The sequence below is a fragment of the Myiozetetes cayanensis genome, unplaced genomic scaffold (genome assembly GCF_022539395.1).
Source record: "Myiozetetes cayanensis isolate MyiCay16 unplaced genomic scaffold, myiCay2020 scf134, whole genome shotgun sequence".
In the NCBI taxonomy this organism is placed as follows: Eukaryota; Metazoa; Chordata; class Aves; order Passeriformes; family Tyrannidae; genus Myiozetetes; species Myiozetetes cayanensis.
In genome coordinates this window covers 1-101,983 of record NW_026086982.1, presented here as the reverse complement: position 1 = coordinate 101,983, position 101,983 = coordinate 1, and the positions used below count along the sequence as shown (strand labels likewise).

Below are 101,983 nucleotides of genomic sequence, written 5' to 3'. Positions count from 1 at the left end.
GTGTGTCCCCCAGTGTCACCTCCCCAGGTGTGTCCCCTGACCCTTCTACCTGCCCAGGTGTCTCCCCCAGTGTCACCTCCCAGGTGTGTCCCCTGACCCCTCTCACCCTGCCCCAGGTGTCCCCCCCCAGTGTCACCTCCCAGGTGTGTCCCCTGACCCTTCACCCTTCCCAGGTGTAACCCCCCAGTGTCACCCTCCCCAGGTGTGTCCCCTGACCCCCTTTCACCTCCCCAGGTGTGTCCCCCCCAGTGTCACCTCCCCAGGTGTGTCCCCTGACCCCCTTTACCTCCCAGGTGTCCCCCCCAGTGTCACCTCCCCAGGTGTGTCCCCCTGACCCCTTTCACCTCCTCCCCCAGGTGTCCCCCCCCAGTGTCACCTCCCCAGGTGTGCCCCCCCAGTGTCACCTCCCAGGTGTCCCCCCTCACCTGCCCAGGTGTCCCCGCAGTGTCACCTGCCCAGGTGTCCCCCTCACCTGCCCAGCTGTCCCTCCCAGTGTCACCTTGCCCAGGTGTGTCCCTTGACCTCTTTACCTCCCCAGGTGTCCCCCCCAGTGTCACCTCCCCAGGTGTGTCCCCTGACCCCCTTTACCTCCCCAGCTGTCCCCCCCAGTGTCACCTGCCCAGGTGTCCCCCCCAGTGTCACCTCCCCAGGTGTGTCCCCCCCTCACCTGGCCATGTCCTCAGCAGGTAATGCAGGACCTCGATGTGTCTCTTGAAATCCACGGCCCCGGCCACGCCCTCGCCGTGGGGGTGGCCCCGATGGCCCCGGGGGTGGCCCTGGTGGCCCTGGGCGTGGCCCTGGGCGTGGCCCTGGGCGTGGCCCTGGGGGTGGCCCCCGGGGCAGGTGTGCTGGTGGCCGGGGGGCAGCAGGACGGGCCCGAAACACACGGCCAGGTTTTGGGGGGTCATGCGGTTGAAGGGCTGGAACGAGGCCACCAGGGCCAGGTGCTCCAGGAGCCGCCGCAGGGTGGCCTGGGGACAACGCGGGGACGTCACCTGGGGGCACCTGGGGGGCACCTGCCCACCCAAAACAAACCCTGGGGACACCAGGGATGTCACCTGGGGGCACCTGCCCACCCAAAATAAACCATGGGGACAACGCGGGGACGTCACCTGAGGGCACCTGGGGGGCACCTGGGGGGCACCTGCCCACCCAAAATAAACCCTGGGGACACCAGGGATGTCACCTGGGGGCACCTGGGGGGCACCTGCCCACCCAAAACAGAGCCAAGGGGGCTGGGGGTGGTCCCTGGGGGCACCTGGGGGGCACCTGCCCACCCAAAATAAACCCTGGGGATACCAGGGATGTCACCTGGGGGCACCTGGGGGGCACCTGCCCACCCAAAACAGAGCCAAGGGGCCTGGGGGTGGTCCCTGGGGGCACCTGGGAGGCACCTCCCTCACCCAAAATAAACCCTGGGGACACCAGGGATGTCACCTGGGGGCACCTGGGGGGCACCTGCCCACCCAAAACAAACCCTGGGGACAACGCGGGGACGTCACCTGGGGGCACCTGGGGGGCACCTGGGGGGCACCTGCCCACCCAAAACAGAGCCAAGGGGACTGGGGTGGTCCCTGGGGAGCACCTGGGGGCACCTGCCCACCCAAAATAAACTCCTGGGGACACCAGGACGCCACCTGGGGGCACCTGGGGCACCTGGGGGCACCTGCCCACCCAAAATAAACCCTGGGGACACCAGGGACGTCACCTGGGGGCACCTGGGGGGCACCTGGGGGCACCTGCCCACCCAAAATAAACCCTGGGGACACCAAAACAGAGCCAAGGGGGCTGGGCAGGTCCCTAGGGCACCTGGGTGCCCCCTTTTCCATCAATCCCCCTCTTTCCCACCCCGTCCCCCCTTTCCCTGTCCTCCATTCCCATCCCCCATCCCCCATTCCCATCCCCCATCCCCCATTCCCATCCCCCATTCCCATCCCCATTCCCAATCCCATTCCCATCCCCCATTCCCATCCCATTCCCATTCCCATCCCCATTCCCATCCCCCATTCCCATCCCCATTCCCATCCCCATTCCCATTCCCATTCCCATCCCCAACTCCATTCCCATCCCCCATTCCCATCCCCATTCCCATCCCCCATTCCCATTCCCATTCCCATCCCCCAATCCCCTTCCCATCCCCCATTCCCATTCCCATTCCCATTCCCATTCCCATCCCCCATTCCCATTCCCATTCCCATCCCCACCTTCTCCACGGGGGGCAGACACTCGAGCAGGGCGGGGCCGTCCCCGGGGGGGTCCTGGGGGGGTCCCCGGGGGGGTCTCCGGGCCATGGCCTCGAGCACCACGTGGTGCAGCCGGGGGGTCACCAGGGGGGTCGGCAATTCCCGCAGGAAATCCTTCAGGATCCCTAGAACACGGGGAGTTAACGGGGAGATTGGGATAGGGGGTCGGCAATCCTGCAGGAAATCCTTCAGGATCCTGGGAACATGGGAATTAAAGGGAGGGAGGGAAATATGGGAATGGGGGATATTGGGATAGGGGGGTCGGCAATTCCCGCAGGAAATCCTTCAGGATCCCTGGGAAATATAGGAATTAAAGTGGGATATTGGGATAGGGGGTCGGCAATTCCTGCAGGAAATCCTTCAGGATCCCTGGGAAATGTGGGAATTAAAGTGGGATATTGGGATAGGGGGGTCGGCAACTCCCACAGGAAATCCTTCAGGATCCCTGGGAAATACGGGAATTAATGGGGGGGATATTGGGATAGGGGGTCAGCAACTCCACGAGGAAATCCTTCAGGATCCCTGGAAATATAGGAATTAATGGGGATATTGGGATAGGGGTCAGCAATTCCTGCAGGAAATCCTTCAGGATCCCTGGGAAACACAGGAATTAAAGGGGAGGGAGGGAATATGGGGAGAATATTGGGATAGGGGTCTGAACTCCTGCAGGAAATCCTTCAGGATCCTGGGAAATATGGGAATTAAAGGGGGATATTGGGATAGGGGGGTCGGCAACTCCCGCAGGAAATCCTTCAGGATCCCTGGGAAATGTGGGAATGGGGGGGGAAGGGGACAGCATGGACCTGGGGATGGGGAGGGGGGATATTGGGATAGTGGGGACAGTGAGAGATATTGGGGATATTGGGGATATTGGGGATATTGAGGGTATTGGGGACATTGGGGATATTTGGGATATCAGGGATATTGGGGACATTGGGGGTATTTAGGATATTGGGACATTGGGGATATTTGGGATATTTGGGACGTTGGCAACATTGGGGGACTTTGAGGACCTGGGGAGATACTGGGGGCAGGAGATATTGGGGACAAGGACATTTAGGACAGGTCCCTTGACCCCTTGGTGGCCCAGGAGGACATTCAGGACAGGTCCCAGGGGGCCCTGGTGGCCCAGAGGACACCGAGGACAGGTCCCTTGAGCCCCTGGTGGCACAGGGGACACTGAGGACAGGTCCCAGGGGGTCCTGGTGGCCCAGGGGACATTTAGGACAGGTCCCAGGGGGTCCTGGTGGCCCAGGAGGACATTTAGGACAGGTCCCTTGAGCCCCTGGTGGCCCAGGGGACAGGGGGGCCAGGTCCCTTGACCCCTTGGTGGCCCAGGGGACATTTAGGACAGGTCCCAGGGGGTCCTGGTGGCCCAGGAGGACATTTAGGACAGGTCCCTTGAGCCCCTGGTGGCCCAGGGGACATTTAGGACAGGTCCCAGGGGGTCCTGGTGGCCCAGGGGACATTTAGGACATGTCCCAGGGGATCCTGGTGGCCCAGGGACACCGGGGACAGGTCCCACAAATTCCTGGTGGCCCAGGGGGACATGGGGGACAGGTCCCACGAGGTCCTGGTGGCCCAGGGGACACCGAGGACAGATCCTTTGAGCCCTGGTGGCCCAGGGGACAGGGGGGCCAGGGTCCTGGCCAGGACATTAGGACAGATCCCTTGAGGCCCTGGTGGCCCAGGGAGACAGGGGACCAGGTCCCACGAGGTCCTGGTGGCCCAGGGGGACATGGGGGACAGGTCCCTTGACCCCTTGGTGACCCAGGGGACAGGGGGCCAGGTTCCAGGGGGTCCTGGTGGCCCAGGGGACACGGAGGACAGGTCCCTTGGGATCCTGGTGGCCCAGGGGACAGGGGCCAGGTCCCGGGGTCCTGGTGGCCCAGGGGACAGGGGGGACAGGTCCCAGGGGGTTCTGGTGGCCCAGGGGACAGGGGTCCAGGTTCCAGGGTATCCTGGTGGCCCAGGGGACAGGGGGGCAGGTCCCAGGGTATCCTGGTGGCCCAGGGGACAGGGGGGACAGGTCCCAGGGGGTTATCCTGGTGGCCCAGGGGACAGGGGTCCAGGTTCCAGGGGGTCCTGGTGGCCCAGGGGACAGGGGGTCCAGGTCCCAGGGGGTCCTGGTGGCCCAGGGGACAGGGGTCCAGGTTCCAGGGGGTCCTGGTGACCCAGTGGACAGGGGGGCCAGGTTCCAGGGGGTCCTGGTGGCCCAGGGGACACCGAGGACAGGTTCCAGGGTATCCTGGTGACCCAGGGGACAGGGGGGACAGGTCCCAGGGTATTCTGGTGGCCCAGGGGACAGGGGGGACAGGTCCCATGACACCTTGGTGACCCAGGGGACAGGGGGCCAGGTTCCCGGGGGTCCTGGTGGCCCAGGGGACAGGGGGTCCAGGCTCCAGGGTATCCTGGTGGCCCAGGGGACAGGGGGGACAGGTCCCAGGGGATCCTGGTGGCCCAGGGGACATTTGGACAGGTCCCTTTAGGTTCTGGTGGCCCAGGGGACAGGGAGGCCAGGTTCCAGGGGTCCTGGTGGCCCAGGGGACAGGGGTCCAGGCTCCCGGGGGTCCCCACGCACCGGTGATGACGTGGATGTCGGGGCAGAGGCGCTCGCAGAGCGCGGTGGCTGCGCCGTCCCTCTCGAAGGCGTCGCGGAGCTGCCTCTTCACCGCTGCCGAGCCACAGAGGCGGTACAGCCCCACCACCTGCAGGTATGGGGGGCTTTGGGGGGCTCTGGGGGGCTTTGAGGGGCTTTGAGGGGCTTTGGGGGCTCACAGAGCCAGTACAGCCCCACCACCTGAGGGGGATTGGGGATTTGGGGTCTCTGGGGTCACAGAGGCGGTACAGCCCCACCACCTGTGGGGTACAGGGGGCTTTGATTGGGGGTCACAGAGCCGGTACAGCCCCACCACCTGAGGGGGATTGGGGGGAGCTTTGGGGGTTTGGGGGTCACAGAGCCGGGTACAGCCACCACCACCTGAGGGTACGAGGGGATTTGGGGGCTCTGGGGGCTCAGAGGGGGCTCTGGGGCCACAGAGCGGTACAGCCCCACCACCTGAGGGTATGGGGATTTGGGGGGCTTTGGGGGCTCTGGGGCTCACAGGCGGTACAGCCCCACCACCTGAGGGGATTGGGGGGCTTTGGGGGTCTCTGGGGCCACAGAGGCCGGTACAGCCCACCACCTGTGGGGTGCGGATTGGGGGGCTTTGGGGTCACAGAGCCGGTACAGCCCCACATAGGCCTGCGGGCTTGGGATGGGGGCTTTGGGGGCTCACAGAGGCCGGTACAGCCCCACCACCTGAGGGGTGCAGGGGGGCTTTGGGGGGGCTTTGGGGGCTCTGGGGCCACAGGCGGTACAGCCACTACCTGGGGGTATGGGGTTGGGGGCTCTGGGGAGGGCTTGGGGGTCTCTGGGGCCACAGAGCCGGTGCAGCCACCACCTGCAGGGTATGGGGGGGGGCTTTGGGGGGCTTTGGGGGGCTCAGAGAGGGCTCTGGGGCCACAGGCGGTACAGCCCCACCACCTGAGGGGTATGGGGAGTTGGGGGGCTTTGGGGGCTCTGGGGCCACAGAGCCGGTACAGCCCACCACCTGAGGGTACAGGGGGCTTTGGGGGGTCTTTGGGGGAGCTGCTCTGGGGGGGTGTCTCGGGGGCTCTGGGGCCACAGAGCCGGTACAGCCCCACCACCTGCGGGGGCATGGGGGGCCTGGGGGGTCTCAGGGGGTCTCTGGGGGTGTCTCAGGGGTCTCTGGGGCCGCAGAGCCAGTGTAGCCACCACCTGCAGGGGCATGGGGGGCTTTGGGGGGCTTTGGGGGTCTCTGGGGTGATCTCTGGGGGTCCCAGGGGGCTCCAGCCCCACATCCACCCCCTCCCCAGAGGGGAAAGGGCAGAGTTGTGTCCACTCTGGGACACCGAGGGAACGGCCCACGGGAGGAGACGCCGAGAGGAGAACTCGGGAGAGGCACAAAAGGGGCTGGAGAGCATGGATGAGTCGGGAGAGCATGGATAAGAGTGGAGAACATGGAGAAGAGTCTGGAGAACATGGATAACAGAGTCTGGAAAACATGGATAAGAGGCTGGAGAACATGGATGAGTCTGGAGAACATGGAGAAGAGTCTGGAGAACATGGAGAAGAGTCTGGAGAACATGGAGAAGAGTCGGGAGAACATGGAGAAGGGGCTGGAGAGCAGGACAAGGGGCTGGAGAGCAGGAGAAGGGGCTGGAGAGCATGGAGAAGGGGCTGGAGAGAAGGAGAAGGAGCTGGAGAGCAGAAGGGGCTGGAGAACATGGATAATAGGGTGGAGAACATGGAGAAGGGGCTGGAGAGCAGGAGAAGGGGATGGAGAGCAGGAAAAGGGGCTGGAGAACATGGATAAGAGGGTGGAACACATGGAAAAGGGGCTGGAGAGCAGAAGGGAATGGAGAGCAGGAGAAGGGGTTGGAGATCATGGATAATAGGGTGGAGAACATGGAGAAGGGGCTGGAGAACAGGAGAAGGGGCTGGAGAACAGGAGAAGGGGATGGAGATCATGGATAAGAGGGTGGAACACATGGAGAAGGGGCTGGAGAGCAGGAAGGGGCTGGAGAACATGGATAATAGGGTGGAGAACATGGAGAAGGGGCTGGAGAGCATGGAGAAGGGGCTGGAGAACATGGATAAGAGTCTGGAGAACATGGATAAGAGGCTGGAGAGCAGGAGAAGCTGGAGAACAGGAGAAGGGGCTGGAGATCATGGATAAGAGGGTGGAACACATGGAGAAGGGGCTGGAGAGCAGAAGGGGCTGGAGATCATGGATAATAGTGTGGAGAACATGGAGAAGGGGCTGGAGAACAGAAGGGTTTGGAGAGCAGAAGAAGGAGCTGGAGATCATGGATAAGGGTGGAGAACAGGAGAAGGGGCTGGAGAACATGGAGAAGGGGCTGGAGAACAGGAGAAGGGGCTGGAGATCATGGATAAGAGTGGGGAGAACATGGAGAAGGGGTTGGAAACCAGGAGAAGGGACCCCCCCCAGCTCACCTTGAGCCCCCGGAGCTCGATCTCGGCCAGGCACCTCTGGATGATGAGGGGCACCCTGGAGGGGTCCCCCTCGCGCTCCACCAGCTGCCCCAGCTCCACCCCGAACACCCGCGGCTCCCGCGGCTCCGGAGCCTCCCAGCGCTCCAGCAGGGTCAGCCTGGAGTACAGCACCCCCCGGGGCTGCAGCTGCACGGCCAGCTGCTGGACACGCTCACCTGGGGGGACACCCGGGGGGCACGGGGTCACCGGGACACCCACCGGGCCAGGGGACCACCCAGGAGCTTCTCCACCACCTCCCCACCCCAGAGCCATTGGGATTTCCACAGATCCAACCTCCAAATCCCCCTTTTTTCCCCCCAAAACTCCCTCAGAACGAGCTTCTCGACCACCTCCCCACCCCAGGGCCATCGGGATTTACCCGGATCCAACCCCAAATCCCCCTTTTTCCCCCCAAAATTCCCTAAGGAGGAGCTTCTCCACCACCTCCCCACCCCAGAGCCATCGGGATTTCCACAGATCCAGCCCCCAAAATCCACCTTTTTCCCCCCAAAACTCCCTAAGGAGGAGCTTCTCCACCACCTCCCCACCCCAGGGCCATCGGGATTTCCACAGATCCAACACCCAAATCCCCCTTTTTTTCCCCAAAACTCCCTCAGAACGAGCTTCTCCACCTTCCCACCCCGGACCCATCGAGATTTCCCCGGATCCAGCCCCCAAATCCCCCTTTTTTCCCCCAAAACTCCCTCAGAACGAGCTTCTCCACCACCTTCCCACCTGGACCCACCGGGATTTCCCCAGATCCAGACCCCAAATCCCCCTTTTTTCCCTCAAAACTCCCTAAGGAGGAGCTTCTCCACCACCTCCCCACCCCAGAGCCATCGGGATTTCCACAGATCCAGCCCCCAAAATCCACCTTTTTTTCCCCAAAACTCCCTCAGAACGAGCTTCTCCACCACCTTCCCACCCTGGACCCACCGGGATTTCCCCAGATCCAGACCCCAAATCCCCCTTTTTTCCCCCAAAATTCCCTAAGGAGGAGTCTCTCCACCACCTCCCCACCCCAGACCCACCGGGATTTCCACAGATCCAGCCCCCAAATCCCCCTTTTTTTTCCCCAACACTCCCTCAGAACGAGCTTCTCCATCACCCCCCACCCCAGAGCCATCGGGATTTCCTCAGATCCAGCCCCGAAATCCACCTTTTTTCCCTCAAAACTCCCTCAGAACGAGCTTCTCCACCACCTTCCCACCCCAGAGCCATCGGGATTTCCACAGATCCAGCCCCAATCCACCTTTTTTCCCCCAAAACTCCCTAGGGAGGAGCTTCTCCACTACCTTCCCACCCCTAAACCCACCTGGACCCACCGGGGGTTTCCCCAGATCCAACCCCCAAATCCCCCTTTTTCCCCAACACTCCCTCAGAACGAGCTTCTCCATCACCCTCCCACCCCGAAACCCACCTGGACCAATCGAGATTTCCCCAGATCCAGACCCCAAATCCCCCTTTTTTCCCCCCAAACTCCCTCAGAACGAACTTCTCCCCACCTCCCCACCCCTGAAACCCCCCATCCCCGAGAGATTTCCCTGGATCCAGCCCCCAAATCCCCTTTTTTCCCCAACACTCCCTCAGAACGAGCTTCTCCACCACCTTCCCACGTGGACCCACCGGGATTTCCCCAGATCCAACCCCCAAATCCCCCTTTTCCCCCAAAACTCCCTCAGAACGAGCTTCTCCACCACCTTCCCACCCGAAACCCACCTGGACCAATCGAGATTTCCCCAGATCCAGCCCCCAAATCCCCCTTTTCTCTCCCCAAACTCCCTCAGAATGAGCTTCTCCACCACCTTCCCACCCCGAAACCCACCTGGACCAATCGAGATTTCCCTGGATCCAGCCCCCAAATCCCCAAAAACTCCCTCAGAACGAGCTTCTCCACCACCTTCCCACCCCGAAACCCACCTGGACCAATCGAGATTTCCCCAGATCCAGCCCCCAAATCCCCCTTTTTTTCCCCCCAAACTCCCTCATAACGAGGCTGCTCCTCCACCTCCCCACCCTGGAAACCCCCAGACCCCCTGAGATTTCCCTGGACCCCCAAACCCACCCTCGAAGAGCCTCGCCAGCGCCACTGCCCCGTGGCAGCAGAGGCGGTCTCTCCGTGCCAGGGGGTCGCGGGCGAGCACGACCACCCTGAGCGTGGCTGCGGCCTCCAGGGGCAGGTTGAAGGTGTGGTCGAGGGGCAGGAACTCGCTCCCGGCCGGCAGCAGCGCCGTGCGGGCCCGGCTGGCCCCGTCCACCTGCAGGACGCAGAACACCCCGCGCGGCTCCGGCCGCGGCGTGCCGCAACCCCTCAGCCCGGACCCGCAGCAGCCCCGAGGCAGCGCCCACCCCCTGAGCCCCCGAGTAGTCCCCGCAGCCGTACGGGCGGAACGACCCCCAGTCCGGCCCGGGCCCCCCCGGCGTGGGGGGACCCCCGAGCCTGGCGGGCAGCTCGGGGAGTCGCCGTCGCTGCGGTGGCCGCCCCTGGGTGTCCCCACGCGTGCCGAGGCCACGCTGGTGTCCAGGTGGTAGCGGCCGATGACGGTGCGGGATTCCCAGCGGGATTCCGGGGGACAGGCACCCCAGGCCCGTCGGGGCTGGGGGGGCAGCGGGGGCTGCGCAGGCTGAGCTTCCGACGCAGCTCCGGCAGCTTCTTCATCTTCAGCGACAGGCGCCGAACGGTGCCGGTGCCCGTGCCGGGGGGCTTGGAGCCTTTGGGGGCCGGGAGAGCCTTCGGGGGGCTGCGCGGGGGCGCGGGGGGGCTCGGCAGCTTCGCTGGGGGGAGAGAGAGGGTCAGGGGGTGGGGGAGAGAGGGAAAAGAGGGGGTCTGAGGGGTAAGGGGCTCGGCAGCTTCACTGGGGGGAGAGAGGAGTCAGATGGTGGGGGTAGTGGGAGAAGGGGGGTCAGGGGGCTCAGCAGCTTCACTGGGGGAGAGAGGGGTCAGGGAGTAGGGGTAGTGGGAAAAAGGGAGGGTCGGAAGTCGGGGGCTCGGCAGCTTCGCTGGGGGAGAGAGGGGTCAGGGGTGGGGGAGAGGGGTCAGGGGATGGGGACATTGGGAAGAAGGGGGAGTCAGGGGGACTCGGCAGCTTCACTGGGGGGGGAGAGAGGGGTCAGGGGGTGGGGGGCACTGGGAAAGGGGAGAGGGGTCGGGGGGCACTGGGAAGGCTGGAAACTGCTGTGGGGACAGGGGACACTGGGGATGGGGACACTGGGGATGGGGACACTGGGGACAGGGGACACTGGGGATGGGGACACTGGGGATGGGGACACTGGGGACAGGGGACACTGGGGATGGGGACACTGGGGACAGAGGACACTGGGGACAGGGGACACTGGGGACAGGGGACACTGGGGATGGGGACACTGGGGATGGGACACTGGGGACAGGGACACTGGGGACCAGGGGACACTGGGGATGGGGACACTGGGGACCAGAGGACACTGAGGATGGGGACACTGGGGATGGGGACACTGGGGACAGGGACACTGGGGATCGGGGACACTGGGGACAGAGGACACTGGGGACAGGGGACACTGGGGACAGGGGACACTGGGGATGGGGACACTGGGGATGGGGACACTGGGCACCCGGACTATGGGGACAGGGGACATGGAGTTTGGGGACACCGGGGACAGGAACTGTGGGGTCCAGGTGACACCAAGGCTCAGGTGACACTGGAGAGATGGGATATTGGGGACAGGGTCCCTGGGGACAGGGGACATTGGGGACAGGGGACACCGAGGCTCAGGTGACGCTGGAGAGATGGGACACTGGGGACAGGGTCCCTGGGGACAGGGGACACTGAGGCCCAGGTGACAGGGGGGACAAGAACTGTAGGGACAGGGAACACTGGGGACAGGTTCCAGGTCCCAGGGGACCCTGGGGACACACTGACCCAGCCCTGGGGACACACTGACCCTGCCCTGGGGACACACTGACCCCTGGGGACACACTGACCCTGGGGACACACTGACCCACCCCTGGGGACACACTGACCCAGCCCTGGGGACACACTGACCCTGGGGACACACTGACCCAGCCCTGGGGACACACTGACCCCTGGGGACACACTGACCCAGCCCTGGGGACACACTGACCCTGGGGACACTGACCTGGGGACACACTGACCCTGCCCTGGGACACACTGACCCTGCCCTGGGGACACACTGACCCTGGGGACACTGACCCAGCCCTGGGGACACACTGACCCTGCCCTGGGACACACTGACCCCTGGGACACACTGACCTGCCCGGACACACTGACCCCTGGGGACACACTGACCCTGGGGACACACTGACCCAGCCCTGGGGACACACTGACCCTGGGGACACACTGACCCAGCCCTGGGGACACACTGACCCCTGGGGACACACTGACCCTGCCCTGGGGACACTGACCCCTGGGGACACACTGACCCTGGGGACACACTGACCCTGCCCTGGGGACACACTGACCCTGGGGACACACTGCCCAGCCCTGGGGACACACTGACCCTGGGGACACACTGACCCCTGGGGACACACTGACCCAGCCCTGGGGACACACTGACCCAGCCCTGGGGACACACTGACCCTGCCCTGGGGACACACTGACCCTGGGGACACACTGACCCCTGGGGACACACTGACCCTGCCCTGGGGACACTGACCCAGCCCTGGGGACACACTGACCCTGGGGACACACTGACCCTGGGGACACACTGACCCCTGGGGACACACTGACCCAGCCCTGGGGACACACTGACCCTGCCCTGGGGACACACTGACCCTGCCTGGGGACACACTGACCCAGCCCTGGGGACACACTGACCCCTGGGGACACACTGACCCAGCCCTGGGGACACACTGACCCACCCCTGGGGACACACTGACCCCTGGGGACACACTGACCCAGCCCTGGGGACACACTGACCCACCCTGGGGACACACTGACCCACCCTGGGGACACACTGACCCCTGGGACACACTGACCCCTGGGGACACACTGACCCTGCCCTGGGGACACACTGACCCAGCCCTGGGGACACACTGACCCCTGGGGACACACTGACCCTGAGGACACACTGACCCTGGGGACACACTGACCCTGCCCTGGGGACACACTGACCCTGCCCTGGGGACACACTGACCCTGCCCTGGGGACACTGACCCTGCCCTGGGGACACTGACCGCCCTGGGGACACACTGACCCTGCCCTGACACTGACCCTGGGGACACACTGACCCCTGGGGACACACTGACCCAGCCCTGGGGACACACTGACCCAGCCCTGGGGACACACTGACCTGCCCTGGGGACACACTGACCCAGCCCTGGGGACACACTGACCCCTGGGGACACACGACCCTGCCCTGGGGACACACTGACGCCCTGGGGACACACTGACCTGCCCTGGGGACACACTGACCCTGCCCTGGGGACACAATCACCCCTGGGGACACACTGACCCTGCCCTGGGGACACACTGACCCTGGGGACACACTGACCCTGCCCTGGGGACACACTGACCCTGCCCTGGGGACACACTGACCCTGGGGACACACTGACCCCTGGGGACACACTGACCCAGCCCTGGGGACACACTGACCCCTGGGGACACACTGACCCTGGGGACACACTGACCCAGCCCTGGGGACACACTGACCCCTGGGGACACACTGACCCTGGGGACACACTGACCCTGGGGACACACTGACCCCTGGGGACACACTGACCCCTGGGGACACACTGACCCACCCCTGTGACCCTGGGGACACACTGACCCCTGGGGACACACTGACCCAGCCCTGGGGACACACTGACCCTGGACCCTGACCCTGGGGACACACCTGACCCAGCCCTGGGGACACACTGACCCCTGGGGACACACTGACCCTGGGGACACACTGACCCAGCCCTGGGGACACACTGACCCCGCCCTGGGGACACACTGACCCAGCCCTGGGGACACACTGACCCTGGGGACACACTGACCCCTGGGGACACACTGACCCTGGGGACACACTGACCCAGCCCTGGGGACACACTGACCCTGGGGACACACTGACCCAGCCCTGGGGACACACTGACCCGCCCTGGGGACACACTGACCCTGCCCTGGGGACACACTGACCCTGCCCTGGGGACACACTGACCCCCTGGGGACACACTGACCCAGCCCTGGGGACACACTGACCCCTGGGGACACACTGACCCGCCCTGGGGACACACTGACCCAGCCTGGGGACACACTGACCCTGCCCTGGGGACACTGACCCAGCCCTGGGGACACACTGACCCAGCCCTGGGGACACACTGACCCACCCCTGGGGACACACTGACCCTGCCCTGGGACACACTGACCCAGCCCTGGGGACACACTGACCCTGGGGACACACTGACCCAGCCCTGGGACACCTGCCCTGGGGACACACTGACCCAGCCCTGGGGACACACTGACCCCTGGGGACACACTGACCCTGCCCTGGGGACACACTGACCCTGGGGACACTGACCTGCCCTGGGGACACACTGACCCAGCCCTGGGACACACTGACCCTGCCCTGGGGACACACTGACCCGCCTGGGGACACACTGACCCACCCTGGGGACACACTGACCCTGGGGACACACTGACCCTGCCCTGGGGACACACTGACCCTGGGGACACACTGACCCCTGGGGACACACTGACCCCTGGGGACACACTGACCCAGCCCTGGGGACACACTGACCCAGCCCTGGGGACACACTGACCCTGCCCTGGGGACACACTGACCCTGCCCTGGGGACACACTGACCCAGCCCTGGGGACACACTGACCCAGCCCTGGGGACACACTGACCCTGCCCTGGGGACACACTGACCCCTGGAGACACTGACTCAGACCTCAGACACCTGACCCTGCCCTGGGACACACTGATCCCTGCCCTGGGGACACTGACCTGGGGACACACGACCCTGCCCTGTGGGACACACTGACCCAGCCCTGGACACGGCCCTGGGGACACACTGACCCTGCCCTGGGGACACACTGACCCAGCCCTGGGGACACACTGACCCTGGGGACACACCCTGACCCAGCCCTGGGGACACACTGACCCTGCGGAGACACTCGACCCTGCCCTGGGGACACACTGACCCAGCCCTGGGGACACACTGACCCAGCCTGGGGACACACATCTGACCCTGGGGACACACTGACCCACCCCTGGCAGCCCTGGGACACTCTGCCCTGAGGTCACACTGACCCTGCCCTGGGGACACTGACCCAGCCCTGGGGACACACTGACCCTGGGGACACAGGCCCTGACCCTGGGGACACTGACCCTGCCCTGGGACACACTGACCCTGGGGACACTGACCTAGCCCTGGGGACACACTGACCCCTGGGGACACACTGACCCCTGGGGACCACACCCCTGGGGACGCACTGAGCCCTGGGGACACTGACCCAGCCTGGGACACTGCCCCGGGGACACACTGACCCTGGGGGACACTGACCCAGCCCCCTGAGACACACTGACCCTGCCCTGGGACACACTGACCCTGGGACACACTGAGCCTGGGACACACTGACCCTGCACTGACCCTGGGGACACACGACCCACCCCTGGGGCACACAGCCTGGGGACACGCAGCCCTGGGGACACGGCCCTGCCCTGGGGACACACTGACCCCTGGGGACACACTGACCCTGCCCTGGGGACACACTGACCCCTGGGGACACACTGACCCTAGCCCTGGGGACACACTGACCCTAGCCCTGGGGACACACTGACCCTGGGGACACACTGACCCTAGCCCTGAGGACACACTGACCCCTGGGGACACACTGACCCTGCCCTGGGGACACTGACCCTGGGGACACACTGACCCAGCCCTGGGGACACTGACCCAGCCCTGGGGACACACTGACCCTGACCCTGGACACAGCCCTGGGGACACACTGACCCTGGGGACACACTGACCCTGCCCTGGGGACACACTGACCCAGCCCTGGGACACACTGACCCTGCCTGGGGACACACTGACCCTGCCCTGGGGACACACCCTGGACCGCCACACTGACCCTGGGGACACACTGACCCTGCCTGGGGACACACTGGCCCACCCTGGGGACACACTGACCCTGGGGACACACTGACCCTGGGGACACTGACCCTGGGGACACCTGACCCTGCCCTGGGGACACACTGACGCCCTGGGGCACACTGACCAGCCTGGGGACACTGACCCTGGGGACACACTGACCCTGCCCTGGGGACACACTGACCCCTGGGGCACACTGACCCTGGGACACACTGACCCCTGGGGACACACTGACCCTGCCCTGGGGACACACTGACCCTGGGGACACTGACCCTGGGGACACACTGACCCCTGGGGACACACTGACCCTGCCCTGGGGACACACTGACCCCTGGGGACACACTGACCCTGGGGACACACTGACCCAGCCCTGGGGACACACTGACCCAGCCCTGGGGACACACTGACCCTGCCCTGGGGACACACTGACCCCTGGGGACACACTGACCCAGCCCTGGGGACACACTGACCCCTGGGGACACACTGACCCTGCCTGGGGACACACTGACCCTGGGGACACTGACCCTGCCCTGGGGACACTGACCCTGCCCTGGGGACACACTGACCCTGGGGACACTGACCCTGGGGACACACTGACCCCTGGGGACACACTGACCCAGCCCTGAGGACACACTGACCCACGCCCTGGGGACACACTGACCCTGCCCTGGGGACACACTGACTCCCTGGGGACACACTGACCCAGCCCTGGGGACACACTGACACCCTGGGGACACACTGACCCACCTGGGGACACACTGACCCACCTCTGGGGACACTGACCCTGGGGACACACTGACCCAGCCCTGGGGACACTGACCCAGCCCTGGGACACACTGACCCTGGGGACACACTGACCCTGGGGCACACTGACCCACCCTGGGGACACACTGCACCCCTGGGGACACACTGACCCTGCCCTGGGGACACACTGACGCCTGGGGACCCCTGGGGACACACTGACCCACCCTGACCCTGGGGACACACTGACCCAGCCTGGGGACACACACTGACCCTTGGGGACACACTGACCGCCTGGGGACACACTGACCCAGCCCTGGGGACACAATCACCCCTGGGGACAGGGGACCGTGGGGACACACTGACCCAGCCCTGGGGACACACTGACCCAGCCCTGGGGACACACTGACACACCCCTGGGGACACAATCACTCACCCCTGGGGACACACTGACCCAGACCTGGGGACACAATCACCCCTGGGGACACACTGACCCACCCCTGGGGACACACACACTCACCTCTGGGGACACACTGACCCACCCCTGGGGACACACTGACCCACCCCTGGGGACACAATCACCCCTGGGGACACACTGACCCCTGGGGACACACACCACTCACTCACTCACCCCCACCCCGGCTCCTCGGGGCTGTCTCTTCCTCCTCCTCCTCCTCCTCCTCCTCCTCCTCGCCGTGTCCCTCAGGTCCCTCCGCGGACCCCCCACCCTTTGGGGGTCCCTCCCGCGCCCCGCGGGGGTCCCGGGGGGGTTCGTTGTCGTCGTCCTCGGGGATGGGGTTGTACCAGATGTGTCCCCCTCCCCCGGCATTGCCGGCATTCCCGGCCGGAGCGCCGGGCCCGCCGGGATCGTTCCCGGCCGCCAGGACCCAGCGGCGGCTGCTCCGCTCCAGGCTCTGCAGGTACGCGCCGGGCCCGGGGGGTCTGCAGGGACCCCCCAGAGCCCCCGAGCCGCTCAGGGGCTGCTCCTCATCCTCCTCCTCCTCCTCCTCCTCATCGGCGTCATCCTCATCATCATCGTCATCGTCATCATCATCATCATCCTGGCACGGCCTGTCTCAGCCGGGCCCCCGAGCCATGCGGGGCGGGGGCCAAAGATTTGGGGGTCCGGCTTGGGGGAGGGCTGGGGAGGGGCAGAGAGAGAGAGAGAAGGGGGAGTGATGGGGGGACAATCCCTAAAATGATGGAGAGAGAGACCGAGGTGATAGGAAGGGGTCGAGGGCACTGGGGAGGAGGGCTGGGAGAACTGGGAATACTGGGAGGGGGGGCTGGGGAACTGGGAGGGGGCTAGGGAACTGGGAGGATACTGGGAGGGGGCTCTGGGGGCAATGGGAAGGAGCTGGGAAGGTACTCGAGGGGGTACTGGGAAGGGGCTGGGAGGGCTGGGAGAGGGTCTGGGGGCTACTGGGAAGGGGGCTGGGAGAACTGGGAAGGGGGTCTGGGGAACTGGGAATACTGGGGGGGATCTGGGGCACTGGGAAGGGGTCTGAGGGACTGGGAATATTGGGAAGAGGGTCTGAGGGAACTGGGAAGGGGGCTAGGGAACTGGGAATACTGGGAAGGGGGTCTGGAGTCACTGGAATACTGGGAAGGGTGTCTGGGGGCAATGGGAGGGACTGGGAAGGGGTCAGGGGCACTGGGGAGGAAGGGGCTGGGAGAACTGGGAATACTGGGGGGTCTGGGGAACTGGGAGTGAGGGGGATCTGGGGGCACTGGGAAGGGGGCTGGGAGAACTGGGAGTACAGGGAGGGGGGTCTGGGGGCAATGGGAGGGGTGCTGGGAAGGGAGCTAGGGGTACTGGGAGGAGGGGTCTGGGGACACTGGGAATACTGGGAGAGGGTTCTGGGGGCAACGGGGGATCTGGGGGCACTGGGAAGGGGGCTGGGGAACTGAGAAGGGGGCTGGGGAACTGGGAATACTGGGAAGGGGTGTCTGGGGCAATGGGAGCGGGGGGATCTGGGGGCACTGGGAAGGGGGCTGGGGAACTGGGAAGAGGCTGGGGAACTGGGAGTACAGGGAGGGGGTCTGGGGAACTGGGAAGAGGGGGAGGATCTGGGAGCACTGGGAAGGAGGCTGGGAGGACACTGGGAAGGGGGCTGGGGGAACTGGGAATACTGGGAGGGGGTGTCTGGGGGCACTGGGAGGAGGATCTGGGGCATTGGGAAGGGGACTGGGAGAACTGGGAATACTGGGAGGGGGTGTCTGGGGGCACTGGGAGGAGGGATATCTGGGGGCACTGGGAAGGGGGCTGGGAGGACACTGGGAAGGGGGCTGGGGAACTGGGAATACTGGGAGGGGATGTCTGGGGGCAATGGGAGGGGGCTGGGAAGGGGTCTGGGGGCACTGGGAAGGGGATCTGAGGGAACTGGGAATACTGGGAGGGGGATCTGGGGGCACTGGGAGGGGAGATCTGGGGACACTGGGACAGGAGGGGGCTGGGGAACTTGGAGTACAGGGAGGGGCCTCTGGGGGAACTGGGAATACTGGGAGGGGGCTGGGGGCACTGGGAAGGGGTCTGGGGAACTGGGAAGTGAGGGTGGATCTTGGGCACTGGGAAGGGGATCTGGGGCACTGGGAAGTGGGGGGAATCTGGGAGCACTGGGAAGGGGGTCTGGGGGCACTGGGAAGGGGGCTGGGAGGGAGCACTGGGAAGGGGGCTAGGGGAACTAGGGAATACTGGGAAGGGTCTGGGGTCACTGGGAATGACTGGGAAGGGAGTCTGGGGGCAATGGGAGAGGCTGGGGAAGGGTTCGAGGGTTACTGGGAAGGAGGGCTGGGAGAACTGGGAATACTGGGAGGGGGTCTGGGGGCACTGGGAGGGGGATCTGGGGCACTGGGAAGGGGGCCTGGGAGAACTGGGAGTACTGGGAGGGGTCTGGGGGAACTGGGAGAGGGAGGATCTGGGAGCAATGGGAGGGGGCTGGGGAACTGGGAAGGGGGCTGGGGAACTGGGGAAGTGGGGTGGATCTTGGAGCACTGGGAAGGGATCTGGGGGCACTGGGAAGGGGATCTGGGAGCACTGGGAAGTAGGGGGTGGATCTGGGGGCACTGGGAAGGGGATCTGGGGGGGCACTGGGAAGGGGTCGGGGGCACTGGGAAGAGGGGGATCTGGGGGCACTGGGAAGGAGGGGCTGGGGTACTGGGAAGGGGTTCTGTGGGAACTGGGAAGTGGGGGGAATCTGGGGAGCACTGGGAAGGGGGTCTGGGGAACTGGGAATACTGGGAGGGAGTCTGGGGGAACTGGGAGTACTGGGAAGGACCCCTCTCTTGTGCGTTGTCCCCCAATCCCCCAAATTCCCGCCCATCCCGGGGTGGGGGTCCCCCTTTCCCACGGGCTCTTCCAGCAGGAATTTCAGTTGTTTATTCCCGGTTGGAGCCGCGTGGGATTGGGGGGGAGGGGGAGGGGGAACATTGGCCGGACCCCCAAACCACAGCGGGGTCACCGCTGCACCCCAAAAGGGATTGGGGGTTTGGAATGGGGGAAGGGGGAGGCAGGACCCCTCAAATAGCGCCCCCTAATTCCTGCGACGCCCCAAATTCTGCACCCAAAACCCACCTCGGGTGCCCCCACCCCGTGGATCCCATCAAGCCCCCTCCCGGGAGACACCTGATTTCTGTAGAGACCCCTGAGGGGATGGGGGGTCTTTGGAGGTGGTCCCTTCTAATGGGGGTCCTTCCTCGAGAGGGTTGTCCCCCTTTCCTCGGGGGTCCTTCTTTTGGGGGGTCCCTCCTGGGGGTTCCTTTGGGGGCGTCCCTTCCTTTAGGGAGTCTTTCCTTTGAGGGGGTCCCTTCCTTGGAGGGGTGCAGGAGGGACCCCAGATTGATGGGGGCCCTTTTGGGAGTGGGGGTCCCTTTCGGGGGAGCACAGGGAAGGACCCCGGGGTGATGGGGGGCCCTTTCTGGGGTGGGGGTCCCTCCGTGTTGGGGGGTCCTTCCTGGGGGATGGGGTCCCCTTATGGGGAGGTCCCTTCCTCAGAGGTCCTTTCCTCGGGGAGGGGTGTCCCATCCTCTCTGAAGAGGTCCCATCTTTGGAGGGTCCCTTTTAGGGGATGGGGGTCTCTTCCTTAAGGGTGTCCCATTCTGGGAGGTCCTTCTTGGGGGTCCCTTCCGGGGATTCCCCTGCTCAGGAGTGAGGGGGTCTCTTCTTTTGGGGATCCCATCCTGCGGGATGGGGTCTCTTCCTTAGAGAGGTGTCCTCCCTGTGGGAGGGTCCCAACCTGTGCGTGGTTCCCACGCTGTGGAGTGTTCCTTTCTCGAGGGGTCCCTTTCTCGGGGGGTCCCTTTCTCAGGGGGAGGATCCCTTTCTCGAGGGGTCCCTTTCTCGGGGAGTGTCCCTTTCTCAGAGAGGTCCCTTTCTCAGGTGGTCCCTTTCCCCGGGGGATCCCTTTCTCAGGGGTTCCCACGCTGGGGGTCCCTTTCTCAGGGGAGTCCCTTTCTCCGGGGGTGTCCCTTTCTCAGGGGTCCCTTTCTTGGGGGTCCCTTTCTCAGGGATCCCTTTCCCAGGGGTTCCCATCCTGTGGGGGTGTCCCTTTTCTCAGGAGTGTTCCTTTCTCGGGGGTCCCTTTCTCGGGGGTCCCTTTCTCGAGAGTGTCCTTTTCTCAGGGGGTCCCTTTCTCGGGGGGTCCCTTTCTCAGGGGGTGTCCCTTTCCCGGGGGTGTCCCTTTCTCAGGGTCCCTTTCCCGGGGGGTCCCTCCCGGGGGGGTTCCCACCCTCTGGGGGGTGTCCCTTTCTCAGGGTGTCCCTTTCTCGGGGGGGGGTCTCCCTTTCCCGGGGGTCCCTCCCGGGGGGTGTCGCTGCTCGTACCTCCGTCCTTGGCCTCCTCCCGCTCCTCCTTCCCTCCGGGGCGGCCGCGGCCCCTCAGGCGGGACAGGGTCCGGCGCAGCAGCGGCTCCGCCATCGCCGCCCCTTCCCCCCCAAATCCCGGGATTCCCAGGGAGCCCTCGGGATCCTCCGGGATCCCCGGACCCACGGATCCCCAGACCCCCCCGGGCCGGTCCCTCAGCGCGGCGGGGCCTGGAGAGGCGGCAGCGCCATCCCGGCCCCGAATTCCTGGGATGCCGCCCGGCAGCGCTGCCGGGAGCTGGAGTCCGGAATCCAGGGAATGGGATCGGGAGCTGGAGTCCGGAATCCAGGGAATGGGGGAGCTGGAGTCCGGAATCCCGGGAATGGGGGAGCTGCAGTCCGGAATCCCGGGAATGGGAGAGCTGGAGTCCGGAATCCAGGGAATGGGAGAGCTGGAGTCCGGAATCCAGGGAATGGGATCGGGATAGACAGCCCTGGGAATGGGGGAGCTGGAGTCCGGAATCCAGGGAATGGGGGAGCTGCAGTCCGGAATCCAGGGAATGGGAGAGCTGGAGTCCGGAATCCAGGGAATGGGATCGGGAGAGACAGCCCTGGGAATGGGAGAGCTGGAGTCCGGCATCCCGGGAATGGGATCAGGATGGACAGCCCTGGGATGGGGGAGCTGGAGTCCGGAATCCCGGGAATGGGAGAGCTGCAGTCCGGAATCCAGGGAATGGGAAACCCTTGGGATCGGGATAGACAACCCTGGAGCCGGGATTGCCAGCCCTGGGATCGGGACAGACAGCCCTGGGATTGGGATAGTTCCCAGTCGCTCCCAGTTGCTCCCAGTATGGTCCCAGTCACTCCCAGTATGGTCCCAGTCGCTCCCAGTCACTCCCAGTCGCTCCCGGGATGATCCCAGTCGCTCCCAGTATGGTCCCAGTCACTCCCAGTATGGTCCCAGTCACTCCCAGGATGGTCCCAGTCACTCCCAGGATGATCCCAGTCTCTCCCAGTCAGTCCCAGTCGCTCCCAGTCTCTCCCAGTATGGTCCCAGTCACTCCCAGTCGCTCCCAGTATGGTCCCAGTCAGTCCCAGTCGCTCCCAGTCACTCCCAGTATGGTCCCAGTCACTCCCAGGATGATCCCAGTCACTCCCAGTCGCTCCCAGGATGATCCCAGTTGCTCCCAGTCTGTCCCAGTGCTCCCAGAGCAGCCCCTCACTGCACACACACGTTTATTCCCCCAGCCCCCAGGGTGGGTTTTGGGGGTTCTGGGGTTTTTTTTTTTTTGGGGAGTGGGGTGGGGTTTTTGGGGAGTTTTGGGGTTTTGGGGGGTGAGGATTTGGGGAAGGGGGTTTGGGGGTTTGGGGTTTTGGGGGAGTTTCAGGGGTTTTGGAGGGGTTGGGGTTTTTGGGAGTTTGGGGGCATTTTGGGGGGTTGGGGGTGGAGGGTTTTATGGGGGTTGGGAGGTGGGAGTTTTTGGGGTTTTTGGGGGGTTGGGTTTTGGGGGTTTAAAGGGAGTTGTGGTTTTGGGGGTTTGGGGTTTTGGGGTTTTGGGGGGTTTTGGGGATTTTTGGGGAGTGTTTTGGGGTTTTGAGGGGTTGGGGTTTTGGGAGTATTTTGGAAAATTTGGGGGGTTTTGGGGGTTTTGGGGTTGTTTTGGGGGTTTTGGGGTCAGGGCTCTCCTCGCTAGACCCAGCGGAGGTTGCCGGTGCAGGGGTAGTCAGAACCACTGCCCATCCCCCGAACCCCACGCGCAGTTTTCAGGGTCCCCCGTTGGGCTCGTCCCGGTGCCACTAACTGCCAGGGAATGTGGGATCGGCACCGCTGGGGGCCAAAAATACCCCAAAACCTCCCCAAATCCTACAAAAACTAAAATTCCTCAAATCCCCAAACGGCCCAACCCCCAAAATTCAACAAAACCCCAAATAGCCCAGACCCCCAAAATCCCCAAAAAACCCAAATATCCCAAACTCCCCAAAATCCCAAAAAACCCAAATTCCCCAAATCCCCAAACATCCCAAAGCCCCAAAATTCAACAAAACCCCCAAATCCTCCCAATGCCCCAAAACCCCCAAATCCCCCAAACCCCATAAATACCCCAAATCCTGCAAATCCCCAACCCCCCCAAACCCACGAAATCCCCAATCCCCTCAAATCCCCTAAACCCCCAAGCCTCCCAAAATCCCCAATCCCCAAATCCCCAAACCCACGGAATGCCCCCAACTAACTCAATCCTCCCAAACCTCCCAAATCCCCCAAACTCCCCCAAACCCCCAAGCCCCCAAACCCCGCTAAATACCCCAAATCCTGCAAATTCCCCAACCCCCAAACCCACAGAAATCCCCCAACCCCCAAACCCCTAAATCCCCCAAACCCCCAAATCCCCAAACTCCCCAAAGCCCCCAAAATCCCCGGACCTCTCATTTGGGGCCAGGGCGGAGCCGATCATGGTGCCTCCAGGTCCCTTCCAGGTCCTGGTCCCCAAATCCCCAAAATCCCCCATCCCCTAAAATCCCCCAAATCCTCCAAATCCCCAAATCCTCCAAATCCCCCAAAACGCCCAATCCTCCAAATCCCCCAAAACCTCCCAAACCCCAAAATTCCCCAAATCCCCAGACCTCCCAAACCCACAAATCCCCAAAATCTCCCAAAAATACCCCAAAATCCCCCAAATTCCCCAAATCCCCCAACCTCCTAAACCCCTCAAACCCCCAATTCCCCAAACACCCCCAAACCCCCAAATCCTCAAAACTCCCCCAAATCCCCAAAATCCCCAAATCCCCCAAACACCCTAAATCCCCCAAACTCCCCCAAATCCCCCAAAATCCCCAAACCCCCCAGAATCCCCCAAATCCCGGACCTCTCGTTTGGGGCCAGAGCGGAGCCGTCGCGGCGCCTCAGGTCCCCCTCAGCTTCTGGTCCCCAAATCCCCCAAAATCCCCCCATCCCTAAAATCCTCCCAAACCCCCAAGATCCCCCAAATCTTCCAAATCCCCCAAAACCCCCAAACCCCCAAAAATTCCCCAAATCTTCCAAACCCCAAATCCCCCAAACCCCAAATCCCACAAATCTTCCAAACCCCCAAATCCCCAAAATTCCCCCAAACCCCCAAATCCCCAAACCCCTCAAATACCCCAAACCCCTAAATACCCCAACCCCCAAATCCTCCAAAGCCCCTCAAACCCCTCAAAATCCCCTCAACCCCCAAATCCCCAAAATTCCCCCAAATCCTCCAAACCCCAAAATCCTCCCAAATCCCCCAACCCCCAAATCCTCCAAACCCCCAAATCCCCCAAAATCCCCCTAAATACCCCAAACCCCCTAAATACCTCAAACCCCCAAAATCCCCCAAATCCCCCAAATCCCCAAACCCCCAAACTCCCCAAAACCCCCAAAGATCCCCGGACCTCTCGTTCGGGGCCAGGGCGGAGCCGTCGCGGCGCCTCCAGGTCCCCTCCAGCTCCTGGTCCCGCACCCCGAGCCAGGCCGGGCTTTGCAGCCGAGGCCTGGGATCAGCCCCTGGGGGGAGGGGCGAAAAAGGCGTGACCCTCCCCACTCCCCTCCACCCCGGCAGAGACCCCGGGTTTGGGAGGGATTTGGAGGGGTTTGGAGTTAAACTCAGCTTGTTTGGGGTCAAACTCAGCTTGTTTGGGGTCGGGGAGGAGGGAAAGGAGGAGAGGAGAGGGAAAGTTGGAGATTCTGGAGGGGTTTAGGATGAGCTTAAATCCTATAAATTCAGGGTTGGGGTGGGTTAGAGATTCATTGGGGTCTGGGGGAGGGTTTAGGATGAGCTTAAATCCTATAAATGTGGGGTTGGGGTGGGTTAGAGCCTCAGTGGGGTCTGGGGGAGGGTTTAGGATGAGCTTAAATCCTATAAATGTGGGGTTGGGGTGGGTTAGAGATTCATTGGGGCCTGGAGGGGTTTAGGATGAGCTTAAATCCTACAAATGTAGGATTAAGAGTAGTTTAGAGGTCCATTGGGATCTGGGGGGGGGGTTAAATCCTATAAATTCAGGATTAGGGGCAGTTTAGAGATTCATTGGGGTCTGGGTTTTTTTTAAATCCTATAAATTCAGGATTAGGGATGGTTTAGAGGTCCATTGGGATCTGGAGGGGTTTAGGATGAGCTTAAATCCTATAAATGTGGGGTTGGGGTGGGTTAGAACCTCAGTGGGGCCTGGGAGGGTTTAGGATGAGCTTAAATCCTATAAATTCAGGGTTGGGGCCTCAATGGAGTCTGCAGGGTCTTAGGCTGAGCTTAAATCCTATAAATGTGGGATGAGGTGGATGAGAGATCCATTGGGATCTGGGGGGTTTTAGGATGAGTTTAAATCCTATAAATTCAGGATTGGGGCCTCAATGGAGTCTGCAGGGTCTTAGGCTGAGCTTAAATCCTATAAATTCAGGGTTGGGGTAGGTTAGAGGTCCATTGGGATCTGGAGGGTTTTAGGATGAGCTTAAATCCTATAAATGTGGGGTTGGGGTGGGTTAGAGCCTCAGTGGGGTCTGGGGGGTTTAGGATGAGTTTAAATCCTATAAATTCAGGGTTAGGGGTGGTTTAGAGGTCCATTGGGACCTGGAGGGTTTTAGGATGAGCTTAAATCCTATAAATTTAGGGTTAGAGGTGGGTTAGAGGTCCATTGGGATCTGGGGGGTTTTAGGATGAGTTTAAATCCTATAAATTCAGGGTTGGGGGTGGTTTAGAGATCCATTTGGACTGGAGGGTTTTAGGATGAGTTTAAATCCTATAAATTCAGGGTTGGGGGTGGTTTAGAGATCCATTGGGATCTGGGGGGTTTTAGGATGAGTTTAAATCCTATAAATTCAGGGTTGGGGGTAGTTTAGAGGTCCATTGGGATCTGGGGGGTTTTAGGATGAGCTTAAATCCTATAAATTCAAGGTTGGGGTGGGTTAGAGCCTAAATGGGGTCTGGGGGGTTTTAGGATGAGTTTAAATGCTGTGTTTTTAGGGTTAGGGGTGGGTTAGAGATTCATTGGGATCTGGGGGGTTTTAGGATGAGTTTAAATCCTATAAATTCAGGATTGGGGCAGGTTAGACGTCCATTGGGATCTGGGGGGTTTTAGGATGAGCTTAAATCCTATAAATTCAGGATTGGGGCAGGTTAGAGGTCCATTGGGATCTGGGGGGTTTTAGGATGAGTTTAAATCCTATAAATTCAGGATTGGGGCAGGTTAGAGATCCATTGGGACCTGGGGGGTTTTTAAATCCTATAAATTCATGGTTGGTTTAGAGGTCCATTGGGATCTGGGGGGGGGGTTAAATTCTATAAATTCAGGATTAGGGGCAGTTTAGAGGTCCATTGGAACCTGGGGGGTTTTTAAATCCTGTAAATTCAGGGTTGGGGGTTGGTTAGAGGTCCATTGGGATCTGGGGGAGTTTAGGATGAGTTTAAATCCTATAAATTCATGGGTTGGGGTGGGTTAGAGGTCCATTGGGATCTGGAGGGTTTTAGGATGAGTTTAAATCCTATAAATTCAGGGTTGGGGTGGGTTTAGAGATCCATTGGGGTCTGGGGGAGTTTAAATCCTATAAATTCAGGGTTAGAGGTGGGTTAGAGATCCATTGGGATCTGAGGGGGGTTTAAATCCTATAAATTCATGGTTGGGGCAGTTTAGAGATCCATTGGGGTCTGAGGGGGGTTTAAATCCTATAAATTCATGGTTGGGGCAGTTTAGAGATCCATTGGGATCTGTAGGGTGAGCTTAAATCCTATAAATTCATGGGTTGGGGTGGTTTAGAGATCCATTGGGATCTGGGGGGAGTTTAAATCCTATAAATTCAGGGTTAGGGGTGGGTTAGAGATCCATTGGGATCTGGGGAGTTTAGGATGAGTTTAAATCCTATAAATTCAGGGTTGGGGGAGTTTAGAGGTCCGTTGGGATCTGGAGGGTTTTTAAATCCTATAAATTCAGGGTTAGGGGCATTTTAGAGATCCATTGGGATCTGGGGGAGTTTAAATCCTATAAATTCAGGGTTGAGGCAGTTTAGAGGTCCATTGGGATCTGGGGGGTTTTAGGATGAGTTTAAATCCTGTAAATTCAGGATTAGGAGTGGTTTAGAGGTCCGTTGGGATCTGGAGGGTTTTAGGATGAGTTTAAATCCTATAAATTCAGGGTTGGGGGCGGTTTAGAGATCCATTGGGATCTGGGGGGATTTTAAATCCTATAAATTCATGGTTGGGGCAGTTTAGAGATCCATTGGGATCTGGGGGGGTTTAGGATGAGTTTAAATCCTATAAATTCAGGGTTAGGGGCAGTTTAGAGGTCCATTGGGATCTGGGGGGGGTTTAAAATCCTATAAATTCAGAGTTAGGGGTGGTTTAGAGGTCCATTGGGATCTGGGGGGGTTTAGGACGAGTTTAAATCCTGTAAATTCAGGATTAGGGGTGGTTTAGAGATCCATTTGGACCTGGGGGGTTTTAGGACGAGTTTAAACGCTCTAAGCCGGGCCTAGGGCCTGGTCCTGGACCCCAAATCCCCCCTCACCTTCTCCTCGGGACCGTCGAGCTCGAGCAGCTCCGCCCCCAGGGCCGAGCAGAAGCTCCGGGCGTGGCTCCAGGAGCTCTCGCTTTGGGAGAAGAAATAGCAGGAATTGCCGAGATAAACCCAGCCCTTGGAGCAGGGGGGGCAGCCTGGGGGGGAAAGGGGGGTTAGACCCCGCCTGGGGTTTGGGGGAGCCCCAAACCGGGGAAATCCCGGCTGTTTGGGGTCAGGATTGGGTTAAATCCCGGGTGTTTGGGGTTAGGATTGGGATAAATCCCGGGTGTTTGGGGTTAGGATTGGGTTAAATCCCGGGTGTTTGGGGTTAGGATTGGGATAAATCCTGGGTGTTTGGGGTTAGGTTATGGTAAATCCTGGGTGTTTGGGGTCAGGATTGGATTAAATCCTGGGTGTTTGGGGTTAGGATTGGGTTAAATCCTGGGTGTTTGGGGTCAGGATTGGGGTAAATCCCGGCTGTTTGGGGTCAGGATTGGGGTAAATCCCGGCTGTTTGGGGTCAGGATTGGGGTAAATCCTGGGTATTTGGGGTTAGGATTGGGTTAAATCCCGGGTGTTTGGGGTCAGGATTGGGTTAAATCCCGGGTGTTTGGGGTCAGGATTGGGGTAAATACTGCGTGTTTGGGGTCAGGATTGGGTTAAATCCCGGGTGTTTGGGGTCAGGATTGGGGTAAATACTGGGTGTTTGGGGTTAGGTTGGGTTTGGGGTTTAGGCTGGGTCAGGATTGGGTTAAATCCCGGATATTTCTGGTTAGGTCAGGTTTAGAGTCCCACTGGAGTTAGGCTGGGTTAGGATTAGGTTAAATCCTGGATATTTAATCCCCCTTAAACCGATTTAATCCCCCTTAAACCGATTTTAACCCCCCTTACACCGATTTTAATCCCCCTTAAACCGATTTTAACCCCCCTTAAACCGATTTTAACCCCCCTTACACCGATTTTAACCCCCCTTAAACCGATTTTAACCCCCTTTACACTGATTTTAACCCCCCTTACACCGATTTTAATCCCCCTTAAACCGATTTTAACCCCCCTGAAACCGATTTTAATCCCCCTTAAACCGATTTCCAATCCCTTTAAACCGATTTTAACCCCCTTAAACCGATTTTAACCCCTTAAACCAAATTTTAACCCCTAGAAACCGATTTTAACCCCCTTACACCGATTTTACTTATAAACAGATTTTAACCCCTTAAACCGATTTTAACCCCACTGAAACCGATTTTAACCCCCTTACACCGATTTTGACCCCCTTACACGATTTTAATCCCCCTTACACAGATTTTAATCCCCCTTAAACCGATTTCAATCCCCTTTAAACCGATTTCAATCCCCTTTAAACCGATTTTAATCCCCCTTAAACCGATTTTAACCCCCCTTAAACCGATTTTAATCCCCCTTAAACCGATTTTAATCCCCCTTAAACCGATTTCAATCCCCTTTAAACCGATTTTAATCCCCTTAAACCGATTTTAACCCCCCTTAAACCGATTTTAACCCCCCTTAAACCGATTTTAACCCCCCTTAAACCCATTTTAACCCCCCTCAAACCGATTTCAACCCCCCTTAAACCGATTTTAATCCCCCTTACACGATTTTAATCTTACCACTGATTTTAACCCCTTAAACTGATTTTAACCCCCTTAAACCGATTTTAATCCCTTACCGAGTTTTAGCCCCCTGAAACGATTTAACCCCCTAAACCGATTTTACCCCTTAAACACGATTTTAACCCCCTTACACCAGATTTAACCCCCCTTAAACCGATTTTAATCCCCCTTACACCGATTTTAATCCCCCTTAAACCGATTTCAATCCCCTTTAAACCGATTTTAACCCCTCTTAAACCAATTTTAACCCCCCTTAAACCGATTTTAACCCCTTAAACCCATTTTAATCCCCTCAACAATTTCAACTCCCTTAAACCGATTTTAACCCCCCTTAAACCAATTTTAATCCCCCTTTAAACCGATTTTAATCCCCCTTAAACCAATTTTAACCCCCCTTACACCGATTTTAAACCCCCTTACACCGATTTTAACCCCCCTTAAACCCATTTTAATCGGTTTAAACCCCTCCGATCGGGGTCAGAGCCCGCCCCGGGGCAGCGCAGGGTCAGCCGCAGCCCACCCGAGTCCCCTCCCACGCCCCTTGAGGACTGACCCGAGCGGGAGCAGAGCTGGTCGCGGGTGCCGTGGACGATCCAGCGGCTCCACTCGCGGTTGCCCGTGTAGAGCATCACCTCGTTGCGGGCGTTGTTGCCGTAGTTGAAGTGCAGGTCGAGGCCGGGCAGGGCCAGGAGCCCCCCCGGGCGGCACTCCCAGCGCTGCCCACGCGAGTCCTCCCGGCACGGCGCCAGCCGCACCAGCGCCAGGTTCTGGCGCGCCGTGGGCGTCACGCAGAGCCCCGAGGCCGCGCTGCGGAGCCGCCCGCCCGGCAGCCACTGGAAGCGCTGCGTGGGAGCCGCGGGCTCGCACCGCGTGGCCGTCAGGAGGCGGCCCACGGCCTCCACGCACTGCCCGCGGTGCTCGTTGTACAGCAGGAAGGAGCTCGAGGCTGCGGGGACACGCGGGATGGGGGACACGCGGGGACAGGAGGGACAGGGCACAGGATTTGGGGACACGCGGGGTGGGGACACGCGGGGACAGGAGGGGACAGGGGGGCACTCTGTACAGCAGAAAGGAGCTCGAGGCTGCGGGGACACGCGGGATGGGGACACGCGGGGACAGGAGGACAGGGATTGGAGACACGTAGGGACAGGAGGGGACGGGGGGCGTCTGTGCCACAGGAAGGAGCCTCGAGGCTGTGGGGACACAGAGGGATGGGGACACGGGGGACAGGAGGGGACAGGAACGCAGGGTTTGGGGACACGCGGGATGGGGACACGCGGGGTTGGGGACACGCGGGGACAGGAGGCGCTCTGTACAGCAGGAAGGAGCCCGAGGCTGTGGGGACACGCGCGGGCTGGGGACACGCGGGGGACAGGAGGGGACAGGGGCGCTCTGCACAGCAGGAAGGAGCCTCGAGGTTATGGGGACACGCGAGACTGGGGACACGCAGGGGACAGGGACACGCGAGACTGGGGACACGCGGGGACAGGGGAGAGGAGGGACGGAGCACAGGGCCTGGGGACACGCAGGGTGGGGGACACGCGGAATTGGAGACACGCAGGGTTGGGGACACGCGGGGATAGGGGAGAGGAGGGGACAGGAACACGGGGCCTGGGGACACGCAGTGTTGGGGACACGCGGGGACAGAGGGGACAGGGGACGCTCTGTACAGCAGGAAGGAGCTCGAGGTTGCGGGGACATACGGACTGGGGACACGCGGGGACAGGAGGGGACGGGAGACAGGAGGGGACGGGAGCACAGGGCCTGGGGACACGCGGGACTGGGGACACGCAGGGACAGGGGAGAGGAGGGGACTGGAGCACGGGGCCTGGGGACACATGGGGCTGGGGACACGCGGGGACAGGAGGGGACTGGAGCACGGGGCCTGGGGACACATTGGGGCCGAGGACACGCAGGGACAGGAGAGACGGGAGCACGGGGCCTGGGGACACGCGGGCTGGGGACACGCAGGGGACAGAGGACACGCAGGGCTGGGGACACGCAGGGACAGGGGAGAGGAGGGACCGGAGCACGGGGCCTGGGGACACGCGGGGTGGGGGACACGCGGGACAGGGGACGGGGGACGGGACGGGGGACGTAGGAACACGGGGGTTTGGGACACGCGGGACTGGGGACACGCGGGACAGGAGGGGACGGGGGCACTCTGTACAGCAGGAAGGAGCCCGAGGCTGCGGGGACACGCGGGGCTGGGGACACGCAGAGACAGGAGGGGACGGGGGGACGGGAGGGGACAGGGGACAGGAGGACAGGAGCACAGGGCCTGGGACACGCGAGATTGGGGCCACGAGGGACAGGGAGAGAGGAGGGGACGGGGAGACAGGAGGGACAGGAACACAGGGCTTGGGGACACGCGAGATTGGGGACACGCGGGGACAGGAGGGGACGGGGGGGGCTCTGTACAGCAGGAAGGAGCCCGAGGCTGCGAGGACACGCGGGGCTGGGGGACACGCGGGGACAGGAGGGGACGGGGGGAGCTCTGTACAGCAGGAAGGAGCCCGAGGTTGCGGGGACACGTGGGGCTGGGGACACGCGGGATTGGAGACACGCGGGGACAGGAGGGGGGACGGGGGGCTCTGTACAGCAGGAAGGAGCTCGAGGCTGCGGGGACACGCGGGGTTGGGGACACGTGGGGACAGGAGGGGACGGGGGACGCTCCGCACAGCAGGGAGGGAGCCCGAGGCTGCGGGGACACGCGGGGTGGGGACACGCGGAGTTTGGGACACGCAAGGTTGGGGACACGGGAGTTTGGGACACGCAGGGTTGGGGACACGGGGCTTGGGGACACGCGGGAACACGAGAGTGGCCACCGGGAGACGCCCCGTGGCCACCACGGAGTGGGCTCGGGGCTCGTTGTGCAGCGGGGAGGGGGACACGGGATCAGGGACAGGAGAGGACAAAGGGACACGGGTTTGGGGACACGGGGACAGGGGGTTGGGGACACGGGGACAGGGGGTTGGGGACACAGGGTTGGGGACACGGGGACAGGGGACACGGGGACAGGGGACACAGGGCTGGGGACACGGGAACAGGGGACACGCAGGTTTGGGGACACGCAGGTTTGGGGACACACAGGTTTAAGGACACGGGGATTGGGGACACGGGGACAGGGGACACGAGGACAGGGGACACGGGCTGGTGACACAGGGTTGGGGACACGAGGACAGGACACGAGAGGACAGGGGACACGGGGTTGGGGACACGGGGACAGGGGACACTGGGTTGGGGACACGGGACAGGGGACACGGGGACACGGGGACACGGGGACACGGGGTTGGGGACACGGGTTGGGGACACGGGGACAAGGTGGACACGAACCTGCGGGCGGTGGCGGCAGCTTCACCTTCTCAGCCTCCAGTGCTGCTGTCAGAGCTGAAGACTGGGGGGGACACGGGGACAACGGGTACAGGGGACACGGGGACACCGGGTCAGGGGGACACAGGGGGGACAGAGGGGACAGGGGGGGACACCGGGTCAGAGGGACACAGGGGGACAGGGGAGACATCGAGGGCACTGGGGGCTGCACGGGGGACAAGGTGAACCGGGGGATGGGGGACACAGGGGACGGAGGGGACAGGGGGGACCTGGTGGGACACGGGGGGATGGGGGACGAGGGGACACGGGGGACAGGGAGGACATGGGGGACACGGGGGACACCGGTCAGGGGACACGGAGGGGGGAGGTCAGGAGGGGCAGGGGGACACGGGGGGGATTGGGGGGACATGGGAGACACCGGTCAGGGGGGACACGGGGACAGGGGGTCAGGGGAGGTCAGGGGACACGGGGGAGACACGGGGGACACCGAGTCAGGGAGGAGAGATGGGGACACGGGGGACGGGGGGATATGGGGGTGACACCGGTCAGGGACACGGGGACAGGGAGGTCAGGGGGATGGGGGACACGGAGGACACCGGTCAGGGGACACTGGGGGGACTAGGGGGGTCAGGGAGGGACAGGGGGACAGGGGGGACATGGGGACATGGGGGTGACACCAGTCATGGGGGACACGGGGGACAGGGGGGAACATGGGGGACACGGGGGGGACACCGGAGTCAAGGGGGATGGGGGGACACGGGGGACAGGGGGGACATGGGGGTGACACCGGTCAGGGGACACGGGGGACAGGGAGGATGGGGGGACATGGGGGGACAGGAGGGGACACGGGGGGACAGGAGGGTCGGGGGGGACAGGGAGGTTGGGGGGTCTGGGGCCATGGGTAGAATTGGGGGTCTCAGGGTCAGGGGTGGGATTTGGGGGACACGAGGGGACACAGGGGGGATATGAGTGGGACACAGGGGGGACACGGGGGGCCATGGGTGGAATTGTGGGGGGAACACGAGGTCGGGGGGGAATTGGGGGTCTCAGTGTTAGGGTTGGGATTTGGGGGACACGAGGGGGACACACTGGGGGACATGGAGTGGGACACGGGGGGACACGGGGTGGGCCATGGGTGGAATTGTGGGGGGAACACGAGGTCGGGGGGAATTGGGGGATCTCAGTGTTAGGGATGGGATTTGAGGGGACACGAGGGGACACGAGATCAGGGTAGGATTGGCTCCCCACCCCCACCCCAGAGACCCCCAAACCCCCCTGTGACCCCCCACTGACCGTGGCGTGACCCCAGGGCGAGCAGGAGGACGCTGAGCAGCAGCGACCCCAAAACCAGCAGCCCCACCGCCCCCTCCAGGAGCCCCCAGAGGGCAGAGGGGCCCAGAGCCCCGCCCCCCTCCCCGGCCGCTCCCGGGGGCCTCGGGGTCGCATCCCCTGTTTTTGGCTGGAGGGGCGCTGGGGGTCCAGGGCTCGTAGGGGTTCTCCTCGGGGGGTCCAGCTCTGGGAAAGGGGGGATGACACAGTGGGGGAGTTTGGGGATTACACTCCCCCGGTGTCACCGTCAGCCCTGGGACCCCCTGGAGCACGAGGGGGACCCCCATAGGTCACTTTTGGTGCCACCACCCACCCTGGGGACCCCAAAGACGCCACCAGCCACACTCCCTAAAACGTCACCAGTGACCCCTCCCCGGTGCCACCACCCATCCTGGGGACCCCAAAACGTCACCAGGGACACCCCCAGTGCCACCACCCACTCTGGGGACCCCAAAACAGTCCCAAGTGACCCCCCGGTGCCACCACCACCCTGGGACCTCCTGCCACTCCACCCTGGGACCCCAAAACGTCCCCAGGGACCCCCCGGTGCCACCACCCATCCTGGGGACCCCAAAACGTCACCAGGGACCCCCGGTGCCACCACCCACCCTGGGGACCCCAAAACGTCACCAGGGACCCCCCGGTGCCACCACCCACCCTGGGGACCCCAAAACAGTCACGAGTGACCCCGGTGCCACCACCCATCCTGGGGACCCCAAAACGTCACCAGGGACCCCCTGGTGCCACCACCCACCCTGGGGACTCCCAAAACAGTCACGAGTGACCCCCGAGTGCCACCACCCACCCTGGGGACCCCAAAACAGTCACGAGTGACCCCCCGGTGCCACCACCCATCCTGGGGACCCCAAAACAGTCACCAAGGACCCCCCGATGCCACCACCCACCCTGGGGACCCCAAAACGTCACCAGGACACCCCTGTGCCACCACCCACCCTGGGGACCCCAAAACAGTCACGAGTGACCCCCCCGCTGCTATCACCCACCCTGGGGATCTCCCGGTGCCACCACCCACCCTGAGGACCCCAAAAACGTCACCAGGGACCCCCCCCGGTGCCACCACCCACCCTGGGGACCCCAAAAACATCACCAGTGACCCCTGGTGCCACCACTCACCTGGGGACCCCACCCACCCTGGGACCCCAAAACAGTCACGAGTGACCCCCCGGTGCCACCACCCACCCTGGAGACCCCAAAACAGTCACAAGTGACCCCCAGTGCCATCACCCACCCTGGGGACCCTAAACAGTCACCAGTGACCCCCGGTGCCACCACCCACCCTGGGGACCCCAAAACAGTCACGAGTGACCTCCGGTGCCACCACCCACCCTGGGGACCCCCGGTGCCACCACCCACCCTGGGGACCCCAAAACAGTCACGAGTGACCCCCGGTGCCACCACCCACCCTGGGGACCCCGGTGCCACCACCCACCCTGGGGACCCCAAACAGTCACGAGTGACCCCCCGGTGCCACCCACTCCACCCTGGGGACCCCAAAGACGTCACCAGTGACCCCTCCCTGGTGCCACCACCCACCCTGGGGACCCCCCCGGTGCCATCACCCACCCTGGGGACCCCAAAAAGTCACAGGACCCCCGGTGCCACCACCCACCCTGGGGACCCCAAAATGTCACTCAGGACCCCCTCCCTGGTGCCACCACCCACCCTGGGGACCCCAAAACAGTCAAGCCCCCCCCGGTGCCACCACCCACTCTGGGGACCCCAAAAATGTCACCAGGGACCCCCTGGTGCCACCACCCACCCCGGGGACCCTCCCTGGCCATCAGGGACAGGGACAGGGGGTGCCCCCACCCCTGTGAGCCCCCCAAAAGTGACCCGGGGGGGTTGTTTTGGGGACAGGGGGGGCTGCCGGGGTCCCCCCTCCCCCCCCCAGCACCCCTGGGTGCCCCTTTACCTTCCCCGAGGGGGGGTCCCGGCCCCCAAATTTTGCCCTGCCCCGTGTCCACGTTGCCGTACATGGTCCCTGCTGTCCAAAGTGTCCCCAAAGTGTCCCCAAAGTGTCCCCAGAGTGTCCCCAACCCTCTGATAACGCCTGTGGGCAGCGGGGGGAGGGGCAGGATGTCCCCTTCCCCTCCCCCCCCTCCGGATGGGACTCACAGGGGCCCTCCGGGTGGGTGTCCCCCCCCTTCCTGCACCCCCAAAGCTTGGCTGGAGGTGCCACCAACAGGGACAGTCCCCAGAGGGTGGCAGGGGGACAATGGGGTGTCCCTGTGCCCAGGGTGTCCCCATCCCCAGGGTGTCCCTGTCCCCATGCCCAGAGTGTCCCTGTCACCAGGGTGTCCCTGTCCCCAGGGCAGTGTCATCGGTGTCCCTGTCACCAGAGTGTCCCCATCTCCAGGGTGTCCCCATGTGCAGGGTGTCCCTCTCCCCATATCCAGAGTGTCCCCATGCCCAGGGTGTCCTCGTGCCCAGGGTGTCCCCATGCCTGGGGTGCCCAGGGTATCCCTGTGCCCAGGATATCCCCGTGCCCCGGCTGTCCCCACGCCCAGGGTGTCCCTGTCGCCATGGCAGTGTCCAGGATGTCCCCATGCCCAGAGAGTCCCTGTCCCCAGGGTAGTGTCACTGGTGTCCCCGTCCCCGGGGTGTCCCCATGCCCAGAGTGTCCCTGTCACCAGGGTAGTGTCACTGGTGTCCCTGTCCCTGGGGTGTCCCCATGGCAGTGTCCAGAGTGTCCCCACGGTGCTGTTGTGGTGTCCCTGTCCCCACGGTGCTGTTGTGGTGTCCCTGTCCCCGAGGTGTCCCCATGGCAGTGTCCAGAGTGTCCCCACGGTGCTGTTGTGGTGTCCCTGTCCCCGGGGTGTCCCCACGGTGCTGTTGTGGTGTCCCTGTCCCCGGGGTGTCCCCATGTCCAGAGTGTCCCCACGGTGCTGTTGTGGTGTCCCTGTCCCCGGGGTGTCCCCATGGTATTGTTGTGGTGTCCCTGTCCCCACGGTGCTGTTGTGGTGTCCCTGTCCCCAGGGTGTCCCCATGTCCAGAGTGTCCCCACGGTGCTGTTGTGGTGTCCCTGTCCCCGGGGTGTCCCCACGGTGCTGTTGTGGTGTCCCTGTCCCCAGGGCAGTGTCACTGGTGTCCCTGTCCCCGGGGTGTCCCCACGGTGCTGTTGTGGTGTCCCTGTCCCCACGGTGCTGTTGTGGTGTCCCTGTCCCCAGGGTGTCCCCAGGGCAGTGTCACTGGTGTCCCTGTCCCCGGGGTGTCCCCACGGTGCTGTTGTGGTGTCCCTGTCCCCATGGTATTGTTGTGGTGTCCCTGTCCCCAGGGCAGTCTCACTGGTGTCCCTGTCCCCGGGGTGTCCCCACGGTGCTGTTGTGGTGTCCCTGTCCCCACGGTGCTGTTGTGGTGTCCCTGTCCCCAGGGTGTCCCCACGGTGCTGTTGTGGTGTCCCTGTCCCTGGGGTGTCCCCATGGCAGTGTCATTGGTGTCCCTGTCCCCGGGGTGTCCCCATGCCCAGTGTCCCCATGGTATTGTTGTGGTGTCCCTGTCCCCAGGGTGTCCCCATGGCAGTGTCACTGGTGTCCCTGTCCCCGGGGTGTCCCCATGGTATTGTTGTGGTGTCCCTGTCCCCGGGGTGTCCCCATGGCAGTGTCACTGGTGTCCCTGTCCCCGGGGTGTCCCCATGCCCAGTGTCCCCATGGTATTGTTGTGGTGTCCCTGTCCCCGGGGTGTCCCCACGGTGCTGTTGTGGTGTCCCTGTCCCCGGGGTGTCCCCCTGCCCAGAGAGTCCCTGTCCCCAGGGCAGTGTCATCGGTGTCCCTGTCACCAGGGTGTCCCCATGCCCCAGGGTGTCCCCATGTGCGGGGTGTCCCTGTCCCCAGAGTGTCCCCATGCCCAGAGTGTCCCCACGGTGCTGTTGTGGTGTCCCTGTCCCCGCGGTGTCCCCACGGTGCTGTTGTGGTGTCCCTGTCCCCGGGGTGTCCCCAGGGCAGTGTCACTGGTGTCCCTGTCCCCGGGGTGTCCCCACGGTGCTGTTGTGGTGTCCCTGTCCCCGCGGTGTCCCCGTGCCTGTCCCATCCCGGCCCTCCCCCCCCCGGGCAGGAAGAGCCGGGCGTTATCAGCACCCCCAGGCCCGGCCACCTCCGGCCACAGCCCCACACAGACCCCCCATTCGGACCCCCCTGCGCACGGAACCTCCCTCCTGTCCCCGCAGGGTCCCCACGAGTGACACGGGGGGGGGGGGTGGGGGGGTGGTCCCCGCGTGGGCCGACAGGGGGCGGAGTCAACACCTGTGACCCCGCCCTCTCACCGCAGGACGGCCTGTGATTGGCTGAGGGAGGTGAGTGACACCCGCGCGGGCCAATAACGAGCGAACAACCCACAGACCCGCTCGAAGGACAGGGAGGACGCTGGGAGGGCTTCGGGGTCGCCTCTCAACTTTATTGCCGGCAGCACCCACAGCGAGACCCCCACGGTCCACCACCCCTCCGGTGGTGGGGGCGGCGGTCCAGCTCACACCGGTGAAGACAGACCCTCCGCCGCCGCCATCGCGGCGCGTCCCCCCAGAGCGCCGGGACCCCGCCCCTCCCGCCTCTGGGCGGGCTGGGATTGGCTGAAGGCGTTGAGTGACACTCGGGCGGACCAATAAGAAGCGAACAACCCAAAAAAAACGGGAACTCCAAACACCGCGGAGGGGGTTCCTCATTCCTCCGGCTTTAACCCCACCCCTCTCACCGCCGGACCGGCCCGTGATTGGCCGAGGGCGATGAGTGACACCCGCGCGGACCAATAACGAGAGGACGACTTACAGACCCGGAAGCGCGGGAGCTCGAAGAACCGGGGGGACACCGGGGGGGCTTCGGGGTCCCCCCAGTTTTTATTCCCGGCAGCACCCACAGAGCGACCCCCGCGGTCCCTCAGCCCTCCGGCGGCGGGGCGGCCAGCAGCCTGCACAGCGGCGAGCTCTCCAGCTGCCGGAAGGTCCTGGAGCCTGGAACGGGCGGAAAAACCCATCAAAATAACCCAAAACCTGTTACCCCCCCCACACCCAGTCCCGTTCCCGGAGCCCCCCGCCCGCCCCCGGGGGTCTCTCTTACCGAGGCGCTCCGAGACGCCCCGCAGGCAGCACTGGCTCTCCTCGCTGAAGGCCGTCAGGAGCCCCCCAGCCTGGCACAGCTCGTCCAGCTGCGGAAACACCGCCCAAAATGAGCCAAAAATCACCCAAAGCGACCCAAACCAGCCCCGGAAAATCGCGGGGGGGACTCACCACGAGCTCCAGGCAGTGCAGAGCGGGGCCCTGGTCCTGCAGCAGGCGGGAGTAGTCGGGTTTGGAGCCCAGCACGGCGCTCTGAGAGCTGGGCACGGCCGGGGGGGGCCCGCGGGGGTGGGCACGGAGGGATTCCAGGAGCCTGAGGGACCCCCCAGTAGTCAAAATGACCCAAAATGACCCAGATTGGGGGGTTTGGTGTCTGGGGGGGCATGGAGGGTCTCCAGGAGCCTGGGGGACCCCCCAACAGTCAAAATGGCCCAAAATGACCCAAAATGACCCAAAATGACCCAGATCAGGGGGTTTGGTGTCTGGGGGGTGGGCACGGAGGGACAAAATGACCCAAAATAACCCCAAATGACCCAAAATGACCCAGATCGGGGGGTTTGGTGTCTGGGGAGTGGGCACGGAGGGTCTCCAGGAGCCTGGGGGAACCCCCGGGTAGTCAAAATGAAACAAAATAACCCAAAATGACCCAGATCAGGGGGTTTGGTGTCTGGGGGGTGGGCATGGAGGGTCTCCAGGAGCCTGGGGGACCCCCCAGTAGTCAAAATGACCCAAAATAACCCAGATCAGGGGGTTTGGTGTCTGGGGGGTGGGCACGGAGGGACTCCAGCAGCCTGGGGGACCCCCCAGTAGTCAAAATGACCCAAAATAACCCAAAATGACCCAGACTGGGGGGTTTGGTGTCTGGGGGGGTGGGCACGGAGGGTCTCCAGGAGCCTGGGGGACCCCTGGGTGAGTCAAAATGACCCAAAATGACCCAGATTGGGGGGTTTGGTGTCTGAGGGGTGGACATGGAGGGTCTCCAGGAGCCTGAGGGACCCCCCAGTAGTCAAAATGACACAAAATAACCCCGATTGGGGGGTTTGGTGTCTGGGGGGTGGCACGGAGGGTCTCCAGGAGCCTGGGGGACCCCTGGGTGAGTCAAAATGACCCAAAATGACCCAAAATAACCCAGATCAGGGGGTTTGGTGTCTGGGGGGTGGGCATGGAGGGTCAAAATGGCCCAAAATGACCCAAAATGGCCCAAAATGTCCCAAAATGACCCAGACTGGGGGGTTTGGTGTCTGAGGGGTGGACATGGAGGGTCTCCAGGAGCCCGAGGGACCCCCCAGTAGTCAAAATGACCCAAAATGACCCAGATTGGGGGTTTGGTGTCTGGGGGGGGGTGGCACGGGGGGTCTCCAGGAGCCTGCGGCATCCCCGGGGCACTGGGATGGGTCAAAAGGGCCCAAAATAACCCAAAATGACCCAGACTGTGGGGATTTTGGTGCCCAGGGGCAGCCCCCCCTCACCTGGCAGCCTCCTGGGCGCTGTCCTGGTGCTGCTGCAGGAGTTGGTCCCAGGCCTGGCGCTCGGCTGAGAACCTGCGGGCACGGGGACAGGTGTGCCCTCTGGGACCAGGTGTGCCCTCTGAGCTCCAGGTGTGCCCTCTGAGCTCCAGGTGTGTGCCCAGGTGTGCCCTCTGGGACCAGGTGTGCCCTCTGAACTCCAGGTGTGCCCTCTGCACTCCAGGTGTGTATCCAGGTGTGCCCCCTGCACTCCAGGTGTGTGCCCAGGTGTGCCTCCTGCACTCCAGGTGTGCCCCCTGCACTCCAGGTGTGTGCCCAGGTGTGTTCTCTCCACATCCCAGGTGTGCCCCCTGCACTCCAGGTGTGTGCCCAGGTGTTCCCCCCACATCCCAGGTGTGTCCCCTACACTCCAGGTGTGTGCCCAGGTGTGTTCCCTCCACATCCCAGGTGTGCCCCCTGCACTCCAGGTGTGTGCCCCCCACATCCCAGGTGTCCCCTGCGCTCCAGGTGTGTCCAGATGTGCCCTCAGCACTCCAGCTGTATGCCCAGGTGTGTTCCCCCCACATCCCAGGTGTGCCCCCTGCACTCCAGGTGTGTGCCCAGGTGTTCCCTCCACAACCCAGGTGTGCCCAGATGTTCCCTCCACAACCCAAGTGTGCCCCCTTCACTCCAGGTGTGTGCCCAGGTGTGCCCCCTGTACTCCAGGTGTGCCCTCTGCACTCCAGGTGTGCCCAGGTGTGTTCCCTCCACATCCCAGGTGTGCCCCCTGCACTCCAGCCATGCCCCCTGCACTCCAGATGTGCCCTCTGCACTCCAGGTGTGTGCCCAGGTGTGTTCCCTCCACAACCCAGGTGTGTTCCCTCCACAACCCAGGTGTGTTCCCTCCACATCCCAGGTGTGCCCCCTGCACTCCAGGTGTGTTCCCTCCACATCCCAGGTGTGCCCCCTGCACTCCAGGTGTGTGCTCAGGTGTGCCTCCTGCACTCCAGGTGTGCCCCCTGCACTCCAGGTGTGTGCCCAGGTGTGTTCCCTCCACATCCCAGGTGTGCCCCCTGCACTCCAGGTGCGTGCCCAGGTGTGTTCCCTCCCGGGTGAACACACCTGGAACGCCCTGGTGGTGCAGGTGTGCCTTACCTGGCCATGTGCTGCTTCACCTGGGCCACGGATTCATCCAGAGCCGAGTGCAGGGAACCCCTAAAGCACAGGGACAGCTTTAGGGACAGCTTTTGGTTTGGGGACTACTCGGTGAAAGTGCTTAAAATTCACAACATGAGAGAGGAAAAACTCAACCTCCTCAAAAAAACGGCTCTGAAGGTCCTGGTTGTCTGGGGACGTCAGCCCCAAACATCCTCGGGAGTGCAGGGAATGGGGTGAACCTCTGGGAATTCTGGGCTGGCCAGGAGGGAAAGGAGAGCCGGGAAAATAAAACCATGGAGTGGTTTGGGTTGGGAAAGGCCTGGAAGATGGTCCAGTGTCACCCCCTGCCCTGGGCAGGGACACAATTTCATGCCCCAAGTGGCTCCAACCTGGCCTGGGACACTTCCAGGGAGGGGGCAGCTCATTAACATGTTCAATTAACCCAAACCATGGAATTTTTGAGGCTGGAAAAGCCTCTGAGACCTTCAAATCCAACAGCACTGCCAAGGCCACCCCTGAGCCGTGTCCCCACTTGTCCCCAAACCCCAACCCACAGGGTTTTTTGGGCACTTGCAGGGATGTGACTCCACCCCTTGCCCTGCTCAGCCCGTGCCCAGGGCTGGAAAAACCCTTTACTGAAGGGATTTTCCCTAAAATCCAAGCTGATCCTGCCCCCTCACCCCTTGGGATCCTCCACACAGTCCCTGAGTGTCCCATCCTGGCTCAGCCTCTGCACCAACCGCTCCAGCTCCGCCGACACCGACTGCACTGCGGGGAAAAACGGGATAACCGGGATAAAACAGCCCTCTGGAAAACCAGGAACAGCCAGGAACACCCCCAGGTCCTGCCCTGAGCCTCAGTCCGAGTTATTCATTCCACAGGTTTTAAGGAATTAAGGGAGGGGGATAATCAAACCCCTGAGGTCTCGGCACCTTCCATTTACGGTCGCTTCCCGCTCTTGGAAAAACCCGACTTCCCAAATTTCCAGGAGTCACATGATCTCAGTTTCCAGGGGGATCCCAGGGGAGAATCCCTGGTTTTGAGTCTGGAGGGAGCCTTTGTGGTGCAACAGTCCCGGCCTCACCCTTGGCAGCAAAAGCCTGAGGGCTGAATCCCTTCCTGCGCTTCAGGGCCTGCTCGAGCTTCTGGGCAGTGAACTGGGGGGAAAAAAAGGGAAAAACAGGGTTTATCCAGGAAAAACAGGGACAATCAGCTTTTATCCCCATCTGCTGAGTGTCCTAACAAAGTCTGTGGGAGGAGAAAGGAGTGCCCCGCTCCCCTCTCTCACGTTTGAGGGGTCAGTGACACGAACCCAACGTGCATTTGGGGGGGAAAAAGGGAGAATAATTCATTTTTTCTACAAGAAAAAAAAGTTTACCTGGAAACAGGAGAGGATCAGCGTGGAGAGACGCTCGCTCTCGGGCAGGTCCAGGCTGATGGATTTGCTTAGCTCTGAAAAATGAGGATTAAGTTGGTTAAGAATAATTAAAATTCCTGGAAAACGGTTGGAATGTTCCCTGAAGTTCCCTAAAGCTGTTGTTGGGCAGGAATGGAGGGGGTGCAGGATATGGAAGCAGCAGGGAAAAGGGAGAAAAATGGGAAAAAGAATGGGAGAAAAAAGGGAGAAAAAGGGGGGGAAAAAGGGAAAAAAAGGGGGAAAAAGAAAGGGAGAAAAAGGGAGAAAAAGAAAGGGAGAAAAAGGGGAAAAAGAAAGGGAGAAAAAGGGAAAAAAGAAAGGGAGAAAAAGGGAAAAAAAGAAAGGGAGAAAAAGGGGAAGAAGGGAGAAAAAGGGGAAAAAAAAGGGAGAAAAAGGGAAAAAAGAAAGGGAGAAAAAAGGGAAAAAAGAAAGGGAGAAAAAGGGAAAAAAGAAAGAGAGAAAAGAGAAAAAAGGAGAAAAAGGGGAAAAAAGGAGAAAAAGGGGAAAAAAATGGGAGAAAAAGGGAAAAAAGAAAGGGAGAAAAAGGGGAAAAAGGGAGAAAAAGAGGAAAAAGAAAGAGAGAAAAGAGAAAAAGGAGAAAAAGGGGAAAAAGAAAGAGGAAGTCCCATTTAAGAATCAAGAATCGGGGAATCAAAAGGCAGGAGCTGCAAAATCCTCCCGGACAGAAGCTTCAGTGCAGCATCCCCGCTGACCCTCAGACCCCCTGGGCCTCCCAGGGCCTCTTCCAAGAGGGCTCTGGGCGGGTTTTAATCAGGAATAACCCCTAACGAGGCCGAGGAGCACCCACCAGCGATGTCCCTGTGGACGGGGGGCAGGGATTTGCGGCGCTTGCTGCCCTTGAGGCTGGAGCGGCACCAGGAGCGCCGCTTGCCCTGGGGGGTGGCCACGAGGGGGGACAAGCTGAAGGAGTTCGGGCTCTGCTCCTGCCTGGGGCTGCTCCCCCTTCTCCGGGGGCTGCTCCTGAGGGGGCTCAGCCTCGGCTTGGGGGTGCCCAGGCGCCTTTTCCTGATGGATGCTCCAGGGGTTCTGGCGGCCGGTGGTTTCAGGAAGGGCTCAGCACCCGCCTCCTGCGCTCCAGGCTCGGGATCTGAGGGAAAAGAGGAGAAATCGCCACGTTTAGAGGGCTAAAAAGGAGACTCAGCGGTGCTGGTGGGGGGCCTTCCAACTCGGGATATCCAGGATTATATATAAGAGAGGAGAGGGTTTTCCCAAGGAGTCCAGAGGGCTGAACGTGTTCTTTGGGCTTTTATTTTGAACTGGGAGGGGCAGGAGAGTGAGGGGGGATGAGGGGATAGTGGGGACAGGGGTGAGGGGGATGAGAGAATAGCGGTGAGGGGGATGAGGGGATAGTGGGGATAGGGGTGAGGGGGATGAGGGGATAGGGGTGAGGGGGATGAGGGGAGAGGGGTGAGGGGGATGAGGGGACAGGGGTGAGGGGGATGAGGGACAGGGGTGAGGGGGACGAGGGGACAGGGGTGAGGGGGATGAGGGACAGGGGTGAGGGGGATGAGGAATAGCGGTGAGGGGGATGAGGGAATAGGGTGAGGGGATGAGGGGAGAGGGTGAGGGGGATGAGGGAGAGGGGTGAGGGGATGAGGGGACAGGGTGAGGGGGATGAGGACAGGGGTGAGGGGGATGAGGGGACAGGGGTGAGGGGATGAGGAGAGGGGTGAGGGGGATAGGTGAGGGGAGGAGGGGTGAGGGGGATGAGGGGACAGGGGTGAGGGGGATGAGGGGATAGGGGTGAGGGGGATGAGGGAACAGGGGTGAGGGGGATGAGGGAATAGGGGTGAGGGGATGAGGGGACAGGGTGAGGGGGATGAGGGAACAGGGGTGAGGGGGATGAGGGAATAGGGGTGAGGGGGATGAGGGAATAGGGGTGAGGGGGATGAGGGGACAGGGGTGAGGGGGATGAGGGGACAGGGGTGAGGGGGATGAGGGAATAGGGTGAGGGATGAGGGGACAGGGGTGAGGGGATGAGGGGACAGGGTGAGGGGATGAGGGGACAGGGGTGAGGGGGATGAGGGACAGGGGTGAGGGGGATGAGGGGACAGGGAGTGAGGGGATGAGGGGACAGGGGTGAGGGGATGAGGGAATAGGGGTGAGGGGATGAGGGGAGAGGGTGAGGGGGATGAGGGAATAGGGGTGAGGGGATGAGGGAACAGGGTGAGGGGGATGAGGGAATAGGGGTGAGGGGATGAGGGAATAGGGTGAGGGGGATGAGGGGAGAGGGGTGAGGGGGATGAGGGACAGGGTGAGGGGGATGAGGGACAGGGGTGAGGGGATGAGGGAATAGGGGTGAGGGGATGAGGGAATAGGGGTGAGGGGGATGAGGGGACAGGGGTGAGGGGATGAGGGGACAGGGTGAGGGGGATGACGGAATAGGGGTGAGGGGGATGAGGGAATAGGGGTGAGGGGATGAGGAATAGGGGTGAGGGGGATGAGGGACAGGGGTGAGGGGATGAGGGAATAGGGGTGAGGGGGATGAGGGAATAGGGGTGAGGGGGATGAGGGAGTAGGGGTGAGGGGGATGAGGGAATATGGGTGAGGGGATGAGGGGACAGGGTGAGGGGGATGAGGAGTAGGGGTGAGGGCGATGAGGGGACAGGGTGAGGGGATGAGGGACAGGGTGAGGTGGATGAGGGAATAGGGGTGAGGGATGAGGGAATAGCGGTGAGGGGGATGACGGAATAGGGGTGAGGTGGATGAGGAATAGGGGTAAGGGGGATGAGGGGACAGGGGTGAGGGGGATGAGGGGACAGGGGTGAGAGCGATGAGGAGACAGCTGAGGGAGATTAGGGAACAATAGTGAAGGCGGATGAGGGCAATAGCACTGAGGCGCCCAGGAGGGCGTCCCCACTTCGCAGCCCCCCATATCATCCAACCACCCTCTTCCTGCACCCCCACCGGGCTCCCGAGCCGGCACCCCCCTCCCTTTTCCCTCCTCTGACCCCTTTACCTCCTGCAGCCCCTCCGGGCTCTGGGCGGGCTCCGCCGGGGCAACGCTGAGGGAAAAAACCGTTAGGGGGCTGGAAGCGCGGCCGCCCCGCGGCTCCCCCCGGCCGGGCCGGGCCCCTGCAGCCCTCACCTCCCCGTCCAGCCCGCCCGGGGCCCGCGGGGACGGAGGGGCGGCCGGAGTGGGTCCCGCCGCCGCCTCCGATGGCTCCGCCATGGCGGGAACGCGGCACCCTCCCCTCAGCCCCGCGCATGCGCGGAGCCCGCTCCGAGCTTCCCGCCTTCTCCCGCCCCTCACGCCGTTCCCGCCCTTTTCCCGCCTCGGACTGTTCCCTCTTCGCGCCCTTCCCGCGCTCTTCCCGTCGTTCTCCCCCTCACGCCGTTCCTACCCTTTTCCCACCCTTTCCTGCCCCTCACGCCGTTCCCGCCCTTTTCCCGCCTCGGACTGTTCCCACTTCGCGCCCTTCCCGCCGCTCGCCGTTCCCGCCCTTCTACCACCCCTCACGCCATTCCTGCCGTTCTTACCCTTTTCCCACCCTTTCCTACCCCTCACGCCGTTCCCGCCCTTTTCCCGCCTCGGACTGTTCCCTCTTCGCGCTCTTCCCGCCGCTCGCCATTCTCGCCCTTCTACCACCCCTCACGCCGTTCCCCCCCTCACGCCGTTCCTACCCTTTTCCCACCCTTTCCTGCCCCTCACGCTGTTCCCGCCCTTTCCCGCCTCGAACTGTTCCTGCTTTGCACCCTTCCTGAGCTCTTCCCACCACACGCCTTTCCCGCCCCGCGCTGTTCTCGCCCTTCTACCACCCCTCACGCTGTTCCCCCCTTACACCGTTTCTGCCGTTCTTACCCTTTTCCCACCCTTTCCTGCCCCTCACGCCATTCTCGCCCTTTCCCGCCTCGAACTGTTCCCGCTTTGCACCCTTCCCGAGCTCTTCCCGCCGCTCGCCTTTCCCTACCACCCCTCATGCCGTTCCTGCCATTCATACGCTTTTCCCACCCTTTCATACCCCTCACGCCGTTCCCACCCTGTCCTGCCTTGAACTGTTCCCGCTTCCCACCATTCCCAGGCTCTTCCTGCCGCTCGCCTTTCCCGCCCCACGCCGTTCTCGCCCTTCTACCACCCCTCACGCCATTCCCCTCCTCACGCCTTCCTACCCTTTTCCCACCCTTTCCTGCCCCTCATGCCGTTCCCGCCTCGAACTGTTCCCTCTTCCCGCCCTTCCTGCTCTTCCCGCCCTTCCCGCCGCTTGCCTTTCCTGCCCCGCACCGTTCTCGCCCTTCCACCACCCCTCACGCCATTCCCCCCTCACGCCGTTCCTGCCCTTTTCCCACCCTTTCCTGCCCCTCACACCGTTCCCGCCTTGAACTGTTCCCTCTTCGCGCCCTTCCCACCCTTCCCGCCCTTCCCGCCGCTCGCCTTTCCCGCCCCGCGCCGTTCTCGCCCTTCTACCACCCCTCACGCCGTTCCCCCCTCACACCGTTCCTGCCCTTCTTACCCTTTTCCCACCCTTTCCTGCCCCTCATGCCGTTCCCGCCCTTTCCCACCTCGAACTGTTCCCTCTTCGCGCCCTTCCTGCCCTTCCCACCGCTCGCCTTTCCCGCCCCACGTCATTCTCGCCCTTCTACCACCCCTCACGCCATTCCCCCCTCACGCCGTTGCTGCCATTCCTACCCTTTTCCCACCCTTTCCCGGCCCTCACGCTGCTACCGCCCTTTTCCTGCCCTTCACTCCCTTCCCACCTCTCAAACCTTTCCCACCCCTCACACCTTCCCCGCCCCTCATGCCATTCTCGCCTCACACTCTTCTTGCCCCTCACGCCTTTCCCACTCTTTTCCTGCCCTTCCTGTCCCTCACGCCTTTCCCACCTCACAACTTTCCCGCCCCTCACGCTCTTCCCACCTCATGCCTTTCCCTCCCTTTTCCCGCCCCTCACGTCCTTCCCGCCCTTTCCCGCCCCTCACGCCGTTCCCGCCTCACAAACTTCCACCGCTCCCACCCCAGCCCCTCAAACCCGAGAGGAAAGTCAAGAAAAAAAGTGGGGAAAAAAAGAAAAAAAAAAAAAAAAAAGGCTTTGGAAGTTTATTATCTTTGATAAAATCTCAGCTGAAAGGGGTGGACTCTGTTAACAGCAAATGCACAAACCCCCTTGTATCCAGGGGGAAATCCCGTGGTTCGGCTGTTTTGTGGTGGTTTGGGGGGTTTTTTCTTTCTTTCTTTTTTTTTTTCACTTTTTCACTCAGAAAAAGTAAAGCCGTTGAATTTCCCGACGTTCAATGACACCGATGGAAGGTCCGACCCGCGAGCGGCGTCCAGTGAGAGGTTTGGTAAAGCGACGTTCTGATTAATTAGCTAAATCAGTTAAGAAAAGCTGAATTTCCTATACAAAATTACAATACAGAGAACATACAATTACAATACGGGGGTTGGACTGTCAGTAACTATTCACCTAGAACAGAAATCCCAGCGTAAAAAAACCTGACGGAAAGGAAAATAAATCGGTTTTCTTCAGCTTGTAAAACTGGAGACGAAACGCCAAGTTCCGAGAGACGCTTTTTCAAGTTCTTACCGTAAAAATCCGTGTTTTGCTCGTTAAAAAAAAAAATTGAATTTGTTGAGGCAAATGAAGTTGTTTTAAAACAATTTCAGGTCCCGATGGGGGTGACGAACTCGGCGGTGAGAGGTAGAGGCGTCGCTGCGATCACAATCTATTGGTTTGTTCTGAGGTAATTAATTAATCGTGAGTCAACAATTATCTTGGCAAAAGAGAGCAACATTGACTAATTACACTAAATGACCTCTCTCCTCTCCGTCAGTAGGTCCTAAAAACTTAATTGGAGGCGTCGGAGTTGACGCTTCCCGGGTCTCCGGCAGGTGAGGTGATGGATGAGGGGGTGGTGGGGTCCTGCCAGCTGCCGTTGGCCTGTGGGGACAGCAAAACACACAAAATTTACATCTCACTGCATTAAAACCTCCAAGAAATCACACACAGACAACAAAATGTGGCTTTAGAAGTTGGTAAGAGACAGATTTTAAAAGGAAATAAATACAGCCAAGCGCAGTCCTTGAATATCCCATCAAAAACCTCTTACACCTGCTCCGGGAAATTCAAATATATTCATATTGGAGGTTAAATATAGCAATCTGTGCTCTAATACAGTAAATATATTACTCTCAAAGCTCTTAAATAGTATTAAAAATATACTGGCACAGGTTAACGAACAACTGGGATTTCTCACACGTTTATCAATGACAAAAAAATACTGAGATGTGTCGGTATTTAACGCTTCATTTAGCTCTTTTCCAATCTTATGATGCCTATAATTTCCTGTTGGCAAGAATTAACTAAACACACACTTTTTTTTTCGTGAGCAAAGCCCAAATTTTCAATAATAATACACCAATAATAACAATAAATTCCCTCTGCCAGCAGGTCTATTAAATCCCATTTTTTTTTCCTATCCCCACATCAGCCACGTTAGGGGATTTTGGTTAAAAAAACCCAAATTTGTGGGTTTAGGAGCCAAAAAAAAAAAAAAAAGGAAAAAAAAAAAGCCCATCTTACATCGAGGCGCTGCGTCGTGTACAGAGGGTTCCCCACGAGCGGCTCGTACCTTCCCGTCTGGTGGATGACGTGGTGGAGGGAATCCATCTGCAAATCCCACCCCCCCAAAACCAAAAAAATCAGGGTGAAAAATAATAATAATAATAAAAAAAGAAATTAAAAAAAAAAGGTGGAAAAAAGGTTCTTTAAAGGAGAATTTTTCAGTAAGAATTTCTACAGGAAAGAAGAAATATTAAGTAGGATTTAAACAGGGAAAAAAAAAAAAGGAGGGGGGTACTTCAATAGTAGCTTTGAGTGAGAGGAATTTTAGGTGAAGAACTTCAGAAGGAGAATTTGGTGAGGGGTTTCAAGCTGAGGCTTTAAGGGAGAGTGAGGATTTCAGGATGTTTCTTATCCTGAAAAGCGAGTTGAACTTTAAACTCAACAGGAGTTTTAGTCACAATTTTGCTCCGAATCCCAGTGGGAAGTTCAGTGAGAATTTAAGAATTTCAGGATGAATTTCACTGTGAATTTCGACAGGAACTTCAGTATTTAAGTAAACATCTAAGTAAAAGGAGAATTTTAAAATTAGAATTTTAAAATTAGAAAATTAGAAATTTAAAATTAGATTTTTTCCATCAGAAGAACTTTTGAGCAAGGCTTTAAGTGAGGATTTCAGTAAGGAAAAGAATTTAACGTAAGAATTCAAAGTGAAATAAGAATTAGGATTTCCACAAGGGGCTTTCAGGAGAAACTCCCTGTTTTTGCTGGCAAGTGAGCTGGGAATTTGGGTCTCTGTTAATTTTCCATGAACAAATCAGTTCATGCCGAGTCAAGGACGGAAATCTGGGATTTTCCCATTTTTCTCCACGCTGAAAGTCCCTGTTTTTGTTCCCTTGACTGACCTGGGACTGCACGTTGGCTCCCACAGGAGAGCTCTGGTAGGAAGTCAACGACTGCAGGTTGATAAAGGAATCTCCTGAACTGGTCATCTTAAAAGAGCCAGAGGAAGCTGGGAAAAAAAAAAACAAATAGAGGAATTTTTATTAAAAAAAAAAATCAGTTTTAACGAGCAACCAACCCACCAAAAAGGGTCCTGCAAGGGGTACCTGGTAAATTGAAAAGGAAAATAAATCCTACTGTGGTTTCAAGGGTTGGAATTCCAGGTGGGTGATTCTCAGGAGGGATAATTGGGATTGTCAGGAGGGATAACTGGGAATGTCAGCAGGGGAACTGGGATTGTCAGGAGGGATAACTGGAATTGTCAGGAGGATAACTGGGATTGTCAGGAGGGATAACTGGGATTGTCAGGAGGGTAGCTGGGATTGTCAGGAGGGATAACTGGGCTTGCCAGGAGGGTAACTGGGAGGGATAACTGGGATGGATAACTGGGATTGTCAGGAGGGGAACTGGGATGGTAGCTGGGATTGTCAGGAGGGGAACTGGGATGGATAACTGGGATTGTCAGGAGGGATAACAGGGAGGGACAACTGGGACCGTCAGGAGGGATAACTGGGATTGTCAGGAGGGGTAACTGGGATTGTTGGGAGGGTAACTGGGATGGGTAACTGGGATTGTCAGGAGGGGAACTGGGAGGTAACTGGGATTGTCAGGAGGGTAGCTGGGATTGTCGGGAGGGGAACTGGGATTGCCAGGAGGGTAAGTGGGATGGGTAACTGGAATTGTCAGGAGGAATAATTGGGATTGTCAGGAGGGGAACTGGGATTGTCAGGAGGGTAACTGGGATTGTCAGGAGGGATAACTGAGATTGTCAGGAGGGATAACTGGGAATGTCAGGAGGGATAACTGGGATTGTCAGGAGGGTAACTGGGATTGTCAGGAGGGGAACTGGCAGGGATAACTGGGATTGTCAGGAGGATAACTGGGATTGTCAGGAGGGATAACTGGGATTGTCAGGAGGGGAACTGGCAGGGGTAACTGGGATTGTCAGGAGGGGAATTGGCAGGGATAACTGGGATTGTCAGGAGGGATAACAGGGAGGGATAACTGGGATTGTCAGGAGGGTAACTGGGATGGGTAACTGGGATTGTCAGGAGGGATAACTGGGAATGTCAGGAGGGATAACTGGGATTGTCAGGAGGGATAACTGGGAATGTCAGGAGGGGAACTGGGATGGATAACTGGGATTGTCAGGAGGGTAACTGGGATTGTCAGGAGGGATAACTGGGATTGCCAGGAGGGGAACTGGGATTGCCAGGAGGGTAAGTGGGATGGGTAACTGGAATTGTCAGGAGGAATAATTGGGATTGTCAGGAGGGTAACTGGAATTGTCAGGAGGATAACTGGGATTGTCAGGAGGGATAACTGGCATTCTCAGGAGGGGAACTGGCAGGGATAACTGGGATTGCCAGGAGGAATAATTGGGATTTTTCAGGAGGGGAACTGGGGTGGATAACTGGGATTGTCAGGAGGATAAGTGGGATTTTTCAGGAGGGGAACTGGGATTGTCAGGAGGATAAGTGGGAGGGATAACTGGGATTGCCAGGAGGGATAACTGGGCTTGTCAGGAGGGCTAACTGGGATTGCCAGGAGGGCTAACTGGGATTGCCAGGAGGGCTAACTGGGCTTGCCAGGATGTTGTGAGTGTGCTGTGGCAGCCGTGGCTCACCCGAGTTCGGCGTGGCCGGGGACTGGCCCCGGTTGCCCTGAGCCCCCGCCCCGGCGGCGTCCACGGCGCTTTTGGCGGCGTAAATGTTGGCTTCCTCCTGGAACTTCCCCATGTTCTTCTTGTAGCGGATCCTCTTGTTCCCAAACCAGTTGGAAACCTGGCGGGGACACCACCGGGGTCGGGCTGAGCCCTTGGGGGGGCACAACAATCCCTTCCCCCACCTCACAGGACGGGGAATTTCCCAGCCAGGTAAGCGAGAAATAACATTCAATCGTTTATTTCATCTCAAACCTGTAGGAGAATTAGAAACCTTTTGGGTTAAAGCAGGAGTAAAACAGCTGATGGGAATCTGAGGAGTCTCAAAGACTAAGTGTTTTGAGAACATGACAAAGACTAGACATCTGCAGGGATGAGAAAAACAACACTTGCAGAAGGGAGTTTAAGCTGAACCTGCCAGGAGGCATGGGAATAGAAGTGTTGTGGTTAGATTTAGAAGGAAAAGAATTTAAAAAATAAAATATGTTAGCTAGCCAATAATAATCGTGTGAACAGTGTGTGTTTTGTGTGTGTGACCAATAATAGGTTAAGTAGTCAAATATGTGGTAGTTATTGAATTGTATAAAGGTAAGTGTAATTTCCAATAAAGATGAAGCTTCTGACATCATATTGGTGGAGACGAAGTTTCCTTTGGGGTTCTCGCACGTGTTACACAAACCCTCCACACCACCCTTTTCAAACCCACCCCTGGCTCTGCCAGAGTGTCAATTATTTAACATATAAAATTATTATTGCTAGAAAATGATAAAAAACAGCCCAAATTTTGGTTTGGGGGGGGAAAAAAAGAAAGGGGGGCTGCTCCCACCTGGGACACGGTGATGCCGCCCTTCTTGGCGAGCTCCTCTTTGGCCTCTTCGCTGGGGTAGGGGTTGCTCAGGTGGGAGTAAAAATACTCGTTCAGCACCTCCGTGGCCTGCTTGCTGAAATTGCGCCGTTTACGCCTGGAAAAGGGGTGGTTTTCACCGTTTAAAAATGGGTGTTACCTGTGGAATGCCTTCGGTTGGGTGGGGAGGAGGAACTGGGGGAGTTAAATGTTGGTCATTGGATTTGTTGGTGGTTCGGGGCTCACCTTAAAGGGCGAAACAGGTGTGTTAATTAGCAGTTAATGTTCTATCAGTAAATGTGTTTCTAGGTCATACATTAAAATGTTAGTGTTTGAACTATAATAAATGCACTTACATAACAAACCTGTATTTGCCAGTGATGTATTTACACATACTAAAGATATCACAACCCATATATTAATATATGATATTAAATACATGACTTATTAAATATATTATACCTTGCTCAATACATGTGTATATCCTACAAATCATTCATATTTAATATTAAATGCACTAAATACCTGACATATTAAACATATTCACACCTTCTGCAATACCTTACATATATCCCTACCAAGTCTATGAATATTTAATATTAAATCCACTACACATATTGCATATTAAACATATTCACACCTTCTCTAATACACTACGTATATCCCTCCCAAATCTATTCAATATTTAATATTAAATACCACCAAATACCTGACACATTAAATATATTTAAACCTCCTACAATACCTTACATATATCCCAACCAAACCTATGCATATTTAATATTAAATCCACCAAATACCTGACATATTAAACATATTTACACCTTCTACAATATCTAACATATATCCCTACCAAATCAATTCATATTTAATATTAAATCCACTAAATACCTGACATATTAAATATATTTAAACCTTCTACAATATCTTAAATATATCCCTACCAAATCTATTCATGTTTAATACCAAATACACCAAATACCTGACACATTAAATATATTCACACCTTCTGTAATACATTATGTATATCCCTACCAAATCTATTCATATTTAATATTAAATACACCAAATACCTGACACATTAAATATATTTAAACCTCCTACAATACCTAACATATATCCCTCCCAAATCTATTAATATTTAATATTAAATACACTAAATACCTGACATATTAAACATATTTACACCTTCTACAATATCTTAAATATATCCCTACCAAATCAATTCATATTTAATACCAAATACACCAAATACCTGACAAATATATTTAAACCTTCTACAATATCTTATATATATCCCTCCCAAGTCTATGAATATTTAATATTAAATCCACTACACATATTGCATATTAACTATACACACACCTTCTCTAATACACTACGTATATCCCTACCCAATCTATTCATATTTAATATTAAATCCACCAAATAGCTGACATATTAAATACATTTAAACCTTCTACAATATCTTAAATATATCCCTACCAAACCTATTAATATTTAATATTAAATCCACCAAATAGCTGACATATTAAATACATTTACACCTTCTACAATATCTAACATACATCCCTACCAAATCTATTCATATTTAATACCAAATACACCAAATACCTGACATATTAAATATATTTACACCTTCTACAATACTTACATATATCCCTACCAAACCTATTAATATTTAATATTAAATCCACTACACATATTGCATATTAACTATACACACACCTTCTCTAAGACACTACACACATCCCTACCATAAATACATATACATTTATATTAATTCTTTTAATAAATACTCCTTTAAAAACCTTTCTATTGTCACTTATACTATGGAATAAACTCATTTCTATTTCAAATCTCTGCTCACAGGGCCTGACCAGCTGGGAACGTCCCAGTTTTCCCAAGCTGGAGCTGGGATCTGGGGCCGTACCTGGCGTCGAGGAAGCGGGAGCGCAGGATCATGACGGCCTCGCAGGTGCTCTGCTTCAGCTGCATCTGGATGGTGCTGAACTTGCCGTGGATGATGCTCACCATCCGCTCGATCTCCTTGGGGGAGATGGGCCTGGTCCGGCTCTGCTCCCGCAGCAGGTTCATCACGTGCGTGGTGAACTCGCTGCAGGCCTGGGGGACACAGGGATTGGTCGCCAAAACCCCCCCCCTCCCTCCCTCCCTCCCAAAATCCGCTCCCCTCACGCCAAGAGCTTCCCCCTCCCCAAAATATCCAGGGGGGATCTCAGCGAGTTCAGCTGGGTTCTGCTCCTGGACACCCAGGGAATGACACAGCCCTGTCCTTGTTCCTTGGGATCCTCTCCCTCTGGGGAATTCAAAACCTGTCCCTGGATCCAAAGCCTGTCCCTGGGTCCACAGCCTGTCCCTGGATCCACAGCCTGTCCCTGGGTCCAAATCCTGTCCCTGGGTCCAAAACCTGTCCCTGGGTCCTCAGCCTGTCCCTGAATCCAAAACCTGTCCCTGGGTCCACAGCCTGTCCCTGGATCCAAAACCTGTCCCTGGATCCACAGCCTTTCCCTGGATCCAAAGCCTGTCCCTGGATCCAAAACCTGTCCCTGGATCCAAAACCTGTCCCTGGATCCACAGCCTGTCCCTGGGTCCACAGCCTCTCCCTGGGTCCACAGCCTGTCCCTGGATCCACAGCCTGTCCCTGGATCCAAAACCTGTCCCTGGGTCCACAGCCTGTCCCTGGGTCCAAAACCTGTCCCTGGGTCCACAGCCTGTCCCTGGATCCACAGCCTGTCCCTGGATCCAAAACCTGTCCCTGGATCCAAAGCCTGTCCCTGGGTCCAAAACCTGTCCCTGGATCCAAAACCTGTCCCTGGATCCACAGCCTGTCCCTGGGTCCAAAACCTGTCCCTGGATCCACAGCCTGTCCCTGGATCCACAGCCTGTCCCTGGATCCAAAACCTGTCCCTGGATCCAAAACCTGTCCCTGGATCCACAGCCTGTCCCTGGATCCAAAACCTGTCCCTGAGTCCAAAGCCTGTCCCTGGATCCAAAACCTGTCCCTGGATCCAAAACCTGTCCCTGGATCCACAGCCTGTCCCTGGATCCACAGCCTGTCCCTGGATCCAAAGCCTGTCCCTGGATCCAAAACCTGTCCCTGGATCCAAAACCTGTCCCTGGATCCACAGCCTGTCCCTGGATCCAAAACCTGTCCCTGAGTCCAAAGCCTGTCCCTGGATCCACAGCCTGTCCCTGGGTCCAAAACCTGTCCCTGGATCCAAAACCTGTCCCTGGGTCCACAGCCTGTCCCTGGGTCCAAAACCTGTCCCTGGGTCCAAAGCCTGTCCCTGGATCCAAAGCCTGTCCCTGGGTCCACAGCCTGTCCCTGAGTCCAAAGCCTGTCCCTGGATCCAAAACCTGTCCCTGGATCCAAAGCCTGTCCCTGGATCCAAAACCTGTCCCTGGATCCACAGCCTGTCCCTGGGTCCAAAACCTGTCCCTGGATCCACAGCCTGTCCCTGGATCCAAAACCTGTCCCTGGATCCACAGCCTGTCCCTGGGTCCAAACCCTGTCCCTGGATCCACAGCCTGTCCCTGGATCCACAGCCTGTCCCTGGATCCAAAACCTGTCCCTGGGTCCAAAACCTGTCCCTGGGTCCAAAACCTGTCCCTGGATCCAAAACCTGTCCCTGGATCCACAGCCTGTCCCTGGGTCCACAGCCTGTCCCTGGATCCAAAACCTGTCCCTGGGTCCAAAGCCTGTCCCTGGTCCTGCTCTCGAAGCCCAGGGCGAAGTGGGGAGAGGGGGATGTGGGCAGGGAACGGGACAAAAAGGGGGCGTTTTTTTTGGGGGGGGGGGTGAGAGGGTAACAAAAAAAAGCTCTTCCATGCAGAAAGATCACCTGTTCATATTTCTCTAGCTCAGAGTGGTAAATCTGTCGGATCTGGGACAGCTTGGCCCTGTAGTCAGAGTGCTCAATGCTATTGTCATTGGGACAGCCACCTGATGCCGCTGCTCCCGCCATCAGCGCTCCTCCTCCTCCTCCTCCTCCTCCTCCTCCTCCACCTCCTCCTCTTTCTCCTCCTCCTCCTCTGCCTCTTTTCTCGGGCCCGGAGACGCCCTCAGCCAGCAGCATGTTATCCAAACGCAGCAGCTGCGCGTCCGGAGGGTCCTCCTCCTGGATACCGCGGATGCTCAGAACTGTGGGACACACAGCGGGGTAAAATTGGGATTGGGGTGGGGATAAACATGGGAATTGGGGTACTCAGCACTGCGGGACACACAGCGGGGTAAAACTGGGATTGGGATTGGGATAACATGGGAATTGGGATGGGGATAACACGGGAATTGGGGTACTCAGCACTGCGGGACACACAGCGGGGTAAAATTGGGATTGGGGTGGGGATAAAATGGGAGTTGGGATGGGGGTAAAACGGGAATTGGGGTACTCAGCACTGCGGGACACACAGCGGGGTAAAATTGGGATTGGGATTGGAATAACATGGGAATTGGGATTGGAATAACATGGGAATTGGGGTACTCAGCACTGCGGGACACACAGCGGGGTAAAATTGGGATTGGGGTGGGGAAAACACGGGAATTGGGGTACTCAGCACTGCAGGACACACAGCGGGGTAAAATTGGGGTTGGGATGGGGAAAACACGGGAATTGGGGTACTCAGCACTGCGGGACACAGCGGGGTAAAATGGGAGTTGGGATGGGGATAACATGGGAATTGGGATGGGGAAAACATGGGAATTGGGATGGGGATAACATGGGAATTGGGGTACTCAGCACTGCGGGACACACAGCGGGGTAAAATTGGGATTGGGATTGGAATAACATGGGAATTGGGATACTCAGCACTGTGGGACACACAGCGGGGTAAAATTGGGATTGGGATTGGAATAACATGGGAATTGGGATGGGGATAACATGGGAATTGGGGTACTCAGCACTGCGGGACACACAGTGGGGTAAAATTGGGATTGGGATTGGAAAAACATGGGAATTGGGGTACTCAGCACTGCGGGACACAGAGTGGGGTAAAATTGGGATTGGAATAACATGGGAATTGGGATGGGGAAAAATGGGATTGGGATGGGGATAACACGGGAATTGGGGTACTCAGCACTGCGGGACACACAGCGGGGTAAAATTGGGATTGGGATGGGGGTAAAATGGGAATTGGGATGGGGATAACATGGGAATTGGGGTACTCAGCACTGCGGGACACACAGCGGGGTAAAATTGGGATTGGGATGAAAACATGGGAGTTGGGATGGGGATAACATGGGAATTGGGGTACTCAGCACTGCGGGACACACAGTGGGATAGAACGGGTTGGGATGGGGATAACATAGGAATTGGGATGGGGAAAACATGGGAATTGGGGTACTCAGCACTGCAGGACACACAGCGGGATAAAATGGGAGTTGGGATGGGGAAAACACGGGCGTTGGGATGGGGATAACATTGGGGTTGGGATGGGGATAAAATGGGAATTGGGATGGGGATAAAATGGGAGTTGGGATGGGGGTAACACGGGAATTGGGGTACTCAGCACTGTGGGACACACAGCAGGATAGAATGGGAGTTGGGATTGGAATAACATGGGAATTGGGGTACTCAGCACTGCGGGACACACAGCGGGATAAAATTGGGATTGGGATAACATGGGAATTGGGATGGGACTCAAGGACTGTGGGATACACATGGGGTTGGGATAAAATGGGATTGGGATTGGGATAACATGGGAGTTGGGATGGGATAACACTGGGAGTTGGGACATGGGGATAAAATGGGGTTGGGATGGGGATAAATGGGGATTGGGACTGGAGTGACACACAGCGGGATAAAATGGGGGTTGGGATGGGGGTAAAATGGGGGTTGGGATTGGGATAAAGTGGGGTTGGGATTGGGATAAAGTGGGGTTGGGATTGGGATAAAATGGGGTATAACGGGATTGCGGGATAAAATGGGAGTTGGGATGGGGGTAAAATGGGAATTGGGATTGGGATAAAATGGGAGTTGGGATTGGATAAAATGGGGTTGGGATGGGATAAATGGGAGTTGGGATACTGGATGAAATGGGAGTTGGGATAAAATGGGGGTTGGGATGGGGTAAAATGGGGGTTGGGATTGGGATAAAATGGGAGTTGGGATTGGGATAACATGGGAATTGGGATGGGGATAAAATGGGGTTGGGATTGGGATAAAATGGGGGTTGGGATGGGGATAAAATGGGAGTTGGGATGGGGATAAAATGGGGGTTGGGATGAAATGGGGTTGGGATGGGGATAAAATGGTGGGATGGGATAAATGGGTTGGGATGATAAATGGGGGTTGGGATGGGGATAAAATGGGAGTTGGGATGGGGATAAAATGGGAGTTGGGATGGGGATAAAATGGGGGTTGGGATTGGGATAAAATGGGGGTTGGGATGGGGATAAAATGGGCGTTGGGATTGGGATAAAATGGGGGTTGGGATTGGGATAAAATGGGAGTTGGGATGGGGATAAAATGGGAGTTGGGGTACTGAGCACTGTGGGAAACTACCAGTTCAGTGAATTTTTTCTCACTCAAAATTAACTATTTAGGGAATTTTTCCACTCAAATTACCAATTCAGTGAATTTTCTCACTCCAAAACTACCAACTGAGTGAATTTTTTTTCCACTCAAAATTACCAATTCAATGAATTTTCTCACTCCAAAACTACCAATTCAGTGTAATTCTTTTCACTCAAAATTAACTATTTAGGGAATTTTTCCACTCCAAATTACCAATTCAGTGAATTTTCTCAATCAAAATTTGAATTAAGGAGGGAGGCAAATGAAATTCCCCCTGGTTTTTAATTAACCCCTAATTAAAGGGGTGGGGCCTCGCCGGGTATGCAAATGCAATCAGCGCCTTTGCATCTCATTAATTAGGGGGGATCTGCGACGTGCCTGGGACTGAAATGAGGTTCAAAAATCAAAAACTGGCCTAGTTGGGTCAGAAATTAACCAAAAAGTGGCCTATTTGGGTGAAAATGAACCAAAACCTGGCCTATTTGGGTGAAAATGAACCAAAAACTGGCATATTTCGGTGAAAATGAACCAAAAAGTGGCATATTTAGGTCAGAAATGAACCAAAACCTGATATATTTGGGTGAAAATGAACCAAAAACTGGCATATTTGGGTCAGAAATGAACCAAAAACTGGCATATTTGGGTCAGAAATGAACCAAAACGTGGCCTATTTGGGTGAAAATGAACCAAAACCTGGCCTATTTGGGTGAAAATAAGCAAAAAAGTGGCATATTTGGGTCAGAAATGAACCAAAAAGTGGCATATTTGGGTCAGAAATGAACCAAAACCTGATATATTTGGGTGAAAATGAACCAAAAACTGGCATATTTGGGTCAGAAATGAACCAAAAACTGGCATATTTGGGTCAGAAATGAACTAAACCTCGCCTATTTGGGTGAAAATAACCAAAAACTGGCATATTTGGGTCAGAAATGAACCAAAAACTGGCATATTTGGGTCAGAAATGAACCAAAAACTGGCATATTTGGGTCAGAAATGAACCAAAAAGTGGCCTATTTGGGTGAAAATGAACCAAAAAGTGGCCTATTTGGGTCAGAAATGAACCAAAAACTGGCCTATTTGGGTGAAAATGAACCAAAACCTGGCCTATTTGGGTGAAAATGAACCAAACCCTGACTTATTTGGATCAGAAATGAACCAAAAACTGGCCTATTTGGGTGAAAATGAACCAAACCCTGACTTATTTGGATCAGAAATGAACCAAAAACTGGCCTATTTGGGTGAAAATGAACCAAAAAGTTGCATATTTGGGTCAGAAATGAACCAAAAAGTGGCCTATTTGGGTGAGAAATGAACCAAAACCTGGCCTATTCAGGTGAAAATGCCCCCAAAACCTCGGCTTAAAAAAACCCAAACCCAACAAATTAATGAAATGAATTAAAATCCCAATTAATGAAACTGAGGGGGAGAAAGAGGGGGGGGATGGGGGGAGTTACACAAGGGGGGAGAATTTGGGACAGTGAAGGGGGGGATTTTGGGGTGAAAAGAGGAGATTTTGGGTCCGGAAGGGCCCCCAAACTCACCGGTTTTGTCTTTGATGTCGCAGAGGACGCTGAACAGGGCGGGTTTCATCCGGTGGCAGTTCAGGGAGTGCTTCCTGAAGGGAAAAAAAGAGGGAAAAATGAGCCCAAATCCCGGGAAAAAAGGTAAGGAGAGGTCGGGAAGGGGGAGGGGATGGGAAAAATGGGGTGTTTTTGGTGGTTTTTGGTCAGGGAAAAGGCAAAGGGTGAAAATCTTGAGTTTTGGGGGGCACCAAGTGTCATTGTAAATATATTTATTTATTATTTTCACACACACATATCTTAAAAAATATATAAATAAAATATATATATAATAAATAAATCATATATAATATATAATAAATATATAATAAATAAATATATAATATATAAATATATAATAAATAAAAATATATAAAATATAAATAAACACATAAATATATTAATATATTAATATACATAATTATATATTGAGATACATAATTATATATTAATGCACATAATTATATATTAATATACATAATTACATATTAATTATATTTCAATAACCTATACGTAAATCTGCCCAATTTTATGTATTTAGACTCACCTTAATTATATATTAATATACATAATTATATATTAATATAATTATATATTAATTCCATTTCAATAATCTAGTTGTAAATCTACCCAATTTTATGTGTTTAGACTTACATTAATTATATATTAATATACATAATTATATACTAATATACATAATTATATATTAATTCTATTTCAATAATCTATACGTAAATCTACCCAATTTTATGTGTTTAGACTCCCCTTAATTATATATTAATATACATAATTATATCTTAATATAAATAATTATATATTAATTCTATTTCAATCATCTATACATAAATCTACCCAATTTTATGTATTCAGACTCACATTAATTATATATTAATATACATAATTACATATTAATTCTATTTCAATAACCTATACATAAGTCTACCCAATTTTATGTATTTAGACTCACCTTAATTATATATTAATACACATAATTATATATTAATATACATAATTATATATTAATATAAATAATTATATATTAATTCCATTTCAATAATCTATACGTAAATCTACCCGAATTTTTCCCATAAAACACCAAATTATCCCATTTTCCAGCCTTTTGGGGCCAAATTCCACGGGAAAACATCGGGAAAAAAAAAAATCTGGAAGAAACACCCACCTCAAAAATCTCTTTTACTGCTCCCGATCCCTTTTCGGAACCCACAAATCCCGTTCCAACCCGCCCGGTTTTCGATGTCTTTTTGACCCCCAAACCCCCTCTTTTTTTTCCCCTCCCTTCCTGCTCCCATCAGAGGCTCCTCCAACCCCTCCCAGGAATTTTTTCACCCCCAAAACCACGGGATTTTCCCCCAAAATCCGGGGCGGGGGTGGGAGAGCGAGCGAGAGAACAAAGGCGGCGGCTCGGGCAGCCTCATTGTCCTCGGCCGAGCGGAAAAACCGGGAATTCCGGCGAGAATTCCCAAACCCTCGGTCCAGAAAACCCGGCGATAATTAGTAATTAAGAATCAATAATTAATTAATCACCCGGACCACCCCCTCTCCTCCTCCCCTGGCTCCGATCCCCCATCCCCCATCCCCAAACTTTCCAGGGAAGTTGGGTTTTTTGGGGGTTTTTTGGTTTTTTTCCCCCAAGTTTGGATCTTTGATAAAAAAAATTTCCCTCCTCCGGAAAAAATTGCGAAGGAATTTACGTTTGGAAGGTGAATTTTTAAGGCCATCTCCCCCCCCCCCAAAAATGCAGCGGAGTCGCCTCTGGAGGAGGGGGTGGTAAAAACTCCCCAAACCAAGCGAAATTCCCGCCCACAAAGCAGGGAAAAAAAAAAAGAAAAAAAAAAAAAAAGTGGTTTTTTAACCCGTGAATTGCCAGGAAAATTCCCTCCATTTACAGAAGGGCTGTGAAATTTTGGGGCGGAACTGAAAAGGGATTTGGTTTCAGGGCGGGCAAAGCTCAAGCTCAGAGAGACCAAAACTCCTGAGGGGCTCAAAGTGCTCTCGAATATCAATAATTCTCAATATTCCAGGGGGAATTCCTGGAATGCTCAGGGGGGGAGCTGCAGGTGAGAAAAACACCGGGAAGAGACAAACAAAGTCAAGTTTTTTTGGGGGGAAAAAGTGACACGGGAGGGGGGGGGGCACGCTTGGAAAATAACCCAAAAAACCCACGTTTCGACCCAAATTACGAGGTGGTTTAGAGGGTAAAGCTCCTCCTTTATGTTCAGGTGAATCCCTTCGAGCCTCTGGAATTTGGTGACGATGATTGGACAAATTTTTTGGGGGAGGGGGGCAGATGAACAAAAAACGGGCCCCAAAAGTCCCTTTCGGTGGGATCCAAACCCCCCCTGGAAAAGCTGCTAATTAGGGCTAATAATTAACCAAGTGCCAATCAGGACCAGCGGGATCCCACTCTGTGACATCCAGGGGGGGTTTTCCCGTTAAACTGAGGAATTCCAGGTGGGGGTGACGGATGAAAGACCCCCCCCAGTGTCCCCAAACCAGGGGGTCCTCAGTCCCCCCACCCTCTCCCGGCCAAACTTCACCCCCCAGGACCCCCAGACTTCCCGGTCACGGTGGTTTTTCCACATTCCTGGTGGGTTTTCCCCCATTCCTGGTGGTTTTCCCCCATTCTCAGTGGTTTTGCCCCATTCCCAGTGGGTTTTGCCCCATTCCCAGTGGGTTTTCCCCCATTCCCAGTGGTTTTGCCCCATTCCCAGTGGGGTTTTGCCCCATTCCCAGTGTTTTTCCCCCATTCCCAGTGGGTTCTCCCCCATTCCCAGTGGGTTTTGCCCCATTCCCAGTGGGTTTTGCTCCCATTCCCAGTGGGTTTTGCTCCCATTCCCAGTGAGTTTTGCCCCATTCCCAGTGAGTTTTGCCCCATTCCCAGTGGTTTTCCCCATTCCCGGTGGTTTTCCCCCATTCCCAGTGGTTTTCCCCCATTCCCAGTAGGTTTTCCCCCATTCCCAGTGGGTTTTGCCCCATTCCCAGTGGGTTTTGCTCCAATCCCAGTGGGTTTTGCCCCATTCCCAGTGGGTTCTCTCCCATTCCCAGTGTTTTTCCCCCATTCCCAGTGAGTTTTCCCCCATTCCCAGTGTTTTCCCCCATTCCCAGTGAGTTTTTCCCCATTCCCAGTGAGTTTTGCCCCATTCCCGGTGGTTTTCCCCCATTCCCAGTGATTTTCCCCCATTCCCAGTGGGTTTTGCCCCATTCCCAGTGGTTTTACCCCCATTCCCAGTGGTTTTGCCCCCATTCCCAGTGAGTTTTGCTCCATTCCCGGTGGGTTTCCCCCATTCCCAGTGGTTTTGCCCCATTCCCAGTGAGTTTTGCCCCATTCCCAGTGGGTTTCCCCCATTCCCAGTGGTTTTGCCCCATTCCCAGTGGGTTCTCCCCCACTCCCAGTGAGTTTTTCCCCCATTCCCAGTGGTTTTCCCCCATTCCCAATGGTTTTCCCCCATTTCCAGTGGGTTTCCCCCATTCCCAGTGGGTTTTCCCCCATTCCCAGTGGTTTTGCCCCCATTCCCAGTGGTTTTCCCCCATTCCCAGTGAGTGTTGCCCCATTCCCAGTCAGTTTTACCCCATTCCCAGTGGGTTTTTCCCCATTCCCACTGGTTTTGCCCCATTCCCAGTGGGTTTCCCCCACTCCCAGTGAGTTTTCCCCCATTCCCAGTGAGTTTTCCCCCATTCCCAGTGGTTTCCCCATTCCCAGTGAGTTTTGCCCCATTCCCAGCAGTGTCAGGTGGGACAATTCCGCTCCAGCTTCCCCATTCCTGGTTGGGTTTCCCCCATTCCTGGTGGGGTTTCCCCCCCATTCCCAGTGTTATTTCCCCCCCCTTCCCAGCAGATTTTCCCCCATTCCCAGCGAGTTTTCCCCCCCTATTCCCAACGGCGTCAAGGCGGGACAACCCCCATTCCCACCGGGAATCGCCGGTGTCCACACCAGCGGAGCAGCTCCCGAACGCTACGGGGGCATCCTGGCGGTGTCGGGGCCGGGATGGAAACACCGGGAACACCGGGAACACCGGGAATACCGGGAATACCGGGAACACCGGGAATACCGGGAACACCGGGAATACCGGGAACACCGGGAATAAACACAAGACAACCTCCATTCCCACCGGGAATCGGTGCCGGTGTCCACACCAGCGGGGGCAGCTCCCGAACACCACGGGGCCATCCTGGCGGTGTCGGGGCCGGGATGGAAACACCGGGAACACCGGGAATAAACACAGGACAACCCCCATTCCCACCGGGAATCGGTGCCGGTGTCCACACCAGCGGGGGCAGCTCCCGAACGCCACGGGGCCATCCTGGCGGTGCTGGGGCCGGGATGGAAACACCGGGAACACCGGGAATAGCGGGAACACCGGGAATACCGGGAACACCGGGAATACCGGGAACACCGGGAATACCGGGAATACCGGGAATAAACACAGGACAACCCCATTCCCACCGTGGAATCGGTGCCGGTGTCCACACCAGCGGAGCAGCTCCCTAACGCTCCGGGGGCATCCTGGCGGTGCCGGGGCCGGGATGGAAACACCGGGAACACCGGGAACACCGGGAATACCGGGAACACCGGGAATACCGGGAATACCGGGAACACCGGGAACACCGGGAATAAACACAGGACAACCCCCATTCCCACCGGGAATCGGTGCCGGTGTCCACACCAGCGGGGGCAGCTCCCGAACGCTACGGGGGCATCCTGGCGGTGCCGGGGCCGGGATGGGAACACCGGGAATAAACACAGGACAACCCCCATTCCCACCGGGAATCGGTGCCGGTGTCCACACCAGCGGGGGCAGCTCCCGAACGCTACGGGGGCATCCTGGCGGTGCCGGGGCCGGGATGGAAACACCGGGAACACCGGGAATAGCGGGATTAAACACACACACCCCACCCCCACCCCCACCAGGGTGGTCTGTCCGCGGTGCCCCCCGCGCTGAGTCACGGCCGGTGCCGGTGCCGGTGCCGGTGGCGGTGCCGGTGCCCCCCTCTCCGCCCGCGGGTACCTGGCCTGGGCCTCGTCGAGGCTCTGGTCGGTGATGGCCATGATCTGCTGCAGGACATCGCCCGTGTCGTGCGGCGGCGGCTCCGCCGCGGCCCCGGCCCCGGCGGCGGGAGGAGGAGGAGGAGGAGGAGGCGGAGGAGGAGGAGAGGAGGAGGAGGCGGCGGGAGGGTCACCCCGAGCAGCCGCGACAGGTCCTCCATGGCGGGCGGGCCGGGCCCGGCGCGCCGCGACCCCCGGCGCGACAGGGCGGGCGACAGGGCCCGGTGGCGACCGAGCGGCGACCACCGAAACCTTTCCCTCCCCCTCCTCCTCCTCTCCTCTCCCCTCCTCCTTCGCGGACCCCCTCCCCCGCCCGGAGCAGCCGCCGCGGGACACGCCCAGCAGTGGCCACGCCCCCTCTGTGTCGATGGGACACGCCCATCAGTGGCCACGCCCCCTCCTGTGTCGATGAGACACACCCATCAGTGGCCACGCCCTCCTGTGTCGATGAGGGACACGCCCCCTCCTGTGTCGATGAGACACGCCCATCGGTGACCACGCCCCCTCCTGTGTCGATGAAGGACACGCCCCCTCCTGTGTCGATGAGTGACACGCCCACCTGTGACCACGCCCCCTCCTGTGACGATGAGGGACACGCCCCTCGATGGACACGCCCCTTCTGGGTTGGCTACGATCACCTCTGGCCACGCCCCCTCCCGTGGCTTTGTCACGCCCACTGCGGGACACGCCCCCTCAGGCTCGTCCCAGGGTCCCTCAGGATTCCTTGGGCTCGTCCCAAGATCCCTCAGGATCCCTTGGGCTCATCCCAAGATCCCTCAGGATCCCTTGGGCTCATCCCAAGATCCCTCAGGCTCGTCCCAAGATCCCTCAGGATCCCTTGGGCTCATCCCAAGATCCCTCAGGCTCATCCCAGGATCCCTCGGGCTCATCCCAGGATCCCTCAGGATCCCTTGGGCTCATCCCAAGATCCCTCAGGCTCATCCCAGGATCCCTCGGGCTCATCCCAGGATCCCTCAGGATCCCTTGGGCTCATCCCAGGATCCCTTGGGCTCATCCCAGAATCCCTCAGGATTCCTTGGGCTCATCCCAGGATCCCTCGGGCTCATCCCAGAATCCCTCAGAGTTCCTTAGGACTCATCCCAGGATCCCTCGGGCTCATCCCAGGATCCCTCAGGATTCCTTGGGCTCATCCCAGGATCCCTCGGGCTCATCCCAGGATCCCTTGGGCTCATCCCAGAATCCCTCAGGATTCCTTGGGCTCATCCCAGGATCCCTCGGGCTCATCCCAGGATCCCTCAGGATTCCTTGGGCTCATCCCAGGATCCCTCGGGCTCATCCCAGGATCCCTTGGGCTCATCCCAGGATCCTTCAGTCCCATCCCAGGATCCCTCAGGCTCATCCCAGGATTTCTTGGGCTCATCCCAGGATCCCTCAGGTTTGTCCCAGGGTCCCTCAGGATCCCTCAGTCTCATCCCAGGATCCCTCAGGATTTCTTGGGCTCATCCCAGGATCCCTCAGGTTTGTCCCAGGGTCCCTCAGGATCCCTCAGTCTCATCCCAGGATCCCTCAGGATTTCTTGGGCTCATCCCAGGATCCCTCAGGTTTGTCCCAGGGTCCCTCAGGATCCCTCGGTCTCATCCCAGGATCCCTCAGGATTCCTTGGGCTCATCCCAGGATCCCTCGGGCTCATCCCAGGATCCCTTGGGCTCATCCCAGAATCCTTCAGGCTCATCCCAGGATCCCTTGGGCCCATCCCAAGATCCCTCAAGATCCTTCAGGCCCATCCCAGGATCCCTTGGGCTCATCCCAGGATTCCTCGGGCCCATCCCAAGATCCCTCAAGATCCTTCAGGCTCATCCCAGGATCCCTCAGGCCCATCCCAAGATCCCTCAGGGAAGGCCTTCCATGACTTCAAAGCCAAACTGGGTGGAAAAAACCAAGTGCAGGAATTTTGGGAGCCCCACCCAGGTGACAGAACAGTCAATTCTTGTCACCCCCCTCCCCCAATTAATTAACGCATTAATGAATGAATTAATGACTCAGACTGTACCGCCCCCACACCTGGCCAGCAGGAACTCCCCACATTTCCCCTTTGTTAACAACAGACAAGCAGAGTTTGGGATGGTTTTAATCCTAAAAAAAAAAAAAAAAAAAAAAGTGGGACTCTCACAATTCCCACCCTGGGAAAAGCAGGAAGAAAAATTCCCGAGGTCGTCCCAGCCCTCCCAGTTTTCACCCCCTCAGCCCCTGCTCCCCCTGCAGCATCCCGAGGATATTCCCCAGGGGAACAAAAAAAAGCAGATCCCGGGGTTATTCAGCAGGAAAATTTAAATTTCCACCCCTCCCCCGGTGCAGGAAAGGCGGGAAATTGTCCCCAAAAAACGACTCCGTGGAACCACAGATCGTGGAACTGGGACCTTCCCGCTGCTCTGGCTGAAAATTCCCCTCCTTCCCAAAGTTTTTCTGGTGGCTTTTGGAGGCCACAACCCCCCCCACCACCCCAAAATTAAAAAACCAGGAGGGAAAAAGCTCTCCCCACTTTCCATCCCAAGGGGATGACGTCGCTTTTCCCAGAGTGGGGGAAAAGAAGCGGGGGGGGAGACAGAAGAAAAAAAAATTCCAACTCCTTCTCTTCTAAAACCCAGGGCAGAAATATTTATTCCAGGGGGGGGATTCTCTGGGACACAGAAGGTGGGAAGGATAATTTGTTTTTTGGTCAATCCAGGAGAGATCCATCCCCTCCTGAGTGAAGAACTGAACCCCCCCACAGCGAGCTCTTCTCAGAACCAGCAACTGGGGGTTGGATCCTCTGACCAAAAAAGGCTTTCGGTTAAAAAAAAACCACCCTAAAATTATAAATTTTCAGTGCCAGGTGGGAAACAACCCCAACTTCTCCCTGGAATTTCACACGGGCGCCAAAATTCAACGACGGGAAAGGGATCATTTCCCAGTTTCTGAGAATGTTCTGGATGTTCTCAGCCCCAGAATGGACACTGAGTGTTCACCTCCCAGGAGAGGAGTTGTTGGGAAGGAATATTCCCAATTTCTTGCCAGGGGAGAAAAACGGGACCGGGATAGATTTAAGGAGTTATTTGAGAGCGTCGAGGTACAAAAAAAAAAAAAACCCCACACGTTAAAAATCCCGGTGGATTTGGAATCTGACCTCAAGCTGTCCCAGAGGGATTTCCAGGGAGCAGAGGGCTGGTTTTTGGCTGGCCAGGCAAAGGATTCCAAGCTCCCAAACGTCCTCCCCAAAGCCTGGAATGCTCCGAAATCCAATTAAAAAAAAACGAATTAAAAAGCGGGAATCTGCTTTTTGGGAAGCAATTTGCAGGGACTCCCCCCCCTGGAGGAGGTTCCAGAGGGATAAAACAGCCAGGAGGGACCTTGGGATTTACCTTGTGGGTAAATCCAGGGAGTTTTGGGCTCCTCTGGAGCTTGGGAAGGGCCAATCCAAGGGGAGGGATAATACTGAAGGGCCAAGGAAATACTTGGGGTGGTTCCTGTCCCACACTCTCCAGACTCAGCTCCTGGTTAAAAAGTGTCTTTAATGAGAATCCACCTGTCAAAGGTCTGGGAAACCACCTTGTCCTTCATCCCCACAGCTGGAGGGGTGGAAATATGGAAATATCCGTCCTTCCTGGGGCTGGAGGGGTGGAAATATGGAAATCTCCGTCCTTCCCAGGGCTGGAAGGGTGGAAATATGGAAATATCCGTCCTTCCTGGGGCTGGAGGGGATGGAAATATCTGTCCTTCCCAGGGCTGGAAATCTCTGTCCTTCCTGGGGCTGGATGAGGTGGAAATCTCTGTCCTTCCTGGGGCTGGGAGGATGAAAATACAGAAATCTCCGTCCTTCCTGGGGCTGGGAGGGTGAAAATACAGAAATCTCCGTCCTTCCCAGGCTGAGGGGTTGGAAATATGAAAATCTCCATCCTTCCCGGTCTGAGGGGTTGGAAATCTCCATCCTTCCTGGGGCTGGGAGGGTGGAAATATGAAAATCTCCGTCCTTCCTGGGCTGAGGGGGGTGGAAATCTCCGTCCTTCCCGGTCTGAGGGGTTGGAAATATGAAAATCTCCATCCTTCCCGGGCTGAGGGGTTGGAAATCTCTGTCCTTCCTGGGGCTGGATGAGGTGGAAATATGAAAACCTCCATCCTTCCCGGTCTGAGGGGTTGGAAATACAGAAATCTCCATCCTTCCCGGGGCTGAGGGGCTGGAAATCTCGGTCCTTCCCAGGCTGAGGGGTTGGAAATACGAAAATCTCCGTCCTTTCCAGGCTGAGGGGTTGGAAATATGAAAATCTCCGTCCTTCCCGGTCTGAGGGGTTGGAAATATGAAAATCTCCGTCCTTCCCGGTCTGAGGGGTTGGAAATATGAAAATCTCCATCCTTCCCGGTCTGAGGGGCTGGAAATATGAAAATCTCCATCCTTCCCGGTCTGAGGGGCTGGAAATATGAAAATCTCCATCCTTCCCGGTCTGAGGGGTTGGAAATATGAAAATCTCCGTCCTTCCTGGTCTGAGGGGTTGGAAATATGAAAATCTCCGTCCTTCCCAGGCTGAGGGGTTGGAAATCTCCGTCCTTCCCGGGGCTGGGAGGGTGGAAATACAGAAATCTCCGTCCTTCCCGGTCTGAGGGGTTGGAAATCTCCGTCCTTCCTGGGGCTGGATGAGGTGGAAATATGAAAATCTCTGTCCTTCCCGAGGTTGGATGAGGTGGAAATACAGAAATCTCCATCCTTCCCAGGTCTGAGGGGTTGGAAATCTCCGTCCTTCCTGGGGCTGGGAGAGTGGAAATATGGAAATATCCGTCCTTCCCGGGCTGAGGGGTTGGAAATATGAAAATCTCCATCCTTCCCAGGGCTGGAAATCTCTGTCCTTCCTGGGGCTGGATGAGATGGAAATATGAAAATCTCCGTCCTTCCCAGGCTGAGGGGTTGGAAATACGGAAATATCCATCCTTCCCAGGGCTGAGGGGTTGGAAATATGAAAATCTCCGTCCTTCCCAGGGCTGAGGGGTTGGAAATATGAAAATCTCCGTCCTTCCCAGAGCTGGATGAGGTGGAAATATGAAAATCTCCGTCCTTCCCGGTCTGAGGGGTTGGAAATATGAAAATCTCCGTCCTTCCCGGTCTGAGGGGTTGGAAATATGAAAATCTCCGCCCTTCCCGGTCTGAGGGGTTGGAAATACAGAAATCTCCGTCCTTCCCAGGGCTGAGGGGCTGGAAATCTCCGTGCCGGGCGGTTCTGCGTCCCCACCGGCAGCAGGTCCAGCTCCTGGCGCGGTCTCAGATGGAGGAGTCGACGGTGAAGTGGCCGTTGTGCGAGAGGGCGCCGCGGTCGGGCGCGTGGAGCTTGAGGGCCGTGGGGGTGTACCGGGAGCTGCGGGGGCAGGGGAGGCAGAGGATGCGGCGGAAGGTGCTCCTCATCTCCGTGTCGCGGTACGAGTAGACGATGGCGTTGATGAGCGAGTTGATCTCGGCCAGCAGCAGCACGTACTTCTCCACGGCCAGCACGTTGCAGCTCTTGCAGCCCAGCCCGTCCAGCAGCAGCACCACCTGCCCCGGCGTCCAGCAGATCACGAAGGCGCCTGCAAGAGGGGGGGGGGAAGGAATTAAAGAGGGGGAAGGTCAGGGGGGAATTGTTGTCCACAAAGCTCTGGAGCTGTCCTCAAGGCACTGGAGTTGTCCCCAAGGCCCTGGATCTGTTCCTAAAGCCCTGGATCTGTCCCCAAAGCTCTAGAGGTGTCCCCAAGGCCCTGGAGCTGTCCCCAAAGCTCTGGGACTGTCCCCAAGGCTCTGGATGTGTCCTCAAAACACTGGAGTTGTCCTCAAAGCCCTGGAGCTGTCCCGAAGACACTGGAGTTGTCCTCAAGACCCTGGATCTGTCCCCAAGGCCCTGGAGCTATTCCTAAAGCTCTCGAGCTGTCCCCAAAGCCCTGGATCTGTCCCCAAGGCCCTGGAGCTGTTCCCAAAGCTCTGGAACTGTCCCTAAAGCCCTGGAGCTGTTCCTAAAGCCCTGGAGCTGTCCCCAAAGCTCTGGAGCTGTTCCTAAAGCCCTGGAGCTGTCCCTAAAGCCCTGGAGCTGTCCCCAAAGCTCTAGAGCTGTCCCCAAGGCTCTGGATCTGTCCCCAAGGCCCTGGAGCTGTTCCTAAAGCTCTGGAGCTGTCCCCAAAGCCCTGCATCTGTCCCCAAAACACTGGAGCTGTCCCCAAAGCTCTGGGACTGCCCCCAAGGCTCTGGATCTGTCCCTAAAGCTCTGGAGCTGTCCCCAAGGCCCTGGATCTGTCCCCAAGGCCCTGGATCTGTCCCCAAGGCTCTGGATCCCAACCCCAAACAGGGACACACAGAGCCCCCAAAACTGCTCCAAACCCCAAACAGGGACACACAGAACATTCTGAGAGCCCCCAAAACTGATCCCAACCCCAAACAGGGACACACAGAACATCCTGAGAGCCCCCAAAAGTGATCCCAACCCCAAATAGGGACACACAGAGCCCCCAAAACTGATCCCAACCCCAAATAGGGACACACAGAGCCCCTAAAACTGATCCCAATCACAAATAGGGACACACAGAGACCTCAAAACTGATCCCAACCCCAAACAGGGACACACAGAGCACCCTGAGAGCCCCCAAAACTGATCCCAACCCAAAATAGGGACACACAGAGCACCCTGAGAGCCCCCAAAAGTGATCCCAACCCCAAACAGGGACACACAGAGCACCCAAAACTGATCCCAACCCTAAATAGGGACACACAGAGCCCCCAAAACTGCTCCCAACCCCAAACAGGGACACAGAGAGCCCCCAAAACTGATCCCAACCCCAAATAGGGACACACAGAGCACCCTGAGAGCCCCCAAACTGATCCCAACCCCAAATAGGGACGCACAGAGCCCCCAAAACTGATGCCAACCCCAAACAGGGACACACAGAGCGTCCTGAGAGCCCCAAAACTGATCCCAACCCCAAATAGGGACACACAGAGCCCCCAAAACTGATGCCAACCCCAAACAGGGACACACAGAGCACCCTGAGAGCACATGGACTCACTGAGCTCCTGAAACTGTGGAGTTCCTCTTCAACCCAACCCAAACCACCCCCCAGGGAAGCAAAATGTCACCTCCCAGCCCTTCCTGCTGTCCCCTCCCCACCCCACAGAGCCCAGGGTGGGGGATTAAAGCATCATCTGGACTGAGCAGAGCTCAGGGACTGAGCAAATCCACATCCTGAAACCGTCGAGTTCCTCATCAGCCCAACCCAAACCACCACTCAAACCACCCCCCCACAGCTCCAGACACCAGGGAAGCAAAATGTCACCTCCCAGCCCTTCCTGCTGCCACCTCCCCATCCCACAGAGCCCAGGCTGGGTCACCAAAGCATCTTCTGAGCTAATCAGAGCCTGGGGGACTCACTCAGGTCCTGAAACTGTGGAGTTCCTCATCAGCCCAACCCAACCCACCACCCAGGGAAGCAGAACCTCCCTTCCCTCCCTCCCCAGCTGCCACCTGCCCACCCCACAGAGCCCAGGCTGGGTCACCAAACCATCTTCTGAGCCTGGGAGAATCACTCAGGTCCTGAAACTGTGGAGTTCCTCATCAACCCCAACCCAAACCACCACCCAGGGAAGCAGAACCTCCCTTCCCTCACTTCCCTCCCTCCCCTCACTCCCCCCATTTCCCAGTTGCCACCTGCCCACCCCACAGAGCCCAGGCTGGGTCACCAAACCCGGGGGACTCACTCAGGTCCTGAACCTCCTGGGTTCCTCTCCAGCCCAACCCAGACCACCACCCAGGGAAGCAAAATGTCACCTCCCAGCCCTTCCTGCTGTCACCTGCCCACCCCACAGAGCCCAGGCTGGGTCACCAAACCTGGGGGAATCACTCAGGTCCTGAAAATCTTGGGTTCCTCTCCAGCCCAACCCAAACCACCCTCCAGGGAAGCAGAACCTCCCTTCCCTCCCTTCCCTCACTTCCCAGTTGCCACCTGCCCACCCCACAGAGCCCAGGGTGGGTCACCAAACCCAGGGGACTCACTCAGGTCCTGAAACTGTGGAGTTCCTCTCCAGCCCAACCCAAACCACCACCCAGGGAACAGAATGTCACCTCCCAGCCCTTCCTGCTGTCCCCTCCCCACCCCACAGAGCCCAGGGCAGGGCACCAAACCATCTTCTGAGCCCAGGGGACTCACTCAGGTCCTGAAACTCTTGGGTTCCTCATCAGCCTGACCCAAACCACCACTCAGGGAAGCAGAACCTCCCTTCCCTCACTTCCCTCCCTCCCCTCACTCCCCCCATTTCCCAGTTGCCACCTGCCCACCCCACAGAGCCCAGGCTGGGTCACCAAACCCAGGGGACTCACTCAGGTCCCGAAACTCTTGGGTTCCTCATCAGCCCAACCCAAACCACCACCCAGGGAACAGAATGTCACCTCCCAACCCTTCCTGCTGCCACCTGCCCACCCCACAGAGCCCGGGCTGGGTCACCAACCCCCTCCCGGGCTGGTGGAGCCCGAGGGACTCACTCAGGTCCTGAAACTCTTGGGTTCCTCTCCAGCCCAACCCAAACCACCACCAGGGAAGCAGAACCTCCCTCCCCTCCCTCCCCAGCTGCCACCTGCCCACCCCACAGAGCCCAGGGCAGGGCACCAAACCATCTTCTGGCCTCATCAGAGCACGTGGACTCACTCAGGTCCTGAAACTGTGGAGTTCCTCATCAGCCCAACCCAAACCACTACTCAGGGAAGCAGAACCTCCCTCCCATCCCTCCCCTCCCTTCCCTCCCTCCCCAGCTGTCACCTGCCCACCCCACAGAGCCCAGGGTGGGTCACCAAACCCAGGGGACTCACTCAGGTCCTGAAACTCTTGGGTTCCTCATCAACCCCAACCCAAACCACCACCCAAACCACCACCCAGGGAAGCAGAACCTCACTCCCATCACTCCCCCATTTCCCAGTTGCCACCTCCCCACCCCACAGAGCCCAGGCTGGGTCACCAAACCCAGGGGACTCACTCAGGTCCTGAAACTCTTGGGTTCCTCATCAGCCCAACCCAAACCACCCCCCAGGGAAGCAGAACCTCCCTTCCCTCACTTCCCAGTTGCCACCTGCCCACCCCACAGAGCCCAGGGTGGGTCACCAAACCCGGGGACTCACTCAGGTCCTGAAACTCTTGGGTTCCTCTCCAGCCCAACCCAAACCACCACCCAGACCACCACCCAGGGAAGCAGAACCTCCCTTCCCTTCCCTCCCTTCCCAGTTGCCACCTGCCCACCCCACAGAGCCCAGGCTGGGTCACCAAACCCAGGGGACTCACTCAGGTCCTGAAACTCTTGGGTTCCTCTCCAGCCCAACCCAAACCACCACCCAGGGAAGCAAAATGTCACCTCCCAGCCCTTCCTGCTGTCCCCTGCCCACCCCACAGAGCCCAGGGTGGGGGATTAAAGCATCATCTGGACTGAGCAGAGCTCAGGGACTGAGCAAATCCACATCCTGAAACCATCGAGTTCCTCATCAGCCCCAACCCAAACCACCACTCAAACCACCCCCCCACAGCTCCAGACACCAGGGAAGCAAAATGTCACCTCCCAGCCCTTCCTGCTGCCACCTGCCCACCCCACAGAGCCCAGGGTGGGTCACCAAACCCGGGGGACTCACTCAGGTCCTGAAACTGTGGAGTTCCTCATCAACCCCAACCCAAACCACCACCCAGGGAACAGAATGTCACCTCCCAGCCCTTCCTGCTGTCCTCCTTCCTCCTTTTCCTTCCACCTCCCCACCCCACAGAGCCCAGGGCAGGGCACCAAACCTGGGGGACTCACTCAGGTCCTGAACCTCTTGGGTTCCTCATCAGCCCAACCCAAACCACCACCCAGGGAAGCAGAACCTCCCTCCCCTCACTTCCCTCCCTTCCCTCACTCCCCTCATTTCCCAGTTGCCACCTGCCCACCCCACAGAGCTCAGGCTGGGTCACCAAACCCGGGGGACTCACTCAGGTCCTGAACCTCTTGGGTTCCTCTCCAGCCCAACCCAAACCACCACCCAAACCACCACCCAAACCACCACCCAGGGAAGCAGAACCTCCCTTCCCTTCCCTCCCTTCCCAGTTGCCCCCTGCCCACCCCACAGAGCCCAGGCTGGGTCACCAAACCCAGGGGACTCACTCAGGTCCTGAAACTGTGGAGTTCCTCATCAGCCCAACCCAAACCACCACCAGGGAACCAAAATGTCACCTCCCAACCCTTCCTCCTGTCACCTGCCCACCCCACAGAGCCCAGGGTGGGTCACCAATCCCAGGGGACTCACTCAGGTCCTGAAACTCTTGGGTTCCTCTCCAGCCCAACCCAAACCACCACCCAAACCACCACCCAGGGAAGCAGAACCTCCCTCCCCTCACTTCCCTCCCTCCCCAGTTGTCACCTCCCCAACCCACAGAGCCCAGGGCAGGGCACCAAACCATCTTCTGAGCCTGGGGGACTCACTCAGGTCCTGAAACTGTGGAGTTCCTCATCAACCCAACCCAAACCACCACCCAAACCACCACCCAGGGAAGCAGAACCTCACTCCCATCACTTCCCTTACTTCCCTCACTCCCCTCCCTCCCCAGCTGTCACCTGCCCACCCCACAGAGCCCAGGCTGGGTCACCAAACCCGGGGGACTCACTCAGGTCCTGAAACTCTTGGGTTCCTCTCCAGCCCAACCCAAACCACCACCCAGGGAAGCAGAACTTCCCTTCCCTCACTCCCCAGCTGTCACCTCCCCACCCCACAGAGCCCAGGGCAGGGCACCAAACCATCTTCTGAGCTAATCAGAGCCTGGGGGACTCACTCAGGTTCTGAACCTCTTGGGTTCCTCATCAGCCCAACCCAAACCACTACTCAGGGAAGCAGAACCTCACTCCCCTCCCTCCCCTCCCTTCCCTCCCCAGTTGCCACCTGCCCACCCCACAGAGCCCAGGCTGGGTCACCAAACACGGGGGACTCACTCAGGTCCTGAAACTCTTGGGTTCCTCATCAGCCCAACCCAAACCACCACCCAGGGAAGCAAAATGTCACCTCCTAGCCCTTCCTCCTGTCACCTGCCCACCCCACAGAGCCCAGGGCAGGGCACCAAACCATCTTCTGGCCTAATCAGAGCACATGGACTCACTCAGGTCCTGAAACTGTGGAGTTCCTCATCAACCCCAACCCAAACCACCACCTAGGGAAGCAGAACCTCCCTTCCCTCACTCCCCCCATTTCCCAGCTGCCACCTCCCCACCCCACCCAGCTCAGGGTGGGTCCCCAAACCCACTCCCAGGCTGGTGTGAGCCCGAGGGACTCACTCAGGTCCTGAACCTCTTGGGTTCCTCATCAGCCCAACCCAAACCACCACCCAGGGAAGCAAAATGTCACCTCCCAGCCCTTCCTCCTGTCCCCTCCCCACCCCACAGAGCCCAGACCAGGTCCCCAACCCCCCCCCAGAGAACCCAGGCCGTCAGGATCCCGTGGTGGGCACTCACTGAGGATGATGGTGACCGTCTTGACCAGGCTGATCATGGTCTCCCTGTAGCGGGGGTGGAAGCTGGTGTGCTTGGACATGCGCGTCATCTTCCTCTTGACGTAGACGAAGATGTGGGCGTACACCAGCACCATGACGAGGAAGATGACGAGGTTGGAGACGGCCCAGAAGGTCAGGTAGCTCCTGCTGTAGAGGGGGGCCATGCTGGAGCACTGCTCCAGCGCGCACAGGCAGTGCCAGCCGTAGGAGGGGATGAGCCCCAGCAGCAGCGCCGTGGCCCAGATGCAGAAGATGAGGACGGTGACGCGCTGGTTGGACATCCTGCTGTGCAGCTGCATGGCGAGCACCGTCTGGTGCCGCTCCACGGCGATGGCCAGCAGGTTGACCACCGAGGCCGTCAGGCTGGTGTCCAGCAGGCTCTGCCGGACGAACCAGGTCCTGAGGGACAGCCCGGCCGTGCGGGGCCCGGTGTGGAACATGAGGAACATGTAGGCCACGCCGGCGAACAGGTCGGCGGCCGCCAGGTTGCCCAGCAGGTAGTAGATGGGGTAGTGGAAGCGGCGGTTGACGACGATGGCCGCGATGACCAGCAGGTTGGTCAGCAGCACGATGACGCTGACGGAGAGGCCCAGGGCCACCACCAGCACGTCCTTGGTGCGCCAGTACGTGCTCAGCTCCTTGCGGGAGTTGTTGTAGAAGAAGCCCACGGTCTCGTTGTAGAAGCAGTGCCTCATGGCGGCGGCCCTGCGGGGACAGCGGGGGACAGAGGGGTTGGCAGGGCTGGGAATGGCCAGGAGTGATCACAGGAGGGTGCTGGGAATGGCCAGGAGTGACCACAGGAGGGATGGGAGAGCTGGGAATGGCCAGGAGTGACCACAGGATGGAGCTGGGAATGGCCAGGAATGACCACAGGAGGGTTGGGAGAGCTGGGAATGGCCAGGAGTGACCACAGGATGGAGCTGGGAACACTCAGGAACAACCACAGGAGGGATGGGGGAGCTTGGGATGGCTGGGAACAGCCACAGGATGGAGCTGGGAACAGCCAGGAACAACCACGGCATGGATGGGAGAGCTTAGAACAGACAGGAGTGACCACAACAGGGTTGGGAGAGCTGGGAAAAGCCAGGAACAACCCCAGGATGGAGCTTGGAATAGCCAGGAGTGACCACAGCAGGGATGGGAGAGCTGGGAACGGCCAGGAGTGACCACAGGAGGGATGGGAGAGCTGGGAACAGCCAGGAACAACCACAGGATGGAGCTTGGAATAGCCAGGAGTGACCACAGGATGGAGCTGGGAATGGCCAGGAGTGACCACAGGAGGGATGGGAGAGCTTGGGACGGCTGGGAACAGCCACAGGATGGAGCTTGGAACAGGCAGGAACAGTCACAGGGATGGGAGCTGGGAATGGCCAGGAGTGATCACAGGAGGGTTGGGAGAGCTGGGAATGGCCAGGAGTGACCACAGGGAGGAACTGGGAATAGCCAGGAGTGACCACAGGATGGAGCTGGGAACAGCCAGGAACAACCACAGGATGGAGCTGGGAATGGCCAGGAGTGACCACAGGGATGGAACTGGGAACACTCAGGAACAACCACAGGAGGGATGGGAGAGCTGGGAATGGCCAGGAGTGACCACAGGGAGGAACTGGGAACACACAGGAACAACCCCAGCAGGGATGGGAGAGCTGGGAACGGCCAGGAGTGACCACAGGAGGGAGCTTGGAATAGCCAGGAGTGACCACAGGAGGGATTTTGGAACAGCCAGGAACAGCCACAGCAGGGATGGGAGAGCTGGGAACAGCCAGGAACAACCACCAGGATGGAGGCTGGGAACAGCCAGGAACAACCACAGCAGGGATGGGAGAGCTGGGAACAGCCAGGAACAACCACAGCAGGGTTGGGAGAGCTGGGAACAGCCAGGAACAACCACAGCAGGGTTGGGAGAGCTGGGAACAACCACAGGAGGGATGGGGGAGCTTGGGATGGCTGGGAACAACCACAGGATGGAGCTTGGAATAGCCAGGAGTGACCACAGGAGGGATGGGAGAGCTGGGAACAGCCAGGAACAACCACAGGATGGATCTGGGAAGACCCAAGAACAACCCCAGCAGGGATGGGACAGGAAGGAGCTTGGAACATTCAGGAACAGCCCCAGGATGGAGCTTGGAATAGCCAAGAACAACCACAGGATGGATGGGACAAGGAGGAGTTTGGAGCACTCGAGAACAACCACAGGAGCAACAGGAAGGTCCTCAGCTGTCCCCAGTTGTCCCCAGCTGTCCCCAGAGCCCTGTGCTGTCCCCAGAGCCCTCAGTTGTCCCCAGAGCCCTCAGCTGTCCCCAGAGCCATCAGCTGTCCCCATCAGCTGTCCCCATCAGCTGTCCCCAGAGCCATCAGCTGTCCCCAGAGCCCTGTGCTGTCCCCAGAGCCATCAGCTGTCCCCAGAGCCCTGTGCTGTCCCCAGAGTCATCAGCTGTCCCCAGAGCCCTCAGCTGTCCCCAGAGCCCTCAGCTGTCCCCAGAGCCCTGTGCTGTCCCCATCAGCTGTCCCCAGAGCCCTCAGCTGTCCCCAGAGCCATCAGCTGTCCCCAGAGCCCTGTGCTGTCCCCATCAGCTGTCCCCAGAGCCCTGTGCTGTCCCCAGAGCCATCAGCTGTCCCCAGAGCCCTCCACTGTCCCCAGAGCCCTCAGCTGTCCCCAGAGCCATCAGCTGTCCCCAGAGCCATCAGCTGTCCCCAGAGCCATCAGCTGTCCCCAGAGCCATGTGCTGTCCCCAGAGCCCTCAGCTGTCCCCAGAGCCCTCAGCTGTCCCCAGAGCCATCAGTCCCCAGAGCCCTGTGCTGTCCCCAGAGCCATGTGCTGTCCCCATCAGCTGTCCCCAGAGCCCTGTGCTGTCCCGAGAGCCCTGTGCTGTCCCCAGAGCCATCAGCTGTCCCCAAAGCCCTCAGCTGTCCCCAGAGCCATCAGCTGTCCCCAGAGCCCTCCTCAACTGTCCCCAGAGCCACCCTCAGCTGTCCCCAGAGCCATCAGTTGTCCCCATCAGCTGTCCCCAAAGCCCTCAGCTGTCCCCAGAGCCATCAGCTGTCCCCAGAGCCACCCCAAGGAGGCAGCAGGACCTGGAAGGCTCCTGGCAGGAGGTTGGATCTGCCAGATCCGATAAAGGGAACGTCCCAGCCCGGCCTCCCCTCCCCTCCAAGGCCAGACTGAACTGTTGTGCTTGTCCCAGACGGTGCTGACGCTCCAGAAACACCAAAACAAAAAAGGGGGGGGTTTATCAACCAGTTCCTAAACATTCCCCACACAGATGGAGGCTGAGGCTCCACAGCTGCTGCTGCTGTCCCAGGAATGTTGCTTTCCCAGGAATGCTGCTTTCCCAGGAATGCTGCTTTCCCAGGAATGCTGCTTTCCCAGGGATGCTGCTTTCCCTGGAATGCTGCTTTCCCAGGAATGCTGCTTTCCCAGGAATGCTGCTGTCCCAGGAATGCTGCTTTCCCAGGAATGCTGCTGTCCCAGGAATGCTGCTGTCCCTGGAATGCTGCTTTCCCAGGGATGCTGCTTTCCCAGGGATGCTGCTTTCCCAGGAATGCTGCTTTCCCAGGAATGCTGCTGTCCCAGGAATGCTGCTGTCCCAGGAATGCTGCTGTCCCAGGAATGCTGCTGTCCCTGGAATGCTGCTTTCCCAGGAATGCTGCTGTCCCAGGAATGCTGCTGCTGTCCCAGGAATGCTGCTGTCCCAGGGATGCTGCTTTCCCAGGAATGCTGCTTTCCCAGGGATGCTGCTTTCCCAGGAATGCTGCTGTCCCAGGGATGCTGCTGTCCCTGGAATGCTGCTGTCCCTGGAATGCTGCTGTCCCAGGGATGCTGCTGTCCCTGGAATGCTGCTTTCCCAGGGATGCTGCTTTCCCAGGGATGCTGCTTTCCCAGGAATGCTGCTGTCCCAGGGATGCTGCTTTCCCAGGAATGCTGCTTTCCCAGGAATGCTGCTGTCCCAGGAATGCTGCTGTCCCAGGAATGCTGCTTTCCCAGGAATGCTGCTTTCCCAGGAATGCTGCTGTCCCAGGAATGCTGCTGTCCCAGGAATGCTGCTGTCCCAGGAATGCTGCTGTCCCAGGAATGCTGCTTTCCCAGGAATGCTGCTGTCCCAGGAATGCTGCTTTCCCAGGAATGCTGCTGTCCCAGGAATGCTGCTGTCCCAGGGATGCTGCTTTCCCAGGAATGCTGCTTTCCCAGGAATGCTGCTGTCCCAGGAATGCCCTGGGAGCACCAAAGCTCATCCTTCCCTGGCTGTTTTGCTCCTTGAAGGCCATCAGAAGCCGCTTCCAGACACCGCTCCCCACGTGCTGCTCCTTCCTTCCTTCCTTCCTGAGCTTCCCAAACTTCTCCCAAGGCGGAGAGAGGGATGGGAAGAGCCCCTCTCTCAGCCCTGGGGGGTGACCAGCAGCGATCAGCCAGGACACACAGACACAGAGGGGGGATCCCTGCAAGAGCTGGGTCATCCAGGATGTTCCTGGGTCTTGGAATCGTGGAATGGGACCTTAAAGCTCGTCCTGTCCCACGGGCAGGGACACTTTCCACCAGCCCAGGTTGCTCCAAGCCACGTCCAGCCTGGCCTTGGACACTTCCAGGGATGGGGCAGCCCCAGTTTATCCGGGAATTCCATCCCAGCTCCTCCCCACCCTCCCAGGGAGGGATTTCCCCCAGGATCTGCCCTAAACCTTCTGTTTTCCGGTTTAAAGTCACCCGTGCAGCGAGGGAAGCATCTCCCTTCTTCCCAGCCCGCTCTGGAAGGAAAAATCCTTCCCAAAACCCCCCAAAAATCCCTGAATTCAGTGGAAAAACTGGATAGGAAAAGCTGCTCGAGGCTCCTCACGTTTCTTTGACACCCAGGGCTGTGCTTTGGGGGGGCAAGACCGGACAAGCCCTCGGTGTGGATTCCAGCGGGAAGAATCCCTTCCCAAAGCCTGGCCTGTGAGGAGCTGGTAAATTAAAGGGTTATTTATTTTCACCTCCCAGCCTCGTGTTTTTTACACCTGGGAATCAGCAGGGGTTTGCTCCAGAGGGGCAGAGAGGACCCAGCCCACGGTAGGGGGGTGGAAGTGGAAGAGCTTCAAAAATTCCCCTTCCCACCCAAACCATCCCGTGATTAACCAAAAAAAAAAAAAAAAGCAGGAAAAACACGGCCCAAAGGGATGAGAAGCCGCTGATCCCACCCTGCAGATGTTCCTGCTCCTTCCCCTAAGCCAGAGCCTGGAAATCTCCAGTCAGGCCTGGCTTTGGTCCCACAGGGATGGGCGATCCTGGCCCCGGAACCTCCAAGGAATGACAGGGATTTTTCCTTTTCCCTCCCCTCCCTGGAGAGCTGAGCACATGAAATCACCGGCCCTACCCCGTCCCTGACCATCCACTCAGGGAGCTGAGCCAGGCCAGGGTCAGGATGGACATCTGGGAGAGGATTCTCATCCAGAGGGGGGATGAAAATCCCAAGGGATCAGTCGCGGCTCCCGGGGCTGCCGGAGCTCCAGGAGTGTCGGGGCAACAGGGACAGGGTGGGATTTTGGGGTGCCCTGGGCAGGGATTGGACTCAAAGATCCTCCTGGGTTCCTTCCAGCTCAGGATATTCCATGATTTTAGAGCTCAGGGAGGGTTTGACAATGCCCTCAGGGACAGGGTGGGATTTTGGGGGGGTGCCCTGGGCAGGGATTGGACTCAGAGATCCTCGTGGGTTCCTTCCAGCTCAGGATATTCCATAATTCCATGATTTTAGAGCTCAAGGAGGGTTTGAACGAGGTTCTCAAGCACAGGGTGGGATTTTGGGGTGCCCTGGGCAGGGATTGGACTCAAAGATCCTTGTGGGTCCCTTCCAGCTCAGGATATTCCATGATTTTAGAGCTCAGGGAGGGTTTGGGGTGCCCTGGGCAGGGGTTGGACTGGATGACCCTCGTGGGTTCCTTCCAGCTCAGGATATTCCATGATTTTAGAGCTCAGGGAGTGTTTGGACGAGGTTCTCAAGCACAGGGTGGGATTTTGGGAGGTCCTGGGCAGGGATTGGACTCAAAGATCCTCGTGGGTCCCTTCCAGCTCAGGATATTCCATGATTTTAGAGCTCAGGGAAGGTTTGGACAAGGTTCTCAGGCACAGGGTGGGATTTTGGAGGGTCCTGGGCAGGGATTGGACTCAAAGATCCTCGTGGGTCCCTTCCAGCTCAGGATATTCCATGATTTTAGAGCTCAGGGAGGGTTTGGGGTGCCCTGGGTAGGGATTGGACTCAAAGATCCTCCTGAGTTCCTTCCAGCTCAGGATATTCCATGATTTTAGAGCTCAGGGAGGGTTTGGATGAGGCTTTCAGGCACAGGGTGGGATTTTGGGGTGTCCTGGGCAGGGATTGGACTGGATGACCCTGGTGGGTTCCTTCCAGCTCTGGACATTCCTTGATTTTAGAGCTCAGGGAAGGTTTGGACAAGGTTCTCAGGCACAGGGTGGGATTTTGGGGGGTCCTGGGCAGGGATTGGACTCAGAGATCCTCCTGAGTTCTTTCCAGCTCAGGATATTCCATGATTTTAGAGCTCAGGGAAGGTTTGGATGAGGCTTTCAGGCACAGGGTGGGATTTTGGGGTGCCCTGGGCAGGGATTGGACTCAGAGATCCTCGTGGGTCCCTCCAGCTCAGAATATTCCATAATTCCATGATTTTAGAGCTCAGGGAGGGTTTGGACGAGGTTCTCAAGCACAGGGTGTGATTTTGGAGGGTCCTGGGCAGGGATTGGACTCAAAGATCCTCCTGAGTTCCTTCCAGCTCAGGATATTCCATGATTTTAGAGCTCAGGGAGGGTTTGGGGTGCCCTGGGCAGGGATTGGACTCAGAGATCCTCGTGGGTCCCTTTCAGCTCAGAATATTCCATAATTCCATGATTTTAGAGCTCAGGGAGGGTTTGGACAAGGTTCTCAAGCACAGGGTGGGATTTTGGGGTGCCCTGGGCAGGGATTGGCCTGGCTGACCCTCGTGGGTCCCTCCAGCTCAGGGTGGGATTTTGGGGTACCCTGAGCAAAGATTGGCCTGGCTGACCCTCGTGGATCCCTCCAGCTCAGGATATTCCATGATTTTAGAGCTCAGGGAGTGTTTGGATGAGGCTCTCAGGCACAGGGTGGGATTTTGGGGGGTCCTGGGCAGGGGTTGGACTGGATGATCCTCATGGGTTCTTCTCCAGCTCAGGGTGGGATTTTGGGGTGCCCTGGGCAGGGGTTGGCCTCGCTGACCCTCGTGGGTTCCCCTCCAGCTCAGGGTATCCCACGACCCTCACCATTTCGGAGGACGCAGCAGGAACAAAACCCTCCCCAAAACAAGGGAGAAAAACCCCCAAACGCCTGAGTCAGCCCCCCAAAAACCCACCCCCAGCTCTGGGGGCAGAGGAAGCTCCGGGAGCTCCGTTTGCAACCAGGGCTCGGTTCAGGAGCTTATCTGAGGCACCGCACCCACCTGGGCTTGTGCAAACAAAGAGCCCGAGCCAAGACAGCCCCATTGTACCTGCGGCTGAACTTTCGATCCCGCTGCCTCCTCCTCCTCCTCCTCCTCCTCCTCCTCCTCCTCCTCCTCCTCCTCCTCCTTCAAAACCTTCCCCCCTCCGGAGGGGAGAGAGCCGGACACTCAAAAAGCTGCCGAGTGGGGGAAATATCGTGGTTTATAAACACTGGGAGGAAAAAAAGAAGGAAAAAAGGAGGGGAGGAGTCGGGCTGCCCCTCCCGGGGGGTTTTGGGGTATTTTTAGGTAGGCTGGGCCTGTGCAATAAATCCTTCTTCCCTCTTTTTCCCCTCGGCTCGTGCGGGATTTTTGGGGAGCCGAGAGATCCCGATGGAATGGGGGGGGTGGAAGGACCCCTGTGGGGGCCTGGCAGGTAACTGGGAGCGTTCTGGTTGGACTGGGAGGAACTGGGGGAAGGACGAGGAGGGGAGGAAAGGCCTGGGAGAGGGAGAGGGAGAGGGAAAGGGAGAGGAGGAAGCAGCGGAGCCGTGAATCACTGCAGGTTGATGAGCACCTTTCCCGGGGTGTTCCCGGGGCAGGTACCGGCTCGAATGGCCGGGCCATTCACATACAAAGCAGCTGCCAACAATCCCCAAATCATAGAGGAAATCGCTCGGGTTCAGGAAGTCGTAGAACCGTGAATGGATTGGGGTGGGAGGGGACACTTTGAGGTCACCTCGTTCCACCCCCTGCCAAGGGCAGGGACGCTTTCCACCGTCCCAGGTGGCTCCAACCTGGCCTTGGGGCATCCACAGCTCCTCTGGGAATTCCATCCCAGCCCCTCCTCGCCCTCACAGGAAAGAATTTCTTCCCAATATCCAACCTAAATCTCTCCTCTTTTGCTTCAAATCCCTTCACCCCCCCCCCCCTCCTTGTCCTGTCACTCCCTGCCCGGGTGAAAAATCCCCCGGACTCTCTATTTTATAATCCCCCCCCTCTTCAAGCCCTGGCATCGCACACACAGAACTCCGGAGCGCCCACCCCGATGCCAACACCCCCAAAACGCTTCTCGGAGCGCTCGGAAGAGTCGAGAGAACCCCCAAATCCCTGCGGGAGGTGCCGAGGGGAGGTTTGATGCCCGTGAGCGGCTCCGGGAGCTTTCGGGGCCACCCCGCGACCACCGCCCGACCTCGGGGCTCGGCCCCGGGGACGGACGGGGCCCGAAACCGCCCCGAAATCACCGTTTTTCGGGATGGGGGGGTGGGGGGGTGGAACGAAGAGAGGAGCCCGCGGAGGAGCCGGGGGTTGTTGGGGCCACGATGCACAAAGGGGCTGGCTGAGCCCATTGTTCGGTGTCCGAGCAACCCCTCCCTTCCCACCCCGGGCTGGGCTCCGCTCTCCCCTCCAGCTCCGGGCTCTGCGGGCTTTGTTTACTCGGTAAAACGAGCCGCTGGCTCCGAGCTGCGCCCACTCACGGCCCCTTCGCCTTGAGCAATCGGCAAACACGGCGCGGCTCTTCCCCCTCTCAACCCCCCCCGCAATCCCAGCGCGGCTTTTCCAGGGGGTTGGGAGCCGGGGGTAGGGGGAAAAGGGGCAGGAATCGGGCCCGAAAGGAGGGCAGGACGCGTCGTTTCTCCTTTGGGGGTTTCTCGCGCCCTCCTCCAGCTCGGGTTCGCGGCGAGTTCGGGAGTCCTCCACTCGGGAAAGGTGTGGATTCCTTTGTAATTCCCGGGCAATTCCAGTTCCTCCCGGGGAAACGCTTTAACTCCGGGGTCTGGGAAGGCATCCGCCACTTGTTGCGGCGCGTGGAACGGGGATGGAGGGCTTGGAATTCGGCTCCCGCTTAAATAACCACGATCGAGGCGGAACAACGGATCCATAAAAGCTCCCGGGGGGTCGTCAAATCCGGCCTGTTTTACCCACGGCTTTCGGGCCAACTTCTCCATCTTTTTCTTTTTTTTTTAACCCTGGAAGAGCCTTTTTTTTTTTTTTTACTACCGAGAAGGAAAAACTCTTACCTGGCAACTCAACGCCGCCTCCAAACCCGGCGCTCAGCATCGACCTCGGCGCGCCGGCGATCCTGCGAGGGGATCGCCATCTCCTGGAGGGCAGAGCCGCTTCCCGAGCCGAGGAATCTCCTCTTCCTCCTCCTCCTCCTCCTCCTCCTCCTCCTGCTGCCCCCCGAGCGCCTCACGGGAAAGTTTGAGCCTCGGAGCCCATCGCGGAGAGAGAAGAGAGAGGAGCTCCTGGTGGAAAAGGGAGCGCCTTGCGCGGCCGCGGAGGAGCCGCGGCCCTCCTCGGATCCTCCTCCCCTGGGCGGGTCCTGCCGGGAGCCGAAACCCGAACCCTCCTCGGGAGCTCCCCCCCCAAAAAAATAAAAAAATAAAATAAAACCCTTTCCGAGAGCCTCGTCCGGCCGCGGCTGGATCGAGGTGGCTCCGCATCGCCCCGCAGGACCGGTCCCTTGGATCGGGAGCCGCGCCAGGACCCGCCCGCTGGTCCCAGTGTGGCCGCAGCACTGGTGAACACTGGGGAGGGGGAGGGGGCAAAGGGGGTCCCCGGGGGTCGAGGGTGATGCCGGAGGGAGGAACCGGAGACCCTGAGTACCAGGGGGGGGAATTGTCCAGTCTGCACCCACGGCACCCGCGGCTCGGGGGGGATGCGGGGTCGGGATGGGGTCCCGCGCGTCCCGAGTGGATCGTGGGGTTGGGATGGGGTCCCGCACGTCCTGAGTGGATCTCAGGATCGGGCCCCGCACATCCCAAGTGGATCGTGGGGTTGGGATGGGGTCCCGCACGAACCGAGTAGATCTCAGGATCGGGCCCCGCACGTCCCGAGTGGATCGTGGGGTTGGGATGGGGTCCCACACGTCCCGAGTGGATCTCAGGATCGGGCCCCGCACGTCCCGAGTGGATCGTGGGGTTGGGAAGGGGTCCTGCACGTCCCGAGTGGATCGTGGGGTCGGGATGGGGCCCCGCACGTCCCGAGTGGATCGTGGGGTTGGGATGGGGTCCTGCATGTCCCAAGTAGATCTCGGGATCGGGCCCCGCATGTCCCGAGTGGATCGTGGGGTTGGGATGGGGTCCTGCACGACCCGAGTGGATCTCAGGATCGGACCCCGAACGTCCCGAGTGGATCGTGGGGTCGGGATGGGGTCCCGCACGTCCCCAGTGGATCGTGGGGTCGGGATGGGATCCTGCACGTCCCGAGTGGATCGTGGGGTTGGGATGGGATCCTGCACGTCCCGAGTGGATCGTGGGGTCGGGATGGGGTCCCGCATGTCCCGAGTGGATCGTGGGGTTGGATGGGGTCCCGCATGTCTCAAGTAGATCTCGGGATGGGGTCCCGCACGTCCCGAGTGGATCGTGGGGTCGGGTCCCACACGTCCCGAGTGGATCGTGGGGTTGGGATGGGGTCCCGCACGTCCCGAGTGGATCGTGGGGTTGGGATGGGGTCCTGCACATCCTGAGTGGATCGTGGGGTCGGGATGGGGGTCCCTGCACATCCTGGAGTGGATCGTGGGTCGGGATGGGGTCCTGCACGTCCTGAGTGGATCGTGGGAGTTGGGATGGGGCCCGCACGTCCCGAGTGGATCTCAGGATCGGGCCCCGCACGTCCCGAGTGGATCGTGGGGTTGGATGGGGTCCCGCACGTCCCGAGTGGATCTCAGGATCGGACCCCGCACGTCCCGAGTGGATCGTGGGGTCGGGATGGGGTCCCGCACATCCTGAGTGGATCTCAGGATCGGGCCCCGCACGTCCTGAGTGGATCGTGGGGTTGGATGGGTCCCACGTCCCGAGTGGATCGTGGGGTTGGGATGGGGTCCCGCACGTCCCGAGTGGATCTCAGGATCGGGTCCCACACGTCCCGAGTGGATCGTGGGGTTGGATGGGGTCCCGCACGACCCGAGTGGATCGTGGGGTCCCACACGTCCCGAGTGGATCGTGGGGTTGGATGGGGTCCCGCACGTCCCGAGTGGATCTCAGGATCGGACCCCGCACGTCCCGAGTGGATCGTGGGGTTGGATGGGGTCCCGCACGACCCGAGTGGATCTCAGGATCGGGCCCCGCTACGTCCCGAGTGGATCGTGGGGTTGGGATGGGGTCCCGCATGTCCTGAGTGGATCGTGGGGTCGGGATGGGGTCCCGCACGTCCCGAGTGGATCGTGGGGTCGGGATGGGGTCCCGCATGTCCTGAGTGGATCGTGGGGTCGGGATGGGGTCCCGCACGTCCCAAGTAGATCTCGGGATGGGGTCCCGCACGTCCCGAGTGGATCGTGGGGTCGGGATGGGGTCCCGCACGTCCCGAGTGGATCGTGGGGTTGGGATGGGATCCTGCACATCCTGAGTGGATCGTGGGGTTGGGATGGGGTCCCGCACGTCCTGAGTGGATCGTGGGGTCGGGATGGGATCCTGCACATCCTGAGTGGATCGTGGGGTTGGGATGGGATCCTGCACATCCTGAGTGGATCGTGGGGTTGGGATCCAGCCCCAATATCCCAGCTGGACCATCAGGTCAGGATCCAGCCCCCCACATCCCAAGTGGATCCTGGGATCCAGGGGTCCAGATGATCACCAGGAACAGCCCTGACCTGCTGCCAGGGACACCACCAGGACTGGGATCCACAGGGATCTGCAGGGTCAGGGATACACAGGGATGGAGATCCACAGAGATCCACAGGGTCAGGGATACACTGGGACAGGGATCCACAGGGACAGGGATCCACTGGGATCCACAGGTGTCCACGGGGATCCAGAGGGACAGGGATTCACAAGGATCCACAGGGACAGGGATCCACAGGGATCCACAGGGTCAGGGACACACTGGGACAGGGATCCACTGGGATCCACAGGGATCCACAGGTGTCCACGGGGATCCAGAGGGACAGGGATTCACAAGGATCCACAGGGACAGGGATCCACAGGGATCCACAGGGTCAGGGACACACTGGGACAGGGATCCACTGGGATCCACAGGGATCCACAGGTGTCCACGGGGATCCAGAGGGACAGGGATTCACAAGGATCCACAGGGATCCACAGGGTCAGGGACACACTGGGACAGGGATCCACTGGGATCCACAGGGATCCACAGGTGTCCACGGGGATCCAGAGGGACAGGGATTCACAAGGATCCACAGGGATCCACAGGGTCAGGGACACACTGGGACAGGGATCCACTGGGATCCACAAGGATCCACAGGTATCCACGGGGATCCAGAGGGACAGGGATTTGAAGGGACAGGGATTCACAGGGACTTGGATTCACAAGGATCCACAGGGACAGGGATCAAGGACACAGGGACAGGGATCAAGGACACAGGGATCCAGGGACACAGGGACCAAGGACACAGGGACAGGGATCAAGGACACAGGGATCAAGGACACAGGGACAGGGATCAAGGGACAGGGATCCAGGGACACAGGGATCCAAGGACACAGGGACAGGGATCCAAGGACACAGGGATCCAAGGACACAGGGATCCAAGGACACAGGGACAGGGATCCAGGGACACAGGGACCAAGGACACAGGGACAGGGATCAAGGACACAGGGATCCAGGGACACAGGGACCAAGGACACAGGGACAGGGATCAAGGACACAGGGATCCAAGGATGCAGGGACCCAAGGACACAGGGACAGGGATCAAGGACACAGGGATCAAGGACACAGGGACAGGGATCAAGGGACAGGGATCCAGGGACACAGGGATCCAAGGACACAGGGATCAAGGGACAGGGATCCAGGGACACAGGGATCCAGGGACACAGGGATCAAGGACACAGGGACAGGGATCAAGGACACAGGGATCCAAGGACATGGGGATCCAAGGACACAGGGATCAAGGACATGGGGATCCAAGGACACAGGGATCCAAGGACACAGGGATCCAAGGACACAGGGATCCAAGGACACAGGGATCAAGGACACAGGGACAGGGATCAAGGACACAGGGATCCAGGGACACAGGGACAGGACACAGGGACAGGACACAGGGATCCAAGGACACAGGGACAGGGATCAAGGACATGGGGATCCAAGGACACAGGGATCAAGGACACAGGGACAGGGATCAAGGACACAGGGATCCAGGAACACAGAGATCCAGGACACAGAGGATCCAGGGACACAGGGATCCAGGGACACAGGGACAGGGATCCAGGAGACACAGGGATCCAGGACACAGAGACAGAGATCAGGACACAGGGATCAGGACACAGAGATCCAGGACACAGAGACAGGGATCAAGGACACAGGGATCCAGAGACACAGGGACAGGATCCAAGGACACAGGGATCAAGGACACAGGGATCAAGGACACAGGGACAGGGATCAAGGACACAGGGATCCAAGGACACAGGGACAGGGATCAAGGACACAGGGACAGGGATCAAGGACACAGGGATCAAGGACACAGGGATCAAGGACACAGGGATCCAAGGACACAGGGATCAAGGACACAGGGACAGGGATCAAGGACACAGGACAGGATCAAGGACACAGGGATCCAAGGACACAGGGATCAGGACCAGGATCCAAGGACATGGGATCAGGACACAGGGATCAAGGACACAGGGACAGGGATCCAAGGACACAGGGATCCAAGGAACACAGGGCACAGGGATCAGGGACACAGGGATCCCAGAGACACAGGGATCAGGACACAGGGATCAGGCGAGATCAGGACACAGGGATCAGAACACAGAGATCCAGAGACACAGGGAAGATCACAGGACACAGGGATCCAGAGACACAGGGACAGGGATCCAGGGATCAGCAGGGATCCAGGACACAGGGATCGCAGCAGGACACAGGGATCAAGGACACAGGGACACAGGGACACAGGGATCAAGGACACAGGGATCCAGGACACAGGGATCCAAGGACACAGGGACAGGGATCCAAGGACACAGGGATCCAGGGACACAGGGATCCAAGGACACAGGGACAGGGATCAAGGACACAGGGATCCAAGGACACAGGGATCCAAGGACACAGGGACAGGGATCAAGGACACAGGGATCCAAGGATGCAGGGATCCAAGGACACAGGGACAGGGATCAAGGACACAGGGATCAAGGACACAGGGATCCAAGGACACAGGGACACAGGACAAGGACACAGGGACAGGGATCAGGCACAGGGATCCAAGGACACAGGGACAGGGATCAAGGACACAGGGATCAAGGACACAGGGATCCAAGGACACAGGGATCAAGGACATGGGGATCCAAGGACACAGGGATCCAAGGACACAGGGATCCAAGGACACAGGGACAGGGATCCAGGGACACAGGACACAGGGATCCAAGGACACAGGGATCCAAGGACACAGGGACAGGGATCCAAGGACACAGGGATCAAGGACACAGGGATCCAGGGCACAGGACATGACAGGACAGGGATCCAAGGACACAGGACAGGGATCAAGGACACAGGGATCCAAGGACACAGGGATCAGGACACAGGGACAGGGATCCAAGGACACAGGGATACAGGGACACAGGGATCCAAGGACACAGGGACAGGGATCCAGGGACATGGGGATCAAGGACACAGGGATCCAAGGACACAGGGATCAAGGACACAGGGATACAGGGACACAGGGATCAAGGACACAGGGACAGGGATCCAAGGACACAGGGATCCAAGGACACAGGGACAGGGATCCAAGGACACAGGACAGGGATCCAGAGGAACAGGGATCAGGGATCACAGGGACAGGGATCCAAGGACACAGGGACAGGGATCCAAGGACACAGGGATCCAAGGACACAGGGACAGGGATCCAAGGACACAGGGACAGGGATCCAAGGACACAGGGATCCAAGGACACAGGGACAGGGATCCAAGGACTCAGGGTTCCAGGGACACAGGGACAGGGACATAGGGACACAGGGATCAAGGACACAGGGATCAAGGACACAGGGACAGGGATCCACAGGACAGGGGATCAGGACACGGGACAGGGATCCAAGGACACAGGGATCCAGGGACACAGGGATCCAAGGACACAGGGATCCAGGGACACAGGGATACAGGAACACAGGGACAGGGATCCAGGGACACAGGGATCCAAGGACACAGGGACAGGGATCAAGGACACAGGGATCCAGGGACACAGGGATCCAAGGACACAGGGACAGGGATCCAAGGACACAGGGATCAAGGACACAGGGATCAAGGACACAGGGACAGGGATCCAAGGACACAGGGATCTAGGGAATGCAGGACAGGGATCCAAGGACACAGGGACAGGGATAAGGACACAGGGATCCAAGGACACAGGGACCAAGGACACAGGGACCAAGGACACAGGGATCAAGGACACAGGGACAGGGATCAAGGATACAGGGATCAAGGACACAGGGATCAAGGACACAGGGATCCAAGGACACAGGGATCAAGGACACAGGGATCAAGGACACAGGGATCCAAGGACACAGGGATCCAAGGACACAGGGATCAAGGACACAGGGACACATCAACCAAGCAGGGAGTGGATACCTGGGATTGGAGTATCAGGACAGGGACAGAGGGAAGGAAAGCTGGATGGGGTGGCAGAGGGACAGAATCCTGAAAAAAACTGGGAATAGAAGCAAGACCCCTAAATGCCGGCTTTCCCAGGGAATCTGTGACTGCCCCTGGATCCCTGGAAGTGTCCAAGGCCAGGTTGGATGGAGCTTGGAGCAACCTGGGCTATGGAAAGCGTCCCTGCCCTTGGAATTAGGGGGGATGGGATGATTTAAGGTCACCCTTCCCACCCAAACCATTCCGTATTTCCAGGATCCTGCAGCCCCTCGGCTCCAGGGAAGGACTGGGAGAGCCGGGAATGTTCCCCTGGAGCAGGAAAAGACACAGGGGAGACCTCCCAGCACATTCCAAGGGCTCCAGGAGAACGACTCGGGGATGAGGTCGCTGCTCGGATCCTGCTTTTCCAGCCGTGAATTCCCGAGTGCTGAGCCTGGATCAGTCCCGGCAAACACCCCCGGGATGGAGCAGTGGATGCTGAACAGGGAAATCCACCAGTCCAACCCCTTTCTCCCCCTCCATTCCCTCCATCCCTGCAGGAATTTTCCTGCTCATCCCCCCCCTCCCCTCATTCCAAAGGGGCTCCCGGGGTGTTCCGGAGTAACCCGATCCCACCCCGGCCACTTCCCGGTGTCCAGCAGAGCCTCGGCAGGGAAAACACTTCCAAGGAAAACATCTGACCCCCCTCCTTTCTTCCACTCCTCTTCTCCAAATCGAGGGGGGGTGTTTTAATTGTTTGAGTGGATTTTGAGTTCCCAAACAAGCCCTGAAGGGGCAACATTTTCCTTTAACACCCCCCCCTTCCCCTCCCCCCGTGAGCATCCGAAGGGTTGGGTTTTTTTGGCTGCTTTTTCGGCATCCCAGGAATGTTTGGAGACCTCCCGGGAGGGGGTCGTGTCATCCCGATGTCATCGGCACACCCCCCCCCAAAAAAAAAAATTACTGTAATTAAAGTCCCAGCCGGCTCAGAGAGTCCCAAACCCTCTCGGAGGAGCCTCATCCCACAACTCCCCCCCTCTCCTCACCCTGTTCCGAGGGATGGGGAGCAGCTCCACCCACAGAGCCCTTAAAAATGCAGGAATTCCATCCCAACATCCCCCCACGCAGCCGCTGGAGCGGTGCCAGCTCTGCTGGGAGCATCCCAGGATCCCTGAAAACAAAGGGATGGGGAAAGGAATCCCAGCCCCGCCAAACGAGGGGTTTTGCTTTTCCTCCAGCGAGGAATTCCCCCCCAAACTGGAAAAAAAATAATCACAAAGGACCCAGAAAATTCCCTCTCTACCCCCTTTTTCTCCTTCCCCAGGTTGGGCTGTTTGGGCCACCCTGATTCCAAGTATTTGTTGGGAACACCCTTAAATCGGGTTCTTCCCTGTGTTCTGCAGTCCCTCTCCAGCCCCTTCTCCGTGTTCTCCATCCCTATTTCCATGTTCTCCAGCCCTATTTCCATCTTCTCCATCCCCTTTTCCATGTTCTCCATCCCTATTTCCATGTTCTCCATTCCCTTTCCATGTTCTCCATCCCCTTCTCCATGTTCTCCAGCCCCTTTTCCATGTTCTCCATCCCCTTCTCCATTTTCTCCATCCCTATTTCCATGTTCCCCATCCCCTTCTCCATGTTCTCCATCCCTTTTCCATGTTCTCCATCCCCTTCTCCGTGTTCTCCATCCCTTTTCCACGTTCTCCATCCCCTTTTCCATGTTCTCCAGCCCCTTTTCCATGTTCTCCATCCCTTTTCCACGTTCTCCATCCCTTCTCCATCTTCTCCATCCCCTTCTCCATGTTTTCCATCCCTATCTCCATGTTCTCCATCCCTATTTCCATGTTCTCCATCCCTATCTCCATGTTCTCCATCCCTATTTCCATGTTCTCCATCCCTATTTCCATCTTCTCCATCCCTATTTGCATGTTCCCCATCCCTATTTCCATCTTCTCCATCCCTGTCTTCATGTTCTCCATCCCTATTTCCATGTTCTCCATCCCTATTTCCATGTTCTCCATCCCTATTTCCATCTTCTCCATCCCTATTTCCATCTTCTCCATCCCCTTCTCCATGTTCTCCATCCCTATTTCCATGTTCTCCAGCCCTATTTCCATCTTCTCCATCCCTATTTCCATCTTCTCCATCCCTATTTCCATGTTCTCCATCCCTTTTCCATGTTCTCCATCCCCTTCTCCATGTTCTCCATCCCTATTTCCATCTTCTCCATCCCTATTTCCATGTTCTCCATCCCTATTTGCATGTTCCCCATCCCTATTTCCATGTTCCCCATCCCTATTTCCATGTTCCCCATCCCTATTTCCATCTTCTCCATCCCCTTCTCCATGTTCTCCATCCCTATTTCCACGTTCTCCATCCCTATTTCCATGTTATCCATCCCTATTTCCACGTTCTCCATCCCTATTTCCACGTTCTCCATCCCTATTTCCATGTTCTCCATCCCTATTTCCATGTTCCCCATCCCTATCTCCATGTTCCCCATCCCTATTTCCATGTTCTCCAGTCCCATCTCCACTTTCTCCATCTCTATTTCCATGTTCTCCAGTCCTATTTCCATGTTCTCCATCCCTATTTCCATCTTCTCCATCCCTATTTCCATGTTCCCCATCCCCTCCTCCATGTTCTCCATCCCTATTTCCATCTTCTCCATCCCTATTTCCATCTTCTCCATCCCTATTTCCATGTTCCCCATCCCCTTCTCCATCTTCTCCATCCCCATTTCCATGTTCTCCATCCCCTTCTCCATGTTTTCCAGACCCTTCTCCATGTTCTCCATCCCCTTCTCCATCTTCTCCATCCCTATTTCCATCTTCTCCATCCCTATTTCCATGTTCTCCATCCCCATCTCCATGTTCCCCATCCCTATTTCCATCTTCTTCATCCCTATTTCCATCTTCTCCATCCCTGTCTTCATGTTCTCCATCCCTATTTCCATGTTCCCCATCCCTATTTCCATCTTCTCCATCCCTATTTCCATGTTCCCCATCCCTATTTCCATCTTCTCCATCCCTATTTCCATCTTCTCCATCCCTATTTCCATCTTCTCCATCCCTATTTCCATCTTCTCCATCCCTATTTCCATCTTCTCCATCCCTATTTCCATCTTCTCCATCCCTATTTCCATCTTCTCCATCCCTATTTCCATCTTCTCCATCCCATTTTTCATGTCCTCTCACGTCTTCCAAAGGATAAAAAAATCTTCCAAGGGAAAAATGAGTCATCCAAGAGGAAAAATGGTGGATTTGAAAGGTGAATTATTCCCCTCAAAAGGTGAATTATTCCCGGATTCCCTTTTTTTTCCCATGTTCTGTGTTCTCTCCCCGGCCACAGTGATGGAGAGAATGGCAAATTTTGGGGTTCAAAGAGAGGAAAATGGGATGGTTTAAAAAAATAAATAAATAAAAGAACGGGTCAGGCTGGTAAAATCCATGTTTAGTGTTGTTGAATTTACATATTTTCAGGTGGAAAGTGTAATTTCATTATTTTTTTGTCCTTTTATTGATCTTTTTATTGTCTTTTATTGTTCTTTGTTTATTGACCTTTGCTGTCCTTTATAGTCTTGTGTTGTCCTTTATTTATTAACCTTTATAGTCCTTTTATTGTTCATTTATTGTCCTTTTGTTTTCCTTTTGTTGTCTTTTATTGACCCTCATTTAATGACCTTTTATTGTCCTTTTGTTGTCCTTTTATTATCCTTTTGTTGTCTTTTATTGACCCTCATTTACTGACCTTTTATTGACCTTTATAGTCCTTTTATTGACCTTTTATTATCCTTTTATTGACCCTCATTTATTGACCTTTTATTGACCTTTATAGTCCTTTTATTGACCTTTTATTATCCTTTTATTGACCCTCATTTTTTGACCTTTTATTGACCTTTATTGTCCTTTTGTTGTCCTTCGATTGACCTTTTATTGTCCTTTATTGTCCTTTTATCGTCCTTTTATTTATTGTCCTTTCATTTATTGACCTTTTATCGCCCTTTTACTTATTGTCCTTTCATTTATTGACCTTTTATTGTCCTTTTATTTATTGACCTTTTATTGTCCTTTTATTTATTGTCCTTTTATTGTCCTTTCATTTATCGTTCCTTTATTTCTTGTCCTTTTATTGCCCCTTCCTTTATTCTCCCTTTTATTTATTCTCCTCTCATTTAATTATTTATATTTTAAATTCCCAACTCCCTGGGGACGAGCAGCCCAATCGACACCCCAACTGCTAATTAATGATGATTAAATCCAATTATTCTTCTCGTTTCTCCCATTCCCATCCCTCCCACTCCTCCAGCCTCTTCGTTTGGGATTTAGTTTTCCTTAATTCCTTAATTTCCTTGGATTTACTGCGGGAGGAGGGGGAGGATTCCGGGAGAAAACCGAGTGGGATCTCTGTCCCTCCTCAACCTCCCAGACCTTCCCTGCATCCAGAAATTCCATCCCAATCCCCCAAAAAAATCACCTTCTGGTGAAACGCTGGGGACTAAAAATTGCCAAATTATCTTTTTTTTTTTTTTCCCTCCTCCCCCATTCTCCTGCTTTTCAGGAGATTATGGATAGCAGGAATATTCCAGCCGCAGAATTCCCTGCTTGTTGGAATTCCCACCACAGAGCAACTCGGGATTCGTCCAAAATGCCGATTTTCGCTGTTTTTACAGCACAAACGTGGGAATTTCTCTGGAATTGCACGTGGATCCCAAAAAAAAACCCCTGCATTGGTCTATCCTTGGGATTCCCTTCCCGTTGGCCGTTGATTCTCCCTCCCTTCTCCTCCTCCCTTGGGCCTTTTTAATGCCATTCCCAGTTTTTGAGCTGTTTATGGTCATTCCCGGAATTCTGGCCCCCGGGAATCACTTTTCTCCTCCCATTCCCTGGTAAATAAACCCCAAACCCGTTACTTTTAACCCCAATTTTGGTGAAGAAATGCCTGAGGTTCCCCGGCAAGATTTTTCCGGCGCCAGATCCCGAGACGACATCAGGAAATACGGCGACATTCCGGGCGGGAATATCTCAATTACCACGACTTTCCAGGCGGGAAAAGCCGGATGTGGGAGTGGAATTTTGCCATAATATAATTCCTGGAGGATTTTTTTTTCCTTTTTTTTGGAAAATTGAGGAGTTTTTAGGCGGATTTCTACGTTCGAACCAGTTCTGGAGATTCGGGGGTTGGCGGTGACCGGAGGGACGTTCCCGGTGGGGTCATCCCGTGGATCCCACGGAGCTGCTGGAGTTGTTAAGGCTCTTCCTCCCCCTCTTCCCTGTCCCTGTCCCTGTCCCTGTCCTGCTCCTGCTCCTGCTCCTTGTCCAGCTTGTACTTGAGGCGGCGCAGGGGGTGGGTGAAGCTCCTGCGGGCGCTTCTGTCGAAATCCTCGGCCAGGCGGAAATTCCTGTCCAGGATCTCGGCGGCCTCCCACCAGTTCTGGAAGCAGCTGGGCCCCATCCTCTGGATCTCCTCCACGGCGTTGGCCACCAGGACGTCCCCGCTGGGCTTCAGCACCACCACGGCCGGCACCTCCGAGACGGCGAAGCGCAGCTCCAGCTCCCTGCCCCGAACGGGAACGGCACCGGGAATGGTGGGGATGGGAGGTGGTGGGAGATACAGGATGGGGTGGGGTGGGATGGGATGGGATGGGATGGGATGGGATGGATGGGATTGATGGGATGGGATGGGATGGGATGGGATTGATGGGATGGGATTGATGGGATGGGATTGATGGGATGGGATTGATGGGATGGGATGGGATTGATGGGATGGGATGGGATTGATGGGATGGATGGGATGGGATGGGATGGGATTGATGGGATGGGATTGATGGGATGGGGTGGGATTGATGGGATTGATGGGATGGGATGGGATGGGATGGGATTGATGGGATGGGATTGATGGGATGGGATGGGATTGATGGGATGGGATGGGATGGGATGGGATGGGGTGGGATGGGATTGAGGGGATGGGATGGAATGGGATTGATGGGATGGGATGGGATTGATGGGATGGGATGGAATGGGATTGATGGGATGGGATGGGATTGATGGGATGGGATGGGATGGGAGATGGGATTTGATGGGAGATGGGGATGGGGATGGGATGGGATGGGAGATGGAGATGGGAAATGGGGGTGGGATGGGATATGGGGATGGGATGGGAGATGGGGATGGGATGGGATGGGATGGGGTGGATGGGATGGGATGGGATGGGATTGATGGGATGGGATGGGATGGGATGGGATGGGATGGGATGGATGGGATGGGATGGGATGGGATGGGATGGGATGGGATGGGATGGGATTGATGGGATGGGATGGGATGGGATGGGATGGGATGGATGGGATGGGATGGGATGGGATGGGATGGGATGGGATGGGATGGGATGGGATGGGATGGGATGGGATTGATGGGATGGGATGGGATGGGATGGGATGGGATGGATGGATGGGATTGATGGGATGGGATGGGATGGGATGGATGGGATTGATGGGATGGGATGGGATTGATGGGATGGGATGGGATGGGATGGGATGGAGGATGGGATGGGATGGGATGGGATGGGATGGGATGGGATGGGATGGGATTGATGGATGGGATGGGATGGGATGGGATGGGATTGATGGGATGGGATGGGGATGGATGGGATGGGATGGGATGGGATGGGATGGGATGGGATTGATGGGATGGGATGATGATGGGATGGGATGGGATTGATGGGATGGGATGGGATGGGATGGGATAGGATGGGATGGGATGGAGATGGAGGATGGGAGATGGGATGGGATGGGATGGGATGGGATGGGAGATGGGATGGGAATGGGATGGGATGGGGATGGGATGGGATGGGATGGGATGGATTGATGGGATGGGATGGATGGGATGGGATGGGATTGATGGGATGGGATGGATGGGATGGATTGATGGGATGGGATGGGATTGGATGGGATGGGATGGGATGGGATTGGATGGGATGGGATGGGATTGATGGGATGGGATGGATGGGATGGGATGGGATTGATGGGATGGGATGGGATGGGATTGATGGGATGGGATGGGATGGGATGGATGGGATGGGATTGATGGGATGGGATGGGATTGATGGGATGGGATGGGATGGGATGGGATGGGATGGGATGGGATGGGATGGGATGGGATGGATGGATGGGATTGATGGGATGGGATGGGATTGATGGGATGGGATGGGATGGGATGGGATGGGATGGGATGGGATGGGATTGATGGGATTGATGGGATTGATGGGATGGGATGGGATGGGATGAGATGGGATTGATGGGATGGGATGGGATTGATGGGATGGGATGGGATGGATGGGATTGATGGGATTGATGGGATTGATGGGATTGATGGGATGGGATGGGATGGGATGGGATTGATGGGATGGGATTGATGGGATTGATGGGATTGATGGGATTGATGGGATGGGATGGATGGATGGGATGGGATGGGATTGGATGGGATGGGATGGGATTGATGGGATGGGATGGGATGGGATTGATGGGATGGGATGGGATGGGATGGGATGGGATGGGATGGGATGGGATTGATGGGATGGGATGGGATTGATGGGATGGGATTGATGGGATGGGATGGGATGGGGTGGGATGATGGATGGGATGGGATGGGATGGGATGGGATGGGATGGGATGAGGATGGGATGGGATGGGATGGGATAAGATGGGATGGGATGGGGTGGGATGGGATGGATTGATGGGATGGGATGGGATTGATGGGATGGGATGGGATGGGATGGGGATGGGATGGGATGGGATGGGATGGATGAGATTGATGGGATGGGATGGGATTGATGAGATTGATGGGATGGGATGGGATTGATGGGGATGGGATGGGATGGGATGGGATGGATGGGATGGGATGGGATGGGATGGGATGGATGGGATGGGATGGGATGGGATGGATGGGATGGGATGGGGTGGATGGGATGGGATGGGATTGATGGGATGGGATGGGATGGGATGGGATGGGATGGGATGGGATTGATGGGATGGGATGGGATGATGGGATTGGATGGGATGGGATTGATGGGATGGGAGGATGGATGGGATGGGATGGGATGGGATGGGATGGGATGGGATGGATGGTGATGGGATGGGATGGGATGGGATGGGATGGGATTGATGGGATGGGATTGATGGGATGGGAGGGGATGGGAGGGGATGGGATGGGATGGGATTGATGGGATGGGATGGGATGAATGGGTTGGGATGGGATTTGATGGGAGATGGGGATGGGGATGGGGATGGGATGGGATGGGATGGGAGATGGAGATGGGAATGGGAGATGGGAAATAGGGATAGGAGATGGGATTTGATGGGACATGGGAGATGGGGATGGGAGATGGGAGATGGGAGATGGGAGATGGGGATGGGAGATGGGGATGGAGATGGGGATGGAGATGGGGATGGGAGATGGGAAATAGGGATAGGAGATGGGATTTGATGGGACATGGGAGATGGGAGATGGGGATGGGAGATGGGAGATGGGATATGGAGATGGAGATGGGAAATGGGGGTGGGAGATGGGATTTGATGAGAGATGGGATTTGATGG

At 57.8% G+C, this 101,983-nt stretch overlaps 5 protein-coding genes and 2 long non-coding RNA genes across 58 annotated transcripts; 1 reads left to right on the top strand and 6 right to left on the bottom strand.

Moving 5' to 3' along the window:
* Nucleotides 1-667: 667 nt before the first annotated feature.
* LOC126636558 (rho GTPase-activating protein SYDE1-like) lies at nucleotides 668-21,087 on the bottom strand (the record flags this gene model as incomplete). Its single annotated transcript, XM_050308865.1, is given in 10 exon segments — nucleotides 668-971; nucleotides 2,205-2,368; nucleotides 4,825-4,951; nucleotides 7,264-7,478; nucleotides 9,368-9,603; nucleotides 9,605-9,761; nucleotides 9,764-9,887; nucleotides 9,890-10,077; nucleotides 16,746-17,189; nucleotides 20,936-21,087. Coding segments are annotated over 10 exon segments (2,053 nt in total), but the record flags the coding sequence as incomplete, so codon positions are not given.
* On the bottom strand, nucleotides 10,837-13,776 carry LOC126636567 (uncharacterized). Its single transcript, XR_007628082.1, has 3 exons — nucleotides 13,700-13,776; nucleotides 12,773-12,909; nucleotides 10,837-11,322 (listed from the first exon to the last, which is right to left on the bottom strand). It is a non-coding gene; the product is annotated as an uncharacterized LOC126636567 (long non-coding RNA).
* Nucleotides 21,088-38,108: 17,021 nt separating the features above from the next.
* On the bottom strand, nucleotides 38,109-46,002 carry DSN1 (DSN1 component of MIS12 kinetochore complex). 2 transcript variants are annotated; one of them, XM_050308866.1, is made up of 11 exons: nucleotides 45,902-46,002; nucleotides 45,773-45,818; nucleotides 43,601-43,900; nucleotides 42,754-42,827; nucleotides 42,460-42,532; nucleotides 42,056-42,143; nucleotides 41,373-41,432; nucleotides 40,242-40,313; nucleotides 38,944-39,085; nucleotides 38,774-38,861; nucleotides 38,109-38,667 (listed from the first exon to the last, which is right to left on the bottom strand). In XM_050308866.1, the coding sequence occupies exons 1-11, from the start codon at nucleotides 45,983-45,985 to the stop codon at nucleotides 38,594-38,596; spliced, it is 1,101 nt and encodes a 366-aa protein (XP_050164823.1). In that variant the 5' UTR covers nucleotides 45,986-46,002; the 3' UTR covers nucleotides 38,109-38,593. The 2 variants fall into 2 exon arrangements, with proteins under 2 accessions (XP_050164823.1, XP_050164824.1); XM_050308867.1 differs by lacking the exon at nucleotides 42,460-42,532 and having other exon boundaries at nucleotides 43,741-43,900.
* On the top strand, nucleotides 40,476-41,315 carry LOC126636568 (uncharacterized). 2 transcript variants are annotated; one of them, XR_007628083.1, is made up of 4 exons: nucleotides 40,476-40,557; nucleotides 40,788-40,809; nucleotides 40,944-40,995; nucleotides 41,228-41,315. It is a non-coding gene; the product is annotated as an uncharacterized LOC126636568 (long non-coding RNA). The 2 variants fall into 2 exon arrangements; XR_007628084.1 differs by lacking the exon at nucleotides 41,228-41,315 and having other exon boundaries at nucleotides 40,944-41,015.
* Nucleotides 46,003-47,834: 1,832 nt separating the features above from the next.
* Nucleotides 47,835-66,226, bottom strand: LOC126636561 (pre-B-cell leukemia transcription factor 3-like). Of its 50 annotated transcripts, none has more exons than XM_050308921.1 (9): nucleotides 65,942-66,226; nucleotides 60,897-60,970; nucleotides 56,683-56,981; nucleotides 54,753-54,943; nucleotides 52,802-52,937; nucleotides 51,940-52,096; nucleotides 50,216-50,322; nucleotides 49,332-49,418; nucleotides 47,835-48,689 (listed from the first exon to the last, which is right to left on the bottom strand). In XM_050308921.1, the coding sequence occupies exons 1-9, from the start codon at nucleotides 65,980-65,982 to the stop codon at nucleotides 48,597-48,599; spliced, it is 1,185 nt and encodes a 394-aa protein (XP_050164878.1). In that variant the 5' UTR covers nucleotides 65,983-66,226; the 3' UTR covers nucleotides 47,835-48,596. The 50 variants fall into 50 exon arrangements, with proteins under 50 accessions (XP_050164878.1, XP_050164837.1, XP_050164834.1 ...); XM_050308880.1 differs by lacking the exons at nucleotides 47,835-48,689; nucleotides 49,332-49,418; nucleotides 50,216-50,322; ... (1 more) ...; nucleotides 52,802-52,937; nucleotides 54,753-54,943 and adding exons at nucleotides 55,009-55,209; nucleotides 55,381-55,437; nucleotides 55,533-55,589; ... (1 more) ...; nucleotides 55,837-56,140; nucleotides 56,198-56,216 and having other exon boundaries at nucleotides 56,312-56,981; nucleotides 65,942-66,111; XM_050308877.1 differs by lacking the exons at nucleotides 47,835-48,689; nucleotides 49,332-49,418; nucleotides 50,216-50,322; ... (1 more) ...; nucleotides 52,802-52,937; nucleotides 54,753-54,943 and adding exons at nucleotides 55,009-55,209; nucleotides 55,381-55,437; nucleotides 55,628-55,646; ... (1 more) ...; nucleotides 55,837-56,140; nucleotides 56,198-56,216 and having other exon boundaries at nucleotides 56,312-56,981; nucleotides 65,942-66,111.
* Nucleotides 66,227-71,219: 4,993 nt separating this feature from the next.
* Nucleotides 71,220-87,143, bottom strand: LPAR2 (lysophosphatidic acid receptor 2). Its single transcript, XM_050308922.1, has 3 exons — nucleotides 86,904-87,143; nucleotides 77,435-78,177; nucleotides 71,220-71,526 (listed from the first exon to the last, which is right to left on the bottom strand). The coding sequence occupies exons 2-3, from the start codon at nucleotides 78,165-78,167 to the stop codon at nucleotides 71,225-71,227; spliced, it is 1,035 nt and encodes a 344-aa protein (XP_050164879.1). The 5' UTR covers nucleotides 78,168-78,177; nucleotides 86,904-87,143; the 3' UTR covers nucleotides 71,220-71,224.
* Nucleotides 87,144-96,866: 9,723 nt separating this feature from the next.
* On the bottom strand, nucleotides 96,867-98,952 carry LOC126636560 (nucleoredoxin-like protein 1; the record flags this gene model as incomplete). The annotated part of the gene is made up of 1 exon (XM_050308868.1): nucleotides 96,867-98,952. A coding segment is annotated over one exon (312 nt), but the record flags the coding sequence as incomplete, so codon positions are not given.
* Nucleotides 98,953-101,983: the final 3,031 nt, after the last annotated feature.

Bases quoted from the DNA above. Each gene is read 5' to 3' on its own strand.
- DSN1 (XM_050308866.1), bottom strand. From the start codon at position 45,985: ATGGCGGAGCCATCGGAGGCGGCGGCGGGACCCACTCCGGCCGCCCCT. The intron at 45,819-45,901 runs GTGAGGGCTGCA...TTTTTCCCTCAG, and splicing joins CGGGCGGGCTGGACGGGGAG to CGTTGCCCCGGCGGAGCCCG. The intron at 42,144-42,459 runs GTGAGGCCGGGA...TTTTCCCCGCAG, and splicing joins TCAGGCTTTTGCTGCCAAGG to TGCAGTCGGTGTCGGCGGAG.
- LOC126636561 (XM_050308869.1), bottom strand. From the start codon at position 65,982: ATGGCCATCACCGACCAGAGCCTCGACGAGGCCCAGGCCAG. The intron at 55,438-55,494 runs GTTTTGGATCCA...ACCCAGGGAGAG, and splicing joins GGCTGTGGACCCAGGGACAG to GCTGTGGACCCAGGGACAGG. The intron at 55,210-55,380 runs GTTTTGGATCCA...ACCCAGGGACAG, and splicing joins GGTTTTGGATCCAGGGACAG to GCTGTGGATCCAGGGACAGG.
- LPAR2 (XM_050308922.1), bottom strand. From the start codon at position 78,167: ATGAGGCACTGCTTCTACAACGAGACCGTGGGCTTCTTCTACAACAAC. The intron at 71,527-77,434 runs GTGAGTGCCCAC...CCCCTCTTGCAG, and splicing joins GACGGTCACCATCATCCTCA to GCGCCTTCGTGATCTGCTGG.